This window comes from Malus domestica, chromosome 05 (genome assembly GCF_042453785.1).
Source record: "Malus domestica chromosome 05, GDT2T_hap1".
Lineage (NCBI taxonomy): Eukaryota > Viridiplantae > Streptophyta > Magnoliopsida > Rosales > Rosaceae > Malus > Malus domestica.
In genome coordinates, this window is record NC_091665.1 from 28,007,082 (window position 1) to 28,148,131 (window position 141,050).

A 141,050-nucleotide genomic window follows, 5' to 3' on the forward strand; every position below is an offset into this window, starting at 1 on the left:
TTGGTGAGTTTTAAGTCTCTTATTTTGCATCGTTTCTGACCAAATGAGTTATAGTGTGTTCTGACATAGAAATAATTGAGGTTGAGACAGAAGAAGTGGATGGAACTCATCGGTGATTTTGATTGCACTTTTGAGTACCATCATGGTCAAGCAATTGTCGTAGCTGAAGCTCTTAATCAGAAACCCCATATACAGCTTACCTTAATCTGAGTTATCCATGTCTCACTATCGTTTTCTCTTCGTGGAATTGGAACTCTGTTGATACGAAACAAGTTGCTTTTTCCTAATGGCGATGAAGTTGGAAAAAGGAAAATTTTTGGTGAAGCTCATGTTTCAGCGTATGCCATGTATACTGGCAGTATTAAATTGTACCACTGTTTTCGTCCACTATATCACTGGTATTGTATGAATGGGATATCGCCGAATATGTGAGTAAATGTTTGTTTTACTGGTAAGTGGAAGCGGTAAGATGGAAGCCATCGGCTTATCTCAATTTCTTTCTATTCCTGTTTGGAGGTGGGAAGAAATTTCCCAGGGTCGTTCTTTTTAGGTTGTCAGGGACCCATTGAGGATACTAATAGGAATAGGTGAATGTCACCATAATTTTCCTATACAAACCACCTTGTACACATGGAGACTATGATGACGTTTCGGTATTGTTACCAACTCAATCAACATACTATCTACCAATTTTTTAAGACTATACTTTTGACCACTTGGCATAATTCTTCATTCTAGACTTTGTCTGACTGACGTCGCGATAAACATCGATTTTGACCGAAATCCCAGATTCACCTCCTGGTATTAGAAAACATTCTAGTCAACGTTGGGTTCACACTTACCCTACGACACTTTGTATATTTTCCTTCGTATCATTTCTAAAGCAATGAGACTATTCAGGAAGACCACTCAGATCTGAAAGTTTTAGTCGAAACCATCAGTCATTCAATCACCCTTTAACATACTACCGAGCGAATCATTACCATTAGTGATTGAATATCTCTAAGGTTATCGTTGTAACAAGTTGTTGTGAATTTTGGAGTGGGAAAAAGTCCGAGTAGAACACCAACAATGACAGAGTCACTATTCATCAACATATCTTGACGAGCTCCGACGTAGTTCATGGTTCTTTCGACGTTGGTAAGCTCCTATAAACCCTTGAGATGTGTTTTAAAGTTAGATCGAGGCTTGTTGTATGTTGTTTAAGCTTGTTGGATGTTGAAATAACTCGGAGTAAGCTTTTCCCAGATTCCGACAAGAACTCATGACTTTCGAGGCGTTTTCAGGCCAAAACCACAATAAGTTAGCCATCGTGCAAGGTACCATTCTCTTTGTCTCATCGAGAACTATGATTTTTGTTTTTGGAATCACTCAATCTCATTGAGTATTGAAAAAGTTATGAACATTTAAAGTTTACCCAGTTTCTGGCGAGTTCCCCAGTTTTCCCACAGACCAATCACCTTTTCAGGCTATTTTCTGGCCATCTTTAGCAACCATTGGGCTTCCAAATAGTTATAATCTTGTTCTACACTTTCCTATCTTCATTTTTATATATTATAGGTCGAATTTGGTTAAGAAACGATGAAGTTACGAAGCTTTGAAATTTACCCAAACTTCCAGCCAAAATTTCAGTTTCCAGTGAGCTTCGACGGCTTGACTTGACTTGGCTCGACTTTGCTAAGTCAGCCGTTGACTTCTCGATCAGCGTTGACCATTGACCAGTCAACGTTGACTTTTGGGTTAACTTTTTCAGATTTCGATCGGGACCTCTCCTGAACTAATTTAGACGTTCTAAATCCGTTTCATACGTCCGTTTTCCCAAATTCAATCGTTTTAGTATAGTTTTATAAATTGGTCTCTTTATGTGCTTAGGTGCAATTGTTTGTGGCATTTCCGTCTTCTCTAGTTCGCACAGCTCTTCGACGGCGAAGTATCTGTGAATAGACCCCTTCCAAAATGCATGATTTTTCTATTACAAAATTCATACATGAAAAGCATGATTTTATGGATACGTTTTATGAAACATTTATGAGAAAATTGGATTCATGCTTTATCAGATTTACATTCTTTGAATGATTTATGATTATATATTATGAACATGTTTTATGATATGATGTTTGAGCTACCGAGCTCTTATAAGATATACTTTGGAAAGCTTATGTTCATGTTTTTATATGCTTATCTATTGGTTATTCATACGATCTGCCTACTGGCGAATGGTACTACTTATGGGCAAATGATACTGCCTACGGGCGAATGATATCTATATATGGCTTCGATTGGGTGATGTAGGGGCCTACGGGTGAATGAAGAGTTCTATATGTCTTCGAGCGAATGAAGATTTATATATGACTTCGGTTGGGTGATGTAAGGGCCTACCGGCGAATGAAGGCCTTCGGGCGATTTTGATAGCACTACTAAGCACACTATATATGATATATGTTTTATGAAGTTTTTATGGCATGCTAGAGTTTTCAGAAAACCTATTACATATTATGCTATTGAGTTTTCATATACTTTAGGGGTTAGTACGTTAATGAATAACTGTTTTAGTATTACTTATATATAAACTTGGTCCACTCATGTTTTGTTTTGCACCCCCTCAGGACTTAGAATCAAGGTGTACAATCTCGGCATCAAGGCACTCCCACATCGGCATCTTCGAGTCCTCTCGATATAGGACTCATCCCTTTGTTCGTTCAATTTTATATTATTCCTTTTAGTGTTCTTGATTAGTTGTATGCTCTAAACACATTCCACAATTGCATATTCATTATAGTTAAATTTACAAGTTAAATTTATGTTCGTTCTTTCTTCATAGTTCTCATGCATGTTAGTATGGCTTCGTCACCTTCGGGTGTCGGTCAACACGTGCCTACCCTGGTGGTTGGAGGATATTAAGGTCAGGCATGTCAGAATTGACCTCTTTGGGCTAAAGAATTGAGAATTCTTCGTTGAAAGAGACTTGTATAGATAATCAACCAACCAGAAGCAGTCCTATTTACTTGTCCAAACTAAAGATGTTACTAAATCGCTTGATTCTACGACTCTAGTGTTGTTTACTTATCTAACATGAAGATGTCACCTTTATTTTAAGCCCAAATAGAAATAAAATTACATGTTGACCTCAAACAATTGCCTTGTGCCGCACGTGACCAAGATGAATGAAATTTGAATGAAAAATTTTAAAAATTAAATGCCAGTATAGAAATTGACCAATTATAAAAGTTAGGTGATTAGCTAAAATTAAATTCAAGAGGGAAATTGATCCAATTATGAAAATTCAAAATAATTGGCTAAAAATAAAGTTCATGGGAAAACTGACAGCTTCTTACAATTTTGTGGGGCACAAATACCTCTTGGTTTTTCAATCTTCAAATGCCAAATTACGCTTACTAACTTGTCGTTGTTTTTCCTACTTAAGCCCAAACACAACAAACATTTGGGGCCAAGAAAACGAGCGGTGGCCCAGTATTATCAGGTAATATATGAACCAAAGTCACGTGACACGTGGTCGTTGCAGATCGCGAGCCATCGTCCCCCATTTGCAATTGATTAGGGCATTTTGGAGTGGAAGCTTTATATATGTGATACTATCAAATCCACGGCGAGCCGAGCGACTGCGTCTCCAGCTATAAATCCGGCAGACCTTCTATCGTCGCTCAAAACACTCATCGACCTCCTCCGTCACCTCATCCGTCAAAACCTCCGTTAAACCCTCGTCGGCTTCATCTGCTCTCATCGAGGTTTGAGATTTTTCTCCACAGCCGCCGTTTATTTTATTTGTTTGCCGAATCGTTTTTTTTTTTTTTAGCTCGTTTAAAGCAGCGATCTTTTGCTGCAATCGAACATGAAATGGAAATGTTTCTGGTTTTTATTTATTACTGGAATATCTCAGATGGAAAGAGAACCGTCCAAGTCCCGTTCGAAGGTGTCAATGGAGTTGGACAGAATTAGCAACTTACCAAGTGACGTTATAAACAGAATTTTGTCACATTTGCCGATTAGGGAAGCAGTTAGAACAAGTGTTTTATCAAGCAAGTGGAGGAACAAATCGGCTATGCTTTCTCATCTTTTGTTTGATGATCGGTGCACCTCGGATCAAAACCCTACAACCTTTACAGGCATTGTTGATCATGTACTCTTGGGTCACATTAGCCCCATATACAGGTTCAGGATCATTCATTCCCGACCTCAAGTCTGTAGAGATATTGATCGATGGATTCTTCATCTGTCAAGAAACTCTATCAAAGAGTTGTTGCTTAATATCAAATGTAGTGGGCATCGCCACAAGATGCCTTCATGTTTGTTTTCTTGTCAAGATCTCATTTATTTAGTGTTGTATGATTGTTTGCTACAACCTCCATCCAAGTTCCAAGGATTCAGGAGTTTGAAGACTTGTCGTCTTTTTAATGTTACCCTGGACCAAGATGTGCTTGAGCATCTGATTGTCTGCTGTCCTCTCCTTGAGAGATTAACATTGTGGCACTGTGATGCATTAACCCGGTTCAAGATTGATGCACCGAATCTCAAATTCCTTCATTTTAAAGGCGTGCTTGAGGATGTTAGTCTTGTGAATACCTTAAAACTGGCCGAAATTCACATTAGTTTGACTGCTGATGTTGCAAATGACCAAAGACGGACTGCTGGAAGTTGTAGCAATTTGCTCAATTTTTTTGTTCATCTGCCTCATATTCGATGTCTTCGTGTCAAATCTAACTTTTTGAAGGTAATGGTTTTTGTGGCTTCATTCTTTCAGTCAATAATCAGATTTTGTGGCAATCAGAAGTTGACTGTATTTTCAATCTTCTGTTTTCTGAACCTTTCTGTTCCAGTATTTGGCTGTCGGAGTCTTGCCAGGAAAGCTACCTCAACCGTGTCTATATCTGAATTTTTTTTCTATACATTTAAGCTTCCACGATCCGAAGGAGATTTTAACTGTTTTATGTCTTCTGAGAAGCTTCCCTGCTCTACAGGAACTTGAAATTTCAGTGAGTTTATTGTATTATGTTGATGCATGCATATCCTGGTGTTCAATTAAGAATGTCAACCCAACTCTCTACACTAATTGTATTTTACTGTTTAGAGAGCTATTTTATGTGATGTTCAAGCATCTGATGATATAGACTTATGCAGGCCTTGAATGAGTATGAGGGTGCTGAGGGAGAAGTGAACTACGGGTTAGACAACAACCAGAATTGCCAATTGACCAAACTGCGAATTGTCAAAATAACCGGCATCTATGGTGACAAAGCTGAACTAGATTTCATCAGGTTTTTGCTTTCAAGTTCACCTGTGCTCGAGAAGATGACTGTGAAGCCTGCTACTGCTAGAGATTTTCAACTAGTAAAAATGTTGCTCCAGTTTAAGCGTGTCTCGGAGAATGCAGAGATATTCTACTTAGACCCTTGATTCCTCAATGAAACATGTTTGGCAGATAAGATACGAGGACTTACCGGCAGAAACTGAATGCGGATTTTGATAGTTTGATACAATTATCTGTTATGTATTTTTCTTTGAACAATGCCTCAGTGTCTTGCTAGGTGCATTGTTCAGTGTCTTACTAGGTGCCTTTTTTTGGAGTGTTATGTCTTGTCAAACGATGCCAGTAGATATGTCTTCTTTTCTTTTACTAATCTCATGTTCAACTTGGACTCTGATGTTAAATTTTGACCCTAAGATGTCTGATGATATGTCTCGAATACAAGAGGAGTAATTTGAAAGTGTTTTTAGAATGACTTAAAAGCGCTTACAAGCCATAGGTCATTTTGTAGAAAAGGTTGAAAGTTATAAATGGAGAAGGGCCGCATGCGGTGGTCATATTCAAGAACCTCTTCAGGAGTTATTAAATGAACATTTAGAATGCGCGACGCAGCCAAACTAGAAGAAAGTACATCGGCAGCAATTATTTGTATTCGATTCAGCAGTATAACCAAAAGAAAAGGTTTTGTTCAGATTACCTCCGGAATAGAGGGCAATGCCTGATTGCTCTCCGTTTTGGGATAGCACGACAACAATTCTCGGTTGTACAACGAGTTTAGAACAAAACTGATCTCATTTCTAACATATGGAGTTTTACGTATTACAAGTCATCAAAATTTATCGCTGAGTCGCTAGACCAATAAATTTCTTTAGAACTTGTAGCTGAATTAGCTTCCATAACATAGTCCGAGTCTTTGTCTAGGGACTCCGCTAAATCTGCCTCCCATAAGCCTAACCTGCAGACTCTCTTGTAAGTTTCGTAACTCGATGCTCTTATGCCCTCCGAAACAACAACAACAACAACAACAACAAAGCCTTTTCCCACTAAGTGGGGTCGGCTATATGAATCCTAGAACGCCATTGCACTCGGTTTTGTGTCATGTCCTCCGTTAGATCCAAGTACTCTAAGTCTTTTCTTAGAGTCTCTTCCAAAGTTTTCCTAGGTCTTCCTCTACCCCTTCGGCCCTGAACCTCTGTCCTGTAGTCACATCTTCGAACCGGAGCATCAGTAGGCCTTCTTTGCACATGTCCAAATCACCGGAACCGATTTTCTCTCATCTTTCATTCAATTTCGGCTACTCCTACTTTACCTCGGATATCCTCATTCCCAATCTTATCCTTTCTCGTGTGCCCACACATCCCACGAAGCATCCTCATCTCCGCCACACCCATTTTGTGTACGTGTTGATGCTTCAACGCTCAACATTCTGTGCCATACAACATCGCTGGCCTTATTGCCGTCCTATAAAATTTTCCCTTGAGCTTCAGTGGCCTACGACGGTCACACAACACGCCGGATGCACTCTTACACTTCATCCATCCAGCTTGTATTCTATGGTTGAGATCTCCATCTAATTCTCCATTCTCTTGCACGATAGATCCTAGGTAGCGAAAATGGTCGCTTTTTGTGATCTTCGCTAGATTGCTCCGGTCATTAGTGTGGATAAGTATATAAATGGATAGAGACAGGAAAGCAAACATAAGATGTACGTGGTTCACCCAGATTGGCTACGTCCACGGAATAGAGGAGTTCTCATTAATTGTGAAATGTTTACACAAGTACATAGGTTCAAGCTCTCCTTTAGTGAGTACAAGTGAATGATTTAGTACAAATGACATTAGGAAATATTGTGGGAGAATGATCTCGTAATCACGAAACTTCTAAGTATCGGAGTGCGGTATCGTCTTGACTTGCCTTATCTGTCTCATAGGTAGATGTGGCATCTTCTCTGGAAGTACTCTTCCTCCATTCAGGGGTGGTATCTTTAACTGGTGGAGATGCACAAGGTAATATATCAATTTCACTTGAAGCTTACTTGTAGTTTCAGGCTTGGTCAAGCGCGATACAAACCATGTAGTAGGAGTCCCCCAAGTCGCCGAGCTAGAGGATCTGCTGAAAGAGGTGACAGACAAGGTAAGCAATCAGAGCTCCAGCTGATTGTTCACATTCTCCCTATCTTGCAGGCAGCATGAAGGATAAAGAGAAGAAAATGAGAAGAGATGATATGGGATACTTTTGCTTTTGAAGAAGTAACTTTCCACAGGCTTATTCTTGAACTGAGCTGGAGGGTTTTCTGGTTTCCTCCAGAGTATAAGGCCGACTGAAGAATTTGAGGGTCAAAACAAGTCCATCAAATCTAGAGTACGTTCGACCCTGCTGATATGAGATACTTTTGCTTTGACAGAGTAATGGATGTATCGGCACGTGTGCTGTTTCGCTTGTCTCCACATGCTTCCTTGTATCCTTCTCCCTTGCCCTATCTGTTCCTCAGGCAGATGCGGTATCTTTCCTGGAAGCATAAGATGTTGAAGATGAGTACTCGAGAGCAATGGCAGGTAAGTAATCAGGTAAGGGGTTCCAGGCAGTCAGTTCCTGGCTGGAAGCTTGATTCCAAGTGCTGACTGATTGCTCTCTTTCTCCTTGTCTTGCAGATAAGAACAAGGCCAAAGGAAAAGACAGGGAAAAAGCATGATATGGGATACTCTTACTTTTAACCCTGATGATATGAGATATTCTTGCTCTAGTATAGCTTGTTTGCAGAGATATTATCGGGGGGAAAGAAAGCTGAATATTTCGAAAGGCTTCGTTGAGAGTGCCCTCTCAGATATGAGGAAGGGTTGAGCATTTTTGCAGGTCTGCCTGTCCGTTGGGAATGGAGGTCGACATATATAGGAGTCTCCTTAACAACAAGTAGTAATGCTATTCCTTTACCCTACTTGGTCATAGCACGGTAGTGGGAGCTGCTAGCTTCACATGTTTTAACTCTGTCAGAGCACTTTGAAAAAGTGGTCTGTGGTATCTGGAAAGGTGATGTTGCGTGTGAAGATTACAGACAGCTTTATCCAAGGAGATCCGGCTCTTGAAGTTGGGAAAGTGTTGCCTCTTCGGTTTTCGAACAAGCAATCCTATCGGGGATCTGGCTCTCGAGATTCGGAGAACGATGCCTCTTCGATTTTTGAGAAAGCAATCATGTTGGGGGTCTGGCTCTCGAGATTCGGAGAGCGGTGTCTCTTCGATTTTTGAGAAAGTAATCATGTTGGGAGTCTGGCTCTCGAGATTCGAAGGGCGGTGCCTCTTCGATTTTGGAGCAAGCAAACTTGTGGGGAATGTTTTCTCGAATGTGAGTAAAGGTTGGGCATGTTTGCTAGTCTACCTTGCCACGAAGCACAGAGGTTGACACATAGGGACTTTCCAATTATCCAGCAATGGTACTGTTCCTTTACCCTCTCTTCGATTTTTGAGAAAGTAGTCATGTTGGGAGTCTGGCTCTCGAGATTCGGAGGACGGTGCCTCTTCGATTTTGGAGCAAGCAATCTTGTTGGGAGTGTTTTCTCGAATGTGAGTAAAGGTTGGGCATGTTTGCTAGTCTACCTTGCCACGAAGCACAGAGGTTGACACACAAGGACTTTCCAATTATCCAGCAGTGGTACTGTTCCTTTACCCTTGTGGGTAATAATATGGTAGCTAGACCTTCAAAATTTATGTGTCTAAACTTTGTTAGTGTTGTTTCTTTGCTATTCTTTTACCCTTCTTGGTCAGAGCGATGTAGTGGGAGCTGCAAGCTTCACGTGCTCAACTTTGGTAGAGAACTTTGGCAAAGTTATCTGTGGTACCCATGAGCTACTGTTGCGTGTGGGAAGTGGGTGATTGAACAGTAAGACTCATGTGCTTTCTACTTCACCAGAAGTCTTTGACAGAATGCCCATAATTTCCGCAAAGCTGAGTGTGCGTGTGACAGGTGCTGACAAGGCTGGAAAAGTAGGTGCCTCTTCGATTTCTGAGATCGGCCCTCGTGGTCTCTGAGCAGCCCAGCTTTTGAGAAAGCAAGCGCCTCTTCGATTTCTGAGATCGGCCTTCGTGGTCTTTGAGCAACCCAGCTTTTGAGAAAGCAAAGGCCTCTTCGATTTCTGAGATCGACCTTCGTGGTCTCTGAGCAGCCCAGCTTTTGAGAAAGCAAACGCCTCTTCGATTTCAGAGCAGGCGCCTCTTCGATTTCTGAAGCTCTGTCGAGTGCAGATTTTTATAAGGGCTGGCATTAAGTTCCAAAGCACACTTGAATCTCCACCAGTAGAAGCTCCATTCTTGCACTTCTTAGATCTTGATTTGTCCGACCTCTTCTCTCTTCAACACCTTTGAAAATGTTGGGCCCCTCCGACCGTCGTTTTGACTTGAACCTTGTTGAAGAGGCAGCTCCGCTTTCTCCAGACAACATATGGCGCCCATCCTTCGTCTCCCCTACTGGTTCTCTTACTGTTGGGGATTCCATGATGAAGAATGATATGACCGCTGCGGTGGTGGCCAGGAACCTTCTCACTCCCAAAAATAACAGACTACTTTCCAAAAGGTCTGATGAGTTAGCTGTTAAGGATTCTCTGGCTCTCAGTGTTCAGTGTGCAGGTTCTGTGTCTAATATGGCCCAACGCCTATTTGCTCGAACCCGCCAAGTTGAATCATTGGCGACTGAAGTGATGAATCTCAAACAGGAGATTAGAGGGCTCAAGTATGAGAATAAACAGTTGCACCGGCTCGCACATGACTATGCTACAAACATGAAGAGGAAGCTTGACCAGATGAAGAAATCTGATGGTCAGGTTTTACTTGATCATCAGAGATTTGTGGGTTTATTCCAAAGGCATTTATTGCCTTCGTCTTCTGGGGCTGTACCGCGTAATGAAGCTCCAAATGATCAACCTCTGATGCCTCCTCCTTCTAGGGTTCTGTCCAGTACTGAGGCTCCGAATGATCCCCCTCCGGTGCCTTCTCTTTCTGGGGCTCTACCGACTGCTAAGACTTCTCCTAAGCAACCTTTGTGAAGGCTCCCTCTTGTTTGTTTATTTTGACTTATGTATATGTACATATTTGTAGCTTATCGGGGATATCAATAAATAAGCTTTCCTTCATTTCAACGTATTATGTTAATTACACCAAAGCCTTCTTCGCTAAGTTCTTTGAATTTTCTTTTGTTGAAGCTTTGTGAGTGGAGCATGTAGGTTGAGGTAGTGTTCCCTTAATTTCCTGAGTGAGGAAAACTTCTCGGTTGGAGACTTGGAAAATCCAAGTCACTGAGTGGGATCGGCTATATGAATCTTAAAACGCCATTGTGCTCGGTCCTGTGTCATGTCCTTCGTTAGATCCAAGTACTCTAAGTCTTTTCTTAGAGTCTCTTCCAAAGTTTTCCTAGGTCTTCCTCTACCCCTTTGGCCCTGAACCTCTGTCCCATAGTCGCATCTTCTAATCGGAGCGTCAGTAGGCCTTCTTTGCACATGTCCAAACCACCGTAACCGATTTTCTCTCATCTTTCCTTCAATTTCGGCTACTCCTACTTTACCCCGGATATCCTCATTCCTAATCTTATCCTTTCTCGTGTGCCCACACATCCAACGAAGCATCCTCATCTCCGCTACACCCATTTTGTGTACGTGTTGATGCTTCACCGCCCAACATTCTGTGCCATACAGCATCGCCGGCCTTATTGCCGTCCTATAAAATTTTCCCTTGAGCTTCAGTGGCATACGGCGGTCACACAACACGCCGGATGCACTCTTCCACTTCATCCATCCAGCTTGTATTCTATGGTTGAGATCTCCATCTAATTCTCCGTTCTTTTGCAAGATAGATCCTAGGTAACGAAAACGGTCGCTCTTTGGTATTTCTTGATCTCCGATCCTCACCCCTAACTCGTTTTGGCCTCCATTTGCACTGAACTTGCACTCCATATATTCTGTCTTTGATCGGCTTAGGCGAAGACCTTTAGATTCCAACACTTCTCTCCAAAGGTTAAGCTTTGCATTTACCCATTCCTGAGTTTCATCTATCAACACTATATCGTCTGCGAAAAGCATACACCAAGGAATATCATCTTGAATATGTCATGTTAACTCATCCATTACCAACGCAAAAAGGTAAGGACTTAAGGATGAGCATTGATGTAATCCTACAGTTATGGGAAAGCTTTCAGTTTGTCCTTCATGAGTTCTTACGGCAGTCTTATGCCCTCCGAAACGATCTCCAATAAAGAGTCACAAATCTCTTCACTGCTCATGGCATCCAAAAATGTTTCAGATAAACCACGTCGCCAAAAAACAACAATGGCGCAGCTCCTGTCCACTAACCGAACATCAAATTCTTCAGAGAAGACAGCATGTGACTTGCACAACAAGCTCTTGATCATCCCTGCAGTCATCCTACTTCTGAATCCCCATAAGAATACCAATTGATCACAGCTGACCTTTCTCAAATTCTTTGTCCAGACTCTGATATCCTCATTGGTTGATTCTTGGGGGCTGTCAAAACACGGATTGGAAATGTTCGTGAACTCTTTGATGGCTGGAGCCAACAGTGCATTGTTAGATACCATAGTGTTGTTGGAAATTTTCAGAACGGAGCAGAGCTTTGCAAACAAATAGCACATCTTCACCACATTATGCCTATGAATGTTGCCTTCACTTTCTGTAGATGACAACCCAAACATTGTATGTAGTAAGAGAAGAAGTTAGGTTTGCTCTGAAGTAAAAAAATGGCATAACGGACAGCAATTGACACAAGAAATCATAGGAAAACCAAGTAAAACCCACAAGAGCGACAAATATGTGAATTACTTCACTCTATTCAACTGTGCAAACATCTAGATTCGTGCAGGGTCTTGTTCCTTAAATTTCACTTCCCATTACAATTTTTCTCAAGGAACTCGGCAGAGCATCTGCAAAATGGAAAGCCAAAACACCTTTCAACATCTGAAACCAATGAAAAATAAAATCGTTGGATCAGATAAAATCTGATTCAATACACCGGCACCAGAAAAAAGGATTAAAAACAACAGGAGGTCAACATACATACCGTAGTACTAAATGACCATTTCCTTTTTTATTTTAGGTTTAGATTGTTTCATGTAGATCAGTCGATAGATCGAATTTTAACCCATATTAAATTGAAATCAGACTTAATTAATATAGTATGGATTGTGGTTTTCAATCTAATTATAATTACAAATGAATTTGGATATGTATAGAGGTTGATCGCATCGGATCATTTATAACATATTATTTATTGGGAAAATTAGGTTCACATCATTCTTTTTGTTACTCCATTGATTAAAATCCTATTCATTTTCAAATTTTTATCAAGGTCCTTGGGTATTAATAACATCATTAATTATTTAAATAATAAAATATTTTTATTTTTAAATATATTCCTTTAATGTTAAAAATGTTACAATTAGTATATTTATATTTATGGCTAAATTTTTTTATCATATATTTTTATTTTTAGTTTGTACCTATTTTTTATTTGCAAATATTTTTTAATTTGTACCAATTTTCTTTTCATTTTTAATTTGTACCCATATATAAGCTTCTTTTTGTGCCCATATTTTTTAAAGTTTTATTTGTGTTTGTACCCATGTGTATACCGTCACGTGACATTTAATCAATGATAGAAAAATTACATATGGTATATTTATGTTTTATGCCTAAACTTTGTATCATATATTTATATTTTTCGTCTGTACCCACTTTTAATTTGCAACATTTTTTTTAAATTTGTAGTATTTTCTTTTTAGTTTTATTTTGTACCCATGTATTAATTTCTTTTAGCACCTATATTTTTAAAAATTCATTTGTATTCATAATTTTTAATTTTTTATCTGTACCCTAATTTATTTCTAATGTACCCATTCTTCTTTATCAATGTACCACTTTGTTATATGTGAAATGTACCAATTTTTTTAACACTATGGATAAATTCTTTTGCCATTTATTATTTATTATTTTTACATAGTTTTTATCCATTTATTCAATCAAAATGTTTGAATTTTTTTATTGTAACCGTTTCTAATAGTATTATAATGAGGGATTTTAAATTTATAGGATTATAAATCTCATAAAATATCAAACAATTAATGTCAAAACTATAAAAATATAAATATTAATAGTAATATAATGAGGTGTACAAAGTCAAGGGACCTTGATCAAACTTTGAATATTATTAAGATTTTAATCAACGAATGTTAAGGATTAGGGACCGCATCCAAAGTATCCCTTTATTATTTGTATTTGGGTCTTGGATTCAGTAATTACTTTTCTTGTTTGTATTTGGGCTTTGGATTGAGATAGGTGAACACTAAGGCGGTCATGTGAATCAAGTCACAAGGAAAAATAATGAAATGGCATCACAACGCCAACATGTTGTTGAAAAAAGTAAGACTATGGAGAAGATTAATTGTTGTCCAAATTAGGGATAAAATTCAAACAAAAAGAGGAAGGAAAAAAATTTGATGTCTATATTAGGAATTGTTGACCCTAAAAGTGCAAAGCCTATGTGGGACATAAGTCGAGTAACTATTGAACTAACTACTTTCTTATGAATGCGAGCGTGCCACCTCACGACTGAGCTCGGTCAGGCGAGTAGAATGGATGTTGTGGTGTTGCTGAATGCGCTGCTGATTTATGCACCTGAGCAATTACAGTCGAGGAGGGAATGCATCTATGCCTAGAGTTCTCGAACCTGAAGACAATGTTGCTTAATTCACTGTGAAGTTCAGGATCTTCTGCATCGAGTTTTGTTGCTTCAACTATATTCGTAAGTGCGCCGAATCAGTATCAAACTCTATGGGAAAAGATACTAAAAAAATGCCTTTATGGTGAAACATGGTTCGGCTATTTGAATGCCGAAGTACAAAGTGACCTGAGAATAACCGACCATAGAATAGTTCATTTCAATGAGAAGCTAATGAAGTGACCTCTTTGGCCTAAAGAATTGAGAATTCTTCGCCGACATAGACTTGTATAAATAATCAACCAACCAGAAGCAGTCCTATTTACTTGTCCAAATTAAAGATGTTCCTAAATCGCCTGATTCTATAGCTCTAGTGTTGTTTACTTATCTAAACTATGCATTGGACGACAACCAGAATGCCAACTCACTCAACTGCGACTTGTGAAAAATAACCGAAGTATCTGGTCTTAGCGCTGAATTAGATTTCATCATATTTTTGCTTTCAAGTTCACCTGTGCTCGAGAAGATGATTGTGGAGCCAGTTGCTATTGTCAGAGGTTTTCCGGAACTATTAAAAAAGGTGCTCCCGTACGTTTTGGTGTGTCTCGGAGAATGCAGAGATAATATACATGGACCCTTGGTTCACGGTTCATCCATGAAACAAATATGGCAGATACAGGCTTGCTGAACCGAAGTGTGGTTTTGATAGTTGAGTGCTATCCCTAATCTGTTTTTGTCTTCCCAGTTTAAAATGGTGGGGAATTTATGTTTGGGTACTATTACCAACCATTTTTTTCTTTGTAAACAATAATATTTAGCCATTGCTGACCCAAAAGTAATAATATTATGTCATTTCTTGTGTCTGTGTGTAAATATATGTATATATGGATGATTCTTTTTTTACCTGAGACACAAGTAGCTAAAAACTATCAGTCACTGTTGATAAATAACTACATAAGCAACAGAATAACCATGTATGATCCACTGCCATATTGTATGTCCTCTTCTTCCATGGCCGTTTGCAACGAACACGTTTGCCAAACCATGTGTTTGAGTTAATATTTAACATTGGGCTTTATGATAATGATGCCCAAGCCCAGTTGATAGGCCTGAAGCAATTTGAAGCCATTTCAGCTAAGGCATAGGCCATGTGTCTATGATTAAAGTGATGGATGACAAAGACCAATTCATCACCAGCCAAAAACATTTTCTAATCACTTGACAAGTAAATAGATGATGACTCACTGAGCCACCAGCCAGAAACAGAGCTAAAACAGTCAAGCCAAATCGCCTATAAAAAGAGAAAGGGACATCAGAGACAAAGACACTCAACCAACCAATCAAAAGACATACAAACTCTGCTCTCAAGCCAGTTCATACCCAGAAAGCTGAAACTTGTCCAGATTCAGTCCTTTTAGCTATAGTTCTCTTAGGAAAAACCATCTTTTGTCTAGTGTAAAAGCTCTGCTACCTTTCCTTAGTATTGTAGTATCGATTCCCTCGTGTAAAATCTATTTACTTGCCATCTTTTTTAGCATACAAACTTCTGTAAACCCAAAGAGAAATGGTTTCAAGAAGTTCAACCTTACCCGACAATGTGAAGTCTTCCCGAGTCTCTTTGTTTGTACTTTTATTTAGTAGATCTGTCGCTAAATATACTTTCCATCATGTATTCAAGTTATTTTCAACTATTTTCTACTTAAGAGGCCCAGTTGCATTAGAATATGGTTAAGTTAATGAACATGTTTTCATTAAAAGAAAATTGTGATCGAGGAAGTGGTTGAAAGGGCCTTGAACTCCCTTCGTTTTAGACATATAAGATTATGAACTAAAAGTCTTTGTTTACAAGGCACGAAAAAGAACTTAATACAGACTTAACCCATCTATGACAATCCTTTGATAAACAAGCAGTTTGAGTGACTTGGGGCGCAAGTAATCAACTTAACTCACACCCATTCAACAATCTGTAGTACTAAGATAGCAGTGGCACGCTTAGATCCTTGTTAGTTTTGATTGTGAGCCTCAAGGCCTACACCAAAGGCCCCACAAAGGCACCTTTCAAACTAACTACAAACTCTTCTTGCAGCACACCAAGCAGCAAGAACTTGCCCGACAACCAACAACATGCCACCTCCTTAGGGAGCTCTGCGAGGGACTGGACCCAAAAATCTTGCCTGAACACCCGGCACAGGTCCGATCAAACACTGAAATACTACAGCTTATGACATTCATTAGTTTCACAGGAACTGACCATTTTAATTTTTTCAGTACAAGCATAAACTTGAAACACTAAAGTAATTAGAACCCAAACGGGACTTACTGTAAGATCGTAATCCTCTTACTCTAAATCGGATTAATCGAAGCAAATAAATGTAAATTGTTGATGCACAAAATCAACGAGGACTTTGGTACAACAGAAAGTGTTAAGTTTGTGACCTTTGCTAGATTGCTCCGGTCACTAGTGTGGATAAATATGTAAATGGATAGAGACAGGGAAGCAAACACAAGATGTACGTGGTTCACCCAGATTGGCTACGTCCACGGAGTAGATGAGTTCTCATTAATTGTGAAGGGTTTACACAAGTACATAGGTTCAAACTCTCCTTTAGTGAGTACAAGTGAATGATTTAGTACAAATGACATTAGGAAATATTGTGGGAGAATGATCTCCTTTTATAGAAGAGAGTTTGTAGCTTTGTTTTGACATTGACACGTGTCGTGTTGTGATTGGCTTCTGATGTTGACACGTGTCGCACTATGATTGGCTTCTGATGTCGACACGTGTTGCGTTGTGGTTGGAGGGAAATACTTCTGGGTCCTTGACGGTATAACGTTGACCGGTGCTCAGTAGTTTCGGGATTGGTCAAGTATGGTACAAACATAAATATTGCACAAAACTCATACTCTACAAATCTTAAGGGTTATGAAATAATTTAGCCTCTATTCTAAGACTAGAACAATCGTGAACTTTGAATAGATGCACTTAAATATACAAAATCCTGATCAAACAAACTTTACTTCTCTTACCATGCATAGAGTTGTGTAACACACCAAATCATAACACAAGTGGTTTTTTCTTTCGAAAAGTCAAAACTGTTTAGCAGGAAAACCATCTCGAAAATAACCTACAAATTATCACACATAGCGTATATCAAATATCAAGGCATTTTAGATAAACGCACAACATTTAGAACATTTTATACTCGTCATTATACAATAAAGTGCTTATGAACCCAAAAACACTTTGACGAAAAACGCTTTCAGTAATTTTAAAAATGCTTCTAAATGAGCATATTGGAAGAGGTTTAAAGCTCTTTTGGCTTTTGGATAGTCATAGCTATGCGTCCTAAGCCATAATTTGTGTTATGGCATTAACCAAAAGAAAGGTTTTGTTTAGATTGCTTTTGGAGTATAGCACGCGACAATTCTAAGCCGTAGAACGGTGAGTGTTAGAGCAAAACTAATCTCCTTTCTAACATGTGGAGTTTTGGAGGAACCGGACCCTATCCGTTTTAAATAGTAACAGGTCGGACTGGGCCGGGTAGAGAGATTTTGAGTTTGGGAACCGGACCTAACTCGACTTGTTTGAAACGGGCCAGTTCGGGACGGGTCCACGGGTTCAATTACTTTTTTTTTTCTTTTTTTTCAGTTTTGGGCATACTGCCAAACTGCCAGTGTCGTTTTTTCTTTCTCCTCTTCGCATCATCTTCATTCTCTCTCTTTCTGTTTGCAACTTCGATCGGCCTTAATGCCGTCGCTTCACGATTTGGGAACACGTCTCCACCTTTTCCCAATCTTTGACTTTTTCACACTTACTTGTATTTAGTTCGTCGGATCTAATGGTTTCTCAACTTGCAAGTGTTGGGAGGCGACGGATCTACAATATTGTCATCATATTGGACTTCAGACTTGGGAAAGAAGGAGAAGGAGTCGATGAGGCTTTTCAAGTTGGGAACTGAAACGGCTGATTAAAGAGGGTTGGGAAGATGGGTTGATTAAGGACCGTCAATAGAGCTCGGTTTCCATGCAAATCTGAGTCAGACAGAGTTAGGCTTCCATCCTTTCGAGTTCGACAGGTTTATTAAATACGGTTCAAGTCGGGGGCCCGTGTCTTCAAAAAATTGGATCCGCCTCGCCCCTCTGTTTACTTGAACCAGCCACGCCCCGTCCCGTTTTGTATATAAAATAGTATGGACCCGTCCCGTACCCATCCCAAACCGCTATTACCCGCGGGCCCAGGGCCCGTTTGCCTAGCCCTAATTACAAAGTCATCATAATTAATCATTGAGTCGCTAAACCAATAAATTTCTTTAGAATTTGTATAGCTGAATTAGCTTTCATAAGGTAGTTTAGAGAAACACTTGCATACACTTGTTCGTATACCCCTTCTTCATACTGTTACCTTGCCCCATTGTCTAAACGTTTGGTTTTTTTATATTTTCTTATTATCCTATAAGGTTTTGAATTATCTTGTCCACTTGTTATAATTTTATTGGTAGTTATAACTGATAAGTAAGAATTGATGTTAAAATGATTAATTCACCCTCGAATTTAATGGAATAGGAGACAGAATCTAACGGCAATGAATTAATTAACTAATTTCAAATAATTTAGAAGTTAATTTACCAAAAAAATATATAATTCGGTTAATTTCAACTCAGTAATAATTCAAGTTAAACAACAATTTAGCCGTTCATATAAAATGCGGGTTTTCCAAAGAAAAAGAAAATCTGTTCACCATCTTTACAGAAATTCAGTAAACTTGAAGTAGGTGCCGCAGTTTCATCGATCTGGGTTAAATAATTCCCCGTATTCCTTGTCTCATGGTAAGTTTTTTGGGTTTCAATTTTCATGCATTCAACAGTAAAATGCACCAAGTTTTTGTGTGGATTGTGTTCTCCGTTTGTTGTTGGTTATGGAAAGTTAGGGTTTTTGCACCTGCAATCTTATTCTTCCTTTGGACTCTAGGCCACAGCCCATATATATATATATATATATATATATATATCTTCTTGTGTTTTGTATGACCATATGAAATTTGGAAATTAGTTGTGAGGGTTTGCTTACTATGTCTCTCTGCACAATCTGAATCGCACAAGGTTGGAGTCTAAATGTTCTTAACGCCGCTGAGCGCTGGCCAGTTTGTTAGATTAATGAATTTTTTGTCTCATTGATTACTGGAATATCTCAGATGGAAAGAGAACCGCCCAAGTCCCGTTTGAAAGTGTCAATGGAGTTGGACAGAATTAGCAACTTACCAAGTGACTTTATAAACAAAATTTTGTCATATTTGCCAATTAGGGAAGCAGTTAGAACAAGTGTTTTATCAAGCAAGTGGAGGAACAAATCGGCTATGCTTACTCATCTTTTGTTTGATGATCGGTGCACCTCGGATCAAAACCCTACAACCTTTGCAGGCATTGTTGATCATGTACTCTTGGGTCACATTGGCCCCATTTACAGGTTCGCGATCACTCATTTCCGACCTCAAGTCGGTAGAGATATTGATCGATGGATTCTTCATCTGTCAAGAAACTCTATCAAAGAGTTGGGGCTTAATATCAGCTGTGGTGGGCATCGCTACAAGATGCCTTCTTGTTTTTTTTCTTGTCAAGATCTCATTCATTTAGTGTTGTATAATTGTTTGCTACAACCTCCATCCACATTCCGAGGATTCAGGAGAGTGAAGAATTGTGGTCTTTTTAATGTTGCCTTGGACCAAGATGTGTTTGAGAATCTGATTGTTTGCTGTCCTCTCCTTGAGAGATTAAAGTTGACCCACTGTGATGGATTAACCCAGTTCAAGATTGATGCACCGAATCTTAAAGTCCTTAAGTTTGAGGGCGTACTTGAGGATGTTAGTTTTGTGAATACCTTAAAACTGGCCAATGTTCGCGTTTGTTTGACTGCTAATGTTGCAAATGACCAAAGACAGACTGCCGGAAGTTGTAGCAATTTGCTCAAGTTTTTTGTTCATCTCCCTCGTATTCAATGTCTTCATGTCACAAATTACTTTTTAAAGGTAATGGATTTTGTGGTTTCATACTATCAGTCAACAATCAGATTTTGTGGCAATCAGAATTTGACTGTATTTTTAATCTTCTGCTTTCTGAACCTTTCTGGTCCAGTATTTGGCTGTCGGAGTCTTGCCAGGAAGGCTACTTCAACCGTGTCTATATATGAATTTTTTTTCTATACATTTAGACTTCAACGATCCGAAGGAGATTTTAACTGTTTTATGTCTGCTGAGAAGCTTCCCTGCTCTACAGGTTCTTGAAATTCTGGTGAGTTTATTCTGTTCTGTTGATGCATGCATCCTGGTGTTCAATTAAGAATGTCAACCCAACTCTTTACACTAAAAATTGTAGTTTAGAGTTTGGAGAGCTGTTTTATGTGAAGTTCAAGCATCTGATAATATAGACTTGTGCAGGCCCGGAAAAAGGATCAGGCTGTTGTGGGAGACGTGAACTATGGGTTAGACAACAACCAGAATTGCCATCTGACCAAATTGCGAATTGTGAAAATAACCGGCATCTCTGGTGTCAAAGCTGAACTAGATTTCATCAGGCTTTTGCTTTCAAGTTCACCTGTGCTCGAGAAGATGATTGTGAAGCCTGCTACTACTAACGATTTTCAACTAGTAAATAAGTTGCTCCAAAAGTTGCTCCAGTTTAAGCGTGTCTCGGAGAATGCAAAGATATTCTACGTAGACCCTTGATTCATCCATGAAACATGTTTGGTAGATACGATACGAGACTTGCCGGCAGAAACTGAATGCGGGCTTTTGATAGTTTGGTACAATTATCTGTCATGTATGTTTCTCTGAACAATGTCTCAATGTTGTGGTGCTTTTTTTTGGAGTGATAAGTCTTTTCAAACTGCACTAATAGATATGTTTTTTTTCTTCTTTTCTTTTACCAATCTTATCTCAACTTGGACTCAATATTAAATTTTGACCTGAAATGTCTTGAGTACAAGAGAAGACTAATTTGGAAGTGCTTTGAAATGAATTAAAAGCGCTTTCGAATAGCCAGAAGCGTTCTGGCAACATTTTTTTGTAGAAAAAATTGAAAGTTATTAATGGAGAAGGGCCGCATACGGTGGTCGTATGCAAGAACCTCTACTGGAGTTACTAAATGAACATTTAGAATGCGCTTGACTCAACCAAACTAGAAGAAAATACATGGGCAGCAATTCTGCAGTATTTGATTACCTCCGGAATAGAGGGCAATGCCTGATTGCTCTCCGTTTTGGGATAGCACGACAACAATTCTCGGTTGTACAACGAGTTTTAGAACAAAACTGATCTCATTTCTAACATATGGAGTTTTACGTATTACAAGTCATCAAAATTTATTGCTGAGTCGCTAGACCAACAAATTTCTTTAGAATTTGTTGCTGAATTAGCTTCCATAAGGTAGTCCGAGTCCTCCAAGGCTTTGTCTAGGGACTCCGCTAAATCTGCCTCCCATAAGCCTAACCTGCAGACTCTCTTGTAAGTTTCGTAACTTGATGCTCTTATGCCCTCTGAAGCGATCTCCATTAAAGAGTCACAAATCTCTTCACTGCTCATGGCATCCAAAAAAGTTTCAGATAAACCACGTCGCCAGAAAACAACAATGGCACAGCTCTTGTCCACAAACCGAACATCAAATTCTTCAGAGAAGACGGCATGTGACTTGCACAACAAGCTCTTGATCATCCCCGCAGTCATTCCACTTCTGAATCCCCATAAGAATACCAATTGATCACAGCTGACCTTTCTCATATTCTTTGTCCAGACTCTGATATCCTCATTGGTTGATTCTTGGGGGCTGTCAGAACACGGATTGGAAATGTTTGTGTACTCTCTGATGGCTGGAGCCAACATTGCATTGTTAGATACCATAGCATTGTCGGAAATTTTCAGAATGGAGCAGAGCTTTGCAAACAAATAGCACATCTTCACCACATTATGCCTATGAATGTTGCCTTCACTTTCTGTAGATGACAACCCAAACATTGTATATAGTAAGAGAAGAAGTTAGGTTTGCTCTGAAGTAAAAAAAATGGCATAACGGACAGCAATCGACACAAGAAATCACAGGAAAACCAAGTAAAACCCACAAGAGCAACAAATATGTGAATTACTGCACTCTCTTCAACTGTGTTGCGCGAAAACTAAGGGTAAAATCGATACCTTGAGGCAAAATTTCCATATCAATGGGTGCGAAGTAATGATTATTCAAGTACGAAATAGCTGCAGGAATATTGGTCATCTTTCTTAGAGGGCCAATATTCTTCATCAGATGGTTGACATCAAGTATGTGGGGAAAAACCGAGTGCAAGGAACCCATAAACTCGTCTACATTAGTCGGGAGGGGTGAGAGAAACTGTGAATGAATAACTGTGAAATCTGCATAAAGCAAAATTAAACAGTAAGTTGAGAAACTAGAAAAAGAACAGAAGCCAAGTCAAGGGCATTAATACTCATAGATATTTATTAAACAGAGATACACCGTTAAGGGAATTGTGGGAGACAACAGGTTTCTGTGAAGCAGAAATCAAATCGATCACCTCTCGAAATCCACGAACTCTCTTGTTTTGTTCCTCCTCAAGGTTTTGGAGCTCTCTCTGTAAGTAAAACATTCAAGCCAAATGTTGCGATACAAAAAGCCTGATAATGCAAAATAGAAAGACCTGAAAATCACGTCACTACCTCAAACAAGTCCTTGTCCGCTGTAGAACTTGTCAAAACAACACGAACAGCCTGAGTTCCTCCGCCCTTTGCTGGGATTATTAAAGGAACTAGTTCATCAGAGAACTCTTTCAACATCTGCAACCAATGAAAAAAAAATCATTTGATCAGATAAAATCCGATTAAATATACCGGCACCAGAAAAAAGGATTAAAAACAACAACGGGTCAACATACATACCTCCAGAGCAAGCTGCACTTGACGTTCACTGCAAACATCTAGATTCATGCAGGGTCTTGTTCCGTAAATTTCACTTCCCATTACAATTTTTCTCAAGGAACTCAGCAGAGCATCTGCAAAATGGAAAGCCAAAACCCTTTTTAACAGAAAATATAACAAAATCGAACGAAAAATAGGGGATGAAAGTAGAATCTAGAACCCTTTTTCTGTCCTTACTATCTTTCTTTGTGTTTTTACATGCACTTTTCCAATGCTTAACTCGCGATTTAATTCTTTCAACAAAAACCGTATCAGCAACAGTATGGGTCGAAGAAGAGCTCATTACATAGCTGCTGGTAGTCGGATTCCCCATCCGAGCTTTAGCCGCAGATTCTTGTGCTCCAGACAAGTATGAAATACCTGTCTCATTACAAAAACACAAAATCTCAATACAACAGCAAAGTTACAGACTTGCAATATCCCAAATGGTACACTTTCACCAATGCATCGAGCCAAAGTTCTTAGTTTTCGTAATTTCTATTCCAGTTTTCGTAAAAATATTCACTTGGGTAAAATCATATTCCACAAGAAATTAGGGAGTAAAATGAAATATCAAAACTTGACTTGGGAGGCTTACCATTATATATGCAGGCATTGAAATCAAAACCTTCTTCCGCCATGGAAGTCAAATGTGATGGTTGAACTGAAAAGCTATAAGTTGGCATCCCCATCTTCAATTCATCCCTTGGGAACAAGACAAAGTTGTATCTGCACCAAAATCAACAAACCCACATCATCAAATTCCATTCTATATATGTGTATGTATAGGTATAGTGAAAGTGTACGGACGGGTAAGGAGTAAGCTTGGAGGCTCTGAGAGTGAATGGGCAGGCGGCGAACTGGAGGAGCTGGAAGCGCTCAGCGGCGTACTTGGCCTTGCAATACGACGTGTCGGCGGTGTCGAAGGGCCGAGGGCGGTGCCACGGCGCACGATATGACCCCGTTTTCTGCAGCGAGACGGCCACGAAGTCGGAGCTGGACAGGTGGTCCTTGAACTCCTCCAGGGACTCGGAAAAATTGGACTTCGTCACTTCCTTCACGGCCCATTTCTTCGAGACATTGGTGGTGGTGGTGGTGGTGGTGGTGCTGAGGAAACGGCGCCGTATAAACGGAGGCAGAGACGCCATGGTTTCGCTTATCTCCAGCTTGAACTCAGCCGCTACCTGTATAATAGGCTTACGACTTGTCGTTGCTTTCCTCTACGCGATTTTTTTTTTAGCTAATTATATTAGCACCCACAAGTTGTTGAATAAAATCCACATACTTAATACACCTCACATTTACTTTTTCAATTAAAAATTATCTTAATACACCCCACTTCCTTCCCCATAATACCTTCACACCCCACATTCTTAATATACACCTTACATTTTCTACATACACCCTCACATTTCTCAAATCTTGTAACACTCATTTTTAGTTTTGCCGAATGATTTCAAACCATCTAACGTTAGTTTGCCGAGTGATTTCAAATTGAATGATTTGAAAAAAAAATTTAGGTTCATTTGAACGTTTTTCAATAACAATAATAATGATTTCAAAGCTACCATGTTGTTTCCATTTTCTTGTGCATATTTTGGTCGAACCAAGTCGACCTGCAAGAAAGCATCTTAGAATAGTGCAAGAAAGCACCTTATGAATGTCATTGACTCAATCTGCAATCAGTTCGCATGCCATGGTTTTTGAATTATGAGATTCATAAATGCTAATTCTTGAATTATTAGATTGAGTGAGATTAAATAATTATCGATGTCGTCAAAATCACTAAAACAAAGAAAAATATGAAGTCTTACCTCATGTAAAGCTTTTGAAACACCGATTTCATGTTCCGATCAAAAATAATTTTTCTCAATCAACGTGTTTGTAGTTTCATTGCTTAGGGTTTTATTCAACAATGGAGGATGGGAGAGGTTTTGATAGTTGAAGTAGATAAATAATACGTTAAAAGTGATTTGGTATGAATATAGAACTTTTTTATTTTTTTTTAAACCTAATAAGGTCAAAATTGTAATTGCATAGTAGGGTAAATAAGTTATTAATATTAAATTTTAATGTGGGGTACATTCAACATTTTGTGGGGTGCTAATATAAAATGCCTTTTTTTTTTAGTCAAACGATAGTATCTACGTTAAATGATTGGGAGAGTAGATTAAGTCTCACAATAGATCAGCACTAAATCATAGTATTAAGTAGTTATCTCCTTATGATTTTAGACTTAGATTGTTTCATGTAGACAGTAGACATGTAGATAGATCGAATTTCAACCCCGAATTCAATTCAACTAGACGTAATTAATATAATATGGATTGTGGTTTTCAATCTGATTATCCGATTACAAATGAGTTTGGATATGGATACAGGTCAATTCCATCCGATAATATATAACAGCATATTAATTATTGGTATTTGGGTCTTGGATTGAGATAAGTTAATCGAGACGATCACGTGAATCAAGTCATAAGGAAGAATAATGAAATAGCATCACAACTCCAACATGGTTGAAAAACCAAGACCATGAAGAAGATTCATTGTTGTCCAAATTAGGGATAAAATTGAAACAAAAAGTATACAATAGTGTCAAAGTGAACTAGAGGAAAGAAGAAGAAGAAAAAAATTTGTTGTCTACATTAGGAATTGTCAATCCTAAAAGTTGCAAAGCCTACGTGGGACGTAGATCGAGTAACTATTGAGCTAATTACGTCATTCTTATGAATGTGAGCGTGCCAACTCATGACCAAGCTCGGTCAGGCGAGTAGAATAGATGTTGTGGTGGTGTCAAATGCACTACTAACTTATGCACTTGAGCGACTATGGTTGAGGAAGGGACGCCTCTCAGCCTAGGGTTCTAGAACCTGAAGACAAGGTTGCTTAATTCACTGCGAAGTTCAAAGATCTTCTGCACTAAGTTTTGCTACTTCAACTATATTGGTAAAAATATAAGTGCGTCGAATCAGTATCAAACTTTACAGGTAAAGATACTTAAAAGAAATGTCTTTATGGTGAATGTGATTCGGCCATTTGAATGCCGAAGTATGAAGTGCACCTAAGAGTAACAGATCATATAATACTCGACTTCGCTGAGAAGCTAATGAAGTTACCTCTTTGGACTAAATAATTGAGAATTCTTTGCCGACCGAGACTTGCATAGATAATCAACTAATCAAAAGCAGTACTGTTTACTTGTCTAAACTAAAGATGCTTATAAATCGCCTAATTTTACGGTTCTAGTGTTGTTTACTTATCTAAAATGAAGATGTCACGTGTTGTCAACTATTTACTTATCCAACTAAAAATGTGTTGATGAGACTATTAAGATAAACAGGGTTGTGAGAAAGGTTTTGCATAGAGCATTTTTGAGTTGTTTGTTAAGTTGAAGCTTGTAAGGGCTTTTCACGTTGCAAAACCTCTGCCGAGGTAGAGACTTGATAGGACTATGCTTACTCGGCATTTACCTGGATATTCTCTCTTTGTCCCCATAATCCCTTCTTTAGCCGAAACTTAATATCTATCCAATCTCCACCTCTTTGAGTTATTCTGAACCTAATCCCTTTGGGTGCGTTTGGTACGCGGACGGGACGGAACGGAACGGGACGGGACGGGGCGGAACGGGACGGGACGGGACGGAACGAAGGTGTAATTTTTGAAAAAGACATGGGGTATATTTGTCTTAAAATGGTAAAACATTGTGTTCCACAGACGTGGAACAAACCCGTTCCAGGGGGGAGAGGTGGAACGCAAAAACACCCAAAATCTGTCCCGTGGAACAACCCGTTCCACCCATTTTTAGCGCACCAAACGCGGGACGGAACGCCTCGTTCCGTTCCGTCCCGTCCCGTCCCACGTACCAAACGCACCCTTTATGCACTTGATTCATCCTCATCTGACCAAAAATAAGTTATGATCCTTAGAATAATTTGAATCTTGTCAGAATCCACCCTGATCTTCAACAATTTTAATTCATTTAGAACTCGACCAAACCATGCATGAGCCTAATCCTTTAATAGTCTTACTCCTATAGGGACTCGATCAAATTAGCACGCTTTTGAGCTGGGAGCCAACTAGCATGAGCAACGATTACTAGGTCAAGAATCATGGCATTTCGATTCATGTTATTCTTTCTCGGCCTAAGCCTTTATTTCAGTCCCAAATAGGAATATACTTACATTTTTTTACCTCAAAAAATTGCCTTGTGTCGTGCACACGGCCAAGATGAATGAAGTTTCGATGAAAAAAATTTAAAATCTAAATGCCGAGAGAGAAATTGACCACTTATGAAAATTCAAAGGGATAATTGACTAAAAATAATGTTCATGAAAGGAATTGGTAGCTTCTTACAAGTTCGTGGAAGAAAATCGACAAATACCTCTTGATTTTTCAATCTTCAATTACCAAATTGATGTTACGACTTGTCGTTGGTTTTCCTATTTAAAGCCCAAACACAACAAATATTTGGGCCAATAAAACGAGCGGTGGCCCAGTATTATAAGGTAATATATGAACCAAAGTCACGTGACACGTGGTCGTTGCAGATCGCGAGCCATCGTCCCCCAATTGCAATTGATTAGGGCATTTTGGAGTGGAACCTTTATATAGGTGAAACCACCAAAACCCACAACGAGCCGAGCGACTGCGTCTCCAACTATAAATCCGGCAGACCTTCGATCATCGCTCAAAACACTCATCGACCTCCTCCGTCACCTCACCCGTCAAACCCTCTGTTAAACCCTCGTCGCCTTCATCTGCTCTCATCGAGGTTTGAGATTTTTCTCCACAGCCGCCGTTTAATTTATTTTTTTGCTGAATCGTTTTTTTTTTTTTTTTTTTTTTTTTTTTGTATTGCTCGTTTAAAGCAGCAATCTTTTGCTGCATCGAATATGAAATGGAAATGTTTCTGGTTTTTATTTATTACTTTTTAATTTAGTTTTGGTTGATACAGTAATAAATGAGTGCATGTTATAACAAATGAATAGTTTTATGTTGTTAATTGGGAATTATTTTAATTATGAAACAAATTTTGAGGTTTATGTGATTAAATTTTGTTTCTTTGCATTGAATTTTATTTTATTTTTATTTTTTAAATATTGAGGTTTATGTGATTAGAGGTAGTTTTGTTGATTTTTTTTTATTTTTTATTTTTTATAATGCAGGTGTGTTTGTGTTTAAAATCTTTAATTATGTGTTGATTGCTCCGTACATGTGAAGTTGTTTGTGTATCCTAGTTATTTTGCATCTTTCGGTATCGGAGATAGTCGGGTTGATTTTTGCTTTGTTTGATAGTGCAGTGTGGGGATTGTGTGCATTCATATTAAGAGGGTTTTGAAGTGCAGTGGAGCTTTTTCTTGGGTACTAAATTTGCCGATTTATCTGGTTATTGGTACTGTGGGTTTGTTATAATATAATCATCATGCCTGTCCAAAGCAAGTTTTGCCTTATTTCGTACTCCCAAGAATTGGTAGATGGTCAACCACTGTATGCTTCTTCAAACTGCCTTCCTGTCAAGGCTTTGAACCGTGAACCAGCCGGACATTCTTTCCATGCTGTGGCTCTGAAGCTTCGTGGTTGTGTGGAGGAAAATAAAGAAGTTGAAGATGAGAAGGTGGTTAATAACAAGGAACAGACTTCTATACCATCATTTGATTCGTACAGCAGCAAAGGTAAGAAGAAATCTGGTGGCGAAGGCAAAGAACAAGATCACTATGCACTCTTAGGTTTGAGCCATTTAAGATACCTTGCCACTGAGGAGCAAATAAGAAAAAGCTATCGTGAGACTGCCCTGAAATATCATCCTGACAAACAGGCTGCTCTTCTTCTCAATGAGGTTACGGAAGCTGCAAAACAAACAAAGAAGGACGAGATAGAGAGCCACTTCAAGTCCATCCAAGAAGCGTACGAGGTGTTAATTGATCCTGTGAAGAGAAGAATCTATGACTCCACTGATGAGTTTGATGATGAGATACCCACTGAATGTGCCCCACAGGACTTCTTCAGAGTTTTCAGTCCTGCTTTTATGAGGAATGGGCGGTGGTCGGTTAGCCAACCAATCCCATTTTTAGGTGATGAGAGTACTCCACTGAAGGAAGTAGATGATTTCTATGACTTCTGGTACACCTTTAAGAGTTGGAGAGAGTTTCCACATGCTGATGAGTTTGATCTTGAGCAAGCGGAGTCTCGTGATCATAAGAGATGGATGGAGAGGCAGAATTCAAAACTTTCAGAAAAGGCTAGGAAGGAGGAGTATGCACGAATTCGTACTCTTGTTGACAATGCATATAAAAGAGACCCAAGAATACAGAGGAGAAAGGAAGCAGAGAAAGCTGAGAAGCAGAGGAAAAGAGAGGCCAAATATCTGGCCAAGAAGTTACAGGAGGAGGAAGCAGCCAGGGCTGCAGAAGAGGAGAGTAAACGGAAAGAAGAGGAGGCCAAACGAGCTGCAGAAACAGCTTTACAGCAGAAGAAGCTGAAAGAGAAAGAGAAGAAACTCCTGCGCAAAGAAAAGGCTCGCCTTCGAACAGTTTCAGGGCCTGTTACTTCGAAGCGTTTGCTTAATCTTTCTGAGGATGATGTGGAAAGTCTCTGTTCGTCTCTTGGTACCGAGCAGCTTAGGAGTATCTGTGAGAAGATGGAGGGCAAAGAGGGGGTGGAGAGAGCAGAGGTTCTTAGAGATGCATGTGGATATAAAAACGATTTGGTGGATAAGAAAGAAGAAGAGAAGAAAATTCAACAACAGAATGGTTCCGTGGAGACTAAAGGTACCGTTCAGTTAGGCAGCTATGAGAAGAAGGAAGAGAAACCTTGGAGCAAAGAAGAAATTGAGCTTTTGAGAAAAGGAGTGGTAAAATTTCCAAAAGGAACCTCTCGGAGGTGGGAGGTTGTTTCTGATTATATTGGTACTGGACGATCTGTTGAAGAAATTTTGAAGGCAACCAAAACAGTCCTCCTCCAGAAACCTGATTCTAGCAAAGCTTTTGATTCTTTTCTTGAAAAGAGGAAACCCTCACCATCTATTGCTTCTCCACTTACAACTAGGGTCGAAGTAGAAGGGGTACGGACTCCTCAGCCCACAGAAACACCTGCCGTGAAGACGGATGAATCGGGAGAGTCGTCAAGTGGAAGTGCAAAAGACCAAACTCCTATAGATCCGATTGTTGAAAATGGATTCTCATCAGGGTCCGAGCAAGATGTATGGTCTGCTGTACACGAAAGAGCCCTGGTTCAGGCTCTGAAAACCTTTCCAAAGGATGCCACTCAGCGATGGGAGCGAGTTGCTGCTGCTGTTCCGGGGAAGTCTGTGGTTCAATGCAAGAAGAAGTTTGCGTTGATGAAGGAAAGCTTTAGAAACAAGAAGAGTACTGCTTAATTTGCCGCAGTTTTCTAATATTGCCTAAGATTAGCAAGGTGCTTGAGAAGATGGTTCCGAGCATCTATCTTACATTTCTAATTCTTTCTAGGTAAAGATTCAGTTTCTGTGGATTTTGGTAGAGCCATACAGGTCTTTAGCTACTTTCGAAGAGCCATTATATTTTGTATCGTTTTTAAGAGCATGTTTTTCGTTTCGCTGTATCGGGGATTCACCGCACTGAGAGATCCGTGAAAGGTCAGCAGGTGCATGGGAATAGGAAGGGGATATTGATTAATGTTGGGTTTAAGTATGATGTTCTTGTAGTAGGGATCCGGTTAAATCTCATAAGTAGGCGGAATATATTCTATTTGATAAAAAAATTATATTTTACTTTCAACTCAAATCTTGTTAATTTCTAATGTGCCTATGATTTGAACATAGGTGCAAATGGAGATTTCTTGTACCGAAAAATTACGAGGTGGTGGTAACATCATGTGACGTTACACCGAAAAATTACTTATCCGTAGTGTGACATTGAGAAAAGATTTTTTGTACCGAAAAACTACTTGCACGTTCAATCAGCTTGCAATCAAAGCATTTTCTATGCTGCTGGAAGAAAGAAACCCCAGAAACTGGAGAACAAAATTAGATAATTCCATAATTTTTCATGTTAAATTACATTCTTGACAAAAGCCTACATACTAACTACAGATTAGCCACGCAGATGGGCTATACTTACATGAACAGCTAATTAATTAAAACATTCCAAGATGCCTAATAAGACGGGAAATCGTACATCGTCTTTATTTTACAGCAACCTTCAGAAACCCTGGCACAGTTCAGATTGCTTTGCTAGTTTGCTGCTTCGAGCTGCGCCCGTATAGAACCTGGATTTGACATTTTGTTAATGCTGCAAGAACAGAGATCAAATGTACATCAAACAATTTGATCAAGTTTTTCGTTTAACCCAAGGCAGTATTCATTTACATAACGCATAATTTCTGTTTGGGACTAGATAAAACTCACTGGATCAAAAGCAAATCTCCTCCGGAGTCTAACTTTTCTTCAGATATCCATTCCGGAACCAGATCTAGCAGCAAGCTTAGCTGCTCTTCAACTTCATCTGTGAAGAAAATAGAGGAGTTAGGTTCACCAGGAGCTTTCGTGAATCGTAATAGGAAATCATCTACTTTATACAATGGCTTACTTGTGTCCGTAAAATCTAAGTTATTCCAAATTAGCTTGTGTACAAGCTCCTCTTTTGTGATGGCAGAACGTTTCATAGACTGAAATAGGAAATGGATCATGTCAAAGAGTTTAGGTAGGCCGGAAATCATCTGTTTATCCCTCTTTGCTTGTGAGAAGGCAGGAATTTGCTCCTCTATTGCCGTCCTCTCTTCATCTTTGAGCTGTTGAAAGATAAATGGATACTTCTCAAAAATGTTGTTCATTATATTCAAGTTCAAGTAGAAACCACGAAGTGGGCTGGATGCTGTTAGTAATATTATGGTACACCACTTAAGCTGAAGTCAGTTTCAGAAAGCTTTCGTAAATAAGTAGACAAAATGTTGTCACAAGTAGATGAAATTTTGTGCAGATGGTTGAAGTAAGCTCCAACAACTTTTATAGAACTATTGACATAGAAGACATGACATACCAATTTCAAAAGATCCTCCGGAGGAATATCAGTAAAGTCATTATCAATTGATGCATTGTCCATATCAAGTACTTCATCCTCGACCATTCTATTCTTCACAGGAGTGTCAAATTTCAGTGACCTGGAGCGTGGAGGATACCTAACCATCTTTTCTGGAGAGCTAGTAGAATTGTCTTCTGGGCTCATATAACAGCGTTTTGGCGGGCGCAATGCTGGTGTGGCAGACATCAATCTAGCAGGAGTTGAAGCAAGCTTTGCTGGAGTGGACTGAATACTAGCACCTTCTATGGGGAAATCATCATTTTCTATGGGGCCTATCTCTTTGACTGGAGTTGAAGCAAGTTTTGGAGTAGACAGAATGCTAGCACATTTTGTGGGTAAATCATCACCACTTTCAATGGGGCTTGTCTCTTTGGTTGGAGTTGCAGGCACTTGGCCAGTCAATGATACAGCAGTACTAGCTCCCTCAACAGAGCAAACCACATTGAGAATTGACTCTGGAAGTGAAATATTTCGAGCTTGAAAGGATGGCTGAGAAAAGTGCCTTCGAAAAGGTTGAGGAAGATGAGATGTTATTACTGGTTGCTGCTCCACTAGTGCTTCAAATGACGAAGCAACAACACTAGCTTCCTCAATGGAGCAAACTATATTAAAATTTGACTCTGGAACTAAAACATTTCGGCCTTGGAAGGCTGGTAAAGAAAAGTGCCTTCGAAAAGATTGAGGAAGATGAGTTGTTATTACTGGTAGCTGCTCTACTGGTGCTTCAAATGATGTCTCATTGGGCAATGACGAGTCAGGAATTCTGCTTATGTTTGAATTCAAATCCTCCTTTGATTGATCAGATGGCATTGGATGTGTTTCATCTGGAATGCCATCACTTTGAAGGTAAGTTTTGGATGCTTCTGGTTGCTCAACTGTATGTGCACCAGTCAATGCCTCAGGAGATGATGATAAGGAACACTTAATTGTATCTGGATGCATATGTTGCTCTGCAAAATTGAATGGTGGGGGCAGAGTTTCTTCTGGAATTTCATAACCCTGAAAGCACATAATAAACCATTTTCAGACCGCACCTTATTCGAAAATTAGTTCAATAAAAACAATGTTGAACTGATAAAACACAATCTTGAACTGTGTAGTAGCTTGTTCGAAAAGAGTGTAACAAGGAATAAGCTCAAATTTTTTAATCCAGTACCCTAATAATCTCATAAATTCTGTGTGACTCAAAGCTTTCCAGATGAAAATCTCACAGATTGCTCAGAACATCCAATGTAAAAAGGGATTCCATTAACCTCAAATCTTACTAGTAGATTAAATAACATTGAATATAAAGTAATCACACCATGTTAGTTGTGTTCCACCGAAAATGAGTAGATGTATACCTCAGGATGAGATTTTGAAATGTCTCCAAGCCGATGGCGGAAGGCTCGCCTCAAATGCATATGCCCACCACCTTCAGATTTCAACTTGTCATCGTTTTCTACTGCATCAACATTCATGGTGACACGAAGATCCGGCTTCATATCACTGGTTCTCTCATCCTTAACAAGCACTTTTGTAATCTCAATTACCTCAGGTAAAACAATCTTCAGCTGAGCCAAGTGACTAATTGTAAACCTCCTAAAAACCCAGATAAACAAAAATCAATCACTTTTTACTGCCTTATTTCTTCAGCAACCTACCAAACCAAACAACAGATTAAATAGAAAACCTCTTCCAGTACCTATCCGTTAAACACTCAATTTTCGGGCGAAGATTGGTAAAGCTTGGCATCAAGCCCCTCAACCGCAACAACCGAATCGAAGCATCCAAGCAATCGAAAAACTCGCTCAATATCTCATACCTGCAACAAAAACAACAAAAAGAACCCCAAAATAATATAATGAATCAAAATTCCACCCAAAATGTCAGAAAAAAAATAATTACGTACACATAATAAAGAACTGAAATTCACGAAGCCTTACTTTTCCGGTAGCTTCTCGGAGGCACCAAAATGTGTCTCAATCGGGTTTTCCTCGGACCAAGAATCGATCTTTCGTCTCGCAGATCCGATCTGAGCCGCCGGCTGCTTCTGGGTCGGCTCCCATAAGCTTTTGTGACGGAACTGTTGGGGCTTCTCAGGGGTTTTGGAGCTCAGTGAGTCGATTTCTGCAACTCGGAGCTTTGGGTTTAAATGGGGTTTCTCCGATTTGAAGGTTAGAGAGAGACTGGGTTTAGCTGTCCTTTGGGTTTCTGAGGAACTCATTGCAGAGAGAGAGAGAGAGATGGTATTTGGAGTCGATCAAAAAATTACAGATTTTGAGGGTGACAGTCGAGAGATAGAGAGAGAGAGGGATGGAGGGAGGGAGGGAGAGAGAGCACTCGCCAATTAGGGGTTTAGGGTATTTAATAGGGCTCTCTGGTGGCGGGAAAAGATGCCCGTTGCTTCCCGCGAAATAGATCCGTTGGATCACTAATTTGTTTATTGGGCTATTATTCTTACCATTTTTGGTCGAATATATTTCACCTTCCAAAGCAAGAGATCACTATTATTTGGGCCTTCAATAGGCCCAATCCAACATTACGACCAGCGGCCCAAAATACTTAATTTTTTGATTTATTGATCTTTAACTGTCGATTTTGAGTCAACTTAATCAGTGTCATTAGTAGCAAAAATATAATTGTACATCTACTAATCTACTCAAACTTGTTAATGTTTCATGCGACCATGGATGATACTTAATATGCGACTGCTACTGAGATGACGGTTTTGTTCTTAATTTTCACGTTTGGTAAATGAATATACTTTCGTGTTAATCTAAGCATAATTTTAGGATATTTTTTTCCATTTTAAAATAAAATATCTTCTCCAACGAAATAAAAAGTGTCACTCAAAATCGAATTAATCAAATACACAAGATTCAACACCTCGTTTGTGGACTGGTCATGACAATTGAGATAAAATCCAACATAATCTGTCTAATCAAGTCTCTTTTAAAAAGTTTTCTTTTTAAAAGATGGCTTTAAAAGTTTATCTCTCCACTACAAGTTCTTTCTCTTTCGATATCCATTATATCAAAAAATAGACATATGTTTATCTCTACACTCAAGTCTTTCCCTTTCAATATACATTAAATATAAAAAATATATATATAGGGCACTTTTGTTTCCCGACTTTGGAAGGAAATTTGTTTCTCTTAATACAAAAGACAACTGTCCAATTTAATGACTCCAAGAGATTGCGTGCAGTCTAAGTTAGGGTAACATAATTCCCATTCAGTGTGAGAATTGGATTTCATGGCAGATTTGTTAGCTTAATTCTTGTTTATTAGCATTTCAAAGATAATTTTTAGTGAAAATTACTAGAAGAGTTGATGTAAAATGCAGTTTATTCAATGGTAATGCAAACTGTTTGTTTGAATCATATGATTTGTTCTCTCTAAAACTTCTGTAGCATAGTTAATACATAACAACACTGCTCTCTTTCTCTTATTGTGGTTTTCCGGCCAAAAACCGGCTAAATAAATCTAACGCCTCTCGTGGTTTGTACTCGGGAACTGTATGTCCAGATCCCTGCACCGATACATTCAGACGGAAGTATTAGAATCATCAATTGAATCCAATCAAAAGAAGCAGCTAGATACAGTTTCAGTATAGCCTATAGTAGAACGAGGAACATTTTCGTGTGCTGACCTTTACGGTTAGAAAGGTGAGGTTGTTCTCGTAAGCCTGTGTATACCTGCAACCATTCACATTCGGTTATTCACTTACCCCAGTACCATATAAAAATGTTCTTCCAAGAAATTAGACTTTTCACAATGCTTGATGAGGGAAATATGTAATAGTGAGTACCCAGCAACTTGTCCATTCGAAGTCCATGGCCTCCATTCGTCCACAATCTTATAACCAAGTGATCTGGTCCATGCTTCGCTCCCGGTGAAAGGAACACACATATCATGATCACCGCTGCCAGAAAAAATCGAATAGGAATGCACATCAGTTAGAACATTCATTTTTCATTTACTTCTCCTGTTTTTGTGCAATCAAAGGGAACACTGTAGCGAAGGTGAAAAGAAAGTTTAAGAGCATTTTCGACGGGCATGACTTTTAACAGATGACATTGTAATTGGAGATTTACCTAAATATAAGTGCCCGATAACCCTTAGCGGTGAGGTTCCTGTGGTACTTGATCATACTTCCAGAATCATGATAAAATCTGATTCTGTTTGTGCATAGTTCCCATGAAAGATCCTAAATAGTGCAAAAAGGATTTCAAACAGTTACAATGCCTTTTGGGAGCCAGCAGGACTAGACACTTACAAACTTTCGTTTCTGGTTTAAAACATGAACTCTGATAAACCTTACCGTTTCTGCATGGATTGCCTTCCTAACTGTCTCGTTGTTCAACCATTCAGTAGCAACCTCATCATCCTGCAGGAGATACATCAAATCTAAGGCTTCTTGTACATGAGAGTAATATTCTTGTATCGAAGTTGAAGATTCTTTCTTTCAGCCTTTTCGGGGAAGTCTAATTACTACTTAATCAAGAAATTAATGGTTGACAATGAGAAAGGGGATTAAAAGATCAAAATTGTAACAGACTAAGCAACTTACAGTACATGGAACCTCTTCGCTATTCATCAGCTCCGGCCAAGTTGGAACAATACCATCTCTCACAGGAGCTCTAAGAGGCCAGGCACGACCAAACATCCTTTTTCTCACAGCAAGAGGCCTTTCAGTCTCACCTAATTGGCGAAAGCTAGATGGCAATCCACTGTTTGTAACTCTTCTAATCTTACTCGAATCTGTGCTGTGATAGCATGGTTCCAGAATGTTATATATGTTCAAACCGTCGATGTTCTGGGATCAATAAAATCTTAAAGTCAGTTTAAAAAAAACGTAAAATTCCATGTTATACGCAAAATATTGAGATTTTTTTTACCTTGTCAACTTTTTCAAGCTTGCTTCCACAAGGATCGCTCACCGGATCAAGGTAGTTTCCTCCACACGCTGTGTTAACCTCCTGAAGCACAAATACATTTCATTTGAATTCCTACGATATTTAGGGGGAACAAAGGGGATGAAATTAGCATTACAATGCTAGTATAAAACTGGACATTCTTTACAGACCTCATATAGATCATCTGATATCAGTCCCATCCCATGTGCAAACGGAACAAGAGCATTACCATCGAATTTATCATCAGTAACTCCATTCCCCACCAGATAACCCTGTGTTATGCAGTAATTAGAGGTTGGAGCCACATACATTTCAAATTCACAAAAGGACTACTTATACAGATAAATACCTTGAAGTTGAGAACGGGCGTTACACCTGCATCAATTCCTGTTAAAACATCCAAAGCTCCACCTTAGATTTTGGTTTCAACATTTACGCAACTTCTAATATTATTGACTGATTTACCTTTCACTACTTCAGAAGAAAGCGTTGGCACGTAGACTCCAGCATATGACTCCCCAGCAATAAAAAATGGGTTGGAGAGGAACTCAGGGTACAGTTCAAACCACTGGGAAATTAGAATAAACATCAATTCAGCAAGTACGTTAAACGAGTCCTTGTACTATACAAATTATACATCACTGTATAGTATACATTGCCGTGGGATTCTTGAGCTCCCAGCAAATCGTTAAATTCTGCAATGCATATTATACATTGATGTAAGAACTTTCGGTGTTACAGGCTTATCGAGTTGTTTCCTTATTCACCTTGAGGAGAAATGTGTGGGAATCAGAGGCAGTCTTTAGATCCCCAGTTTTATAGTCGGTCTCATTTTTTGAGTAAGACAATCCAACACCAGCCGGAGAATCCAGATATATAATGTTGGAAACCTAATAACATGAAAATAATTGATTTCACTTGTACAAAGAAAATTAAGAAAATAAAATTCAGAGGTAATATTCATTTCACATCTCAAAGTTGCAACCTTTGACCAGCTGTATGGGTTAAGGTGGAGCTGAGGCAGACTTCCCTTGATCTTGGCCTCTTCAAAATTGAATGGCCCTGAAAAATATTGACAGAACCAAAATGTTTCATAGATCAATAATATCACATAAAGTTTTGAACTTTATGAGAAATTAGGTCCTATGTAATAAGTTGAAACGCAAGAGCTTATGAATGAAGCACTTATGTTCATCAGCGTTTTTGCTTGAAGTGCTTATTAGAGACAGATAGTTGAAATTTTTATCAAAGTTCCAATTCATGAAGAAAATTCGGAAAAACACTTCTACGACCCAGAAGCACTTTTTTATTTAAAAGCGCTTTGAACACACTCCGGAAAGGGTCCCAAACAGACCACAGAACAATAAACTGAACTATGAAACAATACCATGCTCATAAACAAAGCCATCAAAGCTGGAGCAACCAGGTCCACCATTCAGCCACAGAACCACCGGATCCTCCGCAGGCTTCCCTTCCGATTCGACAAAATAGTAGAACAGGTTCCTCCCATGACTCTGGTCAACTGTCACATACCTTCAAAACAAACCCACAAAAAGATCAACAACCATAACATAAACAATCTCAGAAACCCACATGTACTTAAAATCTGACCAAAAAAAACTACTTACCCAGAATAGTGTTTTGAAGGAAGAGTGCCACTGAATCCAGGAATCTGGGTTATGAGAGCAGATTGAGGAGCTGATTGGGTTGGCAAAAAGCTCAAGAAGATGTAGATTAATGGCACCAAAAATAAAGATAATACTCTCCCGCCCATGACTTCTGATAAAAGTTGTAAAAACAAGAAGCGTGTCAGATACCAAATCAAAATACTGTGAGAAGAGAATTTAAATGAATTTTTGTGGGATTAATCAATAATTAAGTGGGCTCATTAGCGATGGATTAGTCTGCAATACCAGTTGCTGAAGAAAGAGAGAAACAGGAAAGTGGATTAAAACTATGATGAAAGTGAGAGCTGCTCAAATGGGAGGCCACTAGCACTATGAGCTAAAACTCTGCTGTTGTGCTGCGGGCAGCAAGAGTGTCATCTTCTTGGGCCCAATGGATGCGTGACACGTTGGCCAATCAGGTGTGGCGGCTACTGAAAGGAAAAGGTGCCCCATAATTTTGGAACAGTTGTTGGGGCATCAATGCCATCATTAGCCCTTAACGTGTAAGGGTGGGAGTGAGAGTGACAGGGAAGAAATGGAGTAATTGGCACAAGAAATGTGTGATGGCATTGGATTGGACCAAGACTTTTAAGCTTTAATTATTTAATTAATTAATCAACTGTTAAGTCTGTTATATTAGAAGATAATCAATTTTAGCTTACACTTTTGGTATCTCTTCTAAAATTAACTACACATGTTTAAGGGAATACGAAGATAAACTGATATGGTAGAGTTATATAAACAAAAAATAACGGCTTTTCTAAGTTGTTTATCTACTTTTTTTCTCGTACTATTTTATAATATTTTTATTGTAACTAAACAGAAAATTAAAGTGACTTGTAAGATGGTAAATTCCAAAGTAATGGCAGATGTGATTGTTATTCGTCTAACAGACCAATGGTTTCAGGTAAGGTTGCATTAAGCATGTTTCGAGCCTTTGACTTACTAGAGCAATCCTCATCCATTCTAGGATTTGCAGACCGAAAGTGATTTCAAGTTGTCAACACACTTTATTTCACCTTCTACACCTTTCTTAATTTTTACCGTTGATTCTCTTTTGATTGTTAAATCTAATAGTTAAAAAATAACAGGGATGTGTAAGTAGTGAAAAGAAATACGTTGAAATTCTTTTCTTAAATATACTTTTTTAGGATGTGGCAAATAGATTGCAAGTGGTCATTTACTACAGCGGTGGAAAAGTATTGAGCTCTTGCATGACAGCGTGTGTTCGAACCCCTTCCGCAGGTAAATCTAACATCTAATCTAATGGTAAATAGATTATTATGTAAAATGATTGCATGACATTGACATGCCAAACACCTACCAACCTCCATGAGATAATGTTGTTTATTTTTTAGGGGATGATTAGGAGGATGGTTTTGTCCTTACATCCTTAAGATCCTGTAATTTGGTGGAAGCAAAAAGTAGGATTAGATTCTATATATTTGTTTGAACTTAATAATGCAGCACAGCACAATCGAATCAGGAAAGAAAGCACATGCAGTTCAGATATTGTTGGGAGTTTTAACGAAAAATTCGCGGTACTGTTTACTTGTACTATCTATTTTACCCTTTATTTTATCCTTATTGTTAAAACTCAAAAGTTTTCAAACATTTTTCATTAGTCTTCCTTTTCTTTAATCCAACAAAGAAGTCAATTTTCCTTTCTTGCCGTTTTAGGTCGTAGGATAAACAGTTGCATTTTTTCAGAGGGAAAAGGAGGCACTGATATGTGGTTTTGTTGGGGGGTTTTCTGCATGCAATAAAACGAATTTTGAGGTATTTAAAAACCACTCCGGATCATGTGAAAAACGGCTTGCATTTGTCGGTGGACGGTGAGAGGAGTCGACTACAAGCGGCTGCTCTTCCGGTCAATTCGTCTGCAAAAGAGGCGCCTAGGCCTGCTCCTCCAAATACACCGTTCTTGATCATTAGCAGGCAAATTTCAAAAAAAAAATAATGCATGCACTACTCTCTAAAACTGCCTGCAAAATCGAAGATACAAGGATGCAAATTGAAATTACAAATACAAATAGTTTGCAATGCAATATTACAATACATGGTTCATACTACAACTCTATTGCTAAATGGGTGGTATCCAACATCCTACTCTCGTCTCAATATGTTTTGCATTTCTACCATCCCCTTAAGCTAGATTTGCGCGTTCGATACCAGTTCGGTAGAAAGCATCGCAGTGCTTGCTTTGCTTATAGCTGATAGTAGCTTGATTACCGAATGAAAGCCGCACATGCTATGATTAACGTAACCAAAATTGTTGTGCTCGAACGGGTGATTGATGGTGCACTAGAGAACTTGACTCCTCTCTGAGTCTGGTCTCTGGAGAAGAAAACCAAACAGAACTGTGCATTAGCAGAGTTTGGAATGAGGGTTTTTAACCTTTCAGATGCTATTGTCTTGATTTTACTATTGTCTTGATTTTAATCATCTGTAAATATAAATCTTGATGGACAAGTAAATAAACTAACAAAAACTTGGTGAAGAAGTTCGGATGTCTTACTTCTGTAAAGAGGAAAGTAGTCCACAATATATGGTATTGTCAGGCAAAGAATGTTCATCTCCATCAAACTCGGGATTCACAACACTGACATAAACTTCTTGGCCTAGATACCATGAGTCAAGATTCTGAGCACGAAGGTTCCAAATTCCGGCATTGTCAAGAACAACCAATATGGCTGTCCAAGATCCAGGGAAGACCTGTAGCCATATGAGCATGAAGCAATCAATTAACAAAAAGTAACCTAAAATGGATCAACCGAGAATTTTGTTCCATTCCATGCACATGTAAATGTGTGCGAGTGCAACAAGCCTATTGAACCAAGGGGTACCTGTGTGGTAGAGCGAGCAACGCCATCCCATTTGTTGTAAGTGCTTCTGCTATTCTCTGTCCAGACTCCAACATCCATACTACAGGGCAACAGGGAATCGTTCGGATCATGTTTTGTACTTTGCCAGTTCCATAATTAGGAATAGAGAGAGATAATGATTTCAAAACTAAAAAGCTCACCCAACAATGAAAAATGCATAGCCATCCAAATGGTAATTCTGAACAGTGGTGTCATTGTTCTGAAAGATGACTTCCATGAAACCTTTGAAAGTACCATTAATCAGAGATGTGTCTACTTTGGCAGGTCTGTTCATCAGTTTATTCGGGAAATCAAGCTTATAAACCCCCGAAATGTTGAACTGTTGGGCAAGCTTAAGGGGTGTTGAAGGTGGTATATATGAAATACCATTGAGGGTAGTGCGCCACTTCCCATTTATAAGTTCTGCAGGTCTATTGAGGATTACATAGACATCTGTGACAGTGATTTCACCATATTTAAAAGATCCTTGTGGGTTTGGACGAGCAGCACCAGCAGAAACATTCCACCTGCAATTGCACAACCGTCACAAAGATGTAACAATAGTCAGCAAGCATTTGAGAACTAACATACCATCAAAGAAAAGACCAAAAAATTGGGTTATTAACGTATGGACTTCCAGGGAAACAAACAAAATATCAGGCAGAAGTAACTTTCCCTAGATATTAAATATAATTCAACCTCCTTGTATGTAATATCAAACAAAACGCTATGAAAAAGAATATTTTTGTCAGAGATTAATGACTGACAACATTGATAATAGGGTAAGCAATTCCAGTACATATGAAGGTTATCACCATTGCCGTTAAAATTTTGGGAGTAACTGAATGAGTGTTTTTATTCTTTCAAATATATTTATTAGTAAACCGAAAAGAAACATAATCAACTATAACCTTATGGATCTTGCTTGATTCATTGAGTAATATGTGTCGTAATCATTAGGAGGATCAGGGAGAGGACCTGATGCAGGTCCTTGAGAATTGGAGTAGTGCAAGATGGCAACTCCAGTAGCTTTAGCCCATGAAGATGATTTGACAAAACGGGGGCTGGCAACAATATAGTAATCACTTGTGGCATTTTGATCCATTGTAACCAAAAATGAAAATGACTGACCGACGTGAATATCCATATTCGCATAATTCTGCTGAACTGTGTATGATCCTTCAGTCTCCACTAGAAGCAAGTTATGATTTTGTATTCTGAAATTCAAGCTAGTTGAGATACCAACATTGTGCACACGGAAGCGGTATGTTTTTCCTGTTAAAGGAAATTACCAGCAACCGGCTTCTGTTAAAAGTGCAAGATAATAAAAATGCTAATGCAAATCATATCGGCCAAAGAATAAGTTAAGAACCCAAAGAAAAACCCAAATCAAAAGGTTGCTGGATAACAGCTTCATTAAAACCAAGTTGCCAACCCGCATATGCCTTAGTTTTCTACCCCCCCAAAAAATGCCCTTAAAGTACACGACTTTCACTAATGTCTCAGTCGCACTGGAACCCTATGTATTTATATGATTCTGGATCAGTATGACAAAATCACATTTGAGAACCATAGAAACATCTCAGACACACCCCAGAAATATACCTGGTTCAACATTTACTGTCAGGAAAGAATTGCCTCCTGCAATAAGTCCCTGATCAAATCGAAATGGACCTATTCCATTGATGAGGACACCGTCAGGAATTCCAAGGCTAGTACCACTTTCAACATCTTTCCTAAGGTCCTGTTTCCTTACAAGCATGAGTCACGCCTAAGAAACCGAATAAATAGGTGAAATACAAGCAGCGGACAAACACAATTTACACTAACCTTATGACTCTTTGTATACCAATCAGTAATAAAGAGGGTAATATCTCCATCTGGAACAGTGAAAGGTAGTGGAATAACATTTCGGTTGTTTATGGTGATTCCACCATATCCACCTGATGCTCTCTGGAAGTTTAGGGAAGGGAAGTAAAAGAAACTTCCTATCTGATCTTTAACCTGAAATTCGTATGTCCAATTCCATCCAGCATGAATTGGACAATTAGTCCCTGATACACCATCTTGCCAAGAGTTTTTTCGATTTTGTATACCATTCCTGCATTAAACTAAGCCTTATTAGCAATAGTATCATCAATACTTAATATTATTTTGTTGCTGATGGGATACATAAAGTTTACCAAGTGAGAAGCAATGGCTCATCCAAGTTATTCTTCACATTGACAACAACATTCCAGTTTGTAGTAACATTAAGAATTGGTCCTGGAAACTGCCCGTTAATCCCAATAACCTGAAATTATAATATGAAACAAGGGTGAAGCAGGATGTAGCCAAAATACATTATTGTTGCATTATAGAACAATCAGAAGACATTAGCCACAATTTAGTAGCAGGAATACCTTCTCACTGTATGAAACCTTGGCTAAACTAGATTCAATTCCAACTTGGGTTAGGGAGTAAACGGAAAAGACGCAAAAGCCATTTGATAAAGATAAATTCATTAGCTCAACACAGTTAATTATACAAAAACTAACTGAATCCATACAGTGCTGGTGCTGGATATTCAGATTTCAGACCATTAAACTAATTTGTAATTAAAAAGGTCTTTAATTTCATATTCACATGGCATTGAACTGTTCCAAGGTTGAAAATCCCTTTTTTCCCCTTCCCGAACTTCCCAGCATTGCGATTTCAAAGCTGGGTTGCGCCCGTCAGAACATATTCAGTAAGATTTACGCATTAGAGAATATACCAAAGTTGAAACACGTGAACCATTCTCTTAAATCTCTTTGCCATTTTCACCCCACATTATCCAATACAAAGTTTATAAGTTACTACACCTAATTACCTACTCAATTAAACAAAACAAGAGTAAACTTCATATAAGAGATACATTAAGCTCAGCATTTATGTCGGAGTGAGGATCCGTTAAATGAAAGCAACCACTATGCCTTGGATCATTCCATTTGAAAGACAGAAACTTCAAAAAAGTTGGAAACTTTACTCACAAATCACAGCTAAAGGATCAAAGAAAACGACTTTAAAGCTTGAAATCGAAAACCCGAAACTTGAAAAGTGAAGAAATTAACCCGTTGCTTAACCCCAAGCGGGGAGGCAGTGATGTAGGAGACAGTCCAGTCATAGAACACATAAGGGTCTGCTCCCAAACCAAAACCCAATGAGCAGAGAAAGATGACAAGCTTGAACAAACAAGAAGAGGGCATCTGCGAATCGAGATCTTCTCCACAGCCAACCAGAAAATAAGAGATTTGGGTTTTTGAAATTTTGGTCTGTTGGGAAAAAGGAGCAGCAAAAATGCAAAAATCCAGAAACTGGGTGTGGCAGAGTGGCAGTGAAAGAGCACATGGGAAAGGGGAAAGCCCAGCTTTGGTTCGTCAGAGGCGCTTGTTTTTGTTTTGGGTCCCATTTTTTTTACCAATTTTCTAAACGATGGGAGGCTGATGGAGGCCACAGCCACCGTGTAATTAGGGCCTTTACCCTTTAAATTCACCGTGATTGGGGAGGTACTTACTGGCCCTACTAGGAAAGGAAGGTAAGCTGAGGACCTGAGATTCGCGACTGAGCAAATCTTTTTGACTTATTATCTCTTTGGGATCAAGACCCTTCTTGAATCTTGTCATTGTCGCCGACTATCCAACTACAGGACTGGACAAGCTTTGCATTTTGACTCATATTTTGTTTTTCACTTCCATCTTGAACATTTTAGGATTAGAAATTCCACTGTGAAATATTTGTGTAGTTTTACTTTTATATGATTTTTATTTTGGTCCTAGGTTGGTCCTAAGTTTTTAGAAGTGGACTTAATGTGAACAACGGTGAAGTTTGTTACAACAAGACATAAGGAGTCATGTGTCGTGTCTAAATACGATGCCAATTGGCTATCATTTAGAGTAAAAATATTTTTTTGATAAAGATAGGATAATCTACATTAGACTACAAGAAGGAAGATTTAAATACAGGACCTCAGATACAAAAATAAATACTTTTAACCAACTGAGTTACAAACTACTTACGATTTAAGGCAAAAATATGAATCGTTTTGATATGAGCATTATGCGAGGCCTAGTGGAGACTAGAGCAAATATTTAAGTTCAAATTGATAAAATTAAGAATCCATGTCAACTTAAACTATGGTGCCCTAGAGACTATAGCGATGAGGCGACCAAACAAACAAAAGGTACAAGAATTCTCCTCCCTCTTTTTTTTTCTCTCATTCTCTCCCCTCCTGTTTGAATGCTTAAGATTTCATCTTTGTAGAGAGAAAGAAAAAAAAATTGTGAGAGAAGGGGAGGGAAGGGAGGGAAAAGGGAGGGGAGAGGATCCCCATCATAACAGAAGATAAAGATTAATATGATGGGGCATTTGAAACTGATATCTGTTTCAACTTTGAGGAAAAAAATATCACTAGATATCTAATTGACGACTATGAACATTAACCACAAGGGATTGTAAATTAATAAGTGAATTGGGTTTGATTAAAAAAATTAAATATCAATTAGTATTATGATTTAATGGTATTTCTCTTCACTTGTAAGTAAATTGAAAAGCCTCAAGTTCAACTTACAAAGGCGGGAATTGCTTATACAATTCGTCTTGAGTTTGATACCTAGTTGTGGTTGGCTCATCGAGTTATGTCAAAGACCTAACCCTTTTTTTTAGGGAACTTTAACGAAAAACTCCCGGTACTGTTCACTTTAACGAAAAATCATATTTTTACACTAAAAAGTCAATCCTGGTACTATTCACTTTACTCTTTATTTTGTCCTTATCGTTGAAACTCAAAGATTTCAAGCCATTTTCATTAGTTTTTTTTTTTTAAGGAAAACTAATGAAAATGATTTAAAAACTTTGAGTTTTAACGATAAGGACAAAATAAAGGGTAAAGTGAATAGTACCATAATTGAATTTTTAGTGTAAAAATATGGTTTTTCATTAAAGTGAACAGTACTATAAGCTTTTTGTTAAAATTTTTGTTAAAATTCCTTTTTTTAATAGTAGATTTATTGTTGTATAATATATGTTAAAAAATAGTGATTAGATTGGGCCAATATCATGACCAAGAAGGCTAGAAGCCCTATCCAGCCCAGTTGTCTAACCTTTATATTCTGAAAGACGGCCTGTGGGCTTAATGCGACATTGGATCCATAGTCGCCTCAACCGAGAATGGATCCAGCGCAGAATTATGTTTAGTTATCTGACCATAAACCCTTGTTGCAATGCATAATCTCTTTACTTTAGACTATGAATACTTTGCCCGTCATGAAAAAAGGTAATGTACACATTAGCAACGACAGAAACAAAGAGTGGTGGCACATCTAACTGGCAATAGTGCGTGGTAGCAACAAAACTGGTAAGAGTTATGGGTGACGACCAGAGAAATGGTCCCGCATGATGGCATCAAGGTTATTAAACTCAACTGTGGGACCATGAATTTTATTGGGTCAGAGTAAAGATAGATCGGAATACTAGTACCTCAGAAATCTGGTTATAGACTCAATGAAATTGATAAGACTAAGCAGCCTAAATAGAATAACGGTCCACCACACCCAGTTGGGCCCCAAAATGGTTGGTGAGGTCCACAAACCTCGTTGAGATTGACCATGTTTACTCTGCAAGACACGAAAACCTAATCCGATTGGGGATGAGTTTGGTTTCTTTTATCTTGGAGATTCCTACAATCTAAAGATTAGCGTGTGTCACAAGTAATTACAATCTTAAAAGAAACCAATATCTTATAGGATTCTCTCTGTTTAAACAAATCATATATCCTAAAAAGACTCCCTTCCGACTAGTATGAATACACCCATCTAGGGCATATAACGTTTTTCATATGCATACTATGCTCTCTAGCCCACTACTTGAGTTCACATACTTTATACCAACTTGATAGTGGAGAGCCTTTAGTCGGTACCATACCGGTATCTTAGGTTATCTACGGCTGTTTGTTCTTGTTTGTAGCTGGCCATTTTCGCACAACTCCATCGTCTATGGTTGTGCATAATTTTAGTTCTAACATCAACCACAAGAAATTTTTGGTGTACACCGAATATGATCACATAGCGTTACAGTTTCACTAAAATTACTCAACATGCATTTGTTTATTTTTTATTTTTTATTATTATTAATATGCATAATTAACGTTAGACGAAGAAATTTCAAGCAGCTAAACTTGTGTCTCTGTTACTCATCTGTTTTGTCACGTAACTTGTGTCTCTGATACTCATAAAAAAATTTCAAGCCACTAAACCATAGAAACACTTTGACCCTAAGAAACGTTAGTAAGAGACATAATGTACAAAAGCTAATCATATACAATGAGTCTATGTCTATAGTGTTCCCCATAACATTAAATTATGAATGTACGAAAGATTATAATAGTTATGACGAAGAAATTAGGTAGCTGAACCAAATAATTGAATTGAATACACGTTAGTTGAACTACTCCATCACTCCAAATATAATCCCCTAAACATTTGTTTAGCAAACTTGTCTTCAATTAATTACCGAAATTATTGTCCATAATTTATGTCAAGACAAAATCATAATCACTTATACCCCAAGTAATGCGTACTGTAATATTGTTATAACCTTTCGCAAGCTACCTTTGTTTTCCCATGTGTGACAACATTATCATTTTTCATACATTTGCAACCGTCAAAATACGCCACTAACTAGTTTTTAGTATACTGATAATTTTGTTTATAGAAAATTTCATTTTAATCCTTGGCAACGATGATTTTTAGATTAAAATCTGATTTTAGTCTCTTAATACATTAATAACCTCATTTATTAATTATATTTTGATTTTTTAATTATTTATCTTTTTCTTCTTAATTTTTAATGTATTAATTTTATTTCATTACAATTTTCATTTTCATTTCATTTATCCTAATATATTTTATTGTAAACATTTAGATAAACTAATTTTTGTTATACAATATATTTCGATGTACTTTGTCTTCTTCATTTAGGTACATTAAATTCATTATAATAGATTTTGGTGCATATATTTAGGTACACACATTTCGGTACATATATTTCGATACAAACATTTAGGTACATTAATTTAATATAATACATTTCAATGCATATATTTCGGTACATATATTTCAGTACTAACATATAAATACATTAGTTCAATATAATACATTTTGGTATATTAATTGAGTCTTTCAAGTTTGAAGAATGTTAAATAAACTTAATAAATTAAAAAACTCTTCTTTGGTCAAAAAATAAATTAAAATCTGTATATTGATAAATTTAAATATTTAATGGGAGACATTAAATAAAATGCACATTAATTATTTTGAATTAAGGACACATCAATGAATTATAATCAATATGTAATCTAACACTGGATTTATTTTAAATTTCAATATTCTTGAAGGATTAAAGTTAAAAAAATCCCTTTTATTTATCTAAAAAAAGTTTCGATTGAAATTAAATAAAAATTATATAAAAAATTGATACGTAATTATAACTAATCTTATCACGATAACTATTTTTATTTGTATATGTTAGCCCATTATAAAAGCATCTGGAAAAATGCCATCGTCTACAAATTTAATTTAAAATGATTTTTGTAAGGCAGTAAAATTAAATTACTATTTCAATTAATTTCTTAAATTGTGGAATTTTAAATTGGAGATAAAATGGATGTCACATCAATGTACGTATAGGCCGGGTAACACGAAATTTGCACCACATATGACACATGTGCATAATACATCTCTTATGTTCATTTTTGGCACGGCTAGATCTGGTATACTATAAGTATATGCACAATAATTAATGTGTCAAAATCAAACATATTTTGTCACTAAACTCATAATTATGAACTTGAAGGCAATACATGAAAAACCATCATGGATAACCTAGTGGGTAGAGATTAATTCCAAGACTTGCATTTCACACTGCACGTTTTGAGTTATTTTTTCAAATAGAGGTTGAAGGGCCTTTGTAAGTCTTTTTGGTATCTAAAATAATAAAATGTTGTGACAAAACTATTAGCTGATCTATTTTTAGAAAAAGAAAAGGTAATACATAATGGTACGACAAAGAACTCTCGCATTAACAATTAAGCGATAAATACATGATGTATGCTTATGATTGTATTTAAAGAAAACTCATATTTCATACGCATCAACGATATTTACGTATACAAAAACAGATAGCAAATCATTGTATACTAAAGAAACTTAGGGAAGATTTTGTTGAAAAAAAAGAAGATGACGACGGTGCTTTTGGTTCGTTACGACCTCTGAAATTACGAGGATTCTAATTTTCCAACTGTATATTTTAACTGTTTAACCAACCCCTTGCTCCTCGCGCCCAATCTCTAATCCGAAACTCTATCCAATATCTCCACCTCCGCCTCCTCCCCTTCCTCCACCTCGTCGTGCTTATCAGGTTCCTCCACCTCCTTGTGCTTATCAGGTTCCTCAACCCCCTCGTGCTTATCAGATTCCACGACAAAAATCACCCACCAAATCCCGCCAAATTACCACAACCACCGATTACGTACCCACATGGCAGGCCCCCATTGGGCATCCTCTTGCGCACTACAAGTTGAAAACACAGGGAATCACAGCCCATTTTCCAACCGGGGCCCACCCTCCCACCACCAATAATTGATCATTGTCCTGATCCCCTCTGTACTCAAGCTGGCACCACTCTCTCCTTCTACACTTGTACTAGATCACTACCTCCACTCCAAAAATCTTCCAATCCCCTCCTCCTCCAAAATCTCAAAAACCCTAATTCTTTGTAAATATCACCACCACCGCAAATAAATAAATAAATAAAAATCTCTCTTCGCTTCATGCTTTTGGGTTGACTCAGGGATTTTAACAAACATGCTGCAGCTGCTACACTTCATGTTGTGCTTCCTCCTCTCATGGATCACGTGCTCAAGTTCGAAGCCAACGTCGATGTACGACGTTCTGTGTGCCCACGGGCTTCCGATGGGGCTGCTGCCGAAAGGGGTCGTCGACTTCGAAATCGACGACGCCGGCAGGTTTACGGTCCACCTGGATCAGGCCTGCAATGCCAAGTTCGAGAGCGAGTTGCATTACGACAGAAACGTTTCGGGGACGCTGAGTTTCGGGCAGATCGGATCCTTGTCGGGTATTTCGGCCCAGGAGCTGTTCCTCTGGTTCCCGGTTAAGGGTATCCGGGTCGACGTCCCCAGCTCCGGCATCATCTACTTCGATGTCGGGGTTGTTTATAAGCAGTTCTCGCTGTCGCTTTTTGAAACGCCCCCGGAATGCACGGCTGCCTCTGGCGGCGTTGAAGCCGTTGGGGCGGTGTCCAAGGTGAATTTCAATCTTCTTCTCATTTGTTATGGAAATTACTGCTACTTGGATTGAATTTTAACGGAAAAAATGTGACTGAAAGCGTGTAATTGATTGATTGATATGCAGAGTGAATCGGGGAGATTGCGGTCTAAGCTCCTTTTCGATCATGTTGGGAGGGATTTTGTGTAGAATTTTGGAGGGAGAAGTGGATTGGAATTGTGGGTTTTGCAGAGTCTGGATTAGTGTGGGTTGGGTTGAGTTTTTTTAATTTTCACTGGCCTGTGAATTCGATTCGAAACCGAAGATTGGAGGAGGCAGAGGGCAATACAGTCAGTTTGTTGTGTCTCAGCTGGAAAAAGATTGAGTGAGGCAGAAGAAACAATTTAGTCCGAAGAAGCCCAAATCAGGTGATGCATCTGCAAACAGGTTTTGTATTTGTATTTTTAAGCTCATAATTGGTATCGTGAAAATGGTATAAAAGCTTGCAATAAAAATCCTTACTTTCTGTAGCAAATGTATGTCGATTTCTGTTCTCCGTCTTCGCTTTGCTTTTCCCTGTTTTTGTTTTTGTCCACACACACCGTATTCTACGTTAAACTAATCTAAATTGCGGGAGGGAGCACAATTCCGCTTGTCAATGTGGCTACGCATACGTAAAGGAGCAAAGGAGTAAATGAGACGAAGAGAACTAACCCATCTATTTATATTGTGTCTAGTTCTATGCGCAAATCCAATTTCAATGATTGGGGTCTAAAACCTTGAAGAACTCCGTGTCCGTTGTCTCAGAGAGTTTTGAGCAGAGGTAAATTCTTTTTGCACCGGATTTTTGTTCCAGGAAGCTGTTTCTGTGTGACCAAATCCTTCGTTAGTTTTGGTTTCTTCTTTGTCAGAGCAGAAGCTTTGCAGATGGTGTATGCGTAATTTTCTGTTTCTTTATGCAAGCGGAAGTATGGGGACACCGAATGTTAGCGTAAATGCTATTAATTACTTGAGTTAGGAGCCTTTAAGTGATTTTTTTCTAAGTTCCTTCAAATAGTTGAGGTACTTAGCTACATATGCTCCTTCAAATAGTTGAGGTAGACTAAGGGCTAGTTTGGTATTGATGTGCTTTTTGAAAAAACTGCTTCAGTTGTGCTGTAAAAATAATTAGCTGTAAAATAAAGCAGTGGAGTGTTTGGTAAACTTTTGTTGTAAAAATGTTTTTAACAAAAAAAACAGTGTTCAAGTGTTTGATAAATTTTTATGTAAAACTGCTGTGACTATATTAAATAACTAAAAGGGTATAATGTGAAATGTGTTGTAAATATTATGTGGATGGCCCACATGAATAGTTTGTTACTATTTATTCACATTATTTTCACTATTCATTTGTGGAAAATTTGTAAGGTGAATAGTGTCCTCTTTGATTATAAAATGAATGAGAGGAAGAGGAAGAGAGGGGTTCACGGGAGAGAAGAAGGAAAAGGAAGAAAGGAAGAAAGGAAGAGAGAGAGAGGAAAGAAGAGAGAGAAAGAAGAGGAAGAGAGAATAGAGGAAGATGAGAGGAGATAATAGAGAGAGTTATCTTTGTACTCCTATTATTTCAAATTATAATGAAAGCGCCGCTGCTGCCCCGAGGACGTACTCCAGTCACACTGACTGTAGAGGAACCTCGTAAATTTTGTGTCTTGTTTCATTTATTCCACTGCACCCACAGTCGATTTTACAACACGTTATCAGCACGAGAAGCTCTCATGTCAGTGGAAAGCACAACGCCACAAATCCTGTTCACCTCCTTCAGCTGGAATCTCACAGATAAGAAACAATTTTCATTTCATCTTCAAATCTCAGTACAATTGATTTACTTGAAGCAACTATATATATTGTTGTATGACTGTATATCATCATTTGCAGAAGCAAAAGAGTACATACTCAAAATTCGTAAAGAATTTGACAGCCATGTAAATAGCCTCGGAACTCTAACTTGCGGACCTCGGATTGAAATACTTTCTTCTTGAAAGTTGTTCGTCTGCTCAGTATCTACAACATATCAAAATTTCAGAAAATGTTAACGGTGCGATCGTGGCAGATGTCTGAAATACCAAACCAGTTTCCAATTTCCGCAGAAAACTGGGCAGCCACCTTATGAGTACCAAAACGCCATTTCGATAGCTCAAATCGAAATTGTTTCTTCACGAAAGTTGTTTGGTATCCTCTTATCCATATCATACTAAATTTTGAATTAAAACTAACGGTTAGATCTTCTCATAAGTTGCAGACACTCTTGACTCCAAAACTTATGGGAACCGTTTCGACTTTTTCGAAACTCACCGGAGGAGGAACACCAATTGGAACTTATTGTTACTATTATTTACTGAGTAACCAAAATGACTTCGAACTGTGAAATAATAATAAAAATAAAAGGGATGAAACAAAAGAAGTGGCAGACCAAGAAAATGAAAAAGCAAAACATGAGGACTTAATCATTGTATTTTCTGTTTTGGCATATTTATGTGCATGGTGTTGGTTTAAAGCCCATGTCACAAGTTCTATTTATTTAAAGCAATTTATTTATAGTGGGTAGAATTATTACCCTTTGCTTTAAAGCTTTGATATTTATGTGAATGGTGCTGAATCAAAGCCCTTGTCACAAGCTTTATTTACTTTAAAGCAATTTATTTACCATGGACGGTTTTACCGCCTATTGCTTTAAGTTTTGATGGTGCTGAATTAAAGCCCTTGTCACAAAATTTATTTACTTAAATGCAATTTATTCATTATGGCTGGAATTACCGTCTATTGCTTTAATTTATTTATTGTACTTATCTTTTGTTACTATGAGTATATACAGGACCTGAAGTTCCTTGATCAGATCAGAACCTGCAGTTTCTTGATCCTCATCATATAAAATGATTGGACCCGAAGTTCCATCATACAAAAGGATCTGGCATGAAGTCCATTGATCCTGAAGATCAGGACATGATGTTCCTAGATGAGTACCATTAGTTTGAAGTGCCGCAGTGCCTTAACTTAATTGTAATAAAAGCCATAAGAGTCTCAGTTTACAGACTATTAAATAAGGACCAGAAGTTCCTTATGTCCATACTCAAAATGGTTTAGCAGAAGCCTTTATTAAGCGAATGAAATTGATTTCCCGCGCTCTGCTCATGAAAACGAAATTGCCAATTTTCTACATGGGGACATGTAAACTTTACATGATGCATTATTAATTCGGTTGAGATATGTTATCAACCATCAATACTTCTCAGTACAACTCGGGTTTGGGAACCAACTAAACATTATACATTTACGAGTTTTTTGTTGTGTTGTCTATGTGCCTGTAAGACTACCACAACGTACTGAAATGAGGCATCATTGCAGATTAGGCATTGATGTTGAATACCATCTATCATTCAATATTTGGAATTCTTGATTGGGGATATGTTTACCGCATGGTTTGCATACTGTCATTTTGATAAGACAATTTTCCTGCCATTAGGGGGAGAAAATAATATCGTTCCAGAAGAACGATGAGAAAATATCATTCCAAAAGAATGATGAGAAAAGACCGTTCCAGAAGAACGAAGAGAATTTGTCTTATTTTGATTCACGAAGCAATCAATGAGAAAATGAAATATGAATAATTGAATGATGCAACGAAAGTGATGAAATCATATATACTTACTGCAAATGTGCCTACAAGAATTGATGTCTCAGTTGGATAAAATAATGAGACAGTAAATGATTTATCTGTTGCACGCCTGAAGCATGGCAGATTTTTAGACTCAAAAGGTTCAGTTATTCGAAAGAAGAATAATATGGCACTACTAAACTATTGCATTCCCGAAGCATAATTGTTGCATGCCAGAAGCATGACAGTCACCGCATGGATACACGTCCCAGATAGGACAATCCACAAACATGGGAATGTTGATGTCTCATACACGAAGCATAATAGACATATAGGTTCCAATGACTCAACTCCCGGAAGTGGAGATTAAAATCCAAGCTCTATAACACTCAAGAGGAGGTTATGATCCACATTCTCTCAATTATGACTATCCTGGAAGAGATAGCGTCATGCCCTTGAAGAGGCAATGGATATCCAAAGAAATGAAAAGCTTTTATGCATGCGCATGCACATGAGAATATGGGATCACGGATTGATGATAACCAATGGTAATTTTGGTTTTTACAAGTAGCTACTAAATTCATCAATGAGCTGTGTTAATATTGAGTCACGTTCTTTTGTTCGTCGACAAAAGAAAAATTATTGGCCAAAATGGAGAAAGGCAATTCCATTACAAATTTTGTAAGAACGTGGGCAAATGAACCTATATATATTTGAATACAATACAAATAGCCAAAGAATGTTAAACCAAGGAGGTTATATATGGGCATTTGTAATATAGTGTAATACACTTACATGATATGACACAAGGTTGTAAACGAGTTCATATGAATGGAGAATTATATACGAAGGGTTGTGAGTCGCCCACATTATATTTCCATAAGTAAATCCCTCAAGTATACATGGGAGCAAATTGTTCTGTATAAATTCCAAAGGAAAATGTGTCATGAAGTGTAGAAAACCCTTGAAGGATTCAAATTGCTTGAAGTAAGCCTCTGAAGGGTAAAACATAAAATATGTACTCAATACCAATGGATGATATAAATTGCCTTAGTGAGTACTATCATTATGATATTGTTGCAACATACTAAAATCTCTTGCAAGAGTCAATAACATTAAATTATAACTCTTGAAGAGTTGATGATATTAAATTGGGACTCCTGAAGAGTCTAGAAAAAATTATAAAGTGTTGAAGGAATTATTGTCTCGAGCTGCAGATCGAACAATCTACCAACACGAATCTTATCCATGATATTTATGATATTAAAAGAACCATATGGTTTGAAGATTATGAGTTGAATACTCATATGATGAAGACACTAAGAATAATCATTTATCTTCGTGAGGGTAAAGATAAATTAATATTTGGTCCAGAAGTACCACATCTTAGTGAAGTATATGCTTTATTGTATTTGGCACAATACATTGAATGAAATAAAGCTTATTTATTAATATCTCCAAGAAATTACAGATATATACATACACATGAGTTAAAACAAACAAACAGGATGGAGCCTTCACAAAGGTTGCTCATGTGAAGCCTCAGTACTCGGAAGTACCCCAGAAGGGGGAGGCACTGGAGATTGATCATGTGGCACCCCAGTACTTAGCAAAACACCAGAAGGGGAAGGCATCAGTTGCTTTCGGAATCTAGCAACGAACCTCTGGTGATCACTTTGAATCCGACTTTCGGATTCCTGCAGTTGGACGAGCTTTCTTTTCATGCTCGTAGAGTAACTATTTGCAAGCACGTGTAACACCCTATTCTCGTGCTTAAGCCCTCTGATCTCTTGTTTAAGACTTGCCACTTCCGCCATCAATGATTCAACTTGGCGAGTTTGAGCAAGTAGGCGTTGGCCCATATTGGACACAGAGCCAGCACACTGAACACTGAGAGCCAATGAGTCTTGAACGGCCGACTCTTCAGACCGTTCTGAAAGGATCTTGTTATCCCTTGGAGTGAGAAGATTCCTAGCTACCACAGTAGCGGTTATGTTATTCTTCATCATAGAGTCCCCAACCGTAAGAGGACCATTAGAAGATAAGAAGGACGGGCGCCATATATTATCCTGACGCTGCTCGTCTGTATCACTCCTAAGACTCAAATCTAAGCAAATGTTAGATGGGCAAGTCATTTTTCAGAAATGATGAAGGAAAAACAGAGGTCAAATAAAATTTCAAATGTGCAAGATAGGGGAAATTTCTACAAGCAGCAACTTTCTGAGCATACTCTTGAACACAATTGATGTCTCTATAAAAGAAGAGGCAGCAGAGCCACTTGTTCAAAGATCGATGAGGCACCGCTCTCCGAATTTCAAAAGCCAGATTTTCCTGAATAAAATTCGTTTGCATTTTTCAGACGTAATCTCAGCTTTTCAGATATCGCGTGCAACTTTGTCAAAGATCTCTGACAAAGTTGAAAACGCGTAAATCTTACTGTTCTATTTACACCACAGTTGCTGACAAGAGTAAAAGCACAGCACCACCACTTGCTATTGAGAAATCTCTATATATGTCGACATCTGTTCTCCATAACAAAGCAGACTCGCAACACTGCAAGAATACCTAACTCTTCCTCATCTCCGAGAATGCATCTTCAACATAGCATCTCGAAATACTCAGTTTTCTTCCTCTCCGAGAATACATCTTCAAACATGTCACACCAGAGCAAGATTATCACATATCTTCAGGGACCAGAGCAAGATTATCTCATATCATGCAATCTCCCTGTCCTTTCCTTTGTCCATGTTCTTGCCTGCAAAGACAAGGATAAGGAAAGCAATATGTCGGAACCTCCACTCAAACTCCCGGTAAGGAACCGATTGCCTGGAACCTTTCCTGATTGCTTACCTAGTATTGCTCTCGAGTAGTCATCTTCAACGGTTGGAGTTGGGTCTCCAGTCACCAAGAAGTGATGAACCATCCAAATGCAAGGGTTTGCATTCCACTTCTGCACCAGGGGACAAATCCTACAAGAGAAGATGCCACATATGCATGGGGGGGAAAGCAGTGAAAATACTACTTAAGCAAGGGGAGCAAGTAAGGAAAGTGAAAATGATACATTGGAACATGTGGAGACAAGCGCAACCAACACGTGCTGATTCATCCCCGACAAAGTCGAAGAAGCTCTTCACGGTACAATTTCATTCAAGATCAAGCCCCAAAGTCCTTGAAGAAATCACAAGTCCGATTCAAGATCAAGTGTCCACCACTTTTGAATCAAATTCCGCTCCAGATAAAAGGAGTAAATTCAGATCTTCGATACTAGTCTAGCAGAAAGTCCTACAACTCAGTTCAAGAAAAAGCCTGTGGAAAGTTAACAACAAGTAAAGCAACTCTTCTTACTAAGAGACTAAAGCAGAACGATCAACGATCAACCTAAATGATTTGAAATCAGGGGGAGATACTCATCAGGGGGAGCATCCAAAACAGATCAAGATTTTAACGAGTCAATCGAAGACTTGTGGCCATCCAAGGGGGAGTGTTGTAAATATTATGTGGATGGCCCACATGAATAGTTTGTTACTATTTATTCACATTATTTTCACTATTCATTTGTGGAAAATTTGTAAGGTGAATAGTGTCCTCTTTGATTATAAAATGAATGAGAGGAAGAGGAAGAGAGGGGTTCACGGGAGAGAAGAAGGAAAAGGAAGAAAGGAAGAAAGGAAGAGAGAGAGAGAGGAAAGAAGAGAGAGAAAGAAGAGGAAGAGAGAATAGAGGAAGATGAGAGGAGATAATAGAGAGAGTTATCTTTGTACTCCTATTATTTCAAATTATAATGAAAGCGCCGCTGCTGCCCCGAGGACGTACTCCAGTCACACTGACTGTAGAGGAACCTCGTAAATTTTGTGTCTTGTTTCATTTATTCCACTGCACCCACAGTCGATTTTACAACAAAATGTGATATAATAATTTATTTTATTTTTTATTTATAATTTCATCTTCAATCTTCATCATTTATCTTTATGTTATTTATTTTATTTATTTATTTATTTATAATTTTAGCTTCCATCTCTCTCGTTTATCTTTGTTTTATATTTATTTGTATTTTTATCTTCCATCTCCATCTCAAATGGAATCGTGCAATTAAAATGAGACCAAAGTTATCTTCTTCCTTGCGCCCGACTCTGCAAAAAAAAAAAAAAAAAAAAAAATCTGATTTCGACATCTTCATGTACCCCCACCTAGCCCCTACCCAAACCCGCATATATTTTGTGGCCAATTCGGAAGGGGTAGATTATCCGACGAGACCAGAGGGGCACCTGGGCTTCATTTTCGACGAGGGGAGGGGCGCGCCTCCCCTCCTGTCCCTCTGTAGCTTTGCCTATGCTCTAGTCCTCTGGATTGCAAGCGTTTCGTTCCTAGAATAGTTCCCGTAAAGCAGAAATCTCCAGAACTCCCCAACAACATAATCGTCGGCGGCGTTGAATTTCTCGCGAAGTCGGACTCGACTCGTCATCTCGAACAATCAAATTCGAAGATCTGATACGATGAGGGAAGCGAGAAGGAGAAACAAAGAGGGTATAATTGGGTTTAAGAAAGTTTCATCAAACTTTACTGTTCATCTGCCTACTTTGAAAAGAAAAAAACAGGTTTTAAGAAGCAACAAAATACTGCTTCCACTTTTCTGCTTATTTTGGCTGGAACTTTGAAAAAAAGCGTTTATTTTTACATTTACCAAACACATTTTACACTTCAAAATTTTTTCATAGTTGTTTTTTTTTTTTTTATAATTTTAGCTGTGCCAAACTGGTACTAACAATGTAGGAAGAGCTGAGGCAGAATTTCCTGTATGTCAGTATTTTGACTGGAACTGTTCCTTTCGCTTGAGTTTGAAGTGTTCTGCAAAGGGCCACTCACTTTAGGGTTTTATGGTTATGAACTTTATATATGGGATATGAACTTTATATATATCCTTTCGCTTGAGTTTGAAGTGTTATGCAGAGGACCACTCACTTTAGGGTTTTATGGTAATGAACCTTATATATATGGGATATGAACTTTATATATATTTTGCATCTGCAATAGGAATATCATGATTTTTTGTGCTAATTATATCTTTTTAGTATTTTTCTCGGAAAATATTTTCCTCCCTCACTGTTTGACATGTGGACAAATTTGCTTTTTGTGCTATATAAGTTGATGCAGTTTTGTATACGTGCCAACTTATAATTTGCAGTTGAGAGATAGATTTTAATTGTACAAAAAAAAAAAAAAAAACTTGTGTTCATTTTTCTCAATCTTCGAGACTTTTTTCTTAGGCCAACCTCATTTTGATTTCTCTTGTATTTATTTTTTTCCTATGGACCCTTGGTGCCTGGATGTTCAAGGCTTTAAGGCAAAGATTCTGAATGATTGATGGAAAAGCCTAAACTTGTAAATGGCTCGAATTTTAATCAGATTAGTTTTGATTCATATCTGAATTCATTTATAATTAGATTAATGGATTTAGTATCTATTTGGATCATCGCATGTGACTTGTCAATCCAGATTTAACTAACCTTATTGGATTTCCTAGAAAAAAAAAAATATCATTAGTAACCTCATTATTTTATTATATTTTTCTATTTGTAATTAAATTTTTCGTGTTGAATAATAAGAAAATAGAATATAATTGTATTTTTATTGCATAAAAAGCTTATACTACTATTACACAAAAGAATAAATAATATAAAAATCAAATAATATGTTATATTAAGTTGGATCGTAATTATCAGATCAAGCCTCAATCCATATCCTAATCCATTTATAATCGAATTATCGAATTAGGATTTTATTTGGGTAATCGGATTGATATTCGCAATCGATAGCCTATTAATTACATCAAATTCGTATCAAAATTTGAGCCATTGACATGTCTAGCCTTGCCCCATCACCACCCAACTCAAGGCCCAAAAACAACATCAAATTAGATGTTCTGAAGTATGGCCCATAAATTAAAGAAAACATAATGCCGGTTTAAACTTGTTTTTATTTTATTTTATTTTTATTTTTAACAAATAATATTATCTACACTGAGGGAATGAGAGTGGATTTAGCCTCACATTAAACTTAAACTTGCTTTTAAAATGGCTAAAAATTCTGAAAATAAAATACTCCTCTAGTGATGTTTAGCAAAAACTTTACAAAGTTATTCTGAAATGCTGAGAAGGTGGTTTTTCAGAACACACTTCTTAGCACTATCTAAGTACAAGTACAACACATTTTTTTATTTTTACACATGATATTATTTACACTAAAGGGTAGGGAGTGGATAAGCCTCACAATGGGCTAGTAATATTGTGGTTCAAATTTGCCTTTGACGAGAATCAAACTTAAGACCTCTCACTTACAAGTGAATACCACTGGACTGTAGTAGTGGCCGCATATTTTATTTTTATTACTCCAAATAACTATCTAAAGTTTTGAAAAATTAACATTTGTTAGGTTCACTAGCGTTAAGTTATGAGGTGGACAAATACGAAGGCATGTTTTAACTCTCAAGTCATCTATGATGCTTAATCAACGCAATTTAACTAAGCAGATTTATAGTTTAACTTCTCTAAAAGGGGTCAATTTGGGGGACTAGAGCACCAAAGACAACGATTAGTGAAAACCTACTTTATTTGTCCAACTTGTCATTTAATTCTATAACGTCATCACTTAATGTCAGTAAAGTTTTGACTTAACGTCGGTTGTTGTTTAGAATGTTTTAAAAAAATAAGACTAATTTGAAATCACTCTAACAAATTGGTGATAGTTATTCGTACTTATCCCTAATTATTTTTGTTCTAGAATTATCGCTTTGATGAGAGTATTCCACCCTTGCTGTAAAAAAGAAAGGGAAAGAAATAAGATGATTGCTTCGAAATTAGAATTATTAAGCATTCTGGGGCATGCAAATAGACATCCCCACATGTTAGAGGTTTGCATCTGCATTCATTTCCATGGTGCCATTGTTACATATATTTATTATGTCCCAACTTCCCAACCCATTATGTGGTTTGTATCTGCGTTCATTTCGTGTGCATGTTAAACCGCAAATCGAACCAAACATGCTGTAATATTGGAGAGATTACATCGTTTTTGAGCTATTATGGTTCGATTGTGATTTGAAATTTGGATAAACTGCTATGTGTGGTTTGACTTGTGGTTTGAAACCTAAAATCGGACCGAACTAAATTGTACCCAACGCTAGTGAGTCTTACTCTTTTGTAGTGACCAAAAAAACCTTCTTAAATGCATTAACTCCGTTTCTTCTCCATCTTTAATGTTAAAGACCAATGACCTTTTTCACATAAAAAACTCAGTTGATCTTGAGTTTGAAGTTACAACCACCCAAATCAACTGACAAAAAATTATGTCATATCTTTGATTAAAATTTATGTCACTTGAAAGGATTATTTTGAGTTTGGCCCGATTCTGTCTAGTTGCATGATTGCAAGATATTTCTTGTTGGTTTTTTATTTTTTTATTTTTTATTTTTTATTTTTTACTTTTATTTTGTCCATCGTATTCATAGTAGGTCTAAAATTATTTTGAACTTGAAAAAGGGCGAGTAGGAGTTATTTTAGAATTCAAAGTCAGAATAAGATCCCTAACTATGATGGAATGTATTATTTCTCTTTCGTTCTCACTCGTCACATTGAAGAATGAAGAGATTCTATGACGAGCGGGGAAGATAGAGATACATCTCCATTAAACGAGAGTTTTCCTTGAGTAAAGGAGTACATAGTACGTGCCTTTTTACGCCCTTGGTTCTAATCTTATAGCGATTAATAATGGGAAATGCTAGGAAGAATATATTTTAAAACCAAATTTGGTAAACCATATGATATAACAATAAAGTAAAACTTCACAATTTAAAGAATTTAAAAAAGAAGACCAACTGTGAACTACCGCATCATGGCAATACATGTAATTTATTCTCTTAATATGGGAGTGAAATTTTGGTCTCTAATGGTGGTGAGTGAGTGTGACTAGTGGGCCAATGAAGTAGCATTTTGTTAACGTTGGGCCGATTTAGGCCTACCCAAGGACACGAGCCTGAGGAAAAATCAGGAAGCTGAAGGCCTCAAAAGAGGCCTAGTATGGGACATGAAGGCAATCGGGGCAGTGCTCGGCAAGGCAAGGCAGAGTAACTGAGGTTTGAGCATGACACTCAGGCCACCTATGCCTTAAAAGACGTGCCAACCGACTGCTAAAACATCACTTCGCCGACAAAGGTCAGGCCAAGTATGTGAAAAGTTGTCAGTAAGCTAGGACAAATAGTTGGCACATTAAGTGCTGTTTTGAAAGGTCTCAAGGGTGAAAGCCCTATATAAGGGGGTAGAGACCTCTATTGTGGGGGTTTGATGAATAAAAAAGAATAAAGTGAATGTATTAACTGAGCGCCATTTAATCTTGAAATCTATATATTGAGAGCAACACAGTGAATGTAGCCCGATTTTGAGGATAAAACAACTTACATTTTTGAGTTCATTTAATTTCAATTCTTCTCTGTAGCCCATCTTGTATTATTTAATTAAGTTTGTTAACATTACCACTTTGAGTTTTAGAAGGAACAAACACGCAGCTTTACAAACCTGAAATTCTTAGGAAAACGAAACCGAACGTGGCCATGTTATGTAGTTGCGATGCATGAACATGCGAGCCCTTGATTGCAGTGAGATTTCAGAAGACCGTTGTCGGATTTGCATGCTTCTTTGTCCAATTTCAGATGCCACTCTTGGCTCTTGGTGTGTGCTTTTGCTTCAGCACTAGAGCTTGCTTTTTTGGTTTATTACCAATCTTTCTATGTAGTTTCATGATTTCCAAAACTTCCCCGTACCAATTGCCAACGTAACAAAAACAAAAAGGTTTCAAGTCCTATCCAATATATTGATAGGTTTACAACTTTACACTAATCACGTATTGTTTGCTAACTTGCAATTCAAGAACTAATTACAATAACATTATGTCATGTAAATTTCTAATAAATAGATTTGATTTAATGAAAGGGCAATGCTAGAGAGATTAATTTTTTCATGATAATGCTAGGAAGATTAAATTTGTAAACAAAATTTGCAAACTAAATTATGTGGAAGTTGATAATTGGATTATTACTTAAGCGTTTATAAACATGCGTATTCCTATTGGTGACACATCCTTTAATTTGCAAAAATGTTTACAAATTTAGTCTCCCTAGCATTACCTAATTTTTAAAACCAAATTTGCAAACTAAATGATGTGGTTGTAAATGATTGGGTTATTAATTAAGTGTCGATTAACGTGTTTGTTTATTATTGGTGACACATCATTTGGTTTGCAAATTTGATTTTAAAATTTGGTCTCCCGAACATTATCCTTAATGAAAACCTAACCATTCCCAAATCATGCATGTAAGTATTAAATTTTTATTTACTGATAGATTCATATACGAGTCATGTATCCAGTTACCCTTATTCAAGATTTCTCAGATATTTTCTCTAAATATCACTGTTATCGAGATGCTTGACAAAATATTTGAAGGAAACTTATGCAAGGTAGGTAGTCAAAAGCAAGTAGCCAAAGTGATATGCAAACTTCATCCTGCACCAAAAATGAGAAGTTCTTGAATACACTAGTACTTCTACATGTTACATTCATTGATTTGAACATAACAAGTTCTTTTGACCACTCACCCCTTAAAGCAGTATTCTATAGCATCGAATCATGTTAGTGCTATCATATTCAACATTGTTATCCTTTTTCTTTTGTTTGATTGTAATCATGGTGTAGTTATAGTTGGAATTGAAAGAGACGCATGTTAAAACTCATAAAACAATAGAACGCTGGTCCCCAACCGGAAAATGTAGAAAGATCGCAGACAGTCTTTATAATTACAACAAAAACAAAGGGTATTTCTGCAAAAATCAAATTAAATTTCCCATCTTTTGGACCCGCCACGTTATCCCATCACGGACCGTCCATTTCTACGACCCCAAATAGCAACCCACTTTCAGAGACCCATACAAAACTAGCAACTCTGTCTAACACGCAGCAAAACACTCCCACCTTTCTTCTCTCTGTTTTGCCAATCGAATTTTAAAGAAAATCCATTCGGTCTATCACTTCATCTCTTCCCAACACCACCCAATTCCTCGCCGGAAACAACTGTTATCCGGCGGAGAAACCCCCTTTCACCGCCGACCCATTGCCATGTCCACCACTCCTATCTCCTATCCAATAACCTCAAGACCCTTCCTTTCTCTCACACCCGCCACCGCAGCCTCAAAACTCTTTGCAAACCCGAATTACCACACCCAAAGCTCTGTCTTTTCCTCCTCTTCGTCTTCCTCCAGTCATTTCCCCAAAAGGGTATTCAGAAATGGGGTTTCTCTGTCGATAAGAGCTTGCTCGACGTCGCCGTTTATCGGCAGAGTCGGGTCGCAGAGGAGGGAAGGCAACGCGTCGATGCTGTCGTTTGGGATAAACCCATCAGCTCAAATATCCAAAGGGGCTTCCGACGGCTCGTCGTCTCAGGTCTTATCTGCAATGCTTCCTTTCGTCGTTGCTGCTACCGCCATTGCTGCTCTGGCTCAGCCGTCAACGTTCACTTGGTAAGTTCTGCTTTTCTTGAATTTTTATTGGGTTTTGAATGGTCGCATGTCGAGTTCTTGTGGAATTAGCAACTGGGATTCTGTTTTTTTTTTTAGTTTATAGCAAGTCCAGTCCAAGTTGGCTTATTTTATGTATGGATACTTTGTTTTTGCTGGGATAATTAAGGATTAAATTTATAAATTAATACTATTTGCGGATACCCTTTCGTATAGATTAATCTAAAGTCATTATCTTTAATCCTGGATCATTTTAGTCAACTCTTAACTTCAGAGATTTTGGTTTAGGAAAATTTTAAAGCTCATGAGCTGGGACTGCTTGCATGTGTTTGATTATAGGCACATGAGAGTCTAATTTTTTGTTAATTTAGTTTAGCAATGTATTAACTCAAAATTAATACAGGGTATCCAAGGATTTATATGCCCCTGCTCTTGGTGGGATCATGCTGTCAATTGGAATCAAACTTTCGATTGATGATTTTGCTCTTGCATTCAAAAGGTAATATCTTTGTTCAGCATTTTGTATATATTCTTCTTACTGTCATTTATTTATCCTAATCTGTCAGTGAGGTTTTGAGTGTGCTTCCAATACTCTTTACTTCTCATCTTTTGCAGACCTTTACCACTCTCTGTTGGGTTTATCGCGCAGTATGTGCTGAAACCGCTACTTGGGGTACTAATTGCAAACGCATTTGGCGTGCCGAGGATGTTCTACGCTGGCTTTGTTCTCACCGCTTGTGTTTCAGGGGCTCAGCTATCTAGCTACGCTAGTTTCTTGAGCAAAGGAGATGTGGCCTTGAGCATTCTCCTTACCAGCACCACCACCATTGCTTCCGTGATTGCAACGCCGTTACTAACTGGCCTTTTAATCGGTTCTGTTGTTCCGGTTGATGCTGTTGCCATGTCAAAGTCAATATTGCAGGTAATTGGGAGCTTAGTGATACAGGCGATTTGGCTCTGGCTTTATTTTTTATGCTCAATGTACATTTCATTGACATTGTTATTTTGCATGTTAGGTGGTTCTTGTTCCAGTTACAATTGGTCTTGTGCTCAATACTTATGCAAAACCGGTAGTCAATTTCCTTCGACCAGTGATGCCAGTTGTTGCTATGATTTGCACTTCATTGTGCATTGGTAGTCCTCTTGCAATTAATCGGAGTCAAATTCTATCCGTAGAAGGTTTCCGGTTGATATTTCCAGTCATAGCATTTCACGCTGTGGCCTTTACACTTGGATACTGGGTATCCAAATCTCCAGGTTTGAGGTAAATGTTCCTTTGTCATGGAATGTTAAAGTACATGCTTGGAAGTCATGTCTTGTCCGCTGTGAGGAAGAACTGTGAGCCGTTGGCAAAATATGATAATTAGCAACCTTTGTTGCCGTTGCCCTTGTTTTTCACTTTGATTCCTCATGTTTCTGTGGATGTCCATAGTTAGGTGTTTATCTTTCACCCTTGATAATCTTGCAAATAGCTTACATATTCGTTGCATCCCCAGTCTCAGATAGCAAGTATCTATGAAAACTTGTCTGTTGATAGTTCCTAGGAGAGTCATTAAGCTCACTTGGTTCTAAGAAATTTTAAAGCCGAGGTCAGGAGCATTTTTATATCCCCATGTTCACGTATATATAATGTTATTGTTGTCACCACAGGCAAGAAGAAGAAGTTAGCAGGACACTTTCCTTATGCACAGGAATGCAGAGTTCCACTTTGGCAGGGCTCCTTGCAAGCCAGTTCCTTGGGAGCAGCCAGGCCGTTCCTCCAGCATGTTCAGTTGTTGCCATGGCCATCATGGGCCTTTTTCTTGCATCTTTCTGGGGCACCGGCTCTCGAATCAGAGACCTGCTGTCCCTACTAACGCCTCAAACAGGTTCTCCAATGAAGGCGTAGCAATGAAAACAACAATCAGGGAACTCACGGGGCATATATAATGCTAATTTAGTTCACACTGATGGTTGGGGTTACTTACGCAGAACATTACAAGGACGGTACAATAAAAGAGATGATCCCGGCGGTCATGTTGAACCACCTTAACCGGTTTGGAAAGCAACTACTGCATACAGAGAGGATTGGGAATCGAATATAGATGGCGAGAAAACATAGTTTAGGATAGAGTTGTAAAGTTGTAAAGTTGTAAAGTTGTGAAGCTTTTTATACCATCATGTGTATATTTATGTTGTTACCTTGTAAGTAATGATAAAGGTTTACAAATGTCATCCCCTCTCTCTCTCTCTCTCTCTCTCTCCCCGTGAAGCTCATCAGGATTTTGAAAGGCTTCGGCTAGTAAGCTCATCAGGCCCAACATAGATAAGACTTTTTATGGGCTGACTACGGAATGATGCTTGTTAGTTGTGATCTCGTGAATGGCAAGAGTTTGCTGTTTGCATCACTCTCGAGTCACGGACTATTCCTTATAAAATTGACAAATACCAGTTAGTAAAGGTCTCTTTGTCAATCTAACGGCAAAGCGAACCTTTCCGTTTTTAAAGTAGAACTCTCCATTGGGACAGCAAATAAGACCTTTTTCCTTCGTTTTTTTTTTTTTTTAATTATAAAAAACTTAACCTTCTAGATATAGAGAAACAAAACATAGCGGAAGTGACATCAATCCGGCATCCATGAAAACAAAATGTTTTTATAATCATGTGCGCCTGATTTTATGAACTGTGCAGAGAAGTATGTGAAATTTTTGTGTAAGTCCGTACTTAAAGAATGCAAAGAAGATTTGCAATTTATGGCTGAAAAATATGTTAAAAGTTGTGTGGGTCGTCTAGAAATTGTCAGATCAACGCCGTTGAAACGGGTTACATATACAGAAGCTGTGGATTTGTTAGTTGAGGCTGTCAAAGATGGTAAGAAGTTCGAGAACCATGTGGAATGGGGGATTGATACTGATTAAAGTGAGTTCAATGATTTTTCCTTTTCTTTCGTGCAGATACTTGACGAGGAGAACTTTAAGCAGCCGGTTATTGTTTACAACTATCCGAAAAAGACCAAAGCCTTCTATAGGCTCAAAGAAGACGGTGAGACAGTGTTTGCTATGGATGTCGTACGTCGTCCCAAAAGTAAGGCATTTTCCTCTGAAAGGTTTTTCCTTTAATTTTAATACGTGCTATTCTGTACATGTACATTGGCATCGTGCATCTTTTCAGCACGTAAATGTTTGTGTTTTTCATGTTTTCAGGTTCGATAGTTGATCGGTGGAACCCCAGGGGAAGAGTGTTACGGTGTTCTAAAGGAAAGGTATGACAACGTACGTGTACTACATATGCATTTTCATCTTGTCTTTATTTATTAGTGACATGATCGATTATCTGAAAATTCTTGTGGGATTGTAGGATTCTGGAGATGGAACGGCACGTTGAGGATTATCAATCGTACCTAGACTTGCGGCGCTTTGGGGCTATTAAGCATCCATAGCGGCTTTGATTTAGGGTTTGAACGGATGATTATGTTTGCCACTGGGCTTGACAACATTAGAGATTGCATTTCCTACCCTAGAGATCGAGGAAGAGAAGATCCTTAAATTATAGGCGGTTGATGTATATAATTAGGGATACATTCGAGTAAGTCCTGTTTGACATATTATTCAGAGAAACATATATAGAACAAAGGATTTGTGTTTGCCTCGTGAAGCATCTATACTTGCTGTGGAATTTCACTTATAGCATTGTGTTTGCTTAAAATGCTAAGATTAAATTTGCGCTTTCATTTTTCATTCATTTCTTGCTATATATGGACAAAGGAGGAGTGAAGTCTTCAGTGGTGTCCATAGACTATATTCTTGTGGCCTCTAGTTCTTCTCAAATTAAATTGGATTTGCAATGGCATATGATCTCTTCTTAGCCAACACCTTCTTTAAGAAGAGAGAAGAACATGTGATCACCTACAAGAGTGGGTCGTCAAAAACACAAATAGATTTTCTTCTAATGAGAAAAGGGGATCGTATAACTTGTAAGGATTGCAAAGTTATACCAGGAGAGAGCGTGGCTAATCAACATCGCTTGTTGGTGATGGATGTACATATCAAAAGAGTGAGACAAAAGAACAAGACTTGGAAGTGTCCAAGGACTAGATGGTGGAATCTAAAAGAAGAAAAACAAGCCATTTTCAAAGAGAAAGTAATCACCCAGTGTGTGTGGGATAGAGATGGGGAAGCTAGCCAAATGTGGGATTCCATGGCTAGTTGTATCCGAAAAGTAGCAAAAGAGGTATTAGGAGAGTCCAAGGGCTTTGCCCCACACCAAAAGGAATCTTGGTGGTGGAATGAGGAGGTACAAACAAAGGTGAAGGCTAAGAATGAATGTTGTAAAGCCTTATACAAGGATAGGACTGATGAAAATGGTGAAAGGTATAGAAAAGCGAAGCAAGAGGCGAAGAAAGCTGTGAGAGAAGCTAAGTTAGCGGCTTATGACGATATATATAAACGACTAGATACCAAAGAAGGAGAGTTGGATATCTATAAACTAGCTAGAGCAAGGGAAAAGAAGACAAGGGACCTAAACCAAGTGAGGTGCATCAAGGATGAGGATGGAAAGGTTCTTGCTACAGAGAACGCGGTTAAAGACAGATGGAGAGGTTATTTTCATAATCTTTTCAATGAAGGACATGAAAGGAGTGCTTCTTTAGGGGAGTTGAGTAACTCAGAAGAGTGTAGAAACTACTCTTTTTATCGTCGAATCCGGAAGGAAGAAGTGGTTGTAGCTTTGAAGAAGATGAAGCATAGAAAAGCAATAGGCCCAGACGATATACCAATCGAAGTGTGGAAAGTTTTGGGAGAGACTGGTATAACATGGCTCACAGACCTTTTCAATAGGATTTTGAAAACGAAGAAGATGCCAAATGAGTGGCGAACGAGCACTTTAGTGCCTATCTACAAGAATAAGGGCGACGTACAAAATTGCATGAACTATAGGGGTATTAAGCTAATGAGTCATACAATGAAGCTCTGGGAGAGAGTCATTGAGCATAGATTGAGGCAAGAGACACGGGTTTCGGACAACCAATTCGGGTTCATGCCAGGGCGCTCAACCATGGAGGCAATCTATCTCTTACGAAGATTGATGGAAAGATATAGAGATGGGAAAAAGGATTTACACATGATCTTTATAGATTTGGAGAAAGCGTATGATAGGGTCCCAAGAGACATTCTTTGGAGGATTTTAGAGAAGAAAGGAGTACGAGTAGCATATATCCAAGCTATAAAGGATATGTATGAAGGAGCAAAGACTGCCGTAAGAACTCATGAAGGACAAACTGAAAGCTTTCCCATAACTGTAGGATTACATCAAGGCTCATCCTTAAGTCCTTATCTTTTTGCGTTGGTAATGGATGAGTTAACAGGACATATTCAAGATGATATTCCTTGGTGTATGCTTTTCGCAGACGATATAGTGTTGATAGATGAAACTCAGGAAAGGGTAAATGCAAAGCTTAACCTTTGGAGAGAAGAGTTGGAATCTAAAGGTCTTCGCCTAAGCCGATCAAAGACAGAATATATGGAGTGCAAGTTCAGTGCAAATGGAGGTCAAAACGAGTTAGGGGTGAGGATCGGAGATCAAGAAATACCAAAGAGCGACCGTTTTCGTTACCTAGGATCTATCTTGCAAAAGAACGGAGAATTAGATGGAGATCTCAACCATAGAATACAAGCTGGATGGATGAAGTGGAAGAGTGCATCCGGCGTGTTGTGTGACCGCCGTATGCCACTGAAGCTCAAGGGAAAATTTTATAGGACGGCAATAAGGCCGGCGATGCTGTATGGCACAGAATGTTGGGCGGTGAAGCATCAACACGTACACAAAATGGGTGTAGCGGAGATGAGGATGCTTCGTTGGATGTGTGGGCACACGAGAAAGGATAAGATTAGGAATGAGGATATCCGGGGTAAAGTAGGAGTAGCAGAAATTGAAGGAAAGATGAGAGAAAATCGGTTACGGTGGTTTGGACATGTGCAAAGAAGGCCTACTGACGCTCCGATTAGAAGATGCGACTATGAGACAGAGGTTCAGGGCCGAAAGGGTAGAGGAAGACCTAGGAAAACTTTGGAAGAGACTCTAAGAAAAGACTTAGAGTACTTGGATCTAACGAAGGACATGACACAGGACCGAGCACAATGGCGTTCTAAGATCCATATAGCCGATCCTACTCAGTGACTTGGATTTTCCAAGTCTCCAACCGAGAAGTTTTCCTCACTCAGGAAATTAAGGGAACACTACCTCAACCTACATGCTCCACTCACAAAGCTTCAACAAAAGAAAATTCAAAGAACTTAGCGAAGAAGGCTTTGGTGTATTTAACACAATACGTTGAAATGAAGGAAAGCTTATTTATTGATATCCCCGATAAGCTACAAATATGTACATATACATAAGTCAAAATAAACAAACAAGAGGGAGCCTTCACAAAGGTTGCTTAGGAGAAGTCTCAGCAGTCGGTAGAGCCCCAGAAAGAGAAGGCACCGGAGGGGGATCATTCGGAGCCTCAGTACTGGACAGAACCCTAGAAGGAGGAGGCATCAGAGGTTGATCATTTGGAGCTTCATTACGCGGTACAGCCCCAGAAGACGAAGGCAATAAATGCCTTTGGAATAAACCCACAAATCTCTGATGATCAAGTAAAACCTGACCATCAGATTCCTTCATCTGGTCAAGCTTCCTCTTCATGTTTGTAGCATAGTCATGTGCGAGCCGGTGCAACTATTTATTCTCATGCTTGAGCCCTCTAATCTCCTGTTTGAGACTCATCACTTCAGCCGCCAATGATTCAACTTGGCGGGTTCGAGCAAATAGGCGTTGGGCCATATTAGACACAAAACCTGCACACTGAACACTGAGAGCCAGAGAATCCTTAACAGCTAACTCATCAGATCGTTTGGAAAGTAGTCTGTTATCTTTGGGAGTGAGAAGGTTCCTGGCCACCACCGCAGCGGTCATATCATTCTTCATCACGGAATCCCCAACGGTAAGAGGACCAGTAGGGGAGACGAAGGATGGACGCCATATGTTGTCAGGAGAAGGCGGGGCTGCCTCTTCAACAAGGTTCAAGTCAAAACGACGGTCGGAGGGGCCAGACATTTTCAAAGGTGTTGAAGAGAGAAGAGGTCGGACAAATCAAGATCTTAGAAGTGCAAGAATGGAGCTTCTACTGGTGGAGATTCAAGTGTGCTTTGGAACTTAATGCCAGCCCCTATAAAAATCTGCACTCGACGGAGCTTTAGAAATCGAAGAGGCGCCTGCTCAGAAATCGAAGAGGCGTTTGCTTTCTCAAAAGCAAGGCTGCTCAGATACCACGAGGGTCGATCTCAGAAATCGAAGAGGCGTTTGCTTTCTCAAAAGCTGGGCTGCGCAAAGACCACGAAGGCCGATCTCAGAAATCGAAGAGGCGCTTGCTTTCTCAAAAGCTGGGCTGCTCAGAGACCACGAGGGCCGATCTCAGAAATCGAAGAGGCACCTACTTTTCCAGCCTTGTCAGCACCTGTCACACGCACACTCAGCTTTGCGGAAATTATGGGCATTCGGTCGAAGACTTCTGGTGAAGTAGAAAGCACATGAGTTTTACTGTTCAATCACCCACTTCCCACACGCAACAGTAGCTCATGGGTACCATAGATAACTTTGCCAAAGCTCTCTGCCAAAGTTGAACACGTGAAGCTTGCAGCTCCCACTACATCGCTCTGACCAAGAAGGGTAAAAGAATAGCAAAGAAACAACACTAACAAAGTTTAGACACATAAATTTTGAAGGTCTAGCTACCATATTATTACCCACAAGGGTAAAGGAACAGTACCACTGCTGGATAATTGGAAAGTCCCTGTGTGTCAACCTCTGTGCTTCATGGCATGGTAGACTAGCAAACATGCCCAACCTTTAATCACATTCGAGAAAACACTCCCAACAAGATTGCTTGCTCCAAAATCGAAGAGGCACCGTCCTCCGAATCTCGAGAGCCAGACTCCCAACATGACTACTTTCTCAAAAATCGAAGAGGGTAAAGGAACAGTACCATTGCTGGATAATTGGAAAGTCCCTGTGTGTCAACCTCTGTGCTTCGTGGCAAGGTAGACTAGCAAACATGCCCAACCTTTACTCATATTCGAGAAAACACTCCCAACAAGATTGCTTGCTCCAAAATCGAAGAGGCACCGCCCTCCGAATCTCGAGAGCCAGACTTCCAACATGATTACTTTCTCAAAAATCGAAGAGACACCGCTCTCCGAATCTCGAGAGCCAGACCCCCAGCATGATTGCTTTCTCAAAAATCGAAGAGGCATCGTTCTCCGAATCTCGAGAGCCAGATCCCCGATAGGATTGCTTGTTCGAAAACCGAAGAGGTAACACTTTCCCAACTTCAAGAGCCGGATCTCCTTGGATAAAGCTGTCTGTAATCTTCACACACAACATCAGCTTTCCAGATACCACAAACCACTTTTTCAAAGTACTCTGACAACGTTAAAACATGTGAAGCTGACAGCTCCCATTACCGTGCTATGACCAAGTAGGGTAAAGGAATAGCATTACTACTTGTTGTTAAGGAGACTCCTATATATGTCGACCTCCATCCCCAACGGACAGGCAGACCTGCAAAAATGCTCAACCCTTCCTCATATCTGAGAGGGCACTCCCAACGAAGCCTTTCGAAATATTCAGCTTTCTTTCCCCCCGATAATCCCTCTGCAAACAAGCTATACTAGAGCAAGAATATCTCATATCATCAGGGTTAAAAGCAAGAGTATCCCATATCATGCTTTTTCCCTATCTTTTCCTTGGACCTTGTTCTTACCTGCAAGACAAGGAGAAAGAGAGCAATCAGTCAGTACTTGGAATCAAGCTTCCAGCCAGGAACTGACTGCCTGGAACCCCTTACCTGATTACTTACCTAACATTGCTCTCGAGTACTCATCTTCAACATCTTATGCTTCCAGGGAAGATACCGCATCTGCCTGAGGAACAGATAGGGCAAGGGAGAAGGATACAAGGAAGCATGTGGAGACAAGCGTAACAGCACACGTGCCGATACATCCATTACTCTGTCAAAGCAAAAGTTTCCCATATCAGCAGGGTCGAACGTACTCTAGATTTGATGGACTTGTTTTGACCCTCAAATTCTTCAGTCGGCCTTATACTCTGGAGGAAACCAGAAAACCCTCCAGCTCAGTTCAAGAATAAGCCTGTGGAAAGTTACTTCTTCAAAAGCAAAAGTATCTCATATCATCTCTTCTCATTTTCTTCTCTTTATCCTTCATGCTGCCTGCAAGATAGGGAGACTGTGAACAATCAGCCAGAGCTATGATTGCTTACCTTGTCTGTCACCTCTTTCAGCAGATCCCCAAGCTCGGCGACTTGGGGGACTCCTACTACATGGTTTGTATCGAGCTTGACCAAGCCTGAAACTACAAGTAAGTTTCAAGTGAAATTGATACATTACCTTGTGCATCTCCACCAGTTAAAGATACCACCCCGGGATGGAGGAAGAGTACTTCCAGAGAAGATGCCCCATCTACCTATGAGACAGATAAGGCACGTCAAGACGATACCACACTCCGATACTTAGAAGTTTCGTGATTACGAGATCATTCTCCCACAATATTTCCTAATGTCTTTTGTACTAAATCATTCACTTGTACTCACTAAAGGAGAGCTTGAACCTATGTACTTGTGTAAACCCTTCACAATTAATGAGAACTCCTCTATTCCGTGGACGTAGCCAATCTGGGTGAACCACGTACATCTTGTGTTCGCTTTCCTATCTCTATCCATTTATATACTTATCCATACTAATGACCGGAGCAATCTAGCGAAGATCACAAAAAGCGACCGTTTTCGCTACCTAAGATCTATCGTGCAAGAGAACGGAGAATTAGATGGAGATCTCAACCATAGAATACAAGCTGGATGGATGAAGTGTAAGAGTGCATCCGGCGTGTTGTGTGACCGTCATAGGTCACTGAAGCTCAAGGGAAAATTTTATAGGACGGCAATAAGGCCAGCGATGTTGTATGACACAGAATGTTGGGCGGTGAAGCATCAACACGTACAAAAAATGGGTGTGGCGGAGATGAGGATGCTTCGTGGGATGTGTGGGCACACGAGAAAGGATAAGATTGGGAATGAGGATATCCGAGGTAAAGTAGGAGTAGCCGAAATTGAAGGAAAGATGAGAGAAAATCGGTTCCGGTGATTTGGACATGTGCAAAGAAGGCCTACTGACGCTCCGGTTCGAAGATGTCACTACTGGACAGAGGTTCAGGGCCGAAGGGGTAGAGGAAGACCTAGGAAAACTTTGGAAGAGACTCTAAGAAAAGACTTAGAGTACTTGGATCTAACGGAGGACATGACACAAAACCGAGCGCAATGGCGTTCTAGGATTCATGGCCGACCCCACTTAGTGGGAAAAGGCTTTGTTGTTGTTGTTTGCATGTTTGTAGGTAATATTTTTTATATTTTTCCTTGTTAGTTGTCGACTTGCCTCTCGAGGGTTTTCTGGTTTCCTGAAATTATTAAAGTTATGGCATGCCAATTTGTGATTCTACATTCAAAGAATTAGCTTTATCTTCAAGAGCAAGCAATCCAAGATTGAGGAGAAAAAGAACATATGTGGGTAATATATATATATATATATATATATATATATATATATATATATATATATATATATAATGTACTAATGCGGAGCCTCATATATATATATATCTCTGTCTGTTACTTAAAACAAGTGGATAAAGCTTTCATAAAATTAGATGGAGAAATATGAGTCTCCGTTTCTCTCTCTCTCTCTCTCTCTCTCTCTCCTCACGAGAGAGACACTACACACATGCAGACAACAAATATACACCTCTTTAAAGATTTGACGCTATATGGATGCATTACAATTTTTTTCTTCATTTTACTTTGCTTCTATGCAACTTAATTAATTTATTTTTCAGGCCATATATTGTTGCCTTTTTTTTGTGTGTGATTGAAACTGTTGTTATATATATATATATATATATATATATATATATATATATATATTATATATAAATCAATCCAAAATTATTAACAACATATATAGCTGATCAAACAGCAGAATAGATATCTGCAATCTTTTCCATCACCTTTACCTGAGTCTTGAGACACTTTATATAATGCGCAGCCTCATCCAACATGCTGCAAATATCCATGGCTTCCCCACCTGGTACAAACTTCCGAAGCTCGTCCGCCTCACAAATATTACCGATCTCTTCCTCATCATCACACTTCTTCATCTTCATCCTCTTCTTACTATTGTCGGTTCTTCTGGCTGAACAATTATAAATCTGCGAACCCTTGTGGCTTCGATTAATCTTCGTAAGCAAAGTGCGACTCCAAGCTCTTCTAGTCCCAACTGCTGAGGCCATGGCAGCATCAGCAGCATTCTTAACACTCAAATATCTTCTACACATCTCCATAGGAGAAGGTATATTTGTTGATGATGATATAGATCTTTGCCTATTAATTCTCTGCAAGGCTTGAAGAAAACCTTTTGTGAACCTAGATTTAAAAGTGGTATATTTAGACCTCAAAGACAAGCGCTTCGGATTCATGGTGTGGAATTGGGTTTTGCTCTTAGAGGGATGGACCAAAAGACTAATAAAAGATGGAAAATATATAAATTTTATTCTGACAGAGGGTCCTCTTGTTCCCAAAGCCCACAACTCACAAGGACAAAAGCAGAATCAAATTCTGACACAAATGTCAATGCACGTTTTACTTTTCATCTATCATTATTAATTTTTTATATTAATTTTTTTAAATTCATATAATTTGAAAGTAGAAAATTAAGAAGGATGTATAAGAAGTAAAAATAAGTGTGTGAATAGTTTTACTTTTTTTATTTCATGATACAATTGATATTTGGAAAGGGGATTTATATTTGAAACTTCAAATATAAAAAATAATGTTCATAATAAATTGAACTACAAACTCTTTAGAAGAATCAAATTCTTTAAGATACTACAAATAATGCATTAATTATTCATGGGGGCTTCTTCTAGCTAGTAGTTGGGGATTTTGCTTTTTGGTAAACAGTAGCTTGGGGGTTTAGGCGGTGAAAAGTGAGTTTTGTGGGGTTGCTATAAGGGCCAACTACCATATGAGAGCACATGGTTGCATTGCAATACCCACTTGGATTAATTGTGGGGCCTTAATTTCTCATTTCGTCTCTTTGTTTTTTTTTTTTTTTTTTTATATGAACCTTTCCTAGTAAATCGTTGTATGCATGCTTACGACAACTTTGCAATATTTTAAATTTGTATTTTCTGGTCACCAGTGATCAAATGGCGAAGGCAGAGGGTGAGGATGGGGTGACGATCAAGCCATGTTCTAGTAAACAAGATCAAACTACGTCCTGTCATCAGGAAAGCTGTTAGTTTTTATGCTTTGAAGTGTTTTAAAATATTCACTCTTATACTTAAAGTCTAATATGCGATATTACCATATCTCAATATGCAATGTTATAGAGTTCAAATTCTCTATTGGTATATATGTTTAGTTTTTATTTTGAGTTTCCATGATCTTTTGACTCTAAATCCTGAATCTAAAACATTTAACTACTTCGAACATACAAATTAAACATATCATACTAAGAGCTTGTAAGTATTTACAAAATATTCACGTACCCTAAGCATGTAAAATCGAATATGCGATATTTTTCTCTCTCAATATACTAGTATATATTGTACAAAGAAGAAGAAAAACATTTTCATTTTTCATTGGGCAGGGTGGTGTGTTGAAGGATCACATGGGTCCAAAGTTTCGTTCCAAAGTTCTCCAAACCCCCAAATGCGCATGTTTATGGCTCCAATAAGGATCAATTGTAGGAAAAAAAATTAAATAAGTCTTGCACGAATGTAGGAAAATTACAGCTTGAATCTTATAAGATCGTTATGTAAGTAAGAAGGTTACCTTTGCACTGTAAAAACTACTAACAGTGCATGCCACTTCAACCCCAGCATGCATCGATCTTTCTATTACATAATCTTGGAGAATGAAGAAAATATGTGTTGTTGTAAAATCGACTGTGGGTGCAGTGGAATAAATGAAACAAGACACAAAATTTACGAGGTTCCTCTACAGTCAGTGTGACTGGAGTACGTCCTCGGGGCAGCAATTGTGCTTTCATTATAATTTGAAATAATAAGAGTACAAAGATAACTCTCTCTATTATCTCCTCTTATCTTCTTCTATTTTCTCTCTTCCTCTTCCTTCTCTCTCTTCCTCTTCCTTCCTTCCTCTCTTTCTTTCCCGTGAACTCTCTTCCTCATCTCATCTTCTTCCTTTATATAAACAAAATAAAGCACTATTCACTTTACAAATTTTCCACAAATGAATAGTGAAAATACTGTGCATAAATAGTAACAAACTATTCATGTGGACCATCCACATAATATTTATAACATGTGTAGTTTTTAGTTCCCCTTGAAAGTGATGTTAATATTTTGATAGGGCAATTTTTTTTGGGTAAATTACATTTTACCTCCTCACGTTTGAGTTGGATTTTAATTCCTTACAATAGCTTTAAAACATTTCACTTTCATACCTTACCTACTATTTTATTTCAATATGATACATTCGTTACATTTTCCATCCATTAATCCATTAAGAGCTGACGTGGCTGTCACATTTGTGCCATATGGCTACTACATGTGTGCCACGTGGCAAAAAAAATATTATTTTAATTTTTCTTTTTGAAAAAAACCTGAATCTTCTCAACAACAACAAAAAAAAAAGAAAAAAAAAAAGAAAAACGCAGAACCCACCCCACCTTCCCCGCAACCCCTCCCCACCCCTCTTCTCCCTCCCGAGCCTCCCAACCACCTCCCTCTCCTCCACTCTCTTCACCTCCCCTCCTTCGACCCGGAGTCCCTCCAACCACTAGAATCCCAACCCCTCAACTCATCCACCTTCTCCCTCCAGCTCCACCCCCGCGACGCCTTCTTCAATTCCTAGCACAAGGACTACAAATCCCTCACCCTCACCAAACTCGGCCCGAGTGAACTTGCTCCACACCAAGCTCCAGATGGCACTCCAGGGGATAAAAAGAGGTGATCTCGAGCCCATGCACGTTTAGATCCAACCCCAGGACCTCTCCACCCCGTTGTCTCCTGCGTTAGCCAGGGCAGCGACGAGTACTTCTACCGGATCGGCGTCAGGACTCTGGCGAAGTCGATCTACATGGTGCTTGACACCGACAGCGACGTCAATGCGGCCCCTGCTCCGATTGCTACTAGCAATCTAACCCGTTTTTTAATCCGGCCAGATCTTCCACCTACAGCCAGCTCTCAGGCTCGATTAAAAAAATCACGTTGGGATGCGAACACGATAATGAGGGATTAGGTGAAGAGAGTGGAGAAGAGGGAGGTGGTTGGGAGGCTCGGCTCGGGAGGGAGAAGAAGAGTGGGGAGGGGTTGCGGGGAAGGTGGGGTGGGTTTTGAGTTTTTGAGTTTTTTTTTTTTTTTGAGAAGATTCAGGTTTTTTTTTTAATTAAAAAATAATTTTTTTGCCATGTGGCACACAGGTGGCAGCCATGTGATACAAATGTAGCAGCCACGTCAGCTCTTAACAGATCAATGGATGAAAAATGTAACGAAGGTACTATATTGAAATAAAATAGTAGATGAAGTATGAAAGTAAAATGTTTTAAAGATATTATAAGGAATTGAAATCGAAAATTTAATTTATCTATTTTTTTTTCAACGGATAATTTTAAATTATTTCTCTTCAAACTGACAGATATGCATGCATGCCAAAACGCACGCTTGATTGGAGGTCATCAACCAAAAGAATCCACTACTGCACTTGATCAGTAGCAAAATACGAACATGGGTGGGCCCATTTTTTCCTATACTTAACCTTCACCAAAGTTCTAGAATTAGACTATTTAACTAACTCATAATTAGGCTTAGTATTTTCAAAGTAAGTTGGATCAGCATGTGCCTACCTCTAAATTAATTAATTAATGGAATTGTCTGGACCAGTAATATGCAGGCTGACTCAGTGTTTGGTGTGTGCATCCTCATCCTCGTTAAGCATATATACGATTTTATTTTATTTTTATGTTGCACTTATATATATATATATATATATATATATATATACATGTGTGTGTATGTGCCCGCGCGCATTAGGTTGACATACTGCCTAGATTAGTTTTGCATGGATATATATATAGAGTACAAGATTTCGATTTTATTTTTGTGCTGGTCATGCTGGGCGCTAGGAAATATAAATAAGTAAATAATTTAGAAATCCGAACAATGTTTAGTGAACCCAACTTCGTATCTGATCGTTTTTTAAACCTGCACTGCAGGTTTGATATTTCGAAATCCGAAAATTCTTTAGAAAGTCTTGAGGGAAATCTAGTTGGTAGAGTAAACCTGCTTAAAGGAATGTTCATGTAATGAATGAACCTCTTTATTTGGTTATATAAAACCAAAAACTAGAACAATAAAAAGAGAAAGACAAAGAAAATGGCCATTTCAATTAACGGACCTCTTTTGCAGGTTACAAGTTCTAGAAAACCGGTTTTGCAAATTAGTTGATTTGTGGAGAACATGTATTTTAGGTTCTACATAACCAATTAATTGGTTGAACATAGTCAACCTCTGTCTTAGGTTTATAATTCTAATAAATCTATTATGTAGTTATGTAGTTCACTTGATTATAATGAACCTGTGGTTTAGATTTTGAAGAGTTAATAAACCTGACATGTAGCCATGGAGGAGAAATTGAATATAGTGAACCTGTTCTGCAGGTTTATATTCAATTATTTGGTGAACGTGAAGGTTTATCCAGAACAATAACCGAAACCCTACAGTATATTTTACATTTTGTCGATAAATGGTAGAGGTTGCTAATATTAAAAAGCAATATCAAAGTCAAATGATTTAAACCGAAAACTGAAACAACAAAGACCAGGCGAAATATATAGATAGGATGATCTTTGAGGTAAAACATAAAAGATAGATAATTGGATCGTTAAAATATATTACGGAATAAATCCCAAAAAACTTGTGTCAAAATGTATGTCCAAAACGTGTCCTTGAATCCTATATTAGTGGCACCATCTGATACTTAAACCAATCCCTATCAACACAAATCAAACTTGAAATCTCAAGCACACAATGCTTATCATTTTGGTATTTCACACCAAAAAGTACCTCTAAACAAATAATCAAGTTAACCAAGTCTTCTAGGTCCGCTAAATACTAGCCTCCTGATCGAACAATTACTACATATGCGAGACCTCTAGGCTCTAGCTATAACCCCAAACAAAATGTCCTTAGTTACAAGGCAAGAAATTCTTAAATCTAATTGCATACATATAATTAAATCTAAGAAACAATTCCACATGTACACCTAACTATTGCAAGCACACCTGCAGATTCGGTACTACATATTATCCCCATGGCCGACAATAATATGTAGCCAAATCCAACTGATGTACAATAATCACCAAAGCCTCCCCATCTTATCCGTACTAAACAAAACTTGAGTGTAATATTTCAAAATGGGAAAATTCTATTAAGCTCCGGTGAATCCTACACCACTGAGAATTGTAACCATTACATTTTAATTAATTGAACGCTTGACCAAGAATTTAACAACAAAAAGTCCCCGTGTTTAGAATACTCTGGTACTACGTACGTACTTTAAAATTTCTGCAGAACGTTATATTTCTAGTTTTCTACAACCGCATATATACTGGCCCGAGTATATTTTGTTAAGCTTGAACTGTACCCTACTCATCACTTGAACTGCACCCTACTCATCAGTACTCTGATAAGCACCATAAGCCATGCACATATAAGCTTTTTATGTTTTTGTTTTTCTTTCTTTATTTTCAGTTTAGTAAATTACATTAATATTATCCACAAGAAAGACGTGAGTTGCAAATATCTACATAGTGAACATTAACTCTGTGACTACTTTTGGACATATCTAAAAGATTGAATAACTGGACAAAGCAAATCAAGAGTCATGGTTGTTATATACGATAAGGGGATATATCGGATCAGATGATTAACAGGACAACCAATTTCCTGCATATCCTCTTTCTTTTCTTAAAATAAAAAGAAATGTGTACGCATCACATTTTTTCTAAGATCTATCTTGATTGTTTGTGAGAAGAAAAATGCATATTTATTTAAGAAGCTGATCAAAATTTCAGAACTGAAGATTGTGAAACTTAACACAATTAGTTACAAGTAAAAGCACACCGGTCACATATTATACGTACACATACACACACATAAAAATATATAGATTTCTCTATTAACAATATCACATCTCCCAGTAATTTACAGATCAAAGTTCTATATAGTATCAATCTCCTTGTTCACTTTATTTTATTTAATTTTTTGAGATCTATATATACCAACCAGAAAGTGCATAATTATACATACTTTTTTTTTTTTTTTCCTGTAATTGTTTCCAACATTATTCTTTATATCATATATATTATGAATCAAGATCACTCAAGTAGTAGTAGTAGAGTAAACTTCCACAATTGTCCTCATCACCTTTACCTGTGTGGTAAGGCACTTCATGTAATGAGCCGTCTCCTCCAACAAGCTCCAAGTATCCATGCCTTCACCGCCTGGTACGACCTTCCGCAGCTCATTTACCTTGTTCTGCTGAACTCTTTTCTTAATGGAGTAGTGAGAGCGACTATCAATTGATCTCCTTACAACGCCGCCGTTGCACGCTTTGTTTCGTATCTTCCAGAGCAGCGCCCTACTCCAAGCTCTTCTTCTCCCTACAGCACAAGCCATGGATGCATAAGCAGCAGTCTTGATTTTATGATATCGCCGCCGGATCTCTCTCGGGGAAGACGATATTGATGATGATGATGATGATGATCTTGGGTGGTTTTTGTTTATTCTGATTAGGGCTTTCACCAACCCTTTAGTGAACCTAGATTTCAATGAATTAGGGTTAGGAGAATTCATGGGTCTACATATGTTTGTGGAAAAAAAATTAGGGTTTGTTTAGACAGTTGGGTTGGGGGTACTTGAAAATAGAAAGAGGTGAACTTTTAGGAGGAAAGAGAGACAAATGAACAATATAACAGATTTTCTTCTGACACAAAGGGTCCAGTTTGCTCACAAGCCACCAGGACAAAGAGGAGAGAATTTAAATGGTGTGCTCTGACAACACAGTCTCTCCTCCAAAACCATTCCCCAAACAACAGGAGATCTAGAGAGAGATTATGTGATTGGGCAATTTAAGGAAGAGAGAAAGATGAGAGGGAAAATGAGAATAGGAGAAAGAAAAGATGGAAGATTGCGAAAGAGAATATTGAAAATGGGAGGTGTAAAGAGGAAGGAGACTTGGGGAATAAACCTTTAATATAATAATATAATATTATCAATTAAATATGGGCAAGTGATGGATTGCCTTTGTGAGTAATGAATATATATTTCTCTTAAATCTACTGTGTTTTTTTATTTCTATTAAATTTATTATGTTTTTTTATAATTTACATGAACTTAATATTAATATATTGTCTTTTTGTCAATTTATATATGTGTGTAAAGATAACATTATGTCGCTATGTTCCATATACAAATCAAAGTTTTTTTTTTTTTTTTTTTTTTTTATCTAGGAGAGAGAATTAAATTGAATAATAGGTTTGTAGCTTCTTTCGTTTTCAGCATAGAGTTTTGGAGGTGAAAAGGGGGCTCCGTGGGGCTACAAAGGACCAACCAGCATATGAGCGCACATGGTTCCATTTACCCACTTGGATTATGGGGCCTTTAATTTTTCTCTTTTCATCTGGTTTTCTTATGCATCTTTCTCCCTAATTTGACGTTTATAACCAACTCATGGTATTATATTCGAATTTGTCTCCCTCTTGGCTCTGTAAGCCAATGACATGATAGTCCATGGTGATGGTAGTTACTAACTAATTATTAGCTAGTGGTGGTTTGAGATGACAGCGATGGCCGGCGGCCGACACCAAATGGTGCATCGATCTGTCACGGTCACTTTAATCTATATTTAAGCCCGATTTATAGCTTCAGTAGTGGAGCATTTTAATTAACCCTAGATTAACAGTATGTCACGGGCATTCTAATTAGAATAAAAAAAAAGTAGTGAACAGTTAGATGGATTCATATGGACCTTCTGCTTGTTTAAAAGTGGATTTGGACCATTTACACAAAGGATTGTTAGTCATCGCTCTAACCAATTGAGCTGTATGAACCACTTTTATGACGAGAGTATTTACTCAAAACTCATATTGTCGGTGTGAGGTCGAGCGTTTTCCGTTGATCATGTGATGAAGTGATGAGATGTATCAGGGTCCATATGACCGTGATCATGCAGCTGCTACCCTAGAGATATCTAGTTCGCCTAATATTCGTGCGGTTGTTTAAAATTTAAAACACGTAATGGTATTAGACGGAATTGATGAATCAAATTTTTTACTGATGTGGGATGAAGTTCCTAATATACTCCTAAATTCAACAGAAAAATAGACGGCGTTAGTGAAAAGGACCACTAATAAATACATTGTTAAGTTTGAGGACTAAAAACTAATATGAGAGTTCATGGACTAAAACTAAACTAGGAGTAAAATTCAGAATCATTGCTCCAATTAAGCCAAATTTAAAACACGTACCTAATGATATTAGATGAAATTGATGAATCAAAATTTAAGCAACGAAAATTCCAAACGTCAAATAACATGTCCAAAAATTCTTTTTAGTGGGTTGTACAAATCTTAAATTCATGGATCAACCCCATCTCAACCGGACTAAGGTGCAACGGCTCTCCCCGTAGTAATTAAGATTAAGATTATTATTTTTTTTGATTTTATTTTTTTTGTAATTGAAGTTTTGTTGTCCAACTTCTGAATAGTATTAATTTGTAGAAGAACATGAGTTTGTTGCACAATATTACAATCTCCCACTTTGAGAGTTTGTAATTTGCAGTTTGCTTTCGGTTGATGGTATTTGTATTGTGTCGACTTGCTAGTTGATTCGGGGTTTTCTAATTGGTGTTTTGAGACTAATTCCCTTCCTACCATTTTAGCATCACATTGGGATTCGACTATATTTTTTTTAAGTAGAGCAATAATGTTAAGGGGTTACATAGTTAGTTGTTATGGGAAAGGAAAATCAATAGAAATTGAACCCATATCAAATTACATAAACATGATTGCTTTCTGCCATTACGATAAAGTGTTTGGATGCGGTAACTAGCACCAGATGGGGATTTGAATGGTTTTATTGGTCAAGATACAAAGCTAATATCCGGATTGATCACTAGAGAGAGTTTTTACTCGCATTGATTATTACCTTGCTACTGAAATTGGTCATCGGATTAAGTGGTTTGGTTTTCATATTTTGGTTTAAAGAATCCCCAAATATTATGAGTTAACATGACAAGGAATAAAAGAGTGATCTTCCTAACCACATGGAAAGATGCATTATACCAATCTCTGTTAGAAAGCAAGAAATTAAGGCCGAAATTGGTGATGATTTCTTCCCCTCTCAAGTCCTTTTTTGGGTCAACATCCCCTCTCCAGTCTCAACACGTTGAAAAGTTGTGTGTTTTGGCCTTTGGGTCTTCTGAAAATCCCATCAGCCAAAGATTATAGCAATAATTAAGCAAGATAATAAATAACAATAACAATTTAGGTTTTATATGTTTAAATAAGGAGAAATTATACATAGTATTTTTCATATATATATTATATATGTTCTTCCCCTAAGAGAATGTTTACAACTTGGGGTTCAAAAAAAATATTTCTTTAAAATGAAGGATATGCGTTATGGCATTTGAAACAAATAATTAATTAAATAGAGGGTGGTACTATCTACGTACCTCCTTTCATTTTTATACATTCTTCTCAATTTCGGCCGTCGAATTGAACGAATTAAAAAATATCAAATGACAAAATTAAAGGGAGTGTGAGAGATAAAAAGAGGGTGTATGGATAACACCACTCTAAATAATAATCCTTTTCAACCAAAAAAAGTAAATTAGAAACCCTAGCTGGAAAATAAAATCAAGTAAGTGAGTGAGTGAGTGAGTGACAGAAAGGCAAAACAAAACGCAGTAAAGCAAAGCTTGGAGTTGGCATTGTGGCCTTAGGATTTGGATCCTCTCCTGAGCCCAAGGAAAGGATCATCCTGACCAAGCAGTGTGGGCCGTTGGATGAAAATTCAACGGCTATAATTAATATAACTTTAAAGAGATTCCCTGGTTTGTAGCCGTTGGATAAAAATCTAACGGTCCACACTGCTTGATCAGGAGGATCCTCTCCTTGGGCTCATGAGAGGATCCAAATCAGTGGCTTATAGTAAAGGCTAGAGGAGGGGAGGGGGTGTGGGTGCTGTTGTGGCCCTAGCTTGCCTACAAATGCCCACACAGGCACCAAAGCTTTTGTATTACACTTTAACAAACTCATAATTAGGTTTTGTGTATTGATAATTCGAGATAAGAAGAATAGGCATGAGCTTGTTAATTTATGCACATCTTCAATTTTATTAGCCCATGCTACGCCAGGACCACCAAATTGGTATGTGAGTCGCTTATAGATGTCATTTTTATTCTATATTTAGGTCAATGAATCGTTTTTACGCTTGTCTGTTTAATCGTTGATAAAAGCTAATCCTGCAACCCATCAACGATTGACAACCACACTCAAATGTGCCTAGCACATCTCCATTTCGCATTCTTCATCAGATTAATGTTCTTAACATTATATGAAAAGGTGCACTTGACTAAAAGCATGAAATAACAAACCCATAGGAAATTTTAGAAATATCATTTGGGGTGGAAAATTTCGTCATAAACCGATTTACCGACCGAACCATACCGGTCAGCTCATAATGGTATGGTATAGTTTTGACATTTTTTCATAATCGGTTTTTACATGCTTGACTGTTGACTCCTTAGTTTTAGGGTTTAAAAAAATATATGTATATGTATATGATTCATGCCATAATAAATATAGAAAATATTGTTAACAAAATTGATAGCATGATGATTACTGATACCATATATATGCGTACATATATATGATTTTGAATGTATATGCGTTGCTTATGTTTAGGATAATGGAGTCTAGCCAATCAATCGCCAGTGCACAACATGGATTAACCCAAAATGAACCACACAATGAAACCGAACAAGCACCCCAATCTGAAAATCAAAATGAGCCCTTGGAACTGGAAGATAGTGAGGAAGAAGTGGAAACCTCTGGTTGTGCCATTTACCAACCAAACCAGCCAATAATTTTGGTTGAACCGATTTTTGGCAACCGCAATAAGACGGTTGGCTAGCGGTAACTGATTTTTGGTAATTATGTATACGTGGCTGACAGGTGGCACAAAGAATTTGGCACATTTTGCCAACCGAACCCAACCCTAAATATCATATTGTGTTAAATCATGACCCATCTGATTTTCTCCACGATCATGGACTATGAAAGCTTACCAAACCAAATAGAATCAAGCGCATGGACCTTCTTTGTGAGAAACTTTTCGGTTTGACTAACACATCTTCTCATAAGTTTTCTCATGATGGATGAAAACTTGATATGTCAGAAACTTACAATATAATATATTAGTAAATACGTAATTCATGTTGGTGCTTTTCTTTTAGTCAACAAATGAATTGATAACATCACATGTTGTTTATGACGATTGCATCAAAAATATTGCGAGTTCTAAGGCAAAGAGAAACCCACTATAAGACTAAGACATACGAATAAGACATAAGAAGTGACATTAACTTGACCACCACCAAAGGTCTTTTGTACAACAAGATTTTCCACCTTAGTAACCATCATTGGCCAAAGAAAATTTGATAATTACCCAAATTGGTTGATAATATTAATTGCATGTTGGGCTTGTTTGATGCACAAAAATTAGATTAGATAAAATTAAGATATGTGTGAAGACAGAGACGGTTTTTTAATTTTAATTAAGGGGAATTAAATGGGATATATATGTTTTTTTAGAATATGATGAGTTATTGAATCCAATCCAATCATAAACCAAGCGAGACTTTGAACAAACAGTACTGAACAAAAAATGCTATGATGACAGAGGAGTAGAATCAAGATGATATTTAAATGGCACAAATTGGTATCAAGAGATTTTTTTTTGGGGGGGGGGGGAGAGAGTAGTAGGCTATTCACATATGCTGCCTCAACAAAATTTGGTCTGAATAAAACTTCAATTCCTACTATTACATATGCTGACTATTGCAATCAATTTTAACAAAAATAAAAGGGGAGAAAAATAAAATCTCATGAGCATGAAATAGGAACTATGGTAAAAGTTTCCCAATAACATGTTTATATATTTCCATTCTCCTCCGTTGATGACTCCGAAGCGGAGTCATCAGTAGTGGAATTGGAGACAATGCTTGAACCCTCACTATCCGAAATCCCAGACCGTCGATCTTCGACAGGCTGTTTCAAAAACCAGTACATAATGCTTGCAGTCAAAGTAAGAATCATCTTTTGATTCACCTGATGAAATGTGTCAATATAAACTAGTTTAGGTGCATTGGTTGACAAAAGAAAATGAACAAAAATAACGAACATCGAACATCCCAAAAGTACCTCAGTTATGTCTTCAGGAAGCAAAAATATCGAACATCCGAGCTTTCTTGCAATACTGATAATGTAAGTGGCATTCATCTTCTTCTCCTCATCTATATTTTTCAAAGATTCGGTAGAAAAATTATGAATATGGTTTTCGAACATATTGATATTTGATAATAAGTTTCCCTAACAAATTCAACTATGCCTCGGAAAAATAGGAGAAAACATACCGGTTACTCCTTTTGTTACAACACTCCAGTTCACCACTCTAGGCTGCACACAGCTAAGCAACTCAAGGAAGAAAATTCCATCCGACAAACTCTTATCCTGTAAGATTGATATAGTAACATATGATCAGGGATGACAGTAAGCACAGATTGATGCACAGTCAAAAAGAAGTTCTTGCTAATGTTTCAAAATTTCAGGCATGAGATTCATGCATGGATGTCACAGCCTATTTGGAAACTTCAATCGTTCACCTAATTCACGAAACATCTAAGCAAATAACACGACAGATTATGGACCTATGGCTAGAGTGTACATCTGCAATTCGAAGGAATGATTGCATAACTTATGTCAGGACTACAAAATCTTTGCATTACTCCTTTTTTCACCATCAGGTATAAAATTACTACACCAAACACATAGTGCCATGGGAATGACGTTTGAAAAGCACCACTGCTATCTTTATAAACTACAGAAATGGTACCTTAAAACTTTTCATGCAGCTCTGGCTTCCCGTGCTGCTGACTTTGGTGTTGGCCCATTCTAGAATATCAGCATCAGCAATTTCCTTCCCATGGGAATGAAATCTCAAGTTCTTTAGTAGTTGGAGGATGTTGTACCGCATCAATTGCCACAAATAAGCTGAAGACAAAACCGACACTCTTTGGTTCAGACAGTTTCTTTGAATGATTATATAAGCATAAAGTCATACCACGAGTCTGATGTATTTGGAAGAATCCTGTAAGATACAGAATTAACATAAATGTGCCAGTGCCCGTACCAAGTATTAACTTTTTATTCCCCTGAACGATGTCATTTCCAGCAATATTTACCAAAGAAAACTTCAGTTGCTTTCCAATTTTTACAACTTGGTTGCAGTTTTCTACTTTCTTGAATGGCATTTTAATTGGAGGCTTGTTTGCAATCTTCCAATTTACAATGCCGGGTGAAATCTTGTCCAGTGACTCCAGAAGCGCCCACCTGCAGAGGATCAATTTCACTTCAGCTCCAGATGAAACAAAAGATCAAGCAGTTTGAATAGTTAGCATAGTCTAACTCTGGAAGTGCTTGAATTTAGTTCATGATCTCTACTACAAAATTAAAAAAAATCTACCTTTAGGACAATCTTTTCGATATTTTTTATATTTTGAAATTTGGAAGTTTGGTTTTATTTGAACCATGAACCTGATGCGAACTTAGTATGCCACCAGATGCAACACTATAATAAGTTGATGAGAGCATAAATAATTTATGTTCAGGAGGATAGACACACTATAATATTAAATCATCATAAGAGTTCAAAATCAAATTTTACCCGTTTCTGAGGTCTTCAAAGACGTTATTGATATATGAAGAATTCCCGAGACTATTCATCCAAAAGCGAAATGCTCTCTCTTCTCTGGAGATTTGGGTGTCATCTTCCAAATTGTCAAGGAATGATGTCTGCTTTGTTTGTGTTGAGAGTCCATTTCTACAGGTGAAATGAGTAGTTTAGACATTATTGATGTATGATGAATTTCCGAGACTATTCTAAAAGGAATGCATTGCTCAAGTAGATATAGTTCTCACCTATGCTGGAAAATATGTGCAACAAAGGCAAGGTTAAGATTCGGGGATCCTTCAACAATATCTTTTGCGGTCAAATATCTCTTGCAGCCCATCCTATCTGCATGTTCAAGAACTAACTTTGCTCTTTCCATAGGATTCTTTGCATCCAATGCAGATGGTTTACTGTGCTCCGGTGCTAGAACATTTAGGAGGTGAGCATAAGCCTCTGCATCCTGCAAGACAAACATCTCATACCCTCAAACACTATTAATATCCTTGTAATGTATGTTGAATCTATTTATCAGTTATTGCTGTTGCAACCCATTGAATAGAATCACTGGCTAAACCTTTCCTATTTGATTCTAAACAACAGGAGTGCATGACATATCCCAAACCTCGACAAGTTATTAACTTATTCTCATACCTTCACATCAGAGGAGAAGTTTGTGACTATCTTCTGATATCCAGCTTTCTTCAATTGGAAATTCATCCATCTCAGTAATATCTTTTCCGGTGGTAGACTCATCAACTCTTCCACATCCTGTAGGTTTTGGACATTAGAATTTAGAACACATTAGAAAAACTGTTGGTTGATAGCCTCACCACTAATTGTCGTAAGAATCAAAATTTTATGAATTAGGACTTTCTTACCTTGCTATCGTCAACCAACTCCACCAATTGAGGTGTTTTCTTCAAGTTGAGGTCTGCCAAGAGTTGTATCTATATAGCATAAAAAGTAGTATAGAACTCTTAGAAAGATAAATTTGCAGCTTGCATTGCATTTCATATCAACTTTATATGCAGATATCTACAAGGATATCATAAGAAGCCTATAATTTGGATATGGCCCACCATATATTACAAAATCAAACTTCATGCTTTTGAAGTTATACAACTCTGAAAATCTTACCTTGATTATCTGAGAAATCACTCCAAGAACAAGATGACGCTGAAATCCAAACAACAGAGCCAATATTGGTAAGTATCCATGTCCGATATATACATTTTAACACTCTACTCAGTGAAGCAGTAGAAACACAAGTGCACATTACACGAAGGACATGAAATGGCATGTATGCATACCCTTCCTTCAATGAAATCCTGAGTCCCAATATTGACCACAGTACATCCAACAGCCTTAGCAGAGTTGAGGCACAAGGTGTGATTTTCATTTCTCTCCCATGGATTAAGTACTCGTTTAGTATTGATAGCTCGTTCATCGATTGTTCCAGGCACTGCCACATTGATCAGCTTACTGCATCCAGAGAAACACATCCATAAAAATCCAATCAACAATCCCACACAATCCAATCAAGTAACTCAACAACAAGATACCAAAAGGGGTAGTATTGAATAACAATCAATCACCATAAAAGTACTCCATCTTTTACGATCTCGAATAAATCATTGGTTGATGGATCAATAGGGAGATATGTCTTAAGGAAATCATCCTGTCCAAGGTAGTTATTGATATGAGCTACATAGGATGCCTTCTCGGATTCGCTGATCGTGTGAAGCAAAGTGGTGGTAGCAGCCTTGAGAAAGGCAGATGAAGAGTTGTTCTTTCCACCACTTCCTGTGGTTGCAGTGGCATGAGCTTGGAGTTGCAAATAAACCTGCAACATATAAATCATTTTCTTCAACTACAGATAAATAAAGAACAAACACAGCTTCGGCATTTACTTATTCGACTGACTGCTCAATTGGGTTTGAAGTAAAATTGTTAAAAAAACCAGACCCTGAGGAAGAATTCGAAATCGACATCTTCATCGAGGTTGGGATGCAAATCTTGAATGAAAGAAGCCCTGTCTTGGTCAGTAAAATTATCTGATCCCACGACCTTGAGCCTTGACATCTTGGCAGGCAAGTCTCCAACTGTGAGCTTTCCACTCTCTCTCTTCATGCTCATAAACTTCATCACAACAAAATCACACATTTTTCAGCCAAAAAAGTGCTAAAAAATAAATCAAAAACATAAAGTGCTGAACAACATACATGGGATTTCAAGCTCCGGAGCTCCACTTGGGTGAACTGATTCTGCAGCCATGGATCTGAGACTAGAATGCCGACGTACCCCGACATTTTCGGAGCTGCCCGGAAGAAGAAAATGCAGGATTGAGCTGAAGATTTTGCTGAAAGTTGATCTCTTTCAGTATTTCTCTTGGTTATTATCCCCCACCAAACAAACCCAACTTTTTATTTTTATTTAATTACTTAAGTTTGAAACTTTAGAGCAGGAGGATTAGTACAAGACTTGTCACAGTTGGGGTCGGGGTAGAGCTGTCACACTTCAAAGTTTGGTCATTTGAATGAAGATGCACAATTCAAATAATGACCATCGTGTCCTACTCCAACCCACCCTCTCTCACTTTCAAATCTCAATCAGTCAAGCTGGTTCCCTTTTTTCTCTCTCTAAAATGAGTAACTACGGGGGAAAGGAGATAGACCCCACAAACAATGTCGTTGGAGAATTCAAAATATAACTACTACGTCTTTATTTTCCGAGTAAGTTTTCAGTGTAAAGTCACATTGTTGTGTAATATTTTTACCATGCTTAATGTTTAACATGTGTATTTATTTATTAAAGTAACGTAACCGTGACAGTTTGTATCCATCGCTCTCATTCTACCGTTCTGCTTTCAAGTTTCAACTAAACTTAGACCGTTACAATTTCAAGATTTGAACTTTAATTAATAAACAATTAGAGCAACATGAAGGATTAAACAATGGAATTTGCTAAGCTCAGTTGGGCATAAAATTAATTATATTCCTAATGGATAAGTAGGGAATGGTAAATGTCCAAAATTGGTAAAGCACTCAGGTCAGTTAGGCATTGAATTGAATACATTATTTCACTAAAAAGTGGTCGGTCATTTGAAAAAAAGAAGGCATTTGGGCATTTGGGCACCTGCAAGTGCGTGGTAAGGACCACCGGATAAAAAGACCGTTTGCCTTTCCTGAAAAGCAGAGTTTGATTGGCAACAGATGTTTTTGACGTTTCCTAAATTCCCAGGCTTCCATGGAGGTTATAACGAGTTCAACGACCAAATAGTGCACTTGTGACTTGTATTGAAAGAATATGTTATTGATAATATATCGATAAAATTAATTGAAACGGTATTTTTGAACTGTTATCATATTAAAGTTTGATTTGTTAAATCTAAAGTTTTGACATTTTGGTATTTGACTTTGATTTAATGTTCATTTTAACAATTCTTTTGTCATTTCTATTTGAATTTCACACATATCATCTTTTAAAATGAGATTGTGTCGTCTTAAAAAAGCAGACTGTTTACTTCAAATATCAAATGTCACATTTTTAATTTAGGAGCCAAAGTTCATTTAGTCGTGGTTTTGTGACTACTGCTCCGATTTACTGTGTATCAATATGTAGTTGACACTGTTTCAATGTCGTTATATCTAACAAAATATATAGATATGCTATCGACAATATTATGATGTGTCATGTGTCCTCTAATAAAAAAATAGACGTCATTAAATTACCTTAGTAACTAGTATTTATCTTCTCCTTTCCATTCCTCCCAGTGTCATCGACATACAGCATCATATCATCCCCACAGACCATTTTCATATTTGGCTTGTCATTAATAATCATTAAGCAGTTCAATTATCATCATATAACAAATCAGTCCATCTAAACTCTATAATTTCTTGCAGAGAACATAAACTAAAGTATCATCCGATTCATGGGTCGTAAGAACTTCCATATTTTTACATAATTGTGAGGCACCAATCTGCAAAAAGGACGGTGCAGGCGGGCAATGCTGCCTTCATGACTCCATCCATGGCATTATCTAATAAACAAGCTAGTCCCATGAACATAAACAAATAGATCTTGCACACAAGAGAGCATGGGAGGGACAACAATGGTAGGCCATACCAAAGTGGATTAAGGAAGCTTTATACACAGTTAATTTGCTTTACAGAAAAGGCAAATAGAAAGAGAAAAAAAAAAGGCATGGGAAAAAAAAATTATAAATAATTAGGGGAATGTGTGTACCGAACCTTGCTGTGTTTCCTTCTACTCTCAAGGCATATGAATCATTACCGAGGTCCATCGACGTGTGCTGATGCAAGTATATAAAAATCCATATTTGTGGGACATTCCCACACATGGTGTTGCACTGGTGTTCATTGGACACTGTTGAATCTTCATCATCAGTTAGGCTAATTCTTCTGGGTGCTTTCCTTTAAACAAAGTATGATTCGAGTCACGCTTGTGTCTGATTCCCGCTATTATTGGACAACAGATAAAATAGACTAAACAAGTTAGATGAATTTTGCCTTGAACAGTTTACAATCTTTGTCACAGGCGTAGATTACAAAGCACTCGGCAAGGTTATTGCTAGACCCAAGCTAAAATTATCTGTTCCAACAGTACATAATCAGCACAAAAAATAGGGATGGTGCACCTATAGTAAAATGTTCAAAATGCTATTTCCCGAAGAACTTCAAGAGTCTTCTAATGAACCTGTATTTCCCGAAGAACTTCAAGAGTCTTTTTCAAAACAAAAACTAGATCAAAAGCTTAAATAAAATTGAAGAGAAAATAACATTTCCCATTCTAATGTTGTGCTGTGAAACCAGAGAACTTGACCTTATGGGTCATTCAACATCCTGAGGTCCACAGGGCTTGAAATAAATGTGTTGCAACTTACACTATAAATCGGTGAATCAAGCAACTCTTACCTTGAAGACAGTCTCAAGAAACATGCCAGGGCACACAGGAAGTGGTTTTCGCCTCACACGCTTTCCTGGAAACGATGATGCAATACAAATAACAGAAACTCTGTTATAGCCATTTCTGTGCAACGAGGAAGGGGAAAAGACTCGAGCAAATAAACTATGGCTGCCCTCAGTCGAGTGGCATCTTCGTCATCACTGCTAGAGTGGTCAGCACTTTCATTTTTTCTTGCCATTACATTTTTTATCATCGCCTGGACAGTCTACCCCAGATTCAAGCTACCAGTTTGGTTAAGAAGTTCACCAGCACTGACCGGGATTTTATCTAAGAACACAATTTTTCCAAAGTATGGTAAATAATAGTTGATATATTTCATAAACCAAAATGGGTATCCTGTAGTCTTAAATGCAGATACAGACCTCAGATTCTGGAAGGGTGTTAAATCCACGATCATTTCTCTTGTCTAGTATCCATCTCCCATAATATTCCGAGCTTCCTCTCTGACCAAACAAGTCTTGCAAGCAGTTTTCAATCTGGAACTACAGGTCGATCGAGTTTCCATTGTCTTCCAAAGATGAAAATAAGCTTTTATATTAGCTTCAATTATTACTAAATGACAGGAAGTACAAATTCAAACTTCATGAAAATAATAATGCATGAAAGCATGAAAAGACCACGGTCAGCGCCACTGAATTATGTATACAAGGACTATAGTTTTGTAAGTTAGAAATACTATTTCCTCGTTTTAACGTTTTAGGAGTTCCAACAATCCCAAGTAAACCAAATGACAGAACACAGCCCCAAAGAGGGGGAAATCTGCTGATTATATTTTTTACGAAGTGACGTAAAATTTCATTAAAACAATAGTATTAGAAGAACTGGCATCAAGTTCTGAGGGTGAAATCTCAGTGACGGTATTAAACAGACTGCTTACAAACTCTATGATGTAAAACACAACCTCCTCTATCCCGCCCTCTTCCCCACAAAAATAAAATGCATCATTGAACATTCTTAGCACATGATATTGCAGAACCAACAAAAAGGGAACCAGAAAACATGCGTCATCAGATGAAGGTACACATACAAACAAATTTAGGAACAATAATATTGTGCAACAAACCATATCAAAGGTGATGCGAAAAATGTACAGAAACGATAGAATGTGGTGTTATTTAAAACTTGATACAATTTAAAGGTCAGTGTGTGCTCATCGCTCAATCATATCAGATCAATCGAAGTTCCATGAGGGTAGTCCAGATCCATATTAAAGTTAGGGTATGTGTAAACCTGAAATGTAAGTGGGAACCTTATCATCTTGGTCACTGTCAGCGAGTTGCATCATGTAATCTAGAGCCATCTGAAACCGGCCTCCATCTCATCGACTCTCTTCCTTAGGACCCCTTGTGCAGCTATTTCCACTGCCACCTCTTCAGATGCATCATCCATGTTCATATCCTCCAGCTGTACACGTACAAAAATCAGTAGTTTGAACACTGAGTCAGTTCACGATGTCGAAACCACGAGCACAAAGATATATAAGCATACTAATCCAATCACGAAAGATAAAAGCACGGACTTTCGCTGCCATTGTCATAAATGGTGTAGAAAGTTTATTTAATTTAAGTGAACTTCCTGCTTTTACCGTTCGTGGAGATGTGACTTATGTCAAGATTAGTGAAGATATTTATCGAGGTCAACTACGCTCATTCCGAACAAAAACTTGAGTCTTTCAAGAGTGGTTTGGCTTCGTTATGGAAGCTTCACAACCCTTGGTGAGTGGTACCACTAGGCAAGGATATTTTGGTCTGCACATTTTCACTAAGAAGACATGAGAAGAATGTGGAGTCGTGGAACATGTACACTTCAATTTGGTATTTTTAGGCTGTCTCGATGGCAACCATATTTCAATCCCGATGACATCCTTCCCCAAACGTATGCACATGTCTAGATCAAAATATATGAGTTAAAAATAAGGAGTTTTAACAAAACACTTTCGGTACTGTTTACTTTTAACGAAAATGAGGACAATGAGGACTTCTGCTATGGTATAACACCTGTCCAAAGAGAAGAACTCCAAACTCATATCACAACGTAATAAGATGAACATCTACTTACATTGTCTAATACCACAAAATTCAAGACACATCTATGACCTGACTTTCCACACTTATGTTTGTTATAGGTTTTGTAGCCTTGATAATAGGGGCCAACATCGTCTCATATACTGCTTGAAAATCCCTGCAGTTTTAACCAAATGCACGATGAACATACTCCAAGATAAATTTTTTGGCCTTAAATTGAACGATTATTGAAGCTTATGTTCTACAGGACATTCAACTTAAACTTTTACTGCAAGTAAGATCAGCAAATTATCAATTTTCTTTTCAATTAGAGAACAACAAATTACCATTTATACAAACAAATTATGTTAAAACATATTAAGAATTCGATACCAATGATAAACCCAATCGCAAGGTTCGGCATTGAGCAGATTTAGGCCATCTCCAACTGAAGGGTACAGAGAGCCAGAGGGCCGAAAATAACCCAAAAACGATCTTCAACCGAGGGTTAGGCCAAAGGGCTTGTGAGCTCCACTGGACAAAAAAGGGCCATAGGGCCAACCGGCAGGCCCAAACTAGCCAGCCGGCCCTGGGCCGAGCTCCAATTCAAATTTGTAACGGCTAGTTGCTGACGTCACCTAGCCGTTATTTTTTTATTTATTTTACAAAATTTGTTTTAAACCTTGTAAAAATTCTTTTTTTTTTCCTATAACTTCTAAACCATTAAACATTACATAACATTAAATAACATGATTTGAAATAGATTGAATTCAAAGTTGTGTGAATTATAGCCCAATATCCACCCTATTTATAGCCCAAAAAAATTTAATCCAATGGCTAGCTGACGTCACTTAGCTGTTGGATTTGAATTTAAGTTGTAGTTTTTAAATAATAAATTATGTTTGATCTTATGACCATTTGACTTTGGTTGGAGACTATTTTTTGTGACAAAGCTAAAACGAGCCCTATGGGCCTTTGACCCTCGGTTGGGGATGGTAAGAAATATGGCTATATATTGTTCATTAAAATATTAATTTTTTTGAGGACCAAAGAGCTAAAACGAGCTCTCTGGCCAGCCTTCAGTTGGAGATAGCCTAAACAAAAGAACAATTTTCCAATCACCCTCAACAGGCATAAACTTTCTCCATGAACCAAACCTTCCTCCTTCCCACCATTCGCAAACACTTTAATAGATCTCTTTGCCGCACTCAACACAGCCTCCTCGTCCTCAACCCTGCCGACAATCCAAGCGCGCCTATACTTTTCCACCAGCACTCTCACCCAACGCAAATGTTAATGAACTCACTTCCGTTGAGGATAGATCATCACTTTGTATCATGTATCATGGGCAGAGTGACAATTTTTGTTCATTATCGGCTAAGAAAATGAGACTACATAAAATAAAACCAAGTGTACGTTCAAGAAATATTTTATACGCTAAATGTTTTTCAAAAGATAAAAGCTTATTTCATAAATTTATATAACCCGTCGTTATGTTTAGCAAATGAACACCGACTCAAAACCGGTTAATATATTACTATGGCAACAATTACTAGAGCGTGAATCATTCAATCGAAGTTGTTCTAAAAGACCGTTTACATTTCAATTTTGCATCTTTCAATTGAAGATGTTGTAAAAACACCATAACATAGGTGGAACAATTTGAAATCATAGGCTTCCAATTGGTACAACAAGTGGAATTGGAGGACGGGTGGGTAACAGTCCATAACTACACTGACACACGTGTGTAACTATTCATTGGTATCAAATTATAGTTTTTTTTTTTTTTTTGAAAAGATACGACAGTTGATTTCATTTCATCATAAGTTGCAATACAAGAGTTTGTCCATCTCTAAGCATAGAGCTAAGTACAATCCTCTACAAGTATATCATTTAAAATACTAGGCGGAGAACCAAACCATTCACAACTTTGCATCAAAGATAGTCCGACTTTTGCAAGGCGGTGAGCAGCTATATTTGCGTTGCAACGAATGTGGGTGATATTTGCTTCAGTGATTGTGTTGAGCAGTGCTTTGCAATCCTCTGCAACTTGTCCAATGATAGACAAATTGAGAGTAGGATCTCTCAGTGCCTGAACAATCTGAAGCGAGTCAGTTTCAATAATAAAGGAATGATAACCCCTGTCAATCGCCCATTGCAAACCTACCCTTACTGCCATAGCTTCCGAGATCAATGGGAAGGATACATCATCAAATCTTCCAGTAGTAGCAGCCACAAAACACCCATTAATGTCCCTGATAATGGCACCGAAACTAGCAACAAGTCTTCCTGCATTCCAGGACCCATCAATATTCATCTTGAGTCGTCCCTAGGGTGGGACGATCCATCTGGGGGTGTTTCTCAACCTGCTCTCCTGCTCCGAGCTTGCGTTTGTGGTCTTAGTAAACTCCAGCTATCATTGGATGGCTTGATTAGTGCATACCTCAAGTCGTTCCAGCTTTTCCTCCCAAAGTTTCATGTTCTGTGCCCTCCAAAATGCCCAACAAACCATCAGAAATGCATCGAAACATGTCTTGGGTAAAAGATCCGCCACCTCATTGATCCATACTTTAAGGGAAGGGGGATGATTGTTCCTTAAAAGTGTACCAACCTGTGAGCTCATCCACGCACATCTTGCATAATAGCAGTCCTTCATGAGATGGATGGTAGTTTCACCATAGGCTCCACACAAAACACATTCCACATCCGTGGTGATATGTCTCGCCACCAGATTGGCCTTAGTAGGAACCAATTCATTTGCAAGTCTCCATACGCATATTTTGACTTTTGGTGGCACCTGTGCATTCCACACCTTCGCCCAAACTTTGGTTCCATCACCACTCGAGGACGATGCCCCTCTGTTTGTGAGTTATAGCAATTCCTTGCCACATGGTAAGCCGACCAAATCGTAAATCTTCTGTGTTTCTCATGGTGCCACAACAGGTAATCTGGTGGGTTTCTTATACTTAACGGGATTGTCTGAATCAGGTTTACCTCATCGGCAGAGAAAAGGCTTTCTAGCACATCAATCTTCCAACACTTTACAACCGGATCAAGCAATTCATTAACCATTGTCAGCATGCATCCCACCGGTTTGGAAGAGTAGGGGCGGAATCGCGATGGAATGAGGATCCAAGGGTCCTCCCAGAATAGATTGTCCAGTTCCTACCTGTCATCTTTGACCCAAACTTATAACTTTTCGTGCAGTGCAAATACTTCTCCAGACATACGATGCTTCCAACTTCAAAGGGGTCTCCATAAAAGAGGTAGTTGGAAAATACTTAGCCTTTAGGATCGTTGCAACCAGAGAATATGGATTAGTGAGCAATCTCCACCCCTGTTTTGCTAACATAGCCAAGTTGAATGCATATAAGAACTGAAACCCAAGTCCACCCTCCATTTTTGGATTACACAGGCTTTCCCACGAGCACCAATGCAGTTTCTTTTCTCCATCATCGCCACTCCACCAATAAGATGCAACCATCTTGTTTAGTTCATCATAGAATAATTTTGGAAGAAGAAAACAGCTCATGGAATAGTTAGGATTGCCTGAGCCACATCCCTCACCAATATCTCTTTCCTAGCGGCACTTAGTAATTTCCCTTTCCAACTCTTTAATCTCTTCCAAATGCGATCCTTAAGATAACCAAAGCATAAACTTTTGTTCCTTCCCACAAAAGTTGGCATACCTAGGTATTTGTCATGCTGCTCCACCCGGTTCACCCCAAAGATCTCGGCCAGTTTAAGTTGCACAGATCGCTTCACATTTCTACTAAAGCATGCTTCACTTTTCTCAAGGTTTACCTTTTGCCCTGAAGCATGTTCATAAATCTTTAGGATCTCCCATACCTGCTTGCAGTCAGACTCTGTTGCTCGACAAAATAGCAGACTATCATCTGCAAATAACAGATGATTAATCAATGGTGCTTCCGAACAAATTGAGATGCTTGCTATTAAGCCTCGCCGTTCTCGCTGGGCAATTAAAGCTGACAGTCCCTCTGCGCACATAATAAATAAATATGGTGATAAAGGATCTCCCTGACGTAATCCACGTGATGGGAGAATATATCCCTGAGGGCAGTCATTAACCAATACAGAGTAAGAAACCGTGGTCACACATAGCATGATGAGTCTAATCCAAAGCTGAGAGAACCCCATCTTAGTAAGGATTCGATGTAAGAACCCCCACTCAATCCGGTCGTACGCCTTACTGATATCTAACTTTAGTGATGCAAAACCTTTCTTTCCTCGGCGACTTCTAAACAGATAGTTAGCAATTTCTAATGCTAGAATGGTATTATCAGATATATTACGACCCGGCATGAAGGCGCTTTGTGTTTGTGAGATGATCTTGGGGATAATAACCTTAAGGCAATTTGTAAATACCTTAGAGATGATTCTGAACAGGACATTGCAGAGACTTATGGGTCTAAATTGAGCTACCTCATCTAGTTGTTTTGTTTTGGGAATGAGGTTGACATATGTGAAATTGATTTGCTTCAACAATCTCCCTGAGGCCTGGAAGTTTTTAATCGAATTTGTAATGTCTTCCCCAACAATATTCCAAAATTTTTAGAAAAAGAAAGGATTCATTCCGTCTGGGCCCGGGGCCTTAGATGGTTGCATCTAAAAGAATGCCTCTCGAACTTCCTCACCCGTAATTACCCTTTCTAGCATACAATTCATCTATGTCGTTACCCTTGAATCCACAGCCTCAATAACTTTGTCATCCTGATTATTCCCAGTAGTTTGGAAGATGTCCTGAAAATATTGAATCACAGTGCTTTCAATCCCCTTATCATCATAGACTCAAGCGCCCCTTGCATTTTTCATCTGTTTTATTGAGTTCTTTGCCATTCAGTTCCTAGCACGTTGGTGGAAGAACTGTGTATTGCGGCCGCCAGCCTTAATCCACAAAACCCGGGATCTTTGCCTCCAATACTTCTCCTCCTGACCCAAGAGTTGATCAAGTCTCTGCATTAACCGGTGTCGTTCAGCCAATGCATCATCTATAAGTGGTTGGGCAAGTATGAACCCCAACTTTTGACGCACTCTATTAATTTCCTCATGCCTACCTTTGAAAACTGATTGCTACCATTTCAGTAAAGCTACTCTTGTAGCTTTAATTTTGTTCACTATCTGAAACATCAACACACCGGTACCCGGTTTGTTCCAAGCATCATGGATAATGCCTTCACATTCCTCGTGGTCAGCCCAAAAAAATTTGAACCGAAACATCTTGCTTATGCGCCTAACACAGTTATGTGGTCCATCTAACTCGAGGATAATAGGCACATGGTCTGATTTGCTAGGGATCAAGATGAGTGACCTTCGCGTTGCTGAATAAATCTTTCCACCCATCTGTCGCTATCATCCTATCTAGTTGTTCTTTGATACCCCATGACCTGGTAGTAATCCAGGTGTAAAGAGTTCCCAAGAAACCCAAATCATGTAGGTGGCAATCGCACACTACATTCCAAAATGCCATTATTTGATTCATTGGATGAACTGGTCCCCCTTCCTTCTCATGGATACCTAATAATTCATTGAAATCCCTTCCAATCAGCCATAGAAAGGAGCAATTCACAGCTAATCGCCTCATAATATCCCAGAATATTTGGCGCTCTTTAGTTGATGGGTGTCCGTAAAAACCGGTGAATGAATTGCTAATGAACTGCATTTGCTCCAATCTCAGAGTCAATAAATCTCTTTGAGGAAAAAATGATTCTCAGGTTGATATCTCCAGACCAAAATAACCCAAGTCCTCCCAACTGTCCATTTGAACTAACTCCGAATACTCTTCTAAAGCCCAACTTTATCCTTAAGCCATTTAGAATCTCTGCTTGCATTTGATTTCACACCGGAAAACGAATTTGGGATCTTTTTGCCGGATAATATCCTGCAAAGCCTAAACTTTTTGAGGGTTCCCAAGCCCTTGACAGTTCCAAACTAGTATATTCATGGCTGGGGCGGAACATTGTTAGCCTCCACCGATTATAAATTTTTTTATTTACCGTTTCCACTACCCAGCAACCCACATCTCTCAGCTTCCTCCATCTCCTTTGAAGGGCTGACCACCACCTCGCACCATTATTCCTCATGTTGCTTGAAATCAACATAGTTGGTCGCCGTGGGTCTCCCCCCTTGTGTTTAGAGCTTTTCTTTTTCAGGTTTGAAAGATGTAGAGGGCACCCTCGATTAAGGTATCTCAATGTCTTTTGCTTCTTAGTTGGTAGAGTAAGAAGCTCCACGTCATTTCTCATCCCTGCATTTGGATTAGGGTTGGGTTCAGTTCAAATCGGTTCGATTTGTTGCCAAAACCAAAATCAAACCGAACTTTCGGTTCGGTTGAAATTTTTTTCGGTTTTTTTGGGTTCGGTTTTTTTTCGGTTCGATTTTTTCCGGTTCGGTTTCGGTTTTTTTTTCAAAAAATGAAAAAATTTGAAATCTTAAATTTTAACGTATCTAACACAATCATAATATAAATATTCCGACTAGACTTAAAGATAATGAAAATAAACATTTAAAGTTCAACTAGAATTATTACATAAAGGTTTTTTTTTAATATTTTGGGTTTAAAGTTTAACTGTAAATAGATTTCTTTTTAGACGATGATGATGGAGTACGACCTTATTCATTCCTCTCTTTCTCTCAATCTCTCTCTCTCTCTCCTTCTCTCTCTCTCTCTCTCTCTCTGTCTCTCTCTCTCTCTATATATACATGTATTCTTCACTAGCAATAAGATAAACATTCTATAATATACTATTTATTTTGATTATTGTCTAGGTAACAATTTTTGATATTTTCTTTATCTTTATGGTCCGAAATTTTTTTATCCATATATGTGGTTACATAATATAATTTCTACATTATGTGTTCAACTTCTACCACCAGCAAATTTTGAAGAGGTGTTCATCAATATTTTTGAATATATTGATATACTTTTCAAAATTGTTAGGCCACAGAAGCTACTATACTTGGCCATAGGTGAGAAAGTTTGAATTTTGTTTTTGATCTCGTAGTGTTTAATAAACTCACGAGACTTTTATACGCTATTTGCTTTCCCTAATCAACTGCAGTGCAGTTGAGATATGTGTTCTTATATATGTGTTGCACTTAATGATATAAACTAGAAATATTGCATGTAATGGTATAAGTTCTAATTTTTGTTGTAGATGGAGAAGCTGAAAAGACAATTTGAATTGGAAAGCAAACAAATCCTACCAAAGCAGCAGTTTGAAGTATCATATTCTAATATAATAAAATCAAATAATTAAATAAATAAAATTAAAAAAATATTAATTTAATTATTTCGGTTCGGTTCGGTTTGGTTCGGTTTCTAGACCACCAAAACCGAACCGAACCAAAAGAGTTCGGTTCGGTTCGGTTTTTTCAGTTTTGGTTCGGTTCAGTTTTCGATTTTTTTTCGGTTTTCGGTTTTTTGAACCCACCCCTAATTTGGATCACCCCTTAGCTGGGCATTAACCCTATCCATTGGGCCTTGATTTGTTTCCTCATTAGCCGTTACTTCATCTCTAGAGTCCACCTTACTTTGCACACCCCTATTTGAGGCCTAAAGCATTTGGGCCGCCACCATCAGGCTTTGGGCTTTCACATCTGAAATACTTGTTCCCAGAGGGGAAACAATCCATCAAGTGAATTTTGTGGGCCTGGTCCGCCCCAATTCTGGAGCCTGTAGCATTCCATCATCATTTTCAAAAGGCCAGAGGGGAATCCTTTTTGGGCCACACCAATTTTTCTCCATAGAAAGCCCATTTACAGCAATAGTAAGGGTTTCGTTTGTAAACGAGTACATTTTTACTCACCACCATTTAGTGTGGTGTATGCTCACCATCTTATTTATCACCATTAGATGAGTTTGAATTTTGAGATTTGTACCTATCTATTACACAAATCTTGAAATTCAAACTCATCTAATGGTGATAAATAGGGTGGTGAGCATATACCACACTAAATGGTGGTGAGCAAAAATGCTCTCTTTGTAAACTGGGTCTCATAGCTGTCTGGGTGCCACGTATGCCCATAGTCCAGCTGTGTGTCCAATCGTGATGTAGGAATATACCCAGTCTCAAAGTTTGTCCCCGCCAGGTGTAGCTTCATTTTCTACTTTGCGTGGGAGACCAACCTTGTAGACGTACCAGCCCCGTCTGTGCACCCTGGCCTCGTGTTAGTACTTGTTGTCATCATGTTGGCTTGTTCCTCCGCCCTTCGACGTTGTAAGTAACTGTTCACCAGAGTATCCATTGTTGTGTCTGGCAGGCCGTAGAAACTACCCTTGCATTGTTCCCATTGTCTTCTCCAATGGTTTTCACGAGCCCCGGTCGCCGTAACCTCCATTCTTTGCGGAAATAGCATAGCATTTGCCCTGGACGCGGGTGTTACCCTTAAATCACCATTAAATCGAGTTCCACCCTCAGGCGAAAGTGGCGCCGGATGAGGACACGCACTTGAGTGGCCCAATCTCCCACATTGGTAGCAGAAAATTCTCAGTCCTTCATATTTGAATCGGATCTTATATGAGCCCCGGGCAGGGCATGGCACTGAGCAGCATGTAAACAAGGGTCAACAAGCATCAAAATCCATCCTAAACCTCAAGAAGCCCTGAAATCCCACCTCTGCTGGGTCTTCAACTTTAAGAACCACTCCGATTTTTTCCCCCAGACTTATAGCTTTCTTCTCTGTACAGTAGTTTCTGGGTATCCCATGAGCCTATATCCAATAAACAACTCAATCAGCTTCAATGTCATCTAGGGAGTGGTAAGATGGCCAGAACTTCACAGAAAATGTATAATCCCTGATAAACCAAGGGTTGCGTTCCAAAATTTTTCTGGCAACATGCTCATCCCCCACTGTGATGGCATAAACATTTGCTTTGGCCCTTTGAACACTAACCACCCCCATTTTGTTCCAGGCTGACTTGAAAGTCTCCTTTACCACTGTTTGGGAAGGTTTGTTATCTGCAATTAGTCTCCCCACTAAATAGATATTTTTGTCACATCTTTCCTCCAAGTCTATGTCTTGAGACTGTCTCCAAGGTAAGAGTTACTTGATTCACCGATTTAAATTGTAAGTTGTAAGACATTCATTTCGTGTATGTGGACGATGTCTAATGACCCATAAGGTCAAGCTGGGTAACGTACTAATGTTCGAGGACAATATCTATAGTTGGTGTTTTTGATCTAAAAGATATTTTGTACCCTCAGAACATCTATTAGGTTAAATGGGATTGAGCCACTCAGCCGTCATATATGCAGTAAACCTATTTAGGGTAAATCATGATTGTTCCTTGAACTTGGCAGGTCTTAAGTGGTATATATGCTGGAAATGTCTCTGGTATCACAGCCCAACATCAAGAATATATTTTCTCTCTTTGGCCACCATCGCATCTCCAGAAACACAAATTTGGTTTGGTACACTGGCGGAAGTTGATGTTGGCGGGTTACAATCAAGAAGACCAAAAACGTAGTTGATGTTTGATTTCCGGTTCGTGAAGTTGAGATATTGGTTATGTGATGGTAGATGTTGATTGGTTGTTCTTTTTTGTGTGTTTCAGATACTATATGTCATATTGAAATCCAATGCCTTCAAGAGTCCAAAATTTGATACCTATGTCATATTTGGCGAGGCCAAGATCGAGGATTTGAGCTCTCAGCTGCAGACACAAGCTGCCTAGCAGTTCAGGATGATGGACATGAGTTCTGTGATGGGGAAACCAGAGATTTCTGGAGCAGCTGCTCGTCCTCAGGCAGATGAAGAAGAGGAAGAGGTTGATGAAACCGGGGTGGAACCTAACGACATTGATTTGCTCATGATACAGGCCGGGGTGTTAAGGAGATAGGCAGTCAAGGCTCTCAAGACTCACAGCGGGGACATTGTCAGCGCTATCATGGAGCTCACCACTTAGGGAAAGCCTTTTTCAGTCTCAATCATGTGCTCAACTTCAACCGCACCAAAGAGTTTCTTGTAAAAAAGTTGATGACCCCATCGGGTGATGGGATCAAGAGCAGAGGAGCCGCCTCGATCTCAAGGCTATTCAAGGCCATTGAAGCTGGAAAAGTTGAAAACACAGAGAGAGCACTGAAGGAAATGAAAAGGATTGGATTTGTTTTTCGCTTGGGGTACGTGTAATTTATTGAAGCGGGGAGGCTTAATAGTTGGCAAGGAATCTGAGATCATGTTATGAATTGTGCCACTCGCGTGTGGCATAACCGTAGGATTATTTACTCTGGTCTCTTTGTTGCATGTGTTTGGACTGGTAGATTAAGATATCTACTGTCTGTGTATCTTCAGATTTTTCACGACCTTACACTAAAATAAAGAAATAAAACAGAAGAACCATGAGTAAGCTGACCCTTTGACCAAATTGGCTCATCGGGCTTTCTTTCTATGTCCATGTATGTATTATAATAATTGGAAATGACCGATCTTGTAGTGTGTCGTGTCTTATCGTGTTCATTTATAAGTTTTACATGTTGTTGCGAGTATTTCTGACGGTGTAATTTTGAATTCGAACAAAGTCAAATGAGAAACTTCATCCCTCATTGACCGGAAAATGGGTCCAGAAAATTGGTAGCGACCGCTAATCTGCTAGCAAAGGGTGACCCAGAGTAAGCCATGAGGCAGCCCAGTTAAGGGTTCTTTATCATATCCAGTTGCCCATATTCCGAGCTTCCTCTCTGAGTAAAACAAGTCTTGCAAGCAGTTTTCGATCTGGAACACTGGAGGCCGAGTTTCCAGTGTCTCCGAAAGATGAAAATAGGCCTTTTATATTAGGAAAATTAATGAAAATGACTTGAAAACTTTGAATTTTAATGATAAGTATAAAATAAAGGGTAAAGTGAATAGTAACATGTTTGACTTTTTAGTGTAAAAATGTGATTTTTTATTAAAATAAACAGTACCATAGGCTTTTCGTTAAAACTCATTTTTATATTAGCTCCAAATTACTAAATGAGAGGAAGTGGAGATTCAAACTTGAAGAAAATAATAATGCATAAAAGCATGAAAAGACCAAGGCCAGTGCCACTGAATATCATTACATATACAGTGTTTGTAAGTTAAAAACATTAAGGAGTTCCAACAAATCCCAAATAAACCATATGACAGAAGAAAGCCCCAAAGAAGGGGAAATCTTCTGATTATATTTTTTCCCCAAGTGACATAAAAGTAGAGAAATAATAGAATGTGGTGATATATATAACTTGATAAAATTGAAAGGGCAGTGTGTGCTCATCGCTCAGTTCCATGAGGGTAGTCCAAATCCACATTAAAGTTAGGGTATATGTAAAGGTGAAATGGAAGTGGGAAACTAGTTTTTGGTGTACCTACCATAAAAAAGAGCACAAAGAGATAAACAGCTGCATAATCCAATTTTCGCAAAACCAATTTCAAAACGAATGCAAGCAGCTTCCAGATAGTAAATAGCTGCAGAATCCAATTTCCGGAAAATTTCGCCAGCTGGGTGGTTATTACATGGTAATATATTATCATCGTGATGATGCAAATCATATGAATTAAGTGTTATACCATTTCATTCCTTCTCTACCAGTTTCTGAGCAATCAATGTACAGAAAGAGAGAGGGAGAGAGATAGACTTAGGGCTGGTTTGGTATTGCTGTGCTTTGAAAAAAAGCTGTTGTGAGAATAAGCGGTTGTGCTGTGAGAATAAGCGGCTGTGAAATAAATCAGCAGAGTGTTTGGTAAACTTTTTTGTAAAAGTGCTTTTGGAAAAAAAAAAAAAAGCAGTCTAATAATGGGTATTTTCATTAAAGAAGCACTATAGCTCCGTGTGCTTTGAAAAAAAAACCAATTTTCCAAAGCTACAAATAGCAGCTTCAGCTTTTTCCTTTGATTTCAGCTTATTCTCACAGCAGCTTTCAAAATAAGCCATTTTTTTTCAGTTTACCAAACACCTAAAACCCTCACAGCTTTTTTTCATGGGTGCTTTTTTTTTAAGCACCTCACTCCCAAACTAGGTCTTACAAGTACGATCATCTCTTCAAGAACGGAAATGACCTGCTCACCCCCTCTGAGAAGAGCTTTATACTCGGCATTCTCCAATTCTGAGCTGCCTAGCTCTCGGGCAGTTCCGTTCTTGCCTTTCACGCCCAATACCTCATCTGGGTATCCACCGCCCACCTCATAGGTGCCACAACACCGCAGCGTCTGCCGCTTCATCTTCTTGTTGGGCAGGAGATACAAAAGTGCGTTGAGGTTAAAAGAAAAGCAAACTATTGAAAAAGGATTGAAAACTTTAAGATTTATCGATAATGACAAAATAAAAGGTAAAGTAAATAGTATTAGAATTGATTTTTTAGTATAAAAATATGGTTTTTCGTTAAAATGAACAGTACCGGGAGTTTTTCGTTAAAGTTTCTAAAAAGAAATGCAACTTTAACGAATCCCCGTATTTTCAAGTCATTTTCATTAATTTTCTTTAAATATACACTCCCTAGTGGGCTTCTGTATTGGGCCTAGTTGCAGGTAGCTAAAATGAAGAGAAGTTGCCGAATCAATTATGTTTTTGTTTTAAAATAATTATGCGCATGAACGATTGATGCTAGTAAACTTCTCGTTGTTGTATTTAAAATTTTTATTACATTAACATGATATGAAAAACTTTGTTAGTAGCGCATTGATATTTACCAAAGTGGTTTTTATGCATGTATGTTTGTGGTTTAAATTTTCACTGAATTTTCTTAATTTTTTTCGTGTAATTTCAATTGTATTCTAGTCATTTTTCTTTCACGTTACAGATGTAGTTTTGTTGAAAAATACAAATCCAACAATTGTTGCAACCACATAAAAACAAGCAAAAAGAAGACGATCAATTGAACAAATAGCAAAAACAAAAAATAAAAACTAGAATGCTAAAAAAGAAAAGGGATACTTTGGATGCGGTCTTTAATCTTTAACATTCTTTGACTAAAACCTTAATGGTATTCAAAGTTTGATCAAAGTCCCTTGACTTTGTACACATCATTATATTACAATTAATATTTATAGTTTTATAGTTTTGACATTAATTGTTTGATATTTTATGAGATTTATAATCCTATAAATTTAAAATCTCTCATTATAATACTATTAGAAACGGTTACAATAAAAAAAATTCAAACATTTTGATTAAATAAATGGATAAAAACGAAGGAAAACTAATGAAAATGACTTAAAAACTTTGAGTTTTAATGATAAGGACAAAATAAAGGGTAAAGTGAATAGTACCAGGATTGACTTTTTAGTGTAAAAATGTGATTCTTCGTTAAAGTGAACAGTACCGGGTGCTTTTTGTTAAAGTTCCCTAAAAACTATGTAAAAATAAGAAATAATAAATGGCAAAAGAATGTATCCATAGTGTTAAAAAAATTGGTACATTTCACATATAACAAAGTGGTACATTAATAAAGAAGAATGGGTACATTATAAATAAATTAGGGTAAAAGATTAAAAAAATTATGAGTACAAATGAATTTTTAAAAAATATAGGCGCTAAAAGAAATTAATACATGGGTACAAAATAAAACTAAAAGAAAATACTGCAAATTTAAAAAAACGTTGCAAATTAAAAGTGGGAACAAACTAAAAATATAAATATATAATACAAAGTTTAGGCATAAAACATAAATATACCATATGTAATTTTTCTATCATTGATTAAATATACAATGTCACGTATACATATGGGCATAAACACAAATAAAACTTTTAAAAATATGGGCACAAAAAGAAACTAGTATATGGGTACAAATTAAAAATGAAAAAAAAAATGGGAGTTTTAACGAAAAGCCCGTGGTACTGTTCACTTTAATGAAAAACCACATTTTTACACTAAAAAGTCAAACTTAGTACTATTCACTTTACCCTTTATTTTGTCTTTATCGTTAAAACTCAAAGTTTTCAAGTCTTTTTCATTAGTTTTCTTATATACTAATTGTAACATTTTTAACACTAAAGGAATATATTTAAAAATAAAAATATTTTATTATTCAAATAATTAATGATGTTATTATACCCAATGACCTTGATCAAAAATTAAAAATAAATAGGATTTTAATTAATAGAGTAGCAAAAAGAATGATGTGAACCTAATTTCTCCAAAAGAAAAAGACAAGCATGACATGTCCATCTAGAAACTGGGTTGGATCCATGCACAGGGTGTTCCAGCACTTGGGAAGTTTGTTTTCTCCAGAGCAAAGTTAGGGGAGCCGAAGTGTTGCTCAGTACTACCATCCTCCATATTAAAAACACCCATCTCTATATTCCCATTTAAAGGTGAGAGACCCGCACGGTCCACCTCGCGAAATGTGTATGAATAATAGTATATGCAATTAGCCTTGCATCCCAAGTAGGTTGAGGCCTCAACAGAGAACGAAGAATTATTATCACCCACAAATAAGCTTCTATTCCCCAACTTCTTTACCTCCGAGTCTAACCGCCAACTGCCACCGCTCAACGGCACCTTAAAAACCTTAAATTGGCGATGGGTTGTTCGGTATTCTTTTTGGCTAGAGCGAAGCCATTCGCGAATGGTTGTATGGTATGGTCTTTGGATAGGGAAATTATCCATTTCTTGGACTGAGAAAACCACTAACAAGTCCCCTGCCGATTCCACCACATATATTTTTTTATCAGGAGAATGATGTTTAACCACAATCGGTATCTCTGGAACAACAACTCTTGTCTTTGGTTGCTTAGGATCTTCCGTGTCGCAAACCAAAACCATGCCGCCATAGGTCACAGCATAAAATCGTCCCTTATAGTACGTAATATCCACTGGATGTACCTCTAAAACTATCCTCGTCCAACATTTATCTTGTCCTGGTTTGCAAAATGTCAAGCTGTTCCCGTCATAAAGAACCATGATTGTATAATCTGATGTCCACGAAGGACTTGATGATAGGACAAATTTCTTTACCCAATGAAAGTATGACATGGTTGGAGGCGAAAAATTAAGTTTCGGCAACTTAATATGGGCATGATCCAAAGGATGTAACAAACGAAACTCTAAATCGCGTGAAGTGATGAGCCATCCTAGAGACGAACAACATACTTTTCCCTTGGCTTCTGGCAGATTGAGTTTGTGAATCTTATCTTTTGTCAAGCTGTAGAACTCGCGAAAGGCATCATCTGCCTTTGGGTTGGGGAGCATGAGGAATGGCACTTGATGCGTTAATCGACTGGTAAAGTTTTCCTTGGTCGCGGCCCATCTCCATGATTTACACACTGCACCAAACACAACGAAATCCTCCATTAAAGCAATCCGGCTGGCGATAAAAATAACAAGTTCTTGAGGAAGACTCGACCAGTCAACCATGGTAAAAGAATTTCCTTTGCTGCTACGAGCCATCGTCATCATCAAGTTTGATTGGAGCACTTGAAAGACAAATAGTCGGGTTTAGGGTTTAGTAGATTAGCAGACGCAAACCTAATTCCTATTAAATAGTTTGGGAGGGAGAATCCAATCCCGGTTCTGTTTCCACTTATTAGGGTTTGCTTATTCTTCCACTATTAGCACGTAGGCCATGTTTGATTGACGGACTAGGATTGGGATTGGGCAAACATGGGCTTAAATAACAAACATGGACTAGGATTAGGATTAGGATTAGGTTTGCAGGGATCAAACCTTCACAATTTCTCATGTGAATTTGATCTTTTGTCACACAAAATTTAGCTCTACAAATTCTCTTTGTTGTGTATGTTTGGACCGGTGGATTAAGATTATATCTGTTCAGATTTTTCACGACCTACTTTACGCTAAAATAGATAAACAAAACATAAAAGACACTTTAAGAATAAAATCATTGTTCACGCTGTGGCCGTGAATATAATCCGTACATTACATCTATTTAGGAGCCCTAGTTGATTAAAAACACAAGGTAGTAATATTTGAACATTATCTCAGATTATTTAACGCTGAAGTATGACAATAACTAATGAATATCTATCATATTAGGTCATCTCCAACCCAAGGGTCCAGAGGGTTAGAGGGCCGAAAATAGCCCGAAAACTGTCTCCAACCGAGGGCTAGGCTAGAGGGCTCATGGGCCTCACAGAATCTGAAAGGGCCAGAGGGCTGGCCCAATCCAGTCAGTCAGCCCCGGCCTAGGCCAGAAATTCTAGCATTCCTATCGGATATAACCGACAAGAATTCTAGGCCAAATTTCAAATGCAACGGCTAGCTGACATCAGCTAGCCGTTATTTTTGAATTTTGTTTTTTACACAATTTTTTTCCTATAACTTCCTATAACTTCTATTTTACAAAATTTGTTTTATATTTTTTCTAAATTTTATATTTTTTTCCTATAACTTCTATTTTACAAAATTTGAATTTAATTTAAGTTGTTGTTTTTAAATAATAAATTATGTTGTAGTTTTTTTACAGTACTTAGCCGTTGGATTTGAATTTGAATTTAAGTTGTAGTTTTTAAATAATAGATTATGTTTGGCCCTCGGTTGGAAACGGTTTTTTGTGATATGGCTAAAACGAGCCCTATGACCCTCGATTGGAGATGGAGGCAAATATGATCCTGTATTGTTCATTAAAATATTAATATATTAGAAGGTCAGAGTGCTAAAACGAGTCTTTTGACTAACTTTCGGTTGGAGATGACGTTATGTCATGCGTAATAGAGGTGTTAATGATACTTATTGGGCTTTCTTTATTAAATATATAAGGGTTAGGACCCAGCAAGGGACATAACCAATATTCGAGCACAAAAATCTACCTCATATAGCTACAATTGATATTGTTAAATATTCGTTAACAAGAGTCTTCGTCAAAATGAAAACTCAATCTCTCTCTGTCTCAACTTTGATGATCTCACCCATCACTCTATATTGAAAGTTGAAACCAAACCGACCTTATGTCGAAACTAAAACTTTTGCACTTAAATAAAGTGTGATCGTTCTGTGGCTTTGGACATTGGCTAACACGTATTTATAAAATACTGCACACATAATTTTTTGGTCCACTTTTTGCTGGGTTGGGTTGCATATGCAGCAAAGGCGGAAGAGGACTCGAGGGAATGGACAGCGTCGTCGACAGTGATTCCAAGTAGCGACAGCGAGTTTAAATCATCAAGGATGTCAAATCTTAGGTATAATTTTATGTAATCAAATTTGAAAATAGAAGTGAGCCTCAATCGATATGTCAATTCTATGTGGATTGATATATGAGTTTTCATATGTCAAATTTGACATATGAAAAAATGTGATATCAATTTTTTTTTAAATTATTTTATTATGTGGATCCTATTAATGCACTAATTATAGGATTTGGATCCTCTCCATTAGCTCAGGAGAGGATCCAAATCCCTAATTATAGATCTTGAAAAATGTATTTTAATTGATTTTTTTTTAGATGAGTCCTACAAATATCATTTATAACAAAGAAACATATCGGTTAGAAAAAGAGAAAATTTGACATTGTCACATCAGCCATCAATTAACATTTGATATTTATTTTTTGACATCTCTTTTGAAGATGTTCTTATTATTTTTATTCCAAAAAATTGTAAAATTATATAAAAAAAATTAATAGAAAAGAAAAAAAAAAGTGTGAAACCTGAGCCACGAAGTCTCAGAAATTCAAAAATCAAACACTGTGACTGTACCCGGGAGTCAGCGGTGGGTGAGGGGTCAGGGCCCCACTCTCTGAGTCTTTTCACGGGCATTTCCAGAGTCCACCTGCCCTTGCTTTGTAGGGCAGTGTTCTTGCCGTCGATGCCGATGATGGTTTTAATTTAAGGATCAACGGCAGAGATGTTCTTGGGGTTTCAAGGGTAGTTGAGAGATTTTGGATTTTGGAGTGGGGGTAAAACTAAGACAATGAAAACATGGGATCAAAATCAATACTCTGCTAAAACTAATAAACCCACTTGGAAAATCAAAATGGGATCAAAATCAATTAATAAACAACACTGCACAACAACATTGTTTTTTGTTTTTTTTTTTTAAAACTAATGAAAAGTTCAAAAAAACTTCTTTTTTAACGAAAAGCTCTTTTTAAAGGTATAGTGAATAGTGCCAGTTAAAGCTAAAAATATGGTTTTTCGTTAAAAGTGAACAATACAGAGAGTGTTTTGTTAAAACTTCATTTTTTAAATGGTTTGATTGCAACACAAAACAAAAGCAATTTTTGAAAAAACAGAAAGGAATATTAGTGTGTGAAAATAACAAATAAGACCTCGTTTGTTGTTTAGAATTTGGTTGTCTTGAATAACTTATTCGACTCAATGATGTTTTTGGAGGGAGTAATGCTAGGGACATGTTTTTGGCGGGAGTAATATTAGGAAGATAAAAAAATTTAAACCAAATTACAAATAAAATGATGTGTCACAAATAAAAAACAAGCACGTTAATCGACACTTAATTAATAATTCAATCAACTACAACCACATTATTTAGTTTACAAATTTAGTTTAAAAAATTTGGTTTCCCTAACTACTTTTTTAACGGTTATCCATATCCAAGTAGATGGTAGTATGTCATTAATGCACGTTTAGTCTTTACATTCTTGAACCAAACAACTATACCTTGCAAAATAAACACGATAACACGACAAATATTGTAAATAATATAAGGTGTTAGGCTGAGTTTATTAAATATTGTTGCGGTCAATTAAATTGTGTTAAAATTGATATTATTTGACAATTTTTTGTTTTCTTGGTCATTCAATGATCGATGACTCACAATCACTCAACATTAAAGTTTATATCAACATATGAGTTTGAAACATTACATGATCATTCGTCTTTTGAATTTATTTCATGGGTTTATTTGATAATGTTTTTAGTTTTTTGTAAGTGAAAAAAGAAAAGCACGAGGAAACTTTTGGTCAAAGGGTCACTGAACATAATAAAATAATCAAAATACACCTGGTATTGTCGATCAAGGTCTTTTTTTGTTTTCTTCAAATCCAAATGATAAATAGGCAGGAATAGAACGTGTGGATTTTCACCATGGACAGGACCATTATTTATTTTATTATCGTTTTGTTTGTTGTATTTCTTTATTTTAACGTAAGATCAGAGCAACCAAACAGACGGAGATGACAATTATCTTAATCCAACGGTTCAAAACAAATAAAAATTAAAACTGGCACTTTGAACACTGTATCCAATTACTATCTTAATTCCCGTTGTACCCCCATCCAAACGGTTCCCCTTCCCGCTTCTATAAGAGCAAGTCCACTGGAGGACTTTTTGCCCAGCACCCAGCCGAAAAAATAGGCCAGGACCCAGTGAATTTGCTCCAGCCGACCCAATTGACTGGCACCCAGCCCATGCCAGTCTCTAGCCCAGCCCATTTTTTACTGACCAAGGGACTGGCCTGTTTGTTTTTTTGCACTGGCGCGTGGGCGTGAGTAGGAGACAAGAAATCAGGCGGCGGGGCCCGCGCGCAGGCGCACTCAGACCACAACCCGGGCTCGGGGACGTGGCCCACTTTCAGCCGTTGAATTTCCAACGGCTAGTATTCTAGACCATTGGATTTTCAACAGTAAAAAAAAATTGAATTTCACTTTTAAACTGGACCGTCCGATCACAGATCAACGGTCCACGTTTTTTCCCCCAAAAAATTAAGAATTCACTTTTAAAAAATACATAAACTTTTTAATAAATTTTAGATATTATTATTATTATTATTATTTTATTTTTTATAAATTCAGAAATTAAAAATAAAATTATTATTTTATAATAATAAAATAATATTTTAATAAAATGGACTAGGCTATTTTTGGTTAGGGGTGGAGATGCTTTGGCCTATTACTGTTTAATGGAGTCTATTACTGTTCACTTGAGTGGATAAATGCGCTGGGTGCTGGCACAAAGTCCTTAGGGGTGGACTTACTCTAAATCACCAACCCCACGCCAAATCCAAATTCCATGCCATATGCTGCTTTCTTCCCCTTCTTCCTCTCTCTCCAAGGGTTTCCTGTGTCCTCCTTTCTCAAACTTTTCCTTTCACCTTCCTTGTGATTGAGTCTGACTCGGTTGTTGCTTCTGGCGACTGCGAGTACGTTTCATTCTCTCTCTGTTATTTTTCAAGTTTACTTTGAAATACTTGTCTTTATTGTTAGATAAACCTATGTTTGATTTGTAGCGTATGTTAATGTTTGTTCATATTATTTACTGTTTTCTTATCATTTCTAGCACATAAATATTAGTGAAACCTACCATTTTTCTGTTACTACTATTTCTTTATTTATTTGTTTTTTTTTAAGTCTTTTTAAGCTTGAAATTTTTAGATTTTTATCCAAAATCCTCATGGTAAAACTTGTGAATGAACACGTTAAGACATGACACATTACAAAATCGGTAATTCCCAATTGTTATAATACATGGACATAGAAAGCAAAGAAATTCCGAGAAGCCCATTCGGTCAAAGGGTTAATAGTTTCGTGGTTTTCTACGATTTCATTTTTGGGCATTTTGTTCTAAAGTGGATAAAATGTACGGATTTTATTCACTGCCACAACGTGCACCATTATTTTACTCTTAAAATATCTTTTATGTTTTGTTTAGGATAATACTAGAAAAACTAAATTTGTAGATAAAAATTTGGAAATTAAAAGATATGGAAGTTGACGATTGATTTATTATTTAAATGTTGTTAAACGTGTTCATTCATATTGGTTTATTACAAACTAAATCATGTGTCTTCAATAAGAATGAGCACGTTTATCAATGTTTAAGTAATAAATCAATTATCAACTTTTATGTCCTTTAGTTTCTAAATTTTTATCTACAAATTTAATTTTCATAGCATTACCCTTTTGTTTATTTAATTTGGCGTATTACTTTATTCTCAAAATATCGTTTTTGTTTTATTTATTTATTTTAGCGTAAGATCGCGAAAAATTTGAACAAACAGAAACGATAAAAAACCGAATTCAACGGTCCAGACACACACAACAAATACACCACTGCAAATATCCCTACGATTGTGCGAGACGAGAGTGGCACAATTCGTAATATGATCTCAAATTCGTGGACAATGATTAAGCCTTCTGCTTCCATAAATCACGTATCCTCCATGCGAAATCTCAGATCCAGCCTTTTGTATTTTTGTGTCTTCTTCTCCTCACCTACCCCACGCCAAAACCCAGACCATAACTAGCTAGCTTCAATCGTGGTCGAGCTCTGTATGACTATTACTGAGTGCTATCCTCGTGCCTAGATCCAAACACTCAAGCTCGAGGATGATGTCGACTTTTTCAAGCGGATCTCAATGCAAAAGAGCTTGAGCGCATGCCAAAGCCTGAACCGTAGACCATACAAGACCTTCTTTGTCGATGTGATCTACTTGGGTCAGGCTTTTGCATGCGCTTGAGCTCATCGGCACCAGAGACCCGCTTGTAAAAGTTGACAGCATCCTCGAGGTTGGGTGTTTGGATCTAGAAACTAGGATAGCACTCAGTGATAGTCACTGGGGACTCGGCCGCCATTGAAGCAAGCTAGGTATGGTTTGGGTTTTGACATGAGGTAGGAGAGGAAGAAGATAGAGAGCATAGAGACCATGACGAAAATGCAAAAGGCTAGGTCTAGGATTTCGCATGGGGTTCATGATTTATGGAAGCATGAGGCTTAATCGTTGGCCACAAATTTGAGATCATATTATGAATTATGCCACTCTCGTGTCGTGCAGTCATGGGATTATTTGCAATGGTATCTTTGTTTTGTGTGTCTAGATCATTATATTAAGATATTAACCATCTTTGTCTGTTCAAAATTTTCGTAACTTTCCGCTAAAATAATAAAATAATGATCCACATTGTGGCCGTGAATAAAATTATACATTATATCCTCTTCCCATTTACCGAATAAAATAACCATGAGAACGAAATGCCCAAAAATGAAATCGTGCAAAACCACGGGAACGTTGACCCTTTGACTGGATGGGCTCCTCAGGCCTTGTTTCTATGTCCGTGGATTATAATAGTTGGGAATTTGCCATCTGTCGTGTCTTTACATGTTCAAAACATAAAAAACACTTTTCTTTCAAGTATTACATACCCAAAATAAGAGTCTAATGAAAAACATTTGTACATTACTACGAAATATCAAATGTTCAAGGATATGCAAAATGAAAGAAGTTTTTTTTTCAAGGTTGTTGAGCTTTTGTCAAAAGTTAGAACCTTGCCAATAAATCCTATGGCTATTATTGTATAACGTTTTTTTTAATAGTTTTTAATTAATGTAGAAGTGGGAAAAATATAGATGACAAACTCTAAAACTTTTGTGAAGTGGTCAACTCCGAAGTCTGTCACTATAATCCCATAAAACATAGATTTAAATTTAATCTTTGATTGTTGTTTACATTTATGTTACATTCTTCTTACCAAATTCAAATTTTTAGATTTTCTTTTTTGAAAACATGATCTATAAGCAAATGCAGAAATATGAACGATTTAGATCGTTGATATCATGTTCAAAGTTTTACGTAAATTTATTATATATCTTTATCATTTTAGTGAATTTATGAGATAAATTTTCAAATAATTAAAAATCCGTAATAATTTACGAAATATTTTTTAACAAGCATATTAATTTATATTGAATATAAAGAGAAATAAATGTGTCAAATACGTGGGTGTGTAGAAAGCAAAGCGGAAAATCGCAACGCATAAACATGGGGCGCCGCACCAATATTAAGCATGATAGACCCTTTTTTTTATGAGAAAACTCAATAGTAATTTGATGCTAGGGTCAGAGAGCATATGCTTTTTGGAAAAATCATACAACTTGATGCTAGATGTCCAAAATTGATTGGACAGAAATTAAAGAAAAATTAATTAAAATGGTTTGAGAGTGGTTACGTGGGTGAGAAAGGAAGGGAGAGAAACTCGTCTTCTCTTAGAGAGATTTTTCAATATGATCTGTATATGGGGTGGTATGCCACGTGTTATTATGCAAATGATGAGATATGTGTGCTAAAAAGTTAGTAACTTAAAAAATAAAATTTATCACCACTTCTATTAAAACACGTGGTGTACCATTTATGTTCCCCGTCACAATGAAAATTTTTTCCTCATCTTCTTCCTCTTCGCTTGAACACAAAAGCTGAAATTCATAAAGTGCATAATACAGCCAATCTGCACCCGGAAAAATTTGAAATTCCCTGATCGCCTAGGCCACCCAGTTGACCGCCTCGGCGCCCGCCTAATGTCTTTTCCGATTTTCCTCCCGATTATGAGTTAATTCTAGCGGCTGGCCATCGCCTAACGTCTAGCGGCCACCTAACACTAATTATTATGAATTTTTATTTATTTTAAACTCTCCTAAAATACTATTTATGAGGGTTTGTAGGGTTTTAAAAATTCAAACAACTACGTACCTATTTTCAAAGCATAGAAACTACGATTATGAACGTTTTCATTTTTTTTTTAACATTTTTCACATTTGTAAATGAATTATTATAAATTTTTTAATGTACTATGATATTTTTAAATTGTTAGGTCTAGTTGCAGCCATGAATAATATCATACAACAAAAGTACTTAGGTTTCCCTTTCTATCCTGCCCCCGTCCCACAAAAAGAAAATTCATCGTTGAACATTCTTAGCGCATGATATTAAAGAACCTAGTTAGTAGTGCCAATCAAAGGAACCAGAAAACATGCACCACCAGATGGAACGTGTAAGATAACAAATATTGAACAATCAGTCAGCTCGCGATTTCGAAACAGAGAGCAAAAAGAGATAAGAGCAAACGAATCCAACTTCGAAAAATTAACCAACAGGCTCCAATTTTGGGCTGCCTTGCTGTCGAGCAGTTCCGTTCTTGCCTTTCACGCCCAATCCTTCATCCGGGTATCCGCCGCCCACCTCATAGGTGCCGCGCCACCGCTTCTTATTCGGTTGCTTTGGCTGAAGCTGACATTGGGGAAATTTGCCGTAGTGGGAGGAAAAAGAGGTTGGAGAGAGAAAAGGGGGAGAGAGATTGTGCAGCTGAGTATGAAAAACCCGGAAACATTTTGGTGCTGCTGCTGGGTTTTTGTGTTTTCCGGCCGAAGGTGATAAAGAATAGTAAAAGATTAGCGGGGTCGCCGTCTGTGGGAATCGAACCCACGACCACACGGTTAAAAGCCGTGCGCTCTACCGGCTGAGCTAAGACGGCTTATTGATATCAAAGTTTGTTAACATTTAATAATTTTATATTCTGTCTGGTGGGTGACAAAATGGGATGAAAACTACGTTTAATTAAAAAACAAAACAATTTTTTTTCATCATCTCTCAATGAAGAAGTCACTTAGTACTATAGTTTAGTGATATTTATATTTGTTACGAGTTGAAAACTAATTTATTCTCCACCACATAGTGTAAATATATCACTGTGTGAAAAAATAAAAAATTGAGCCACATATTTTTTTTTTAAAAAGTAAACACTTTGAACTGAGTTACAAGTCTCTTTGTAACAGAAAAAAGTTCTTCAAAGACATAAAGAAATATCATAGCAATAGTGTGGCATTTCTTATGTAAATACCAATTTTGTAGCACTCTCCATTATTTGCATGTAATTGGATCAAAATAACAATTAGAGTTGTGATTTTCATACCCCATTTTACCTCCTACCCACTATTTCAATTGTTTAATAGTTGTTGAGATTTTATGTAAGGTAAAATGAGGTGTTGTTCATCACCCTAACAATTAGAGCTTCGTTTGTTGTCCATTATTGGTTTGTCTTTGATAACTCACTAGATTCAATGAATGTTCAATGAGAATAGATTCTGAACTTACATATTTTGTCAAAGTGAAGAGAGAAGATGGATAAATCATGAAGAAAATAAATTATAGCGATTGAGAGGAACACGTTTCTTCATGATTTCTCCATCTTGTACCTTCACTTGAACAAAATGTGCAAGTTGACTTTTATATTTTTTATTCAATATTCATTGAGTCTAGTGACTTATCTAAGTTAAACCAATCTTACACACCAAACGAACCATAAATGTCTATTTTATTTGGGTATGAGTGTCTTTTTAGAAAATCATTTGCATGACAATCCCAACACCATCCGGTCGCATTATATTTCTATTTCGGGGCAGTCAAACATGCTGAAGCGAGTAACTCTTAGTCATTGATACATATCGGATCTTCTCATTCTTAAACCAATCAACGATACCTTGGAAAAAAAAAAATTGTGCACACACAATAACACGACAAATACGTAAACAAGATAAGGTGCTTAGGCCGAGTTAACACTAGAAGAAAATATGCTATACGTAGGACATTCTTCTTTGCACACTGATGAAAGTCGGAGGCTTTTATAATTTGTCATTCACAAGTTATTGGATTGTTTGTGGGTATTTGAGACACCAACAAACGGTGTTGAATCTGTTGATTACACACATTAGTACAAGGGCTTGTATTCTTAGTGTAGATAATATTATTTGAGATTGAAGATCGCTGAAGGCTCTAAAAGAGAGAAAAGACAAAGAATTGATTCAACAGATTATGTGCTGCTAATACAACCGAGGACCCATTTGGTCTGTGAGATGTCCCAAAATTAGATAAAATATATGGAATTCATCATAAAAGCCACAAAATATATAGCTTTCTCATAACAAAAGCATGATGCAAAATGAATCAGTTTGCAAATCACTATGTCCAATTGACCTAACATACATCCAACGATATTACTGAATTAGTATATATATGAATATTTTGATTCTTTTCGTACCAAAATCCTAGGATATTGGGTGGCATGTAACTAAATATATATGATTATTATCATGCCAAAAGAAATATGCAAATTGTTAAGAAACTCATATAATTATTTATGGGATTGACAATAACTACACGAACCTCTTCTTGCATACATCTTAACACCACACCGATCATGTTTTCTAAATATTAACTGTTTTAGAAATAAAATAGTGCGTTGATGGTAAACGAATGGACACTTACTAATGGGCTTCCATATGGGGCCTAGTTGCAGTCCAATTAGTTTGATCAATCATAGATAGTAGCCCAATTGACAAAAGCCGCCGAATATTTTTAAATCAAACAACTTTACTTTGAAAAATAATGAACACACGATAACACTACAAATATTGTAAACAAAATTAGGTGTTAGGACGAAAAATAAAATTAGTTCAGTGGTAAGGATGCAGATTTCGGCTTCCAAAATATAAAAAATGGGAAGGTCCCAAAAATGCCTCTGTGAGTCTTCCTGTCTTCGGAAATGGTGGATAACCGTTGATTGCCACCAGTTGTCCTCTTTTTAAAAAAAAAAAATTAAGCGGTTATGGCTTTTTTTTATTTGCTTTTTTTTTTATTATTCCAACAACAAAAAATGGGTTGTTTTATTAACACGCCACATCTTTATGAATACACCCAACATCTAAAACGTGCCTCTAAAATTCCAACTTTGTCCTCCATTTTTCTGAAGCCACCCCATCCCCATGTTTAGGCTTATTTCGTTAGCAAACAACGTAACTGCTGACTGACTGAATCCTAATTTCGAAAATATATGACAACCTCAAATCAAAATCTCGATATTGTCTTGTTTAGCAGCCATAGTAGAAGCGCCATTTGGATTGCAAAAATGGACTGAAGCCACATTCAATCCCTTGTGAACTTGAAAACTGTCATCCCAGCGCCACTGCTAAAAAAAAAAGGGGTTGTTTTTTCCCAGACACTCTGGTGATTGGGATAGCATGGCGAGTGGTTGAGATTTTTTGCCGAGACACTGTGGTGGTTGGCAGCAGGCATAAATGAGGTGGATTTAGAATTTAATTCATCATGGTAAAAACGAAAATTTAACTGAAAAAATTAAAATTATGGGGTGTATTCATAAAATTGTGGGATGTTAATAAAATTACCCCAAAAAATTTGTGTTAAAATTGACATTATTTGACAACATTTTGTTTTCTTGGTCATTCGATGATTAATGATTCATAATCATTCAACATTAAAATTTATATCAAGAGATGAGATTGAAACAATACATGAACGTTGGTCCTAGATTTATCTCACCCGGTACATATGATCTACGGTGTACCACATGTATGCATCCCCATTATACATTGACATAGAACGCAGGCTTTTTGATAAAATAACGTAGATACGCACAGTTTTGTCTGTCGTTTTCTATTTCTTTCTTCAAACCCAAAAGATAAACAGGCAGGAAAGCATAGAAGGTACGGATTTTCTCCGTGGAGTCAGGAGTGAACCATTATTTTATTATATATATATTTTTTTGTTTTTATTTATTTTAGCGCAAGGCAGAAACTGAACAGACAGAGATGGTAAATATCCTAATCCAACGGTCCAAAACACATAAAAGCAAAAACTGGCACACTGGCCACTGTAACAACTTACCATGAATGCTCGACACGCGAATGGCATCATTCGTAATTCCTCTCAAATTCAAGGGCAACTGAAATACATTAACAGTCTTAACTTCCCGTTATACCCCCATCCAAACGGTTCCGCTTCCCCGCTTCTATAAATCACCTATCCCACGCCATGCCCAAACCCCACGCCGTTTAGTCTACTGTTTTCTTCATCTTCTTCCTCTCTCTCCAAGGGTTTCCTGTGTTCTTTCTCAAAATTTTCCACTCTTTGAGATTCAATGGCGGAGCAAAAGGTCCAGAACGGTGAGGCCGCGGAGAAGGTCGCACCCGTGTCCCTTATCACTGTGACGGAGTGCCATCCTCGTCTCTCGATCAAGGCACCCAATGGCGAAGATGCCATCAAGTTCTACGTGGCCGTCCTGGGCGCCGTGGAGCTTGAGCGTGAGACTGATCTCAAGCGCAAGGCCGACCAGGAGCGTCCGTACATCTACAATGCGAAGCTCAAGCTTGGGTCCCTCACCTTCCTTGTGACTGAGTCTGCCTCGGTGGTCGACTCCGGCGACGGCGAGTACGTTTCATTCTCTTTCTCTGTTATTTTTCAAGTTTACTTTGAAATACTTGTTATTATTGTTAGATCTAACAATAATCTGCAATTTAAGTCATGAGTTAATCTGTCAGGCGTTGGGTTGTGATAAATTTTCCTTGTTTTAACAGAGTTCTAGCTGACGGTGGTTTTAAGCAAGGCGTTAATCTGCTACTTACTGTTGCGGACGTCGATGCGGCGGTGTCCAAGGTCGTCCAGGCGGGAGCTGCAGCGGTTGGAGAGATCAAAACCGGTGGTGCTTTCTTTGGCGACGAGCAGCGTTGGGCTCAGATTAAGGATCCATTCGGCATTTGCTGGTTCTTTGTCACTCCCGTTGAGAAGAAGGCCGCTGTCCCTGAAGCCCCGGTTACCGTCTAATTCCATGTCGCCCCGCCACCACATGATCTCTTTCGCTTTAGATTTTAATCAAATGGTTAGACCCTTTCTGGACCGTCTGATTCAGTTATTTCAATTGGTTTGGGATTAGGCTAATCGTACTTTTAACCTTAATATTTTGCTGAACGAAATGTGGAATTATCAGCTGTATGACTTTAATTGACCATTGTTATGTGGTTGGATTTTAAGTATTAAATCAGTTTGTAGTTATTCCGATGATGGTTCTTCACTTTTATTTTTATGCTCAGTATTTTTCTTTCGTTTTAGCTACTCGGGTAGCTCTTGCATGTAGAAATTTACCTTCTTAGACATTGGTACTTGTTAAGAGAATTTAGCAATGGGTGGGGTAGTTTCGACATTTTGAGAGTCTGGATATGGATTTGACTAAAGGAGAGAGATTTTGTCGCTTTCGTTTCGAATTGGGGGTGGTGCAGTTTTTAGAGAAAAGGAGTGGCTCCAAGTTTAGGTTTAGGGTGGTGGAAGGGGAACGCAGATCCTCTCCGGATCTGTGCAACCGAAGCCTGGAATCAAAGAATTCGGATCATTGAAATTTTATCTAACGGCTAAACAAATAAGTTAGTAAAAATTTTTAAAAGCTATAATAATTTTTTGTCATTGGATCAAATCTTAAAGGTCCAGATCACTTAATCCTTGAGCTTTGAAGGAAGAGATCTGAAGGGGATCCCTTTTCTTTCAATACAATCCATTTATGGATGGGAAATTTTATTTGAACCTATGTAATCTCTTTCTACACCCAACTTAAATTTAAATTGTTAATTATCTATTTTACCCTATTGCATAATTACTATTAAGTACAAAATGAAATTAATAATAAAACTCAAATTTATCAATAAACCAATTAAACCCTACCATTACTTCTTGTTTATCCTACGTTAAGTCTAGCTAAAATCCTAATAGGTATTGTAGAGAAAAACAAACTTTTTTGTTATTGATGGATGGTGATTTTGAAGTTTTGAATCCTCCAACTAAGGTATAACTCAATTTATGAATATTTTGTTCGTTTGATTTCAATTTTTTAAAAGTTTAAAAGATGAGTATTTGGGTTTTTTTTTCATCAATGTTGAATGGTTTATTAAACTTTCTGCAATTGGTAAATTCTAAGGAAAAACTTCTTATCAATATTCTTAGATTATAAACTTCCTTGCTTGTTGATAAATATAAAGGAATGAATTGTTTGATTTGTTGCTTATGTACATTAGTAGAAATAAAAAAGGCAAATGTTTGGGTTTGGTAGCAGAAGGAAAAAAAATAACTATGGAAATGCTAGTGGGAAGAGGGGGTGGGCCAAGGATGCCTCTTTTTTTTTCTTTTTTTTTGTTTAAAAATTCAATTACGATGTTATTTTATAAAGGTAATAGGTGTAAATATAAATTAACATTTTGAATTGAGTTTGAGATGGTAGTTTTGGTAATAAATTTGGGTTTAAAGAGAGATTAATTCTTTAATAAAAAAACAATATGGGTGAAGATAATAAGTTGGGTGTAGAAAGAGATTAATGGGTTCAAATAAAATTTTCCTTTACGGATTCTCTCGATAGTTGAGCCATGGATTCAATATTATACAGGATGATTTTTTCACCTCCAAATTCCCTCCCCCACTCAGCTTTTCCTAAAACTTTCCTCTTTATTTTTATAAAAAGTTTATAAGATGTTGAAATAGCTTAATTGTGATTGTTCAAATAGTAGTTAATTTGAAAGCATAGGAATTTGAAGAGGAGAGAATCTCACTCCCAATTTATAGTCGTGGTGGTTGGTTTTTTATTGTGGTAATCATTTCAAGTAAAATTGTAGCTAATGTTATTTAGACTTCCTTCTTTTTTCCTTGAGAAAGCGAAATCTAATAATGTGCTATTTCTTTGTTAGTGCACCTTGCTAGTAACTGCAAAGTGAAAGTAATTCTAAAATTAAACAAAAACATAACCCAAAGAAAGGCAATTTTAATACCATTTTTATTTAATTATCTGCTTGTCTTGTCTTCAAACTATCCCTCAATTATTCCAATATTCTCAGCTTATCCTTGAATTTATAGCAATATTTAGTTAACAATTTAGTTATGGAAGTTAGTATAGTTTTGAAGTTTGTTGGAAGTATTGCAATCGTAACACAGCAGGCCTTCATGAACGTCAAAACCAAACGCCGAGCTCCAAGGACCCTTTCACATATCGAAGAAAGCGTTTGACGGCAATAAGATGAGTAGTACACGACTTAGGCATGAAGTGAGCAATGTGATTGACGGCAAAGGCAATGTCAGGACGAGTCATCATGAGTTATTGCAGAGAGCCAAGGAAGTGACGAAACTCGAAAAGAGCAGAAACTAGGGACTCATCATGGTTAGATAGATTAGTGCGGGCGGCGATTGGAGTAGAGCACGACTTGCAAGCAATCAGATTAGTGCATTTGGGTAGATCCATAATTTTGTCTGAGAAAGATGAAAACCAGTGGTGATTGGCGCACTTCGAGTCCCAAATATAGGGCAGAGAACCAATATCTTTAATTTCAAATTCCTTGGAAAGAAGACCAATAAAAATAGATAGAGCTCCCGGATTTATCCAAACCAACACATAGTAATAAAACCAAGGTATAGTCCAGGCGATGAGTGCTCTACTTTGAACAAACCATTGCGAAGAATAAACGAACTGAAGCGATGAAACCAAGCTCGAGGAGCTTGCTTGAGGCATATATTGTTAGAATTCATCTATCCCACATCGGCCAGAAGGCTTGAGAACAAGTCCTTTAAATGGAATTACCCCACTTGAACTAATACTGAAGCCTTTTGTATTAAAATCCCACACCTAACGGATTGAGCAGGTGGCCAAGTGGGGACATTATTGTTATTGTTGGAGTGAGCCTGTCTACCTAAAATTTAAGATGGTATCAGAACCAGGGGACATGCCCGTACATCCACAGGAACGGATAGGTCCCCTTTGACCCCGCGTGAATGGGTGAGCCCCGACTTTTGTATTAAAACCTTACACCTGACAGATTGAGCAGGTGGCTAAGTGGGGACACAGTATCGATGTTCTTGGAGTAGATCCATGACCCGTCTACCTGAAATTTAAGACATATAGCCTTATGAAGCTTACAAACACGAGGACATCAATGATCAATAAAGATAGGGGCATGTGCCATATAACCATCTTCATTAAGAAACCCATGAAAACAAAAGCATTATTAACATCAAGTTGACGAAGAGACCAACCATGATGAAGAACCAGACTAAGAACATGCGAATAGTGGCTAGTTTGACGATTGGACTAAAGGTGTCATCATAGTGAAACCCTTGTTGTTGATGATAGCCTTAGGCCACAGGACGGGCCTTGTACAGGTAGTGTACAAGGAAGTGGAGTAGCCAAGGATCATGTCTGATTTCTTAAGGAGAGCATTGAACTCATCTGTCATTAGCTCTCGCCATTCTGGGACATGAACAACCTGCGTAAAACAAGTAGGCTCCGAGTCCGAGGGAGCGGTCAGTGAAGTAGAAAGAACATGAGTTAAAAGGTAGCGTACTGTGCCATCTGTTTGATGCTTAGGACAAGAGAAACCAAGGGGTGACTGGGTATAGTGGGAACATGAGCGGGCTTCTCGGGAGGGGAAGGTAGCAGGGGAGAGATCACTAGAGTCAGTGAGCTCGGTACCGTAGAAAGCCCAGCAGGTAAATGGGCTACAGGAGGCGGTGGGCTTGCATTGGGACCCTATGCGGGAGCCACTGGGTTTATGGGCGCTGGAGGCACCGAAGTGGGTGGGAACTGGAGTCAAGGCTGGTGAAGAAAAGGCAGGCTCAATGTAAGAGGGACACACTGAGAGGCAGAGTATGAAGGTGTCGCCCGAGAAAAGGAAAGCATGATTCATCAAACATCACATGCTGAGAAGTATAGATCCGATTTTTAGTAGTATCAAGACACCGATATCCTTTGTATTGTAAGTTGTATAAAAACATAGTTCTTTGGAACAGGATGCCAGTTTGTTAGTTGTATACAAGCATATGCCGTGGTTTCCAAGCAACCTAACTTATCGTACAAGGGGTATTAGTATAAAATAACTAGGAAATCTAACCCTAGAGGGAAAGAGAATCCTAACGTTATTCTCTCCCTTCAACACTTTGCTGCTCTGAACTATCAACAAGGGATCCAATTTTTGACACATTCCGTTGTCTGTCGAGTGTGGTCTACGATCATTTTGTTCTAGTGTAGCCTTGTGTAAATGGCAAAAAGGGCACAAGCAGTGACCAACACCTCATTCGTGGCCAATACTAAACCGGGATTTGTATAACTTTTCTCGAATCCATTCCAAAAGTGCCTGCGTTGAAGAATATATATAATCAACCTGGTTTGACTAGGGTTAGCCTATAGTTCGAAAGAATACCTTGGTTAAAAGGATAAACCCTGGGTGTGGTCATACAATAACTGTAGGATCTAACTGTTGAAATCAAGTAATACCTGTAATAATTTTGAGAAAAAGTAAAAGGTGTTTAATAAGAAGTTGTTTCTTTGTTTCAGAATGTAATGACTAGATAATAATGATCCACATGAATAATGATTTGGGTTTTTTTTTTTTTTGATATTCTTTAAATTTGATTTTCATTTGTTATGTATCGTTTTTGTTAGAGAGAAACTCCCCTACATGTATTAATTCATATTGTCTCTATTTCGTGAAGTTTTGTATCTATCTATCTTCTTACGGGATTATACGACAAATGTTGCAGTCTATTATTACCTGGATTAGATAGGCATGAATGTAGAATGTAGCCTCTTCCTAACTTTATACCAACCTAATCTATATCCTTCACATTGTAGTCAGATATCTTAAGCCTTAGTCTTTATGCAATACGAAACTTACAATCGAAACGTGCACAAACTTAGGAATGTGATGACTTCATATTCATTGTCTTAAACGATTGAGACCAGACATGATATTAAAATTCATTACACGTACTGATACCACAAGAAAGAAAAAAAAAAGAAGCAGCAGCATGGCACAAGCTTAACCAAATCACCACATGGCACGACACGAACACGATTCAAAACAATGCTTAAATATGGCCCCTTGAGCTTTCAAAGAGAAGCTTGATTAGCAATCGTTAGGAGGGGTGAGGTTGCACTTAGCCGGTAGAGCCATGGCAAGAGCGGGGTCAATACCGAGAGAAGGCAACAGAAACGAGTTCTTGTAACCACACAAGCATTTCAAGTCAGCTCCTTTGAGAGCCTCACAACACTCAGGAGTTGGCGGAGTTGGATTCGTCTTCGTAACCGATGGCTTGCAATCGGCGATACCTTCGTCGGTCATGTTGCACAAGCTCGACACTGTCGACCCTTTAAGCAACACAACCAGTGCCACCACCAAAACAACCACCAACTTGTAGTTTCCACCCATGATTATCGTCAAAGTTCTGAAAGAAACGTTTTGCAGACTGTTTTGTAATGAGAGCTCACTCGCACTCATGCGATTTATAGAGTGAGAGGAGTTTTTGGAGCCACAAGTTCTGGAGTCCGTGAGTGAGAATTGGCAGTATTGTGAGTCACGGGGAAGTTCTTTTTGCTGCTTCTTGCACATTACTTTATGTTTTAATATGTTTTGGTTGTCATTTGGGGGTTGGAGGGAGAATATTGATTAGTATGATATAGTGGATTGAGATCCTCTCCAGATCTCATACTCCAGAACCGATGGACCGAACAATCTGCACTGTTTAATTTAAGTTTTACGGTTTTCATTATTCTGTCCCACTAGCCCACCTTAGACACAATCTCTCTCTCCAACAGCTACATATCTCTCTCTTCTAAACGGTCAAGATTGCTCAATTTCTAAGCTCCGGAGTGGGAGATCAGGATCTCAATTTGTTACAGTGAACTCGTGATGCCTGAAAGGATTTTTGTTTCAAAAGGATAATTTCGGGGTTGTCTTGGATGTTGGTTCATTCTTTGTTTGGATGCTCCTATTGGTCACCAAACTTGGCGAATAATGGGGCAATGACAATTGTCTTAATACTAAAAAATACGCCTGCACCAACTTATTTATGCACACTACCAAGGATTTTTGTCAAACACCCTGCTCCCGTTCATATCGGTGAAAGTTTCCATTGAAATTTTAGAACAACATGGGTGCGTGATAAAAAAGTGATGAAGGGAATAACTTTGACTCGCACTTATGTAAATTCTCCTCTATGCATGAGCCTTCACTCGACCTTGTGACTTATTCATTTCATCCATACTATAGGTTTTTTGTCAAATTGATGCTCTATGTTTGATGAAGGTTTTCTACAGCTGATTGAGGCTTGATGAATTTGATCACACATAGATTGAGGTAGTTAGTTTTTTTTCAATTTTGAGAAGAAAAATATCACTTGAGTAATGATTTTGTTTGAAAATGATTACGGATTGACTAATAATCATTATCTCGAGGAAATTGTCCTTCATGCTTAATAGCAATTCAAAATTCTACAACACATCTTTGTATAAGATGCACGAGTGTATTGGATGACTGGATTTGCATAACTAAATTTTGATAGTTATAATCTAATCGCTTAAATACTAATTCATATCATACACCGATGTATTGTAGAAATACTTGATGATGAGTTATTGTGGTAAAAATTTCTCCTTGGGGCTCTCTAGAATTGTTATGATTGGGTGTATCTTGAAATAACTTTAATATAAGGATTGGTATAAAAAACAAAAAATAAAAACCTTCAAACAAGAGGTTTGAAGGAAAATAATGGGCCGAATAGAAACCTCTTCAGTCGGGTCTACAACACGGGTCTTTGGAGCGGCCCGGCTTGAATCTTGCCCAACCCAATAAAAGCACGACGAGCATTTACTGCGGTTGATAAGAGTTACCTAAGAATTCTGAACATGGATGATCATCGACCACCTAGAATTTGTAAATGACCAAATTTAATAGCTCACCAAATTCCATCTAACCTTCAGATGAAACTATTAATGTAGAATTTTGAAGATTTGGGATCATAAATGCATGAGGCAGTTAATTAAGTTTTAATGGAAGTTGAATAGAGTTCATAATAAAGAAATTATATCGAAGATTTTGATTCTGTCGCAAGTCGCCCTCTACTAAAGTAGTGGAGATGAGTGTTGTCCTTATACCGCGACGTGAGTTCAAACTTGTCAGTTTCCTAATTTAACAAATTTATCTTTAGATAAAATAAAATTTTGATTCCGACATGAGAAATTCCAAGTTCGAATATTTAAAAAAAAAAAAAATTGAAATGCAAATACAGATTCCCATTTTTTTTTTTTACCAGTTGTATGTATTTTCTAATCAAATTTTATGTATTTTCTAATCAAATTTTTACTTTTATCGTGTTCAATAGTTTTGGATATGTTTTATTTTTAGCATTTATATTTCTTCACACGATGATATAGTGAAAGTGAGTTCTTGTACATGTATAATATAAACATGCCTATACTATTTTGTCTTGTCTCATATGCATCTATGTATCTATTTTGAATAATACTAATTCTAAATTTTAAAAATTCCCATAAGCCGAATATTTCGAATTTGAAAAAGAAAGTTTGGTTATGCATTTTTCTTGGATCGAAAATTGGAAATCTTGTTTTTGTTCAATTCCGTCTTACATTTTTCTTCAAGGATGTTATGAGTATTTTCCTTAAAAGAAACAAAAATGTTTTAAAACATGACGATTTAATAGCATTTAGTTACTCGTATTGGATATTGAAATAACTTTTTTTTTATTTATGGTAAAATAGAATTCCATTTATAAATAACCAAGTCATACAACGACACATATATGGAAACACATTCAGAAGACCTTTGAACAACCTTGATGACAAAACCTAGTGGGAAAAAGCTTGACGAAGGAAAAGAGGTCTCACATGCACATAAAACTTAGACTTCCACCACAGACTCTGAATGGATAAGGTCCATAAGCCACAATGGACCAGTACCGCCCCCACATCGACTACTCACGACATTATAGGCTGAATCGAGCTAGACAATGTGCAATCTCATTAGCATCCCTTGAAACATGGTTCACGACCACCTCGTTTATTCGCAAAAGAGCTCGAATGCTATTGACATAAACACCATCAACAGCCAAGCACTCCTCATCTTGGTTAATAAATTAGACAGACCTCAATGAATCTTATTCCACTATTAATGGAACACATACCAAGTCCAGTGTCAATTCCAATCCTTTCTTAATGGCATGAAGCTCTAAAGCAAGAACTGAAATAAGAGAAGGAGCAGGCATAGACAACGCACCTACAAAATCATCATTAGGCCCATTAGACCCACAAACAATTGCTCCGATTCCACAACATCCATTCGTAGTATCCACTTCACCATACAACATTTAACTTGAAGGACCCCACCGACCGGGGGGATCCATGAACTGATCTGACGTTCAGATGAGGAAGTTCTCGTATAAGCAGCATTCATCACCTCTGCCGCATAGTTCCTCACCAAAATTTTTAAACTTTCTGCATAAGAAATTACATTTTCAAAGTAGAAAGAATTTGTAGCATTCCAAAGTGTCCATGAACAGATGACAAATAGTTCCAATACCTGTCCAAAAAGATTTTCAGATGCAAACATAAGCCATTGCAACTTCAAAGTTGAATCATATGTAATCTCCGTCACCGACGTCAGGAAACCCAAAGAAGAAAGAACATGTTTGCTAAGCGGGCAGTCTCTCACGGCATGAATTGTAGTTTCAATTTCCCTTGACAATGCCAACACCTAGCGTTGTCCGTCACTTGTCGCAACTGCAACCCTTCTCCAGTAGGGATTATCTCATTATCGAGCCTCCAAATGAAATGAAGAATCTTTGGTGGTAATTTAAGCTTCCATAGATATTTCTAGAACATCCGTTGTTGAGAGACCAACAGATCAAGACCAATATTCGAATTAATCAGGTGTTGAGATTCCAAAGCCACCAAATATCCACTTTTAACCGTTTATCTCCCATTGGCTATGAAATGCCAAATTCTCCGATCCAACGATCCAACGAAGTTCCACTTACCGGGATGGATAAAATTGTGTCCGCTTCATCAAATTCAAAAGTCCCATATATTTTTCCTACAACCCAGGACCCCAAATTCGAAATGAGATCACATACCTTAGTCGCAATCGAATGTTATGTTTATTTCACATAATTCAACACATGCAAATTTAGAAAAAGTAATGTTGGATGGATCAATCTTTTAGACCACATTCACAAACTATGTGATGTGTCACCAATATGAATTAGGTACGTTTATCAAAACTTAAGTAATAATTCAATAATCACCAATCACGTCATGTGGTCCATATTGAGTGATGATTGGATAATTAGGAATAATTTTGTAATGCCAAGTGTCATAATCTTGTAATGCCAAGTGTCATCATATGGTAGACTTAGTTAGTTAGAGAGAAAGCTTACTCATTAAGCTACTAGATTACTATAAATACCAGAGAAGGACTATATTGTAAAGTTGAGTTTTTTGGCATAATACAATACTCTCTCACATTTGTCTCTTGCTCTCTGTTCATACTTTCTTTTTCATTCTTTCATTTCTAGTTTGTTATGATGGTATCACGAGCCCAGGTTCTCTTGATCCAGAGAGTTTTCGATGGAAGATCAATGGCGTATGGTGGTTGTGGTTGTGGTTGGTGATTTGTTATGTGCCTACAAGAGAAGTGCGAATATCTACAAGTCTCGACTTTCATCAAGTTTTTTCGTGGAAATTTCTGTTTTGTGGTGATTTGTTCAAAATTTTTTGTTTCAGATTGTTTTGATTGATTGAAATATTGGTGAATTGGAGGCACGAAGCCATCTCTGTAATTTTTCTTGATAATGGGTGTGGTTGAAATTCTTGAAATCTTGGAAAATTGTTGAAGCACGAAACTATTTTCTTCAATCTTGAATGATGAATTTTGTTGATCTGCATCTATGGTTGCAACATGAAGCTCTATGGTTGGTGTAAAGATTTGAGTTAAAGGGTAATTGTTTGAGCATGAAGCATGTTCTGTTGAATTTGGTTGCTAATTGGGGTTCAAGATTGTTAGGGCACGAAGCCAAAATTGTGAAATTTGGTGAATTTTGAAGATCTCTTTAAGCACTAAGCTTCTGCATTTGTGAAATTTGTTTGTCTGAAAATTACAATGACAACTCCAGTGGTTAAGATTGAAGGGTTGTTGGGTATGCTTACTATGCGTTTACAAGATGATGATTTTGCTAAATGGGTGTTTCAATTTCGATCTGTGTTGGAAGGATATGACTTGTTGATTACTTTGATGGTAGCAATGTGTGTCCTCCTAAATATGTTATATCTTTGGAGGAATGAGCGACTTAAGAAATCACTGAAGCTTATCGTGAATGGGTTAAAACTGATAAAGCCATACTGAGTTTACTCATTGCCACTCTTGGAGATGAAGCTATTGAATATGTAATTGGTAGCAAGACTGCATCTGAAGCATGGGCTAATCTGACTGATAGATATGCTACGGTTTCAAGAGCACGTATTAATCATCTTAAAACTAAGCTGCATACAATAAAGAAAGGTCCTGAATCTATTGAGAAGTATCTGTTGCGTCTTAAAAGCTTGAAAGATCAATTGCTAGTTGCAGGAGAAACAACCTCAGATAATGATTTAATCGTAGCAGCACTATCTGGATTACCATCAGAGTATAACATGATTAAGACTGTTATTGTGGCAAGGGAGTCATCCATTACTCTAAAAGAGTTTCGAGCACAATTATTGAGTGCAGAGAAAACTGCTGAAGAATCTCAGGGGTCATTAAAGTTATCCATGGCTGGAATGTTTTGTCAAGGGGAAACTTCTCAAACTGGTGCAAATAGAAATTTCTACCAAGATGAGTCGTCTAATGGTTTTGGTTATGTGGGACACTCACATAGATCTAATGGTAATGGTCTGACTAGAGGTTATTTTCTCAAGGCAGTATACCACATCAATTTCCTTCTAATATGTATAATGGGGGCTTCAATGGTCAAAGGTATAATTCTAGACCTTGGTTTAATGGAGGAAATGGGACTACTAATAGAGGTAATGGAGGTTTTTCTGGCAGTAATCAGTTTCACTCAAAAGGGGGTTCAAACTGGACTCATTGGAATGGTAATAGTGGGCAGAAATCTGGGATCATTCCTGAATGTCAAATATGCAATAAACGTGGACATATGGCTCCTAACTGCTACTATAGAAATGAACAACAACCAGTGTAGACAAATAACATTCCTGAATGCCAAATCTGTGGAAAAATGGGGCATGTGGCATTGAATTGTTTCCATCGCAGCAACTATGTTTATCAAGGTGCACCTTCACCACCTACTTTAACTGCATTGACTGCTCAGTCTACACCCGAATTCAATGTTGATCAAGCTTGGATTACGGACACTGGAGCCACTCACCATATGACAGGACAAGCAAGTGATCTGGATTTGCTAACACCATTTGAAGGAGATAAAAAATATCACATCCCGGCCCGGGACCTCACCATATCCTGGCCTAGATTCCACCGTAGTACGATATTGTTCGCTTTGGGCCCTGAATTCAATGTTGATCAAGCTTGGATTACGGACACTGGAGCCACTCACCATATGACAGGACAAGCAAGTGATTTGGATTTGCTAACACCATTTGAAGGAGATAAAAAATATCACATCCCGGCCTGGGACCTCACCATATCCTGGCCTAGATTCCACCGTAGTACGATATTGTTCTCTTTGGGCCCATACCACGCCCTCACGGTTTTGTTTCTGGGAACTTACACGAGAACTTGCCAATGGATCACCCATCATGGGATTGCTCTCGTGCGAACTCGCTTAACTTCGGAGTTCCGATGGAACCCGAAGCCAATGAGCTCCTAAAAAGCCTCGTGTTAGGTAGAGATGAGAATATACATATAAGGCATAGAGGATCCACTCCCCTGGGCGATGTGGGATGTTACAAAAAGATTATTGTTGGCAATGGAGAATGTTTACCAGTGAAGAATACCGGTTCATCTTCTTTTCGAACTCACTCTAAACCCTTATATCTTACTATTGTGTTGCATGTCCCTTCTCTTGCTGCAAGCTTATTATTTGTGTATACTTTATGCAAGGATAACAAAGTCTATGTAATTCTTGATGAATGGGGTTTTTGGGTGCAGGACAAGGTAACAAAGGCAATCTTAATGAGAGGAATGAGTAATGGAGGCCTGTACTATATTCCAAAGAGTCTTTTCTTCAAGAATAATATGCAGTAGTTAAAGATAGCTCCAAAGGCGTTTTTGGGACAAGCTGTGAATGCTTCTTTGTGGCACCATAGATTAAGACATCCAACAAATGATGTATTACATAGTATGCTTTCTCATTCCTAAATATTGTATACTACTGATGTGGATACACATGTGTGTCAATTCTGTCTTAGTGGGAAAGTGACTAGACAAGTGTTCTCTGCTAGTTCTTCTATTGCTAAGAGACCTTTTGAAAGAGTCAGTAGTGATGTATGAGGACCGTGTCCAATTGTATATGTTGAAGGATATAAATACTATGTGATTTTTGTGGATCATTATACCATATTTACTTGGTTCTTTCCTTTGGTGTATAAGTCTCAAGTTTTCTTTGTGTTTGAAAAGTTTTATGCGTTTGTTCAAAATCATTTCAATGCTACAATTCAGTTCTTCCAATCTGATGGTGGCGGGGAATTCACTGGTATAAACTTTAAGAAATTTCTGGAATCAAAAGGGATTGTGCACTTAGTGTCATGCCCTCATACACCTCAACACAATGGAATTGCTGAGCGAAAGCATCGCCATATTATAGAAACTGCAATCACTCTTATGTCTACAACAGCATTACCTCATAATTTTTGAACTCATGCTTGTGCTCATGCAATTTTTCTTATAAATAGAATGGTGTGTAAGTCTTTAGCTATGCAGTTTCCTTTCTATAAACTATTTGGTTATCATCCTCAGTGGCATTCTTTAAAGGTTTTTGGTACAACATTGTATCCTTTTTTTAGACCCTATAATAAGACTAAACTAGAAGCTCGAACAGATCAATGTGTGTTCTCGGGATATGTGTTAGGATATAAAGGAGTGGTGTGCTATCACAAGACAAAAAGAAGGTTGTTCATTTTTAGGCATGTGATTCATGATGAGAAGGTATTTCCTTTTCAAGGTTCAGTAAATTTCCAACAATTGAATGAGAGTTCTCAATCTACTTGTAGACATCCTATCCTTTTTCCAATAGTGTTGCTTGTGCATTCTAGAGGTACATCTCAGTCTTCAAGTATTGGGGTTCCACAACTATTAGCTCAGTCAGGGGGTGATTCACGGGTTTCAGATTCTTCATCAATGGTGTCTACATCTTTGGATTAGCATTCGAGTGGTTCTTTTCAACTATAGGCCTCACCTCTAGGTACAACTCTTTCCTCCTCCCTCACAAGATGCCATGTTACCTGTCCATAACCCTGTTCGAATTGAGGTACCTCTCTCTCTGGAATCTGCTCATTCAACTTCTTTAGTTAGTCCTACTCAACATCATGAATCTAATGTCCTTGTTTCTACCCATCCAATGCAAACACGACTAAAAACTGGTGCTATTACTAGGAGAGATTATAAAGCTTTTTTTGTTGTTACACATGGGTGTGAGAATTTTAATTGGTTATCATGTACTCTTTCTTGTATTGGTTTCATTGCGGTTCTAAACCTTGTTGAACCTATTGAACCATCATCCTTTAAGCATGATGTTGCTATTTTTGAATGGAGAGATGCCATGACTGAAGAGTTTCTTGCTTTACAAAAACAAAGAACTTGGGAGTTAGTTCCTCAACCCTCTGGCAAGAATGTAATTGGTAGTAAATGGGTTTATAAAATTAAGAAGGATCAAGAAGGGAAGATATCAAGGTATAAAGCTCGGTTGGTTGCACAAGGATTTAGCCAGGAACAAGGTTTGGATTATGAAGAAACCTTTAGTCCTGTTGTCTGCCATAGTACTGTGAGGATTGTTTTAGCACAGGCAACTGCAAATAAATGGTCTTTAAGGCAATTAGAAGTGAAGAATGCCTTTCTTCACGGGGAATTACAAGAAGAAGTTTTCATGAAATAGCCTCAAGGCTTTAAAGATCCAAACCATCCATATTATGTGTGCAAATTGGTCAAATCTCTGTATGGCCTCAAGTAAGCACCTCGTGCTTGGAATTCAAAATTCACATCATATTTGCCATCTTTGGGCTTTATTGTCTCAGATTCTGATACTAGTATGTTTGTCAAATTTGTGAATAGACATGTGGTTATTATGCTGCTATATGTTGATAATATAATCATCATTGGATATGATACTGTGTTAATTCAGCAAGTCATTGATGAATTGGGTGTTGTGTTTGAAATGAAAGACATGGGCAAACTCACTTTCTTTCTTGGGTTGCAGATTACCTACAAAGATAATGGTGACCTGTTTATTTCACAGTCTAAGTATGCTAAGGATCTGATTAAGAAAGCTGGTATAGTCTCTTGCAAAGCCTCACCCACACCCTGCAAACCTCATACACAACTACTTAAAGATGAAGGAACAGTGATGACTGATCCCACATTGTTTCGAAGTTTGGTAGGGGCATTACAGTATCGAACATTTACTCGACCGGATATTGCTTATGCTGTCAACTATGCTTGTCAGTTTATGTCCCATCCTAATGATGTCCAACTTTTTTTTGTCAAGAGAATCATTAGATACCTTCAAGGGACTGTGGAATGTGGTCTTACATACTCTTGTACACCTACTCTTGATCTCATGGCATATAGTGACGCTGATTAGGCCTCGGATATTAATACCAGACGATCCACAACTGGTTATGTTGTTTTTCTTGGACAAAATCCAGTTTCTTGGCAGTCTAAAAAGCAGGCAGGTGTGTCTTGAAGTTCAACAGAAGCAGAGTATAAAGCTTTGGCTAATACTGCTGCTGATGTAGCTTGGATTAGGCTCATTCTCCGAGATTTGAAGGTGTTTCTACCACAACATCCCCTTCTTCATTGTGATAATATTTCTGCTCTTGCACTATGCTCAAATCCAGTATTTCATACGAAGATCAAGCATTTAGACACTGATTTCCACTTTGTGCGTGAAAGAGTGTAGAAAGGAGATTTACAGGTTGAATATATTTCCACTTCTGATCAAGTTGCCGATATATTTACCAAGGGACTTCATGGACCATTGTTTTTGCAGCATTGTTCAAATCTCAAGCTTGGTTTTCCTAGTTGAATTTGGAAAGGGGAGTATTGAGTGATGATTGGGTGGTTACTGTACCAATCACAAACTGGAATTCTGTGAATTCCCAGTTTGGATTGAAGGGGAGTATTGAGTGATGATTGGATAATTAGGAATAATTTTGTAGTGCCAAGTGTCATCATCTGGTAGACTTAGTTAGTTAGAGAAAAAGCTTACTCATTAAGCTACTAGATTACTATAAATACCAGAGAAAGACTATATTGTAAAGTTGAGTTTTTTGGCAGAATACAATACTCTCTCACATTTCTCTCTTGCTCTTCGTACTTTCTTCTTCATTCTTTCATTTCTGGTTTGTTATGAGTCCACCTATCATTACCCTATAAACAATTATATTTATTTTTGTAATCGCAAGTAAACACGTCATCACAATAAACAGATTTGAATTAATTAGAATGTTGTGTATCTAGTTTCTTTCTTAAACCCCAAGACATTATTTCTCCCAAATTAAATAGGTAATATATACGGTTATCCATGACCGACTAGCAATTAC

General features: G+C 37.8%; 14 protein-coding genes, 3 long non-coding RNA genes and 1 other non-coding gene across 22 annotated transcripts; 7 read left to right on the top strand and 11 right to left on the bottom strand.

Annotated features, from left to right (window-relative positions):
* The first annotated feature begins 3,450 nt into the window (after positions 1-3,450).
* Positions 3,451-20,862, top strand: LOC103409439 (F-box/FBD/LRR-repeat protein At1g13570-like). 3 transcript variants are annotated; one of them, XM_008348254.4, is made up of 4 exons: positions 3,451-3,746; positions 3,899-4,729; positions 4,836-4,991; positions 5,137-5,667. In XM_008348254.4, the coding sequence occupies exons 2-4, from the start codon at positions 3,899-3,901 to the stop codon at positions 5,410-5,412; spliced, it is 1,263 nt and encodes a 420-aa protein (XP_008346476.3). In that variant the 5' UTR covers positions 3,451-3,746; the 3' UTR covers positions 5,413-5,667. The 3 variants fall into 3 exon arrangements, with proteins under 3 accessions (XP_008346476.3, XP_028958250.2, XP_028958248.2); XM_029102417.2 differs by lacking the exons at positions 3,899-4,729; positions 4,836-4,991; positions 5,137-5,667 and adding exons at positions 19,167-19,997; positions 20,104-20,259; positions 20,406-20,862 and having other exon boundaries at positions 3,609-3,746; XM_029102415.2 differs by lacking the exons at positions 3,451-3,746; positions 3,899-4,729; positions 4,836-4,991; positions 5,137-5,667 and adding exons at positions 18,662-18,801; positions 19,167-19,997; positions 20,104-20,259; positions 20,406-20,862.
* A 297-nt stretch (positions 20,863-21,159) lies between these two features.
* On the bottom strand, positions 21,160-24,136 carry LOC103412142 (poly(A)-specific ribonuclease PARN-like). Its single transcript, XM_029102414.2, has 8 exons — positions 23,721-24,136; positions 23,509-23,639; positions 23,109-23,291; positions 22,893-23,005; positions 22,674-22,790; positions 22,474-22,588; positions 22,155-22,370; positions 21,160-21,955 (listed from the first exon to the last, which is right to left on the bottom strand). The coding sequence occupies exons 1-8, from the start codon at positions 24,056-24,058 to the stop codon at positions 21,312-21,314; spliced, it is 1,857 nt and encodes a 618-aa protein (XP_028958247.2). The 5' UTR covers positions 24,059-24,136; the 3' UTR covers positions 21,160-21,311.
* A 3,313-nt stretch (positions 24,137-27,449) lies between these two features.
* On the top strand, positions 27,450-30,667 carry LOC103412144 (uncharacterized). 2 transcript variants are annotated; one of them, XM_029102423.2, is made up of 2 exons: positions 27,450-27,684; positions 28,214-30,667. In XM_029102423.2, exon 2 carries the CDS (start codon positions 28,336-28,338, stop codon positions 30,286-30,288), a length of 1,953 nt encoding a protein of 650 aa, XP_028958256.1. In that variant the 5' UTR covers positions 27,450-27,684; positions 28,214-28,335; the 3' UTR covers positions 30,289-30,667. The 2 variants fall into 2 exon arrangements, with proteins under 2 accessions (XP_028958256.1, XP_028958257.1); XM_029102424.2 differs by having other exon boundaries at positions 27,457-27,684; positions 28,209-30,667.
* A 236-nt stretch (positions 30,668-30,903) lies between these two features.
* On the bottom strand, positions 30,904-34,325 carry LOC114824885 (CDT1-like protein a, chloroplastic). Its single transcript, XM_029102422.2, has 7 exons — positions 33,895-34,325; positions 33,654-33,773; positions 33,313-33,550; positions 31,928-32,968; positions 31,478-31,679; positions 31,297-31,393; positions 30,904-31,180 (listed from the first exon to the last, which is right to left on the bottom strand). Exons 1-7 carry the CDS (start codon positions 34,173-34,175, stop codon positions 31,123-31,125), a joined length of 2,037 nt encoding a protein of 678 aa, XP_028958255.1. The 5' UTR covers positions 34,176-34,325; the 3' UTR covers positions 30,904-31,122.
* A 955-nt stretch (positions 34,326-35,280) lies between these two features.
* Positions 35,281-39,041, bottom strand: LOC114824886 (serine carboxypeptidase-like 20). The gene is made up of 15 exons (XM_029102425.2): positions 38,783-39,041; positions 38,498-38,648; positions 38,257-38,402; positions 37,855-37,931; positions 37,637-37,759; positions 37,335-37,437; positions 37,219-37,256; positions 37,040-37,141; positions 36,852-36,932; positions 36,524-36,769; positions 36,275-36,340; positions 36,048-36,160; positions 35,762-35,875; positions 35,603-35,648; positions 35,281-35,482 (listed from the first exon to the last, which is right to left on the bottom strand). Exons 2-15 carry the CDS (start codon positions 38,641-38,643, stop codon positions 35,399-35,401), a joined length of 1,485 nt encoding a protein of 494 aa, XP_028958258.2. The 5' UTR covers positions 38,644-38,648; positions 38,783-39,041; the 3' UTR covers positions 35,281-35,398.
* A 1,495-nt stretch (positions 39,042-40,536) lies between these two features.
* On the bottom strand, positions 40,537-44,855 carry LOC103433318 (monocopper oxidase-like protein SKU5). Its single transcript, XM_029102426.2, has 9 exons — positions 44,493-44,855; positions 43,584-43,693; positions 43,231-43,501; positions 43,006-43,144; positions 42,312-42,675; positions 41,562-41,927; positions 41,383-41,461; positions 41,055-41,251; positions 40,537-40,873 (listed from the first exon to the last, which is right to left on the bottom strand). The coding sequence occupies exons 1-9, from the start codon at positions 44,625-44,627 to the stop codon at positions 40,765-40,767; spliced, it is 1,770 nt and encodes a 589-aa protein (XP_028958259.2). The 5' UTR covers positions 44,628-44,855; the 3' UTR covers positions 40,537-40,764.
* A 5,223-nt stretch (positions 44,856-50,078) lies between these two features.
* Positions 50,079-51,957, top strand: LOC103433319 (uncharacterized). 2 transcript variants are annotated; one of them, XR_011581430.1, is made up of 3 exons: positions 50,115-50,738; positions 50,847-51,127; positions 51,437-51,957. XR_011581430.1 is itself a non-coding variant. In XM_008371564.4 (2 exons), exons 1-2 carry the CDS (start codon positions 50,280-50,282, stop codon positions 50,907-50,909), a joined length of 522 nt encoding a protein of 173 aa, XP_008369786.3. In that variant the 5' UTR covers positions 50,079-50,279; the 3' UTR covers positions 50,910-51,234. The 2 variants fall into 2 exon arrangements, 1 of the variants encoding a protein (XP_008369786.3); XM_008371564.4 differs by lacking the exon at positions 51,437-51,957 and having other exon boundaries at positions 50,079-50,738; positions 50,847-51,234.
* Positions 51,958-52,679: 722 nt separating this feature from the next.
* Positions 52,680-53,639, top strand: LOC114826608 (uncharacterized). Its single transcript, XR_003775577.2, has 2 exons — positions 52,680-52,907; positions 53,551-53,639. It is a non-coding gene; the product is annotated as an uncharacterized lncRNA (long non-coding RNA).
* A 10,647-nt stretch (positions 53,640-64,286) lies between these two features.
* On the top strand, positions 64,287-67,103 carry LOC103427550 (probable sodium/metabolite cotransporter BASS3, chloroplastic). Its single transcript, XM_070822521.1, has 5 exons — positions 64,287-64,892; positions 65,293-65,388; positions 65,505-65,811; positions 65,906-66,153; positions 66,540-67,103. The coding sequence occupies exons 1-5, from the start codon at positions 64,492-64,494 to the stop codon at positions 66,775-66,777; spliced, it is 1,290 nt and encodes a 429-aa protein (XP_070678622.1). The 5' UTR covers positions 64,287-64,491; the 3' UTR covers positions 66,778-67,103.
* A 396-nt stretch (positions 67,104-67,499) lies between these two features.
* Positions 67,500-68,511, top strand: LOC139196480 (uncharacterized). Its single transcript, XR_011581431.1, has 4 exons — positions 67,500-67,739; positions 67,823-67,952; positions 68,072-68,130; positions 68,226-68,511. It is a non-coding gene; the product is annotated as an uncharacterized lncRNA (long non-coding RNA).
* A 7,031-nt stretch (positions 68,512-75,542) lies between these two features.
* On the bottom strand, positions 75,543-76,557 carry LOC103433320 (transcription factor IBH1-like). The gene has a single exon (XM_008371565.4). It carries the CDS (start codon positions 76,448-76,450, stop codon positions 75,944-75,946), a length of 507 nt encoding a protein of 168 aa, XP_008369787.3. The 5' UTR covers positions 76,451-76,557; the 3' UTR covers positions 75,543-75,943.
* Positions 76,558-82,381: 5,824 nt separating this feature from the next.
* LOC139196187 (transcription factor IBH1-like) lies at positions 82,382-82,855 on the bottom strand. Its single transcript, XM_070821854.1, has one exon. It carries the CDS (start codon positions 82,853-82,855, stop codon positions 82,382-82,384), a length of 474 nt encoding a protein of 157 aa, XP_070677955.1.
* A 5,207-nt stretch (positions 82,856-88,062) lies between these two features.
* LOC103433321 (fimbrin-2) lies at positions 88,063-92,627 on the bottom strand. The gene is made up of 14 exons (XM_008371566.4): positions 92,239-92,627; positions 91,982-92,155; positions 91,612-91,859; positions 91,327-91,498; positions 91,154-91,192; positions 90,895-90,963; positions 90,668-90,784; positions 90,265-90,476; positions 90,011-90,166; positions 89,477-89,676; positions 89,180-89,337; positions 88,701-88,797; positions 88,489-88,580; positions 88,063-88,395 (listed from the first exon to the last, which is right to left on the bottom strand). The coding sequence occupies exons 1-14, from the start codon at positions 92,323-92,325 to the stop codon at positions 88,219-88,221; spliced, it is 1,998 nt and encodes a 665-aa protein (XP_008369788.3). The 5' UTR covers positions 92,326-92,627; the 3' UTR covers positions 88,063-88,218.
* A 1,492-nt stretch (positions 92,628-94,119) lies between these two features.
* LOC114824887 (uncharacterized) lies at positions 94,120-95,511 on the bottom strand. The gene is made up of 3 exons (XR_003773390.2): positions 95,368-95,511; positions 94,954-95,272; positions 94,120-94,497 (listed from the first exon to the last, which is right to left on the bottom strand). It is a non-coding gene; the product is annotated as an uncharacterized lncRNA (long non-coding RNA).
* A 15,643-nt stretch (positions 95,512-111,154) lies between these two features.
* On the bottom strand, positions 111,155-112,375 carry LOC139196188 (F-box protein At2g26160-like). The gene has a single exon (XM_070821855.1). The coding sequence runs from the start codon at positions 112,373-112,375 to the stop codon at positions 111,155-111,157; it is 1,221 nt and encodes a 406-aa protein (XP_070677956.1).
* An 8,697-nt stretch (positions 112,376-121,072) lies between these two features.
* On the bottom strand, positions 121,073-121,145 carry TRNAK-UUU (transfer RNA lysine (anticodon UUU)). Its single transcript has one exon. It is a non-coding gene; the product is annotated as a tRNA-Lys (tRNA).
* Positions 121,146-124,309: 3,164 nt separating this feature from the next.
* Positions 124,310-125,521, top strand: LOC103433323 (uncharacterized protein At5g48480). The gene is made up of 2 exons (XM_008371569.4): positions 124,310-124,894; positions 125,041-125,521. Exons 1-2 carry the CDS (start codon positions 124,605-124,607, stop codon positions 125,285-125,287), a joined length of 537 nt encoding a protein of 178 aa, XP_008369791.1. The 5' UTR covers positions 124,310-124,604; the 3' UTR covers positions 125,288-125,521.
* Positions 125,522-130,392: 4,871 nt separating this feature from the next.
* On the bottom strand, positions 130,393-130,695 carry LOC139196189 (putative lipid-transfer protein DIR1). The gene has a single exon (XM_070821856.1). It carries the CDS (start codon positions 130,693-130,695, stop codon positions 130,393-130,395), a length of 303 nt encoding a protein of 100 aa, XP_070677957.1.
* Positions 130,696-141,050: the final 10,355 nt, after the last annotated feature.

What these genes read in the sequence shown, in the direction of transcription:
- LOC103409439 (XM_029102415.2), top strand. An exon ending in TCACAAATTACTTTTTAAAG is followed by an intron (nt 19,998 to 20,103) that starts GTAATGGATTTT and finishes TTTCTGGTCCAG; the next exon opens with TATTTGGCTGTCGGAGTCTT. An exon ending in TACAGGTTCTTGAAATTCTG is followed by an intron (nt 20,260 to 20,405) that starts GTGAGTTTATTC and finishes AGACTTGTGCAG; the next exon opens with GCCCGGAAAAAGGATCAGGC.
- LOC103412142 (XM_029102414.2), bottom strand. Translation starts at nt 24,058, where the DNA reads ATGGCGTCTCTGCCTCCGTTTATACGGCGCCGTTTCCTCAGCACCACC. An exon ending in CAATGCCTGCATATATAATG is followed by an intron (nt 23,292 to 23,508) that starts GTAAGCCTCCCA and finishes GTAATGAGACAG; the next exon opens with GTATTTCATACTTGTCTGGA. An exon ending in AAGTGCAGCTTGCTCTGGAG is followed by an intron (nt 22,791 to 22,892) that starts GTATGTATGTTG and finishes CATTGGTTGCAG; the next exon opens with ATGTTGAAAGAGTTCTCTGA.
- LOC103412144 (XM_029102423.2), top strand. Translation starts at nt 28,336, where the DNA reads ATGCCTGTCCAAAGCAAGTTTTGCCTTATTTCGTACTCCCAAGAATTG.
- LOC114824885 (XM_029102422.2), bottom strand. Translation starts at nt 34,175, where the DNA reads ATGAGTTCCTCAGAAACCCAAAGGACAGCTAAACCCAGTCTCTCTCTA. An exon ending in CGGAGGATCTTTTGAAATTG is followed by an intron (nt 31,680 to 31,927) that starts GTATGTCATGTC and finishes ATCTTTCAACAG; the next exon opens with CTCAAAGATGAAGAGAGGAC. An exon ending in GGAGATTTGCTTTTGATCCA is followed by an intron (nt 31,181 to 31,296) that starts GTGAGTTTTATC and finishes CTGTTCTTGCAG; the next exon opens with CATTAACAAAATGTCAAATC.
- LOC114824886 (XM_029102425.2), bottom strand. Translation starts at nt 38,643, where the DNA reads ATGGGCGGGAGAGTATTATCTTTATTTTTGGTGCCATTAATCTACATC. An exon ending in TTCTTCTGAAGTAGTGAAAG is followed by an intron (nt 37,257 to 37,334) that starts GTAAATCAGTCA and finishes ATGTTTTAACAG; the next exon opens with GAATTGATGCAGGTGTAACG. An exon ending in AGGCAATCCATGCAGAAACG is followed by an intron (nt 36,161 to 36,274) that starts GTAAGGTTTATC and finishes TGCACTATTTAG; the next exon opens with GATCTTTCATGGGAACTATG.
- LOC103433318 (XM_029102426.2), bottom strand. Translation starts at nt 44,627, where the DNA reads ATGCCCTCTTCTTGTTTGTTCAAGCTTGTCATCTTTCTCTGCTCATTG. An exon ending in CGCTTGGGGTTAAGCAACGG is followed by an intron (nt 43,694 to 44,492) that starts GTTAATTTCTTC and finishes TTATAATTTCAG; the next exon opens with GTTATTGGGATTAACGGGCA. An exon ending in GAGCCATTGCTTCTCACTTG is followed by an intron (nt 43,502 to 43,583) that starts GTAAACTTTATG and finishes AGTTTAATGCAG; the next exon opens with GAATGGTATACAAAATCGAA.
- LOC103433319 (XM_008371564.4), top strand. Translation starts at nt 50,280, where the DNA reads ATGCTGCAGCTGCTACACTTCATGTTGTGCTTCCTCCTCTCATGGATC. An exon ending in CCGTTGGGGCGGTGTCCAAG is followed by an intron (nt 50,739 to 50,846) that starts GTGAATTTCAAT and finishes ATTGATATGCAG; the next exon opens with AGTGAATCGGGGAGATTGCG.
- LOC103427550 (XM_070822521.1), top strand. Translation starts at nt 64,492, where the DNA reads ATGTCCACCACTCCTATCTCCTATCCAATAACCTCAAGACCCTTCCTT. An exon ending in TTTGCTCTTGCATTCAAAAG is followed by an intron (nt 65,389 to 65,504) that starts GTAATATCTTTG and finishes CATCTTTTGCAG; the next exon opens with ACCTTTACCACTCTCTGTTG. An exon ending in TGTCAAAGTCAATATTGCAG is followed by an intron (nt 65,812 to 65,905) that starts GTAATTGGGAGC and finishes TTTGCATGTTAG; the next exon opens with GTGGTTCTTGTTCCAGTTAC.
- LOC103433320 (XM_008371565.4), bottom strand. Translation starts at nt 76,450, where the DNA reads ATGAATCCGAAGCGCTTGTCTTTGAGGTCTAAATATACCACTTTTAAA.
- LOC139196187 (XM_070821854.1), bottom strand. Translation starts at nt 82,855, where the DNA reads ATGAATTCTCCTAACCCTAATTCATTGAAATCTAGGTTCACTAAAGGG.
- LOC103433321 (XM_008371566.4), bottom strand. Translation starts at nt 92,325, where the DNA reads ATGTCGGGGTACGTCGGCATTCTAGTCTCAGATCCATGGCTGCAGAAT. An exon ending in AAAGATGGAGTACTTTTATG is followed by an intron (nt 91,499 to 91,611) that starts GTGATTGATTGT and finishes CTCTGGATGCAG; the next exon opens with TAAGCTGATCAATGTGGCAG. An exon ending in ACTTCTCCTCTGATGTGAAG is followed by an intron (nt 90,477 to 90,667) that starts GTATGAGAATAA and finishes TTTGTCTTGCAG; the next exon opens with GATGCAGAGGCTTATGCTCA.
- LOC139196188 (XM_070821855.1), bottom strand. Translation starts at nt 112,375, where the DNA reads ATGGCTCGTAGCAGCAAAGGAAATTCTTTTACCATGGTTGACTGGTCG.
- LOC103433323 (XM_008371569.4), top strand. Translation starts at nt 124,605, where the DNA reads ATGGCGGAGCAAAAGGTCCAGAACGGTGAGGCCGCGGAGAAGGTCGCA. An exon ending in GTCGACTCCGGCGACGGCGA is followed by an intron (nt 124,895 to 125,040) that starts GTACGTTTCATT and finishes TTGTTTTAACAG; the next exon opens with AGTTCTAGCTGACGGTGGTT.
- LOC139196189 (XM_070821856.1), bottom strand. Translation starts at nt 130,695, where the DNA reads ATGGGTGGAAACTACAAGTTGGTGGTTGTTTTGGTGGTGGCACTGGTT.